Source organism: Podarcis pityusensis (genome assembly GCF_964106645.2).
Source record: "Podarcis pityusensis genome assembly, chromosome: 2".
In the NCBI taxonomy this organism is placed as follows: domain Eukaryota; kingdom Metazoa; phylum Chordata; class Lepidosauria; order Squamata; family Lacertidae; genus Podarcis; species Podarcis pityusensis.
Genome location: NC_138029.1, coordinates 78501034 through 78645212, shown reverse-complemented (window position 1 = coordinate 78645212; position 144179 = coordinate 78501034). Strand labels below are relative to the sequence as shown.

The 144179-nt window shown below is 41.1% G+C and overlaps 1 protein-coding gene and 3 long non-coding RNA genes across 5 annotated transcripts; 3 read left to right on the top strand and 1 right to left on the bottom strand.

Moving 5' to 3' along the window:
- Window positions 1–64013: 64013 nt before the first annotated feature.
- Window positions 64014–66168, top strand: LOC308470793. The gene is made up of 2 exons (XR_013982650.1): window positions 64014–65762; window positions 65800–66168. It is a non-coding gene; the product is annotated as an uncharacterized lncRNA (long non-coding RNA).
- On the bottom strand, window positions 65809–141359 carry SLC6A1 (solute carrier family 6 member 1). Of its 2 annotated transcripts, none has more exons than XM_080994200.1 (15): window positions 140907–141359; window positions 88012–88439; window positions 86985–87116; window positions 86033–86133; window positions 82905–83014; window positions 82658–82790; window positions 81238–81372; window positions 80792–80895; window positions 79577–79701; window positions 78799–78911; window positions 75345–75476; window positions 74072–74174; window positions 71498–71598; window positions 68918–69085; window positions 65809–66624 (listed from the first exon to the last, which is right to left on the bottom strand). In XM_080994200.1, the coding sequence occupies exons 2-15, from the start codon at window positions 88247–88249 to the stop codon at window positions 66520–66522; spliced, it is 1800 nt and encodes a 599-aa protein (XP_080850326.1). In that variant the 5' UTR covers window positions 88250–88439; window positions 140907–141359; the 3' UTR covers window positions 65809–66519. The 2 variants fall into 2 exon arrangements, with proteins under 2 accessions (XP_080850326.1, XP_080850327.1); XM_080994201.1 differs by lacking the exon at window positions 140907–141359 and adding an exon at window positions 135355–135376.
- Window positions 99948–108758, top strand: LOC308472103. Its single transcript, XR_013983300.1, has 6 exons — window positions 99948–100353; window positions 100666–100800; window positions 104981–105258; window positions 106896–106987; window positions 108253–108352; window positions 108552–108758. It is a non-coding gene; the product is annotated as an uncharacterized lncRNA (long non-coding RNA).
- LOC308472449 lies at window positions 119836–120812 on the top strand. Its single transcript, XR_013983523.1, has 2 exons — window positions 119836–120139; window positions 120697–120812. It is a non-coding gene; the product is annotated as an uncharacterized lncRNA (long non-coding RNA).
- Window positions 141360–144179: the final 2820 nt, after the last annotated feature.

The window sequence follows — 144179 nt, the reverse complement described above, 5'->3', positions numbered from 1 at the left end:
CTGGGTGTGTCTCGTGTAGGGCTGTGAGGACTCTTTTACGGAAGGGCTGGGGAACAACGACCCTGCTTCCCCATAGCAGGCACCCCTTGTGTGCCGACAGTTCATGCTTGCGGGTTGTGTAGCCGGCGAATTCTGGCCCGGGGCTGCTGCTGGGCCATCCCCTCCACACCCAGTCCAGGACCCAGGAGATGACCCTATCTTTCTTGGAATGGTGTGCAATTTCTTGTGCCTGAATGGGGCGGTCAGGAAGCAGCTCCAGGCTCATAACCTCTTGTGCAGGTGCTGGGTCAGGGCCTGTTTCCGGTAGTGGTAGCCTGCTGAGGGCGTCCGCATGGCCCATCGCCTTCCCAGGGCGGTGAATCAGTGCATACTGGTAGCTGGCAAGGAAAATTGACCACCTGAGGATGCGAGGAGACAGCACTTGGAGGGTCTGCTTTTCGGGGACAAACAAGCCAAGCAATGGATTGTGGTCAGTCACCACGGTAAAGGACCGCCCGTACAAGAAATCATGGATTTTTTTTACTCCCTTCACGATTGCCAGACCCTCCTTGTCGATTTGCGAGTAGTTCCGTTCGGTTGCGTTGAGTGTCTGGGAAAAGTATGCCACCGGTACCTCTCTTCCATCTGGGAGTTGGTGTCCCAGGACAGCACCAATGCCATAGGGCGAGGCGTCGCATGCTAGCACCACCGGCAGCCTCTCGTCGAAGTGTGCCAAGACCGAGTTTGAGACAAGCAAGTCCTTGACTGCCTGGAATGCAGCCTCCTGGCGCTGGCCCCACACCCAAGGGGCCCGCTTGTCCAGGAGTCTGTGTAGGGGCTCCGCTACCGCCGCCTTGTGGGGAAGGAAGGAATGGTAAAAGTTCAATAGTCCCAAGAAGGCCTGAAGTTCAGTCTTCCTCTTGGGCGCTGGGGCATCACAAATGGCCCGTACCTTGTCCCCAGTCGGGTAGACCCATTCTGCGTCCACCATAAATCCCAGAAAGTCCACCTGAGGCACTCCTAGTAGACATTTTTCCCGCTTCACCTTGAGACCCGCCATCTGGAAACGGTGCAGAATGGTGTGGAGGCGGCCCTCAAACTCCTCTGGTGTGGGCCCAGCAATCAACACATCATCGAAGAAGGGGGTGACGCCAGGAATCCCTTTAAGGAGAGAGTCCATTAGATTCTGGAAGATGCCTGGTGCCACGCTGACACTGAATTGCAGCCGCTTTACCCTGAACGCTCCTCTGTGCGTCACAATTGTCTGTGCTTCTGCTGTGGCCTCATCTACTGGCAGCTGTTGATATGCTTGGGCCAAGTCCAGCTTGCCAAAATTTTTTGACCCAGCCAGGGTGGCAAGGACATGGCTGACCACTGGCACTGGGTATGCGTGGGCCGTGAGGTCCTTGTTTATGGTACATTTGTAGTCTGCGCAGATGCGGACCGAACCATTAGGCTTGACGGGTGTGACAATTGGGGTTTCCCAGGGGGCATTAGGCACCGGCTCCAGCACTCCTTGCTCCATGAGCTGGTCCAATTCCTCGTCTATATGGGGTTTCAGGGCGAACGGAACCCGGTGGGCCTTGAGCCTGACCAGTCGTACTGCGGGGTCAAGCTGTAGAGCAATGGGGGGTGCGTATACTGTCCCAATTTCCCATCAACCCCCCCCCGGAAATTCCTTGCATATGGCGTCCACGTCCACTTGTAAGCTAGTGTGGTTCACCCCGGTGACGGCTAGCCCCAGTGGTCCAAACCATGCCAATCCCAGTAAGCTAATGTAGGGGCCCTTGACCACAAGCAAGTCCAGTTGCCGCGTCCGCCCTCGATATTGCACCCTGAAGGTCCCCACCCCCATTGTGGGGACCTTACGTTTCTGGAAGTCCCGGAGGGTGAATGGGGCCGGCCTGAGTTGGGGACCCCCACTAGGACACAGTTTCCTTAAGGTCCTTGCCGAGATTATGGATAGAGTTGAACCCGTGTCAAGCTCCATGCGGCACGGGGCCTCCTCTATCTGTACCTCTACATAAATTTTCTCTACGTTGGAGTGGGGCAACTAGTATACCTGGAAGTCTGTGAGCTCCGTCGAGTTGCCTTGGTGCGTTGGGCCCTGGGACCTGGGGCTCTTGGATTGGTCATCTGATGCCTGGCGTCAGGTGGGCCGAGCCCGACACACCCGGGTGATGTGTCCCAATTTTCTACACTGCCTGCACTCTGCGCTGCAGAAACGGCAGGTCCTCCTCTCGTGACTCTCTTCACAGCTTGTGCAGTTCCCTCCTTCTCGTCGAGGCAGCTGTGATCTGTGTGCTGCTTGAGTGCGCTGCTGTACTCAGTGCACCTCCTCCTGCCAGATCCTGAGTCGTCGGTGAGGTCTTCGTGGTGGACCCTCGGTTGGGACGGCAGGCTCGGTCGTGCCTCTTGCGTTGACCTCTCGGCAGCTTCTGTTGCCAGGGCCTCCTCCAGGGCGACCTGGAACATTAGGTCCTTCTTAGCGTAGAGGCGTCGTTGCAGCTTCTCATCCTTCAGGCCACCGACGAGGCAGTCACGAAGCATGTTCTCCAATTCTGAGAAGTTGCAGAACCCGGCGGCTTGGCAGAGAGAGGTCACAAAGCCAGTTATGGTTTCCCCGGGGGCTTGCCGCTTTGCGTAGAAGGCATTTCGACGAGCCACCACTGAGGGCTGCGGCGAAAAGTGCCCCTTCAGCTGTTCCATTATTGTTTTGTATGGAACAGTAGCGACGTCTTCAGGTGCAAGGAGAGCCCGGGCGATTTCAAACGTCTCCTCTCCGCAGAAGAATATAGCCCTCTTCCTGGCGTCTTCTTCGTCGGTGACCCCTTTGGCTTCTAGGAGGAAGGTGAAACGGGAGGCATACGCTTCCCAGTCTCCGGATGCTGGGTTGAACGGCGAGAAGCTGCTGTCGGTTGCCATTCTGAGTTCCTTGGGTCCCAGAGCTGAAGTCTGGATCCATGGTGCGAGGCAGTGGTGCGGCAGGTGGCGGTGCTGCGGTGCTGTGTGTGGCAGTCAGCTCAGCGGGATCCCACCTTCGTCGCCAGTGAAATATGCTCAGAGTCGAGAGTGGATTTCATGCTCTTTATTCTGCTCATAGTGGTGAGGAGGGAATGAAAGTCCCCTCAAAGTATCTGCTTTATATACATTATGTACACAATGGGCTGCACGTGATTGGCTAATTCCGGAATTCTCCTGTAGGTCAATCAGGTTGTGGATTCACTTCTATCTGGAGCTGGATTGGGTGGCTGCTGTGGACCAATCATACTGCTGCATTGTTCTAGGACCAATCAGACTGCTGCATTCTGAATCCTATTGTTCTAGGACCAATCAGACTGCTGCATTTTGGATCCTATTGTTCTAGGACCAATCAGACTGCTGCAGTTTGGATCCTATTCAACTCAGTACATAACAGTGGAGAACTGAATTTAAGACTGGGACAAATGAGAAACCTAAATTGACAGGTCCACCCATTGCTACAAATAATTAAAATTTGTTCTCTCATTCAAAATCTGTCACACTTTCTTTTGTAGGAAACTGAAGGCAGGCTTTTATTTTGATTGACTTTTCATGTGTAACACCTGTTATATTATAGACAGTTCCACATATTGACATACCATATTTCCTCCTTACTGCTGTTTTCTATGCTGATTATGATAATTTTGTATGCTGTTCTGGTTACATTCCCCCCCCCCCCGGAGCAAGGTAGAAAAACAAACAACATCCCAGTAAAAACAATACAAATGTGAAGGAAAACAGACTCAAATGCTCGTGCACAGCAAAGTGTCCTGTAAATGGCTTTTTGATTACATTTTCATTAAACTCTTCTTCTTTTAAAAATATAGTGCTGTAAATTTTATAGAAATATGGTTAATGTAGTGTGCAGTAAAAACATAAATTTTAAAAATGAATTATAATTGTTAGTTCATTTGAAATGAATATGATTCTCTTTTTTAAAAACAACAACTGTTCCTCATTTGTATAGTCATTAAAAACTTTACTTTGAAAACTGAAGAAACAGAAGCAAGTCGGTGTTTACATCCTCCCATCTTAGGAGTTACAAGGAACCAGACAGAGGGCCTTCTTGGTAGTGGAACCCTCCCTGTGAGCATTTAACCCAGATTTACCATGTCAGTGTTTTGTTTTAAAATTGGATTTTCTGAAGGAATTGTGAATTCAGATTAAATGGGAAACATGAGATAGCCGTTTGATAAGGACAATGCCATGCAGGTGCTTTGCGCAACAACTTGCATGCATGAGCAGCACCCGGTCCACAATAAATTGTCACATGGAAGCGCCCTTCCTAATCCACAGCTCAGCTACTGCACTAATTCCTCCATATGCTCTGAAGCAAAAAAACCTGCTTGTTATCTCATTGTCAAAAGTGGATGGCAGGCCTTGTCATTATGACAACAGTGTATCCAAATAAGCAGGAAGCTTTGCTTGAAACAAATGGCAAGTGTTCACTGACATGGGAGAATGTATGTGGGAATGTCATTGGGGTGGCGGGATAATCCTGCTATCTGATACTAGTGGTGCCAGCCATTGAGAATCAAACGAGCCCTGAGCTGCATTCACATTGAGGTGGGTCTGGCTGACCTTCCTTTGGTCTGAGAAAGAGAGAGAGAAAAAGATCAACTTCAAAGCACCTCATGCTGGTCACATGGGAGAAAAGCGCTGGACATTGCCAGGCATTTGATCTTTGAATGCACAAGCCAACCCCATAGCTGCACCGTTGCTTCCCACCTTCCCAGCATACCCCCTATGTCCAGTATACATATGTGCAATGTATGCATATGCAAACAATCCTCACAACCAAATACAAACCCCCAACCAAAATTTAATGTCTGGCAACTGGAGTGAAGGCACATGCTCCAAAACTGGGGAGGGGGGTCCATATTTTTCTTGGGTTACCCCCCAATAACTAATTCTTATGGAAATCTTGTAAATTTGGTTGGTATTAAACAAATAGTTACCATCACTTTGCATAGAAGAGGGCTGTGACTGAAAAACCGTGTCTTGCCTTCATGGGAACAAGATTTTATTTTGGCAATTCTCGGCAGATTCAATGAGTCAACATTCAGTAACTTGTTTGCAAAGCAAGCCTTGCTCACTGATAGAATTGACACCTAAATCCCTATTGCAGTGTGGCACCCTTACTAAAGATCCATAGACTGATCTGTGAGCTGCCAGCAGGGATTCTCCTGTAACAAATTTTACACCCCTGTGACTGCTTGGCTTTGACCTAGTAAGGGATCCTCTTCTAAACTAGACACAGGCAGAACAACCCTGTGCCCTAGAACCAATGACTTTTATTGATGTACCTATTTGGCATCCTATGCTCTCTTAGTACCTTTGTGTCGAAAGCACAATGATACCAATGTGGTAAACATAGTACAAAATAACAAACATTCACAAAGTGCCTCTGTGTCCACCAACCTATTTCATTGGTGGTTTTGATAATGCCCCAACATGAATAGAAGACACAAGTTCCATTAATAAATTTTATAATGAATGATTTTAGAGTGTTGTTTGTGCTGTACTTTTGTACTGTTTTATTGTTGTTAGCCGCCCTGAGCCCGGCTTCGGCTGGGGAGGGCGGGATATAAATAAAATTTATTATTATTATTATTATTATTATTATTATTATTATTATTATTCTGCCTCATCTCCCCTGTAGAGGCACACTGCCAAAAAAGTACCCACAGCATGGCTAATGCCATAGTTCAGTAGCTAGGAGGGAAGCAAATGACACTTGCCATGCAGCTATCTGGGCTCCTCACCTAAGAGCAGCAGCCTGCAAACACCCAGCCCATTGCCAGGTGCCCCATGTCTTTATCACAGTGGATGAAAAAGTGGTGTCTAACTTTGAGCTGAAAGTATGCAGAGGGAAAAGGGTTAACAAACACGTTTCCTGCTCAACTCTGACTAGGTCATATAACATCAAGTTTGTTCCTTCCTGCAAGACAACAAAAGAAAGAGGCACGGAAATGTATGGAGAGTAGTGGTGGATTTCTTCTGCCCTCTGAATTGTCAATTTGAATTTTCTCAAATGCCTTGCTTTCATGGCTGGCTTTGCATGAGTTTGCATATATAAAGTCATGCTAAATAGAATATGTCACATCGCATAGCTGTGGCTTTGGACACTTTAATATCTGAACAAATGACAAATATATGCTCCCCACTCCCCTACCCACAATCTATTGGGAGTCTATGCTGCTTCAGGGCCAGCATAGATGAGCTTCAAATTCACCATCCTGTCCAAGGCTAAGATGACATCAGAAGATGGTTTGACTTATTGCACACGACTTATTGCTTTTCTAGCTACTCTTTAAGTAGGGTTGCCATATTCCGGGGATCAAAAACCCAGACACCCCACCACCACCGGGACACCCCCATCCCACATCTCCCTTGCTCGCCCCCTCCCTGACGCTAACCCCTTCCTTGCCCGCCTGCTCCCCCCTTCTTCCCTCCCCTCTCTTACCTTTTTTCTGTCTTTGGCCTCCTGCTCACAATGGGAGTCTGAGCAGCCCCAGGAAGGTCATGCAAGGCCAGGCAGCCACCGGGACTGGCGTGGAGCCTAGTGCGCCCCCGGGAAAGCTGTGGAAGGCCTGGGGGTGGCCAGGAACAACACCAGGCCTAGTGTGACCCTTGACAGGTTGCTCCAGGCCACCTGATGCCTGCTTCCTGTTCCAGGGCACAGTGCCTTCCTAGCATTGTGCATGCCCCACAAAAAGCCCCACAACATAAAAATATAAAATACCCCTCCAAACACACACATTTAATCCAAAATGCAAAATCTGCCTGCATGGGGGTGCTGCCCCCCCAAATGCACATGTCTGGGAAATCCCGGATGTATGAATCATAGAATCATAGAATCATAGAGTTGGAAGAGACCACAAGGGCCATCGAGTCCAACCCCCTGCCAAGCAGGAAACACCATCAGAGCACTCCTGACATATGGTTGTCAAGCCTCTGCTTAAAGACCTCCAAAGAAGGAGACTCCACCACACTCCGTGGCAGCAAATTCCACTGTCGAACAGCTCTTACTGTCAGGAAGTTCTTCCTAATGTTTAGGTGGAATCTTCTTTCTTGTAGTTTGGATCCATTGCTCCGTGTCCGCTTCTCTGGAGCAGCAGAAAACAACCTTTCTCCCTCCTCTATGTGACATCCTTTTATATATTTGAACATGGCTATCATATCACCCCTTAACCTCCTCTTCTCCAGGCTAAACATGCCCAGCTCCCTTAGCCGTTCCTCATAAGGCATCGTTTCCAGGCCTTTGACCATTTTGGTTGCCCTCCTCTGGACACGTTCCAGTTTGTCAGTGTCCATCTTGAACTGTGGTGCCCAGAACTGGACACAGTACTCCAGGTGAGGTCTGACCAGAGCAGAATACAGTGGCACTATTACTTCCCTTGATCTAGATGCTATACTCCTATTGATGCGGCCCAGAATTGCATTGGCTTTTTTAGCTGCCGCGTCACACTGTTGGCTCATGTCAAGTTTGTGGTCAACCAAGACTCCTAGATCCTTTTCACATGTACTGCTCTCAAGCCAGGTGTCACCCATCTTGTATTTGTGCCTCTCATTTTTTTTGCCCAAGTGCAATACTTTACATTTCTCCCTGTTAAAATTCATCTTGTTTGTTTTGGCCCAGTTCTCTAATCTGTCAAGGTCGTTTTGAAGTGTGATCCTGTCCTCTGGGGTGTTAGCCACCCCTCCCAGTTTGGTGTCATCTGCAAATTTGATCAGGATGCCCTTGAGTCCATCATCCAAGTCATTGATAAAGATGTTGAATAAGACTGGGCCCAAGACAGAACCCTGTGGCACCCCACTAGTCACTCTTCTCCAGGATGAAGAGGAACCATTGATGAGCACCCTTTGGGTTCGGCCAGTCAGCCAGTTACAAATCCACTGAGTGGTAGCATAGTCAAGACCGCATTTTACCAGCTTCTTTACAAGAATATCATGGGGCACCTTGTCAAATGCCTTGCTGAAATCAAGGTAGGCTACATCCACTGCATTCCCTTCATCTACCAGGCTTGTAATTCTGTCAAAAAACGAGATCAGGTTAGTCTGACATGACTTATTTTTCAGAAATCCATGATGACTATTGGTGATCACAGCATTCCTTTCTAGGTGCTCACAGACTGTTTGCTTAATGATCTGCTCCAGAATCTTCCCTGGTATTGATGTCAGACTGACTGGGCGGTAATTATTTGGGTCCTCTCTTTTCCCCTTTTTGAAAATAGGGACATTTGCCCTCCTCCAGTCTGCTGAACCCTATCCTTAAGTAACCACACAGATGAGGAGTCTAACCAATCTGCACTTTCCCTATTTGTTTAACTTATGAAGTTGCTGAACCCCAATGGAATAAAACTTAGCAAATACATTGGAGAAGCAAGCTTTCTGACCTTTATTTTAATGAAGAAGTCCACATTTATGCTTCTAGTGAGAGCTATTTCGCTCACTATAGTTCGCGTGGACTTTAGCCCTGTTAAGATGAAAGCTGCCCCCCTTCCCTTTGCAATCCTCAGCAATGGTGAAAGCGTCACTTGCTGAAAAGCACAGAGCCTTTTCTAATAGGGAAAATGGAGGGGGACCCTAGTTGGAAAGGCCCTAACAGACCATGTGGTCCAGCATGTTGTCCTTTTCTCTACAAGACAGGACATAACATGACATTTGAAGCATTTCCTGACAGATGCCATACTATGAAAATCTACCAGGAGACTTCCAAAGCTACCAGGGTCCAGACTAGCTGAGATGCGCTGTACGAACAATTTCCCAACAGCTTGTTTATTTTGTTTCGCTGTACTAAAAAAAATGTAGTAAAAGCTTATGGCAGAGGTAAGTGGGGGTGGGGGTTCTAATGCTTTCACACTAATATTTTCCACTCAAAATGGCCTCTGCAGCTGAGTTTTCCACCCACAGAAGGAACGATGTAAGGTAATATTTCCCTGAAGGGAGAAAGCAGTAGGGTAGGGTGCAATTTTGAATGGGGAAATGCTTGGGAGAGGGGGAGATTAAGTACTCTTTTCCCCACCACTGCTCCAATCAGCTTTTACAGTTCCCCAGAGCTGCATTTCGAAGAAGAAAAAGAAAGAGAGAAAGAAAGAGATGTCCGTGTAGAGTGATTATCAGTTTCCTGGCCCCTTGTCTACTTTGAGGCAGTTGTGGACCCACCAAAGTGGGTGCTTGGGGGTCCTCTTTGCACGCAGATGGCGTGCAAAGAGGACCATATTGCAGCAGTACTCAAAGAAGGAATTGTTTTCTTTCCTTCCGCTGAAAGCATTTTAGTCTTTTGCTTTTTCCTTCATGCTGATTATTTGTTGGGAGCTGCGAAAGAAGGCATGAAAGGATGTTCATGCTAATTAGGTACTCTTGGCTTAGGGCAGCTGAAGGAGATGCAAGCTAGCAGGTTTCCTGTCTCTGTGTGCTCTCTAATCCACTTACCTTAAAGAGCCAACACAAAGACTGCTGGTTCTGCTGCCAACCTCTATATACTTCTCCTTGGGACTATGTGCCAAACAAGAATAGCACTGGCTATAAGGTTTTAGATTACTTAGAATTCTTCCCAAGAACCCGTCCACTTGCTGAGGCTCCGCTTGTTTTACTGTAGTGTTTTACAGATCTCAGGGATAAGCCAAAGACTGGCATTCCTAATGAAGAGATTATAATAAATGGGCAGCAATAATTACAGGGCAGTTTACTGTTTTTGTTTCGCAAGGCTCTTTTCCACACTCCTGCCTCTTTGCTTGCAGCGTGGTCACCTCTGACTCGCCTTTATTTATTTTTGGATTTATGTCCCACCTTTTTACAAATGTTCCAAGACTGCTATGAAAAAGATAAAACAATTGGATGGCATAATGAACACAGTATAAGCAGCAGCAGGCAACACAATAAAGCCACAAATCAGGAGCAATGAAAGGAAAAACACAGAAGGAAGGGGAATAGATACCATAAAAAGGCATAAAGAAATATCTAGAGGCCTCAGAAAGAAGTAATCTTTGAGACCTTGCAAGCAAGGAAGAAAAATGAAGGAAACAGAATAATACAATCAAGGCCTAAATATAGCATTGGCTTCTCTCTCTGAACAATATGAACAAGACAATTTATCTGTCAAGGGTACTGATAAGAGGGATGCTGTTCTCTGCTCTTGAATTCTCAATAAGGCTGAGGATGTTGTTTCCATTTAAGGTCAAGTGCCTGAGATGAGCAAATTCCACTATGTGTTAAATAATGACAGATAAGAAACAAGTTTGCATGCAAATGATTATTTTCAAAGGGTGGCAGTACCGCATGAAAGACCAGAAAACAGAATGGAGCATGCCCACCTATTCATTATATGCACGTTACAAGTGCCACATTCTTCAAACAATGCCATTGGAAAAGGTGTGGGGAACCTTTGGCTCTCCAGATGTTGTTGAACTACAACTCTCATTGTCCTTAGCCATTAGCCATGCTTTCTGGGGCTGATGGGAGTTGTAGTTTAGCAACATCTAAGTTTCTCCGCACTTGTATTAGAACAGTAGGGAATTTCTGCTGACATTTTCAAATGACAATATACTGATTTCAAGCTGAAGCTGCGGAAGTAGATGGTATTGGCACTACGGTGTCACACAAGGTACACCCTTGTCCCCAGTGCTATTTAACATCTATATGAAGCCACTGGGTGAGGTCATTAGGAATTTTGAGAAAAAGAGTCATCAATATGCTGACACACAGATCTCCTTCTCCATAACATCTGAGGCAGGGGAGGTTGCGCATGTTCTGGACTGTTATCTGGGTGTTGAATTTGGTTCCTTTTCCTGCTGCACTGCAAGACAAATCCATGAGTGTATCTATGCGGAAACATTTCATGGGGTGAAGTTTATTTGGGATGAAGTGTATTCCTTCATAGATCTGTGTGAAGAAGATTTCAGTCTGTAGAAACATATAGTGATAACCTGTGCATGTGTGTGTGTGTGGGGGGGGGGGGTTGTTCTCTTCAAAAGATTAACCACAAAATATTAATAACATCACAGTTGCCTTGCTGATTCAGACCATGGGTACATTCAGCTAAGAACCTTCAACAGTGGCAATTAGAAATTATGAGGGCAACAGTCATCCCTTGCATGCCTCCAGCTTCTGATATGTGCCGAAAATTTGGCTCCATTTAGCTGTCACGGACAACAGCCATTGATAGACCTCTGTCATGAAATGGTCTAATGCCTTTTAAAGCAACCTAAACTAGTTCCCATTATTGGAAATGGGGCTGTGACACTGAACAATGAGATTAAGAGAAGGCTGCCTGCAAGGTCATTCATTTGCATTAGCTTTCATCTAAACCTGACCCCTGACTATATTTTTTCTTAGTCTTAATGTCAGATAGCTGCAACCCATAATCCTTTATGTTTTAAACTGAAATCCAAGAAGCACAGAATAGCAGAGTAAGGCACATTCCATTAATGTTCTTGTTTCAGTGCAGTGGCTAAAGAACGTAATCTCTGCCCCCAAATCTTACAGCTTTACAACTCTTAAAGGAGCTACAGTTTTCATGAATTTCTTCACGAGTGTACATGTCCTTTATATATAATGCTCCTCCCCCCCTTCCTCTTTGGTCTATTCCTTTTGAACAGGTTATACCCCTCAATTCCTACATTCCAGACATGAGTCTCATCCCTCCAGGTTTCAGTAATGCCTACCAGCTCATATTTACCATCCTGTATTAAAAGCTCCAGTTCATCTTGTAAGATAAGATGTGTTAACTTCCTCTCTGGGCATTTTCGTGTTCAGCAAGAATGCCAAAAAAATCTGACACTTCTTATTATGTTTATTTCTCCTGATTTATGACAAGGAAGCTAAAGTTGTCATCCAATGCACCATGTGCCTAGTGTCATGAAATAAAATGAAATTTCATACTTATTTATTTTTAAAAGATGGACCTAGTGCTAGATCCACATTCTACTGAAGCACGTTGGGAGCAAACAACAGAGCAGAAGAGCCATGACCTCCTCCTCATTAGCACTGAGTGGCACAAATGAATTTATCACACATTTTCATGAGTACCATTGAAACTTGAAGTGTGAGTGGCCCTTCCTATTCTCATGTTTCTTCTGGAATGTCAAAGAACACAATGTGTGTTTTATGTCCCTCCAAGGAGATGCATGTGCTGTCCCAGTTTTGGAAGCAAGTGCAACTAATCTGGATATGACGTGTGATCTCCCTTCTTGAACGTTAAAGAAAAAAGTGGGAACAGGAAGTGCACATCCCCTGTACTTGCTGTTTCGCCATCTGTGAAGTCGTTTTATGTGTTAGTAGAATGTCACTAGAGAGAATGCTGAACCCTTACCTGTTTCTATGGCTTGTTATATTGTTAACGTTTACAATTTTCATTTTCTGTCTTTGAGAATTGCTGAAAGGCAGAACTGTACTAGAATTTAGAAAGATAGTGTTTCCTAAATTAGGTCATGACTGCTGACATTTTGATTCTGGTGACATGTTGTACTGGAAACACGTGGAAAAGTATTGCATTGGGGGATGTACAGTAAGTGGCATCCAAATGTATATACTTGATGCCTTATTTATGGCCTGTATGGAAGCTTGAATCAGCCATTGTGATATTTTGACCTTTTAGACTGCATCCTTTAAGGGCTAATTTTATGTGGTAGATGAAGATTCAATGTGTCATAGGGAATGTGATCTTATTTTTAGACTATGGAGATAAGGCAGTGATGATTATCAGTACATGAGGTTCATCAGGGCTGATTGCCAAGATGTATGATTGATTCATGGGTTTGCAGGATGAAAGCTATGGAAAGTACAGTGATTTGTATCCCCCTGCTAATAATAGAAGAGGGTAGCTGGCCAAGCCTTTGATGTACCTGAGATGATGCCAGTGGTTGTCTCCCATGTTCCCAGACACAGCAGTATAAATATATGCCACAGGAGCCTTGTTCAAAAATTCAGGATAAGACCAGAGATCCAGAGTGGTGCTTTGCAACAGTTCCAGGCTAGAGGCTTTAGTCTGCTGTTATTTCTATGGGGTTCTCCGACAGCTGAAGAAGCGTGAGCCAGAGTAGGAAGGGTTTTGTTGCTTTATACTTTGTGTAGATGATGTGTTTTTTGGGGGTTGTTTAGGATAATAGGCAAGAAAATGTTTGTTAAGTATTATCCTTCCTTCACTCTAGTGAGAGATATAGCAGAGCAAATCCCCTCTATATTCACGGAAGCTAGTCGATTGGTTTTGTTTGAATCTTTACAAGATGACTAATCCAATCTGGCTTGCCCAGACGGATTATTCCTGGTGCCCCCTTTTCTCCCTCTTAAAATACAATAAAGACTCACAGGTCTGTCTTTAAAAGTATAACAATAAGTTTATTCACGAGTTGTTCACAGTACACATCCTAGAAGGCAGGCTTTAAGCTTCAGGTTACAAACATATAAAGTGGCTCACATCCTATGTGAGGATGGACCTAAATGCTGCTGTCTGAGAGTCAGAGACTTAACTTAACTGAATTGAACAGAGCTGAAATTGAACAGAAGACAAAATGACTCTGCTTTTTATAGAGTCAAACTAATCTGCTGAGTCATTTACAAGAGGAACAGGAAGTTACATACCCCCCTTATCTCTGTCCACTCTAGGAAGTAAAGCATGTTGTAATTGACTGTACTGATGTAACACATCCCATATTTTTATGCTCAAGACTTACTGTATAATCAATAAAATCCATAATCTTCACTTGTAAATATCCAACTGCCCTTGGCTGAACTCATGTGTCGGCCACTTTGGCCCTTTACAGCTCAGTGCCCTCTAGATATTGCTGGACTCCAACTCCCATCAGTTCTAGCCATCAGGAATGACTGGCTATGGAGTCCAATGGCTACCCCTGCTTTACAGACTGGGAAGGGGGATGACCCTAAGTGACATCCAACAAGCTTTGTGTGTGACAATCCAAACCATTCTTTCTGCATACATTTCTAGTTTCCTTCCACTAGCAAACTGGAAGTGTGTGCAGCTGCTGATGGCACAGATGATGCTGCCATCATTACTGTCCAGTCAGAAAATATATTTTTAACAAAAATGCTAAAAGCCACGCTCATCAAGTCCTTTCTTTATGTCAAGGAGCCTAATTTTGCAATCAACGCTGTTTCAACCTAAGAACGGGGGGGGGGGGGGGGGAGGAAAGATGAGAGGCCAGAGGAACAGAGTTTTTACAAGGTTACAAGGTTGCCAGGTCAGCTGCATAAATTTCATAAGCCCAAAGCAGTAGGTTTTGACTGAAGTAATTACTCATGGCATTAATTCTAGGGACTTGATTTATCAGCAAACAGACCAAATGCGATGGGATACACATCCAAAGCATAGGGTTGGAGGGCACGTTGTAGACCATCTGGCCCAAGATCCTGCTCAGTGCAAGTAATTGTCAGGGCGGCTGCTGGGAGCAGGTCAGCAACAACTCACAAGGTGTCTGTGAAGCTAACTCTTTCTTCAAAGAAACAAAAAAGAGCACAGCAACTCTTCCCTGTAGATCCTGCCCCAGTGAGGCAGTTGTGAGGACTGAAGGGCCCTGTGGTGTTTGCCTCCTAGATGGGTCATAAGGAAAGGGTTAAATGAGTGTGATGTGATTGGCCAGAGAGAGAAACTGATAGGATGAGTTAGAGTGAGAGTCAGAGCTATGTGGAAGTCAGTTGAGGGTTGGGAGTTGAAGAAGGAAGAGGGAGGTTAAGTCTGTGGGTTGGTGGAGTTGTGTGGTGAGTGAGTGAGAGGAATTGTTAGGTGGAGTCAGATAGATAGTTGGAATAATCAGTTTGAAGTTGTTAGGAACGCACAGGACAGTTAAGGAACTAAGATTAAGAAACTGCTAAGAACAAATTAACTGAAACCATAAGCTTGTTCATGCCTATAAATAAACTTGATTATTTGTTAATGTTAACAACTGTCTGGACTCCGTATGTACCCGTGAGAAACGGGTTGGTGGCAGCAAAGAAAGCAATCACAGTGGTGGCACAGGGTCAATAGACAGTCAAACGTCCGGGGACCCTGTGTGATTGCCACAGGCCCTGCTTTCCCATCACTCTCTAAGGGTCCTCCTCCTCTGGGTCCTTCCTAAGCAATCTAAGACTCCAACATCTTGTCTGTCTCTGCTCAGCCCTCTTCATACTTCTGTGGGTTCTGGGAAACCACGGGGGAGGACAGCTGATCACTGCAGGAGAGAGAGAGACCTCCTGGCTTCTTCAGCAGCCTGACTCTCAACTCTGCCTGTTGCCTCCAGCCTCCACTTCTGCCTCTGATTCTGCTCCAGGCTAAACCCTGTTGCTCCTTCAGCTTCCGACAGCTCCCCCCCCCCCCAGTCTGCTACCTCTTCTCCAACTGACCACTCATTGTCATGTCACCACCAATCTCCTGACTCTGAGCCTTCTTCCCCTGGGGACTTCCCAACTGGTGTCTCCCACCCCTCCTCTGCATCCAGCCAGTCCATGACATCCACCCAACAGATGACTGTCCAGCCTTTCTTGAAGTAGTGAGGGAGAGCCCACGATCCCACTGGATAGCTGGTTTCACTGTCAAGTTATTTTATTATTAAGAAGTTTCTTCTAACTTTTAAACAAAATTGATCACCATATAACTTAAGCCCATTGGGCAGTATTCAACTACTGTACTCAATCATTGCAAGGATTTCTGTTGGTCCATGGGACCTTTCCCCCCTTTCCTTCCTCTGCACACATCCCTTCCCTTCCCTGGGTCTTCTCCAGCAAGCTGAGGGAATTCCTAGAACTGATTCAGGGGGCGCATAGGGGGAATGGCAATCTGAGAATGTTCTGCTGTGCAAGGCTGCCTCCTTCCCCGAGAATCCTCTCTTAAGGTGCCACTCATAAAAGAGAATCTCAGCTGCTCTTCCTTGAAACTTCCCAATTACTTTTCTTTTCAGAGAAAGAAGAACCATTATTTTGAGTGCGTTCATGGCTTCAGCATGACACTGACTGCTCACATTTTAAAGAGTTTTTAGTGCAAGTTGGTTACCACTTTGCTATTGGAACCAAATGTGTCTTGATGTCTCCGACTCTGAAATGTATTCCCTCGGCAACCTGCTACCTGTTCATAACACCAGGGACCAAATACTTGCTGTGATATTACCGCCAGCCAGATTCCCAGGCTTGCATTCAGTGTCCTGTGGATCTATCTATCTAGTGCTCAGTCAGAACAGGAAAGCTATCACTTTCAGAGAAGTGTCTGCTTCTCTCTCCTACAGAGTTTCTTCACACGAAAGTTTCCACCCCATATACAAGGTACTTCTCCTCACAAATGTACTAAAAAATGTATGCTGCTCCAGTGACATTTAGGGTTCCCAGCAGTTTACATTAGGAATATCAGTTCCAGGTGCCATATTACGTTTCTTGCACCTGCCATTTTATATTACCCATAGACACAGTGGGCAAATCTCCAAGCTAATTTCCAAAATGATTTCCTTCCAAAATTTGCCTTGGTGTCCTAGAGGGAGAGAAGGTTAAAGCTGCTGGTCAAATCTCCTAGGCAGATGCAAATACAACTATGATAAAGGATATGTAACACAATTTGGGGAATTAAAATGAATGTGTGTGTGTATGTACACACACACTATATGTGTGTGTGTGTGTGTGTGTGTGTGTGTGTGTGTGTCCTGAACATTTAACACAATCAAATGAAGATTTCCAAGTCATGGGGTGATGAGTTTCATGAGAATTTCTAGGTTTGAAAGAAGCAACCAAATATATTTCCTTGATTTCTAGACGGTGTATGTCTCAATATGCTTCCAAGTTAGTAGTTAGTAGTACTATTTTAAAATTTCTATTATTATTATTATTATTATTATTATTATTATTATTATTATTATACCATTCAACAGCATATTTCTTATATTATTTCATTTCATAAAATTTATATACCACTTGATTGTAAAAGAAACTTCAAAGTGGTTTTTTTTTAAAAAAAAGAATACAGTGGTACCTCGGTTTTTGAACAGCTTAGTTCACAAACAACTTGGAATTTGTTTTTTGTTTGTTTTTTTTGAAAATAATGTTTATTACTTTTCCAACAATTTACACACTACCAAAAAAAGAACAATACAATACAATACAAAAACACTACATAACACTAACACATTAAACTAACAAAACAAAACAGAAACAGTTTAAAACACATCAAACAATTTCAATATCTTATCTTTCATTCACTTGTTTCAATGACCTCCTCACACCTCCCTTTTTGTATTCCACTTCTATTAATTGTTTCAGCAATTCCTTTCCATCTTCCTCTGCTTTCTATCCTATATTTATCTTAACACATTCTAATCTTATTTTTCCCTTTAATACTCTATTAATCTATTTATACTTAATTCCTTATAACATTTCTACTAAAGCCATATAACTTCATTCCAACATTTTTCTAACATTCATTAATTTTACAATATTTCTGTAAATAGTCTTTAAACTTTTTCCAGTCTTCTTCCACCGACTCTTCTCCCTGGTCTCGGATTCTGCCAGTCATTTCCGCCAATTCCATATAGTCCATCAACTTCATCTGCCATTCTTCCCGGGTGGGTAAATCTTGTGTCTTCCAATACTTCGCGATGAGTATTCTTGCTGCTGTTGTTGCATACATAAAAAAAGTTCTATCCTTCTTTGACACCAATTGGCCAACCATGCCCAGGAGAAAGGCCTCTGGTTTCTTCAGGAAGGTATATTTAAATACCTTTTTCATTTCGTTATAAATCATCTCCCAGAATGTCTTAATCCTTGGGCATGTCCACCAAAGGTGGAAGAATGTACCTTCAGTCTTATTGCATTTCCAACATTTATTGTCGGGCAAATGGTAAATTTTTGCAAGCTTGACTGGTGTCATGTACCACCTATAAATCATTTTCATTAAATTTTCTCTTAGGGCATTACATGCCATGAATTTCATACCTGTGATCCATAACTGTTCCCCGTCAGCCATCATTGTTATGTCCAACATCTTGTGCCCATTTAATCATAGCTTATTTCACCATTTCATCCTGAGTGTTCCATTTCAACAGCAAGTTATACATTCTTGACAAATTCTTGATTTTTGGATCTAACAATTCTGTTTCCAATTTTGATTTTTCCACCTGGAAACCAACTTTTTTGTCCAGATTGTATGCCTCCATTATTTGATAATAATGGAGCCAATCTCGCACTTTGTTTTTCAATTTTTCAAAGCTCTGCAATTTTAATCTGTCTCCATCTTGTTCCAGAATTTCCCAATATTTTGGCCATTTGGCCTCCATATTGAGTTTTTTCTGTGCCTTCGCTTACATTGGTGACAACCATCTTGGGGTTTTCTTTTCTAACAAATCCTTATATCTTATCCAAACATTAAACAATGCTTTTCTAACAATATGATTTTTAAATGCTTTATGTGCTTTTACCTTATCGTACCACAAATATGCATGCCAGCCAAATGCATTATTGAAGCCTTCTAAATCCAACACATCAGTGCTTTCAAGAAGCAGCCATTCTCTCAGCCAGCAAAAGGCAGCTGATTCATAATAAAGTTTAAGGTCTGGCAGGGCAAATCCACCTCTTTCTTTGGCATCAGTTAATATCTTAAATTTTATTCGAGGCTTCTTGCCCTGCCAAACAAATCTGGAAATATCTTTCTGCCACTTCTTGAAACAGTCCATCTTATCCAAAATTTGCAATGTTTGAAACAAAAACAACATCCTTGGCAACACATTCATTTTTATCACAGCAATTCGGCCTAACAATGATAACTTCAAGTTTGTCCATATTTCTAAATCCTTTTTCACTTCAATCCAACATTTTTCATAATTATCCTTAAATAAATTCACATTTTTGGCAGTCATGTTAACCCCTAAATATTTCACTTTCTTAACCAGTGTTAGTCCTGTCTCCTCCTGAAACTTCTCCCTCTCATTCACAGTTAGGTTTTTCTCTAAAACCTTAGTTTTCATCTTATTCAACTTAAAACCTGCTACCTGTCTGAATTCTTGAATCAGTTCCAATACCCTTTTAGTACTAGATTCTGGCTCCTGTAAAGTCAATACTAAGTCACCAGCAAATGCTTTCAGTTTGTACTGTTTAGCTCCCACTTGTATACCTTTAAACTCTTGGTCCTTTCTAATCATATTTAACTGAACCTCAAGGACCGATATAAAGAGCAATGGAGAAATTGGGCAACCTTGTCATGTCCCTTTCTCAATCTTAAACTCTTCTGTCACTACATTGTTCACAATTAATTTTGCCTTTTGTTCTGAATAAATTGCACCTATACCATTTTCAAAACCTTGACCTACCCCCATCCCCTGTAGATTCTTCTTTATAGAACTCCAGGAAATGTTATCAAAGGCTTTCTCTGCGTCCACAAATATCAAGACTGCCTTAGTATTGATATTCACTTGAAGTTTTTCTAGAATATTAATTATATTCCTCATATTGTCAGACAAATGTCTGCCCGGGAGAAAGCCCGCTTGGCCTTTATGAATTTCTTCTACTAACCCCTTTTTTAATCTTTTAGCCAAAATATCTGCAAAAATTTTGTAATCCACATTAAGCAGCGATATGGGGCGGTAGTTCTTAAGCTGTGTCTTTTCAGTCTCTGTTTTCGGTATAAGTGTAATGTAAGCTTCCTTCCACGACTCTGGTGCCTTCCTTCCTTCCAATATTTCATTGCAGACTTCCTTCAGTGGTTGTATTAACCATTCTTTCAAGGATCTGTAATATCTTGAAGTCAAACCATCTGGTCCTGGGGATTTACCTAATTGCATGTTCTGGATGGCCCCTTCCACCTCCTGATCCGTTATTTTGTAATTCAACATTAGCTGTTTTTCCTGAGAGATTTTGTGTAGTCCATTTATTTTCAAAAATCGATCAATGTCCATTTCTTTCTGCTTCTCCTGTGTATAAAGTTGTTTGAAATACCTCTGGAAACACTTCCTGATCTCCACTGGGTTCTGTATATTCTTTCCTTCCACTTCCAAATTCGTAATAGTATTGAGTTATTGTCTTTTTTTCATTTGCCAGGCCAACAATTTTCCACACTTATTTGCCGATTCAAATGTCTTTTGCCTCATCTGTTTAATCTTCCATTCTATTTCCTGATTCATCAGCTTCGTATATTGTACTTGGTATAACTTTATCTCTTTCAGGATCTCCTGTGACTTTGGTTTTACTCTCAGTTTCTTCTCTCCTTCCTTTATTTTCCCCAGGATTTTATCCTTTTTTCATTCTGAGTTCTCTTCTTAATTGCATTCTGTTGTATTAGGAATCCTCTCATAACCGCTTTGCTTGCGTCCCAAATTACTCTTTTTTCCACTGTAGTATTCATGTTTATCTCGAAATAGTCTCTTAGAGTTTTTTGGGCCTTCTTGGTCACCTCTTCATTCCTGAACAAAGTATCATTCATCCTCCATCTAAAGGAACCAGTTGGCGTCAATTTCATTTCCATCTTCACAGCATTATGGTCAGAACAAACAACTTGGAATTTGAACAATGCAAACATGGAAGTAGGTGTTCCGGTTTGTGAACTTTTTTCAGACTCTGAATGTGTCTGTTTTGAGTGTTACACTTCCTTTTTCAGTGCCACACTTCCGTTTTGAGTGTCCCAGTTCCTGCTTGCATGGGAGTAGGAGCTGGGTGGGGCAGCTCAGCTGGGGAGTGCTAAGCTTCCGCTTCCCATGCAAGCAGGAGCTGGGTGGGGATCTCTCAGCTGGGAAGTGGAGGCTTAGCACTCCCCAGCTGAGCATTCAAAGTTAAAACCGAAACTATCCAGAAAACCACAAAGCCAACAAACTTGCAACTCATGAAAAAGCAGCAATACAACAAATTGAAAAAAGCAAACCATCCCTGAATGAATCAAAATCACAAGAATCACATAAAACAACACTGATCCAGACCGACCCTGACCCTAACCCTAATTCTAATTCTAATCCTTACACTAACACTAACCCAATCCTAAAATTAAGCCTAACCCTAACCCAGAAATGGCCTTGTTAGATAGGAAAATTCATGTTAAATTGCTGTTTTAGGGGTTGTTTTTAAAAGTCTGGAACAGATTAATACATTTTGCATTACTTTCTATGGGAAAGCGCGCCTTGGTTTTGGAACGCTCTGGTTTTGGAACAGACTTCCGGAACGGATTAAGTTTGAGAACAAGATAAACAATGTAAAACAATGACATTACCAGTAAAAAAAAGTTTAAAACTTTCAGAATTAATTAAAATCAACAATAAACAGAAAACCAGGTTAGAACACATGCCAGCCTTCTACAAATTTGCTATAACGTAACGATATCAAAAATATACAAATCCATATAAAATCATAAAACCAACAATGTAAAAGAAATATAAAAAAGCAAAACATCAAAATAGCAAAGAACCAAAATTGTCATTCCAGCAAACTGAGCCTATATTTTCTTGTTTCATGAGGCTCTCTGCCACTGTTGCTCATGTAAATTGTTCCACAGGATGACATGCCATTCACCTCCTTTCAAGGAAGAACATTTGCATAGAACAATTTCACAGTCAATTTCTTATTTGTCTATCAAGCCCTCTCAACTACATCTGCAATATCAGAATTCCAGATTCTCATCCTATCAGCACGCTGACCACCAGCCGTGATAAATGAGAGCTGAGATGCTATTTTTTTGTTTTTGTTTTTGAGCTGTCTTCATATTTTTTTCCAAGACACTTTAGACACAAATCGATTCATTAGAGTAATTAAGCAATGCACTGGTGATTCCAGGTTTGATGGCTCCAATCTGAACGAGAGGGCAGGCGTTAAAGGCAAAGCAAAGAGTGCACAGTGCATGAAAATCAGCTTCCCTGAAAGATTCAGCAGTAGGATTTCAGCCTCAAGCAGGAGCTCCTCCATAATTACCTCAACTTGCTTTCCCAACTTTACACACTTGAAAGATTGGCTTGGGTATAAAAAGGCTAAGTTTAGTCTATTAAAAGAGGCTTCATTCCTAAATTTACTTGCCTGCAATTCTAATGGAGCACACTTATAAATAACTTTGGAACACTTCTATCCACATTGAGCAAGACATTCTCTTATTCATTTCAATCCCTTTTGCTCTCCTCAGCATCTGCCTTAGCTGACAGGATAACCCATCCTGTCGTGGTACAAGGGCTGGGTTGGAAGTAGCAATGGTCCTGAGTTCATGTGCAAACTTGTTGGAATTTATTGCCAGAGAAATGATGCTTCATGTTCAAGAGGGTTTCCTCCTCCCCCCCGTTTCCTTATTACATCATAATGACTGCTGATTTAGAAAGAACATATGTAATAATTCACATGTTTGTATATTGAAAGTAAAAATGATCTGGGATGTGGTGGGTTCAGAGCAATCCAGACTATAGGATATGAATCTCTTTGAACCTGGTAGGTTTCCATATGAACCTACCCGGACCCTGAGGTCACCTTCTGAGGCCCTTCTTTGTGTGCCTCCTCCTTGAGAGGTCCTGAGGGTGGCAACATGAGAATGGGCCTTCTCTGCAGTGGCTCCCCATCTATGGAATGCTCTCCCCAGGGAGAGTTTGCTTGGCACCTTCGTTATATGCCTTTAGGCGCCAGGCAAAAACGTTCCTTTTTAACCAGGCCTTTGACTGACCTGATTGTAAATGTGGCTCTTGGGGGGGGGGCCTGTTATTGGGTTATTGTTTTTATTTTCATTTTATATATTGTGATCTTTTCTGTGAACCGCCCTGAGACCTCTGAGTATAGGGCGGTATATAAATTCAATAAATAATAAAGAAATAGGAACCTGCACTTTTGCAATCCACCAGAACTAAAGATGCTTCGACCAAATCCCTGTCAGTGTCTGGGAAGAACACTTGCTGGCAGAAAGCACCCAAGGTCAGCAAAAGCCACAAACATACCTCCATGCCATTCATATCAATGCCACCACTGCCGGCGACCCCTGACCCTGCTCACCAGGTGCACATGCCCAGCCAATCACCAGCATAAGCCCACAACAAGCCCACACCAGAGCAAGAAGGTAAACAACAGGCATGGACTGCAGTGGAGCAGATACTGGATTTGGTTCACATTTAAAGGAGAACCCACTTTCAAAAGTAGAGTTTTGTTACTGGAGAAAACTCCGGGAGCAACAAAATTCTGTAGAAACAGTCTTGGCATATAAAGTACAAGTGCTGAAATTATTTAAATCTGAGAAGAGTACCTGCCATGCAACAATATTTGAAAGCAAGGCCTTTTCTAGTGGTATTACCCTTTGGGAAGACACTTAAACCTGTTTTGTAGAAGAAGAAGAAGAAGAAGAAGAAGAAGAAGAATTTATTATTTATATCCCGCCCATCTGGCTGGGTCCCCCCAGCCACCCCGGGCGGCTTCCAACAAAACACTAAAATACAATAACCTATTAAACATTAAAAGCTTCCCTATAAAGTTGGTTGCATAAGATTTTCAATTTCATAAAGGAAAACTTTCAGCGAGCCTTCCCAAGAAGACAAAACAGACTATGAACACACCAGGGTCACATGAACGCATGCTTGGACTGGTTTGGACTTAGAATCATAGAGTTGGAAGAGACCACAAGGGCCATCGAGTCCAACCCCCTGCCAAGCAGGAAACACCATCAGAGCACTCCTGACATATGGTTGTCAAGCCTCTGCTTAAAGACCTCCAAAGAAGGAGACTCCACCACACTCCTTGGCAGCAAATTCCACTGTCGAACAGCTCTTAATCCTCCCATGCCTCAGAAACATAAGGCTCTCCTTTTATAGGCTGGTTGAGTAGCATTCTGGGGGCACTCTTATATGAATAAATTGTAAGCAGCAAAACATTTTGCCGTCTATTCAGATATACCCAGTTTAGATCATTAGAGCTACATGTGTTCTGTCAAGATAATAAAAAAGAATGGTTGACTGCAGAGAAGATGACCTATCCATTTTATTTACAATGGGCTCATTAGAGCAGTGCTGAGACACAGCCATCCTGTCCAGCCATCGCCACCCCCACCCCCCCGTGCACAAAGGTGACTTTAAAACAAGGGAAGCATTGTTATGAACATAAAAGGACAATTTTGTGCATTTTGACATGAATATCGTAACAAGGAAATAATTCATGAAGCCATTGGAGAGTTGACTTCTGACTGAGATGGTGAGATGAGGGAGGGATATCCACACAGTTGCCCCTGAGCATCCTCTCTGGTGTGATATATTTCACACAAATATGTATATTAGGCAAAAATGCTTTGCCAAAATGTGTCTGTTAAGGTTAAATTCATGGATGAATGTTGGTACTTACTCTTTATAACTAACTAACTATCTTACTAACTAACTAACTGATGTGGAAATGTAGATAGTTGCACTTAAGAATGGTGGGGGCGGGGAGATAATGGAAAAATGAGATACAGTGGTACCTCGGGTTACAAATGCTTTGGGTTACAAACACTTCAGGTTACAGACTCCACTAACCCAGAAGTAGTACCTCGGGTTAAGAACTTTGCCCCAGGATGAGAACGGAAATCGCGTGCTGGCTCCATTAGCTAAAGTGGTACCTCAGGTTAAGAACGGTTTCAGGTTAAGAACGGACCTCTGGAACGAATTAAGTTTGTAACCCGAGGTACCACTGTATTGAGAAAAATGGATAGATGCCCCCACCCTTCGTTGTGGCCCTCATGTCCTGATTGGCTCCTGGTTGGCCTTTGGACTTATCTAACAGGATGAATCCCAAGCCAGAATTAAGATTGCCGGAAGAAATATCAACAACCTCAGATATGCAGATGACACATCCTTGATGGCAGAAAGTGAGGAGGAATTAAAGAACCTTTTAATGAGGGTGAAAGAGGAGAGCACAAAATATGGTCTGAAGCTCAACATCAAAAAAACGAAGATCATGGCCACTGGGCCCATCACCTCCTGGCAAACAGAAGGGGAAGAAATGGAGACAGTGAGAGGTTTTACTTCCTTGGGCTCCATGATCACGGCAGATGGTGACAGCAGTCATGAAATTAAAAAACGCCTGCTCCTTGGGAGAAAGGCGATGACAAACCTAGACAGCATCCTAAAAAGCAGAGACATCACCTTGCAAACAAAGGTCCGTATAGTTAAAGCCATGGTTTTCCCAGTAGTGATGGAAGTGAGAGCTGGACCATAAAGAAGGCTGATCGCCGAAGAATTGATGCTTTTGAATTATGGTGCTGGAGGAGACTCTTGAGAGTCCCATGGACTGCAAGAAGATCAAACGTATCCATTCTTAAGGAAATCAGCCCTGAGTGCTCACTGGAAGGACAGATCGTGAAGCTGAGGCTCCAATACTTTGGCCACCTCATGAGAAGACAAGACTCCCTGGAAAAGACCCTGATGTTGGGAAAGATGGAGGGCACAAGGAGAAGGGGACGACAGAGGACAAGATGGTTGGACAGTGTTCTCGAAGCTACAAACATGAGTCTGACCAAACTGCGGGAAGCAGTGGAAGACAGGAGTGCCTGGCGTGCTCTGGTCCATGGGGTCACGAAGAGTCGGACACGACTAAACAACAACAACAACAGGGCTCTTCTTATGTTCATGTTCTTCTCAGGATGAGGCCCAGCATGCACTTGCTAAAGGGCTCTGATCTATCACACAAACCTGCTTGCTCTAGGGCTACTCAGCCAGGGTTTCAGATCGGCACAGTGGAGGCATGGGTTAGGACTTATGCAGTATACATAGATTGACCACTGTCTTGAATTCTACCTTGTATAGAGGTTTGGTTTTTTTAAGGAGGAAGCTTATTGATGGAGCAACCACTTTGCATGCAGAAGGTAAGAGGTTCAGTTCCTGGTATCTCCAAGTTGGACTAGGAGAGACTCATTGTCTGAAGCCCTGGAGAACTGCTGCCTCTCAGTATGTACTGTGTGCTACCTGGACCAGTGTCTGACTCAGTAGAAGTCAGCTTCCTGGGTTCTTATTAGAGAGAAAAGCCATCTTGCAGCATCACACAATGCAACATACAGAACAGTAGAAAAAGAAGCCAGAGGGCAACTGGCACATTAGAAAAACCACCCTAAATAAAATAAATAATGCAACTGTAAATACACTGCCCAGTTTGTTGTTCTGTCCACCCCACATCTCTGAGAACTCCCAAGGTCCAGAGGTTACCAAGCCTTGGTTTCCTATGGAAGAAAGTTACTGGAGACTAATTAGCATTTTGTAATACTTGAGCTTATTTACGTACATACAAGTTTAGTGTAGGTAGAGGCACCGTTTCAAAACTCCATCAGAGGAAACACTGACCAATGTTCCTGCATCTCTAGAAAGGGAGGCAGGACCCTAAGATACAGAATTTACAGAGCTCGGCTCTGCTCTCTCTGTGGTGGAATCTACGCACATATAAATAAGGTTATGAATATGCTTTGAATTTTCCATAAGGCTCACCATCGCCATCTAGTGTCACATTGTATAGTGCACTTAAAACACACTTTAAACATTTTATTTGCAGCTGTGTGTCGTTCTCAGTCTTTGCTTCACTCAAAACTGCACTCTATTACAGTGGTACCTCGGGTTAAGAACTTAATTCGTTCTGGAGGTCCGTTCTTAACCTGAAACTGTTCTTAACCTGAGGTACCACTTTAGCTATTGGGGCCTCCCACTGCCGCTGCGCCGCCAGAGCATGATTTCTGTTCTCATCCTGAAGCAAAGTTCTTAACCCGAGGTACTATTTGTGGGTTAGCGGAATCTGTAACCGGAAGCATCTGTAACCTGAGGTACCACTGTATTTCTTTTCTTTAAGAGACACTGTCATGGCACTGTCAGGACAGAAATGTCCAGAGTGAGGTTATAACCAGAAAGAGAGAGGTTATAACCAGTTAAAGATGGCAATTTTAGTACACACAGCACTGTAGAATCGCCACAAATGCTATTTCATGAAGTAAATGAAGCCATTTTCTTTGTAATACTTTGCCCTCTTTCCATTTCATAAGACTCTGTGCTATACTTGGAGCTGGCATTTGAGCATTCAGACTGAGATTTGTAAGCAGCCTTTGGGCATCTGTTTACATCACAGGAACTCACACAGCCATTGCAACATCCATGGGAAGATGAAAGGGAGGCATTCTGCTTGGCGCAGCAAGGGGGTGTTCAGCAACATCACCACATAATTCTTGGGACTGAATTTTGTGTGTGGCGAAAACATGCTCTCAGGAACTAATTTGGATATCAGTCCTGAACCTGAGTGGGGATGGAAATCAAGCAAGCACAAACCCCATGGAATACCATGGGTGTAAGTAAGGGAATATAGTCAGTGTTAATCAATACTTGCTGTGCTGGAAATTAACTCTGCCAGCCACAACAATGAAGAGATTAAAATAATCCTATCTGCAGGCACACAAAGACCCTAGAAAACAATCCTGACACAGTTGTTTGATCACATATACCATGTGATCAGAAAGCAATTTTATGCCAAATTAAATTACAGCTTTAAAGTGTTCGGAAAACTTCAGTTTCACTTATGATTAATGCCCTTGGTGTATCTGTTCAGCTCAAATGATTTGAAGGCTGGATATGTTTTTTGTTTGAACATGTTCTTTACTACTTGTATGATACAAATATAGTTAAAAGGATCTCACATAGTACAGTTGGAAAAAGCCCCTCTTCCCAATATCCTGGAGATATCCTGGTGTCAGTCAGAGTAGACAATAGTACTCTGCTTCTCGGTGGATTCAGCTTCATAAAGGCAACCCAGCTATTTCCTACTTGATTTTCTTAAAGCCCCTCTTGCTGAATTCCCAATTCTTCTGCTAAATTGACACATACCATTTATATGACAGCTTGTGCTGGCATGAAAGCAAAAAAAGAAGCATTTCCAGCTGGCACCAGGGCAAAGGCAGCCCTACTCCCTTCTCATTCCAGGAGGTTTACCATTGCTGGAGAGGGAATCATAGAATCTTAGAGCTGGAAGGGACCCTGATGGTCATCTAGCCAACCCCCTGCAATGCAGGAATCTCAGCTAAAGCATCCATGACAGATGGCCATCCAACCTCTGTTTAAAAACCTCCAAGGAAGGTTTTTGGTCTGCACTGTGTTTTACTTCATCTAAGTTATGGTGATGATTTATGCTTATAAATTACTGTACTTTTCCATCTATAAGACACCCCCATGTATAAGACACCCCCTATTTTGGGGGGCTCAAATTTAAGGAAATGGGGGGGATGCAAGCAAAATTGCCAAAGCGGCAGCCAATCCAAAGCAGCCCTTGCCGCATCCACTGATAACCTGCCCATTTATATAATAATAATAATAATAATAATAATAATAATAATAATAATAATTTATACCCTGCCCATCTGGCTGAGTTTCCTCACAAAGCAGCAGCCAATCCAAAGCAACCCTTTATGCATCCACAAATAATCCACCCGATTGACAAAGCAGCAGCCAATCCAAAGCAGCCCTTTCTGCAGACACCATTCACCCACCCAATCGCTAGACCCTGCATGTGGATGCAACCAATCGCCCATCCCACCTCTGCACTACCCATGTATAAGACAACCCTCCCAAGGCCTGAGGAGAGAATGAGAGGGCCTTACCTTTGGAATATCTTCTGTAAGGGAGCTTGACTCGTACCGACACAACAATCTTTTTGGTGCTAGGTCAAGACAATTCTATTTCCTCATGCATTTTGAACTGTTTGGCCCAGTTTGCTTTTAAGTTTCAGCATTTGTTGCCTCAGTTTTACTGTTGTATTAAAGAAGCTGGTTTTATTATAAACCCGTTGTGCTGTACAGTGCTACCTCGGGTTAAGAACTTAATTCGTTCTGGAGGTCCGTTCTTAACCTGAAACTGTTCTTAACCTGAGGTACCACTTTAGCTAAAGGGGCCTCCTGCTGCCGCTGCCGCATGATTTCCGTTCTCATCCAAAGTTCTTAACCCGAGGTACTACTTCCGGGTTAGCGGAGTCTGTAACCTGAAGCATCTGTAACCTGAAGCGTCTGTAACCTGAGGTACCACTGTATTGCATTTTTCTACACTAGCCTTGAATATTTTAAGATGACAGCTACATAAATAAATGGTGGAAGTCCATACCAGATTCCTTGTTTTCTAGATGCAAATCCTTCCCAGACTGCAATGCTAGACCTATAAAGCTGGGAGCAAGCCCCCTTGAACACAGTGGGACTTACTTCTCAGTAGACAATGGCCCACGTGCTGCCATCTCCCTTAAAGGGAGGCCCAGTGGAGAATCCAACTTATGCTAGTCACATCTGGGTAGTTCCACATCTTCCTGCTTTAAAACTACCTAAGACTGGGCAAGGAAGAAATTCAAGATGTGCAGCATTTACAGTTGTCTGAGAGCTGCAAAAGCCCTCTATGTGAACTCCCGACATTTTACAGGCAGCCAGAGTCCAAGGAGGTATATCCCCCAGTAGGTCTCCTTAACTTAAAGCATGGGTGAGTGGCAAAACCAGAATGGGGGAAGCCAGATCTTCTGCCAGCGTTAATGCTCATCAGCTCCAGAGTTCCCAGTCAGAGACCAATTTGGCATATGAGCAGTATATAAATTAAATAATAATTTAAAGATCAGAGTGGGTGATATTGCATTAAAAATAAAATGAAGCACAATACCCCACTGATTTCTACATTTCTAAGTTGCACATTTCTAAGTTGATTTTCGGCACTTAACTTGATGGGCAGCATCTTTCTCTGTGCAACAGGGTGTATGGATCAGTCACAGGCAGGAAATCCTTAGGCAGGCAAGCCAGATTGACAAACATGGTGATGGCAGCAGCAGGCAGTGGCGTAGCGTGGGGGGTGCAGGGGGGGCCGGCCGCACCGGGCGCAACATCTGGGGGGGCACGCTCGAGACTCGAGTGCGAAAATCCATGGGTTAGGGGGCGCAAATTACTTGCCTTGCCCCAGGTGCTGACAACCCACGCTACGCCACTGGCAGCAGGCGAGTAGTTATCAGATCGAAAGCAGTAAAGAGGTGCATGGGGTGTTTGCCTGTTAGACAGAGATAGGTGCTTAAGATTAAAAATGAAAGGTATAACTAAAGAACAGTTCCCTTTGCTTCTTTTCAGAAAGGTTGTATACATCACTTTGTGTATTGGAAACGATGCAAGAACTGAGGTGTGATGCCCCTTGCCTGGGGCTAGTCAAGTTTAGTACCATAGCTTTGTCTTGTGAATTAGCCCAAGTGGAGACTGTACATGGGTCATTCATTTCTATCTGCTGGAGATAGAAACTGTGTTGTGGTGCAGTGGGAGGGGCTGGAGCTAGTTCTTCTGTTACAAGTCACTCCAATTCTACAGTTTTAGACAAGGTCAGGTTTCTTTGCCCCAGCAATTGCTGAATGCGTTGTATTTTATTTTATTTTTAGCTTAACAGCATATTCTGATACAGACTTCTTTTTATCCCCTCATTCTGTTACAGAATTTAGAATAGGAATGCTTATTAGCATTGATGGGCAGGGTACACATTTTAGAAAAAAATAAATCTATAATAATTTTTGACTTTAATATATGATGTTTCATTTAGATCTTTTGCAGGTCTGATAACCTTTTGCCTCCAGGCTTCTGAGGTTGCAACAAGCACCTTTAAGAGGGGGTATGTTTTATTGCCAACAAACGCCGAAGAAAATTGCCTCCTGTTTGTTCTGATTTGTGATCTCATTTGCTAGGAAATAGTGGCCTAATATTTCCAGTATACTTCTCTCACCCTCTTTTTCTGACTCAAATGCCATTCCCCCCTCAACATGCCACAGTCAGGTTTTCCACATGCTGTTTTTGTGTAGGTTCCCTTTTGTAGCACAAATCGAACTGTTGCTCAACTTTCATTGTGGGCCAACAAACATGCCTGCTTTATTCCTGGGCAGAAAATAGAAGATAGGAGGGTGGTATAGTCCTAAGGGTGATATCTTAGTCCCGTCCATAACAGTACAAGGTTCTAGATTGTTTGTTTGTTAAATTCTACATGCTTCTCTTCAGCTGTGCTACCAGGGCAGTTTACATGAGAACAGTAACAATAATAAGATGCAAACAAATTAAAACCACAGAACCAGATATTTAACGAAAAGTAGCAGCAAAAAACAGCTAGAATACCAAAAGCCAGGAACTTGAAAAAACATTGTTACCTGGCAGACAATCATAGATAGAATCTTAAGAGTTGGAAAGGACCCCAAGGGTCATCTAGTCCAACCCCCTGCGATGCAGGAATCTCAGCTAAAGCATGATGTTGGCATTTGCTGGGAAGGCTGGCACTACTGAGAAGCATTTTCTGTAGTTGTTACCCCCCAACGCTCACCTGGTCTATGGATGGCTCAGATGACAGGGGTACCTGAAAGGGAACTGCTAAAGATCATTTCAGTACATGAGCAGGTTGATAAAGGAACAGGCATTTCTTCAGAAACCTGGGTCTCAAGCCATGTAGAGCTTGAAATGTAAGGACTGTGCCTGGAACACAGACTGGAAGCAAGAGAACATCTTGCAGTGAAAATCTTTGAGAGCCTATGTGCTGTAGAAGTTAGAGCAGGGGTCTCTAGCCTTCTGTGAGAAGCCAATAAACTGTAGTGGGCACTATCACTGCCTCTTCCTCATATGTCTGTTGTGGGAGAGTGGTCTCAGCTATTCTGAGGTAAAATTGCTTCCTAAATGGTTAAGTAAAAATCCGGAACTTTAGTGACTTTGAGTAAATGAATTCCCAGCACAAAACACACAAATCTCTCTCAATGGACCAATTCAAATAACAGCAGCATGTGAACGATTTAAATGCAGCAATACCCTCTTTTTGTGGTGGTGGCGGAAGGGGGGAGGGTAAGAAACTATCATAATAAAAATTTAGTCTTTTCAGTTCGTTTGTTGATTTCCCCTTTTAAAAATGCTCTTTCTAAGATCCTGGCCAGAAGCATGTCCTGGCTGAGTAGAAGAAGTGCTGCTTGCTTCAGTACAGAGGACTCAGATTTAATGTGGTATGAAAGACACTGGGCACCACAAAGAAAAAATGCGCTCTATTCTTGTCAGCATAATTTTGCCCTTGGAGTCTGTGCTCTAGAAGAACACAGATCATGTGAAGCAAATATGTTTCCTAGCAACTGGAAGTGAACAGACCTGTTTAGAGAAGCAAAGGCTGGCAAAGGAGGAATTAAGATGCTTTGAGCCAAAATTTCCTCAATGTTATGCTTTCTTCATTAAAACAAGGAAGTGCCCTGCTAAACAGCATATCTAAAATGCATGATACTTGTGGTTGTTTTGCGAGACAGGTGACCTTTTTTTGGCCTGGAAAACTCTAGGAGACAATTACCCTCACACAGAGTGAAGAAGTCATACAAATGGACACAGAAACTGTCACTGCAAATTATTTCTTTATTTATTTCATAAAACTTGTATTCTGCTTGATTGTAAAAAACAAAACAAAAACAAACCTTGAACCTTAAACAAAATCACAACAAATTTGAAATATACTTGGAGTCGAGAGTGGATTTCATGCTCTTTATTCAGCTCATAGTGGTGAGGAGGAATGGAAATTCCCCCACAATATCTGCTTTATATACATTATTTACACAATGGGCTGCACGTGATTGGCTAATTCCAGGATTCTCCTGTAGCCAAATCAGGTTGTGGATTCACTTCCAGCTGGAGCTGGATTGGGTGGCTCCTGCGGACCAATCATACTGCTGCATTGTTCTAGGACCAATCAGACTGCTGCATTTTGAATCCTATTCAACTCAGTACATAACAAAATTACAACTGTAATTTAAAACACGCAGAAGATTAAAACCACAATAAATCAGGGTAAAACAAATTAGAACTCCTGCAAACTTTCTAAATATCTGATTAGGCATGTCTTAATGAGAATGCCTTTAGCAGGTGCTGAAAGGAATACAGTGAACGTGCCTGCCTGATATCTATAGGCAGGGAGTTCCAAAGTATCGCTGCCACAACTGAGTTCTTACAGATGCGGAGTGGGTATTATGTGGCACCTGTAGTAGTGCCAATTCCACTGATTGAAGCGGTCAGGTGGGCATATGTGAGGTAAGGTGATCTCATAAGTAAACTGGTCCCAAGTTCTTAAGGGCTTTATATACAGTGGTGCCCCGCAAGACGAATGCCTCGCAAGACGGAAAACCCGCTAGACGAAAGGGTTTTCCGTTTTGGAGGTGCTTCGCAAAACGAATTTCCTATGTGCTTGCTTCGCAAGACGAAAATGTCTTGCGAGTTCCTGCGGGGTTTTTTCCCTCCCCCCCCCCTTTTTCCCAAGCCGCTAAACCGCTTATCAGCTGATGGCTAAGCCGCTTATCAGCTGATCTTTAAGCCGCTTAACAGCTGATGCTAAGCCGCTTATCAGCTGATGGCTAAGCCGCTTATCAGCTGATCTTTAAGCCGCTTAACAGCTGATGCTAAGCCGCTTATCAGCTGATCGTTAAGCCGCTTATCAGCTGATCTTTAAGCAGGCTAAGCCGCTAAGACTGTAGCGCTAAGCCGCTAAACCTCTAATGGGCTTGCTTCGCAAGACGAAAAAACCCGCAAGACAAAGAGACTCGCGGAACGGATTATTTTCGTCTTGCGAGGCACCACTGTACTAGTAACACCTTGAACTCTGCCTGGCAGGTCAGCTACCAGTGCAGATCTCTGAGTGCAGTTGTTATAGGCTGACAAGGCCTCACTCCTTTCAGCCTCTGAGCTGCAGCCTTCTTGCACTAACTGCAGCTTCCAGATCAAGCGCAAGCAAAGCCTCACACAGAGCTCATTGCAATAATCTAGCCTTGAAGTAAACAGAGCTCCAGGGGGTCCTCAAGGGTACACAGTACCAGCACCCCTTTTTTCGTTGTTGGAAAGTGTGGTGTTTACTGTAACAACTTCATGGTGAGCACATACCGGTATTTTGCTAGGGGGAAAAAGCACTGGAAGTAACCAATGCATGAACTGCTGTGGCCAAGCTGTCCCGGTCCAGGAATGGCTATAGCTGTCAAACTAGCCATAATTCTCTTTGTGTCTACTCTGAAGTAGTTCCACTGAGTTCAATGGGGCTTAATCTCAGGAAAAAATATGTGCAGGTGTGCAGCCTAAAGTTGCTGAGCGGGTGGCTATTTAAATTCTTAGAGGAAAGTTGCCATCCAATGAATTTAGAAGAGCAGGGAAAGTGGATGGATTTTTGCTTGATTTAATAATGAGTAAACTATGTGTATAACACAACCAGTTTGGCATATATAATATGCGCCTGAAATACGTTTTCACATGTGCTGCACTTTTGTTATATACGGTATACAGTTTGAATGGCAGCAGCCCATAAATCCTATTGCTGGGTCACTGCTGGCAACCCACCCACTCTGGCCTGGCAAAAGCCCCAGACTTGCAGGCCTAGCATGCAGGTTGCCTCACCAAGTTCACCATGCATTAAAGAGAACTCAAACTCTTCATAGTGAGCATAAGATCCCTACTTCCCCCCAGATCCTCTGGGATTAGCTCACTTTGCTCCAGATGTTGAATCATCAAGAGAGACTAATGCCAGTTTCTTTCCTTCTTCAAAGCCCACTGTAAAGTGTGGGGAAGATCTTTCCCCTCCCCTGGGTGCTCTGCCTGAAAGCAAGATGAGCGCTGCAACCCCATAGTCGCCTTTGACTGGATTTAGCCGTCCGTCTTTACTAGAGGACTTGAGGGGGAGTGGTGTTGTTCGCTAGCAAATTCCACCATGTGTCTCCATGTAACCTCCAGGTCAGTCTTTTATGACAAACCCAATCTGTTTGTGCATCTCTCCATCATTCATTGTTTGAACGCAGAACAGAAATGCTACAGATGTAAACTCAATCCTTCTTTTGCGACTCTTCCCTTCCTGCTTGCTTTGCCTTCCTTCTCCACAGGCATCCCTCAAACAGCATAGCTAAAATGTGCTGCTCTTGTCACTATCCAACGCTCACAACCAAATGCTGCAAAATCTACATTTCTCTCCTATGAACTAGCTACGTAGCAAGCCCAGTGGCATATAGGTGACATCATAGATAACACACCTTTCATTTTCTTGGTCAATTTGAGTTCAGGCCATTCAAAAAAGTGTCTGCAGCAAAGCTCAAGAACACAGCAAGGTCATCCACAACATAGGAGCAATGAAAGATTTTATTCATAAAGGCTTAAACACAGGCACATTTCACAGATCAGACCCTCTTAAACTGAAATTTAAGTACGGTGCCATATTATTAATCTAAGGCTGAAATCCTGTGCACTCTTATTTAGGAGTAAGCTCCACTGAACACAATGAGACTTACATCTGACCAAACATGCACATTTTATTAGTTTGTTTTCATTTTCATTTACTTATTTATTTTCATTTTATTTATTGAATTTATATACGCCCTATACTCAGAGGTCTCAGGGCAGTTAACAGAATAAAATCAAAATATAAAACCACAAAATACATAATCAAAATAAAAACAACCACCCACCCAATAACACCCCCCAAAAAAACCACATCCCACCGCATTTTAAAAGGACATAGGATTTTTGACATTAATAAACCACCCAATCAGCCAAATGCTTTGGCCAGGTCACAGATTCAATCAACTCATTGAAGCTCATTTCTAAATAATTGTGCACAGGACTGTGCTGTTAATATAGTTACTGCGGAATAAGCCATTGAACTGAATTCTAAGTAAACATGCTTAGAACTCTGCTGCATGCAATTTAATTATGTCAGCCTCAATGTTGCAAACCATTACCTTGTTGAATGAAACATATTATGGATAATAATCAGGAACCAGCATAGAGACTCGGTGTTCAAGGTGGGTTGAACAAACTTGCCCGACCTGTGCTGCCCCACCGACTATTGTGTTATGTTATGTTTTGATTGTAAATGCAACGAGACATACGTAAGGTAATTAATTAATTAATTAATCAATAAGCAAAGTCTCTGTGAAACATTCCATCCTGTCTGGCTTCTCTCACAGAGAGAGAGAAAATCAACCCCCAGCCTTTCCATCTTCCTAGCAAAATGCTTTTTGTTCTGTCCTCAAGAAGGTAGGAGATTAAAGAATTGGAACCTTATGCTGATTAGCTTGAGTTTCCTTTAGAGAAAGGGAAGTTGACCCAGTTTGTCTGACTATTCAGTGTAACGCCAATTTGGGGGTCTTGGTTTCTTCCACCAATGAGCAAAATCCTCCCTGTTACCTTCTTATGGGCTAAAGCCAAGCTTACAAGAGGGTTTTCTTAGTGGGGCATACAGGGACTTAAAAAACCCAGCTGGATGTGCAAACGGAGGAGTTGATTCCTTGACAAAGGCCAACACAATGGGCCATCATCTTCAGCAGATCAGTCTACCTGCTTGAAGCTGCAAAACTAGCGCTTAACATTTGAACAAATATGAATGACAGCTGGCGATCTGGCTGAAGAGTTCTGAAAGCTTTGAAAAGAAGTTGATGGTACCAGGGCTATTAGCCTGCTAAAGGCTGAACACAAGGGGATGGAAATTAGTCCAAAGATTAGAACAGCTATTCTTTTCACACAAAAGTCAGCGGAGTCCTACTGGAAATTATTATAGGAAATTCTTTTCCTGAAACCTGCTTCCATTAGACATTTTTAACCTACACGAGCCTGTTCTCAGCATTTCCCACCAGCTTTGACTATGTATAATAACAGAACTGCTGTGCAAAATATCAGTGATTATTCTGTGAAGGCTTTAAAGGCCTCAGCTCAAAAGAGGCTTAAGAACCTCAAGCTAGTCAATAAATATAATTGCCTTTGATCTGCAAATGCTCTCAGTTGTATCTGTGCCATTATTTAAGAAAAAGGTGGGAGAGCAATGAACATGCCACCCCAACCTTTTCTTCTTGGTGACAAAATGGAGGCAAAGGGCAAGAGTCAACGGTAGTCAGACATATTGCCAGTTCTTAGGGATTAAGCAGGAAGTTCCTCTGGCAGGGCTGACAACTACTTACCCTTTAGAGTTTTGCACTTATGCAGAAATATAAAAGCATGTTAACTGGGGTGGGGGGTGGGGGTGGCGGATGGAAGCTTTATAGTCCCAAAGTGAAATGCCAGCAGAATACTACCACACACACACAAACAAGCAGATAGAAACAGGGAGGAAATTAACAAGGGGTGAACGATTAAAAAACAGGGTTTGGATGTGCAATGATGCTCACTCATTCCCCTTCAAAATCCATGTATAAATGTACTGCACGTTATTATCAACACACAGTTGCTTCATATTAATTTATTAGTGTGGGAATTGCCTGCATTTTAAAACTATACCAGGTTAGTTGTTGAAGTTGATTTCAGAATTTTGGCCACAAATACCCAAGGCATGATCCACCCAAAGTTAAGCATTTCACTTACAATTGATTTCAGTGGGAGAGATTGAGGGAGAATTTGAAAGTGCTTCATTTTGGCTAGATTCTGCCCCCAGAATTCAGTGTACATCAGGATGCTTAAATCTGCAAATGCACAGTCCAAATCTAACTTGCTGCAGTGGCCTAATTAAAGGCTAGAAGATGGGGGAATAATTTTTGCCCAATCCTATCATGTATGGGAGGGCTTGCTAACCACCCAACACCACTTCAGCCAGGTTTCCTCTTGCCCCCATTTTATAATCACTCCAAACTGACTTTCCCATTCATTTTTTCCTGGGAAACCCTTGATCTAAGTATATTCAGAAAATGTGAGATAGGTTTTTTAAATCCTGCTTCAATAAATTTAATATGTATATTAGTACATGGCAATTATATTGCATTACTTGCAGGACCTTATGAATCAAAATTCACAGTATATTTCAATTAAAAAAAATACTGGAAATGAATTTGCCATTGGCAGTAGTACAACCCAGTTTTAGGCAGAGAGCTTGTGATGGCAATGGTAATTTCAAAGGCTCCAGTAAAACCCATCAAAACCTGTAATTGTCTAATACCTGAAATACTGTGATCTACATCTTTCAGGTCACTTAATGTCAAATCAAGTATGATTTTTCTGAGAAGTCTCAAGTCTTGCATTTTTACATGCTTTCATTTATAGCAAGGATCTTGATTTCTGGATCATAAATCAGAGTTCCAAAATGGCACTGGCAAGCTAATAACATCTGATATTAAATGGGAAGCGATAAGAAACAAGAAAAAAATTGCCCCAGTAAAGTACAGTTGCAATTCCTACTGCATATGCCATCAGATTAAGGACCTAAGTACACATGGAACAAAGACCAAATACCTGGTTATCCAACAGGACCGGCCCTTCCATGAGGCAAAGTGAGGCAGAAGCCTGAGGTGGGAGAAGCTGTGAGGGATGGGTGGGAACTGCTGTGTGACCACTTGGCCAACCCTGAACCCCCTAAGCTAGCTAGTGCAACGGAGGACATTATCCCATTCCCAGTGCTGAGTAAAATTCAACTGCCAAGCTGGTCAACTTCTGTACCAGGGAAGAGGGAACATTGTCTTTCTCCTCAGGCAGCAAAACATATTGCACTGGGCCTGTTTTCCTAGGAAAAGCCACTTTAGAAGGAGCCACCTTGGAACAGAAAATCTTGATAAAAGTGCTTCGTCTTTTGTCTACCTGCTGCTTTTCTGCTCAAAATCACACATACCTCATGGCAGGCCTGTGCTGAGTGGAGGGCAGCTGGCCACACTTGCTCCAGGCTTTGAATGGCTAAGGTCTGGAGCAAGGGACCGGCTGCTCTTTTGTTTGAGTTTATAACTTTATTCTAACAAGACTCCTGCCCTGGGCCTGCTTCATGTTTTGAACCTTTCAGTGGAAAAAAGGAGAGCTGTGGGGGTTTAGTGAGAAGCAGTGGCTGATTGCCAAAGAATTGATGCTTTTGAATTATGGTGCTGGAGGAGACTCTTGAGAGTCCCATGGACTGCAAGAAGATCAAACGTATCCATTCTTAAGGAAATCAGCCCTGAGTGCTCACTGGAAGAACAGATCCTGAAGCTCAGGCTCCAATACTTTGGCCACCTCATGAGAAGAGAAGACTCCCTGGAAAAGACCCTGATGTTGGGAAAGATTGAGGGCACAAGAAGAAGGGGACGACAGAGGACGAGCTGGTTGGACAGTGTTCTCGAAGCTACAAACATGAGTCTGACCAAACTGCGGGAGGCAGTGGAAGACAGGTGTGCCTGGCGTGCTCTGGTCCATGGGGTCACGAAGAGTCAGAAATGACTAAACAACACAACAGCAGCTGGAGTTTCACATGGAGTGCCTTGGCTGGAAATCTCCCCCTCTTGAAGCTTTCCCAACGCTGACTGAACCTTCTCTACCTCCATTTTATGATGATGGCAAAGAAGTAGGGAAAAGCAGATGAATGCATTGCTGCATTAATCTGTTTTGACGTTTCTTCAGCGGATTTTGTTGGATGCAGACACCTTTGACTGGGTCAGCATTCTGTCAGCTACAGCTAATCATTGCTGTAGTATTAGCATTTCTGCAGAGCTAACCTACCCTCTCTCAAGCTGCTCCAATTTTCATACAGAAAAAATACAGGCAAAATTAAGCAGAAGGGAGAAAATGGACTACGAGCAGATTAGTTTTGAGTCAAAATGGAGTCTGTAGGCTGAACTGGAGAACAGGTGTGTTGGGAATTTGTAGTCCCTGCACTACATGATTCTGCGTTTGTTCTCCTTTATTACCCCCCATGGGCAAAACAGCCTTCCCTCTCTCCATTTTCTCTTTCCTCAGATGTTCTTTTATACTTTGCCCTCTTACTTTCCTTTATGTCTCCTATTCTTTCTGTTTGGCTTCCTGCCCCTTTCCCCCATATTTCCTGCCTGTATGTTTTATTTATTTTTTTATTTAACAAAATTGTAATAAAACCTCAAAGAACAAGACCATGAAATTATCAGTTAAAAACAGTTAAAAACAACTATTTAAAACACTCAGTATTAATTTCCTACCCACTTCCTCCAGTGATATTATCCATTGTTTGCATACCCTCCAGTTGTTACTGGACTACAAATCCCATCATCCATGACCATTGGCCACACTGACTGGGAATGATGGGAATCCAACATCACCTGAATGTCCACATGTTTTTAATCCCTATCCTGTTCTCTCATTTCCTGCTTCCTTTGTGTTCATTTTCACCTGCTTCACAGTTATGGTGCCAAAGGTACAGTGGTACCTCGGGTTACATATGCTTCAGGTTACATACGCTTCAGGTTACAGACTCCGCTAACCCAGAAACAGTACCTTGGGTTAAGAACTTTGCTTCAGGATGGGAACAGAAATTGTGCTCCGGCGGCGCGGCGGCAGCAGGAGGCCCCATTAGCTAAAGTGGTGCTTCAGGTTAAGAACAATTTCAGGTTAAGAATGGACCTCCGGAACAAATTAAGTACTTAACCCGAGGTACCACTGTATTGTAGTTGTTTCAGGTTTCCTTGTAGATGATTGATAGAAAATGCCTAAGTAGAGAGTCCTTACCTCTGGAAAGTCAACCAGCAGAGCTTCTGATTATGAGCTTTTGGGGTCTCATTATACTAAGAAGGTGGGTGGCACTGGGTAGTATTTAAATATAAACATTTGGTTAGTTTTTCTCTTGCTTGAGAAACAGGGCTGCCAGGAAAACCGAGCACTAAAGCTAAAAGCTAATGCTGAAATTTAAAAACACAATTTTCAGTTCCTGTTCATGTAATGCTGTGAGAGAAGAAACAGCCTAACTAGCTTCAGAAAACTCATTTTGCATTTGTGGCTCATTTCTAGAGCGGGACATATTCATTAAACACATATTAAAATCTTGATCAATTCCTTCAAACTCTGTGGGGTCAGTTACACGGGTCTGAGCTGAAGCAAAGTGATTTGCCCAAGACCACTGAGTAACTGACAAAGGTGAGTTTTGACCTCCAGAATCTCAATAGGAGGCAGCAGGGTAGGACTGTGGAGCTTATCCAACCTCCCAGTAGCAGAGCAGCAGCTGTGCTGCTGCTGCTGCTGCTGCTGCTGCTTATGGGGAACAAGGTTGCAGGGAGCTTGTGCTGTGCAAATGCACTTGCAAAGCAAAGTGTTCCTGCTGGAGCACTTGCACAGCACCGACTCCCTGCTCCTTTGCCCCTTCCCCTGATTGCTGCCAGGAGGCCAGGTAAGCTCCACCACCCCACCCTGTCATCCTTGACTGTGTTCAGGACACCTGTTTTGCTAATGGGAGAGGGGGGAATGTGATATTTCAACTTTGGTTCAGCTTTAGTGTGCAAAAATAACTGGATCTAGTATTTGATAACTCTGCATATAGAACTGATTGCTGGTGGTTAACCTCTGAAGAGGGTGAGAGAGTTTGCTGCTTGAGTGCCTGTCTCCTCCCACTCTCCCTCACAGGGAATAATTGGTAGCGTCCTGGGTGTGGGGCATGAGCCCATTACTACTACAGAGATGTGTACAGTCTGCTGTTCTTGTATGCTCGGCAGTGATCCATAGGAAGGATATGAATATGCAGAGAGTGTGTGGAGCATTTAATATTGGTGAGTGTGATTGCTCCTCTCTTGCAATTGCTCTCTATTTAGTATCTGTTTCTCTGCATGACAGTTACAGTAACTGCATTCTAATACGCTTGGGTTTTCTGGACTCTGAAAAAAGATCTATTATAATTAATTAAAATACATATAAACTAAATATCCAGGTTATTCACATCCTCTATGTGTGACTCCTGATAAGTGCGAGACCATGGTTCCACTCCCTGCCTCCAAAATATGTGATTATTTACTTCAGAATTTTTTTGTGTGTGTGGTGGGATTGGAGAAGGATTAGAGAAAGATGAAGGGTGGGTTATTTTATTTCCAGCAATTAGAGTTGGCAGTATTTCATGTGGCAGTTCCTTCGTCACCTGCAAAACAAGTGGAAGACAGGGCAGAAACATCAGAGAATACATTGTCCTTCCACAGAAAAGGTTAATTTTTGCAACTGTTATTCAGTAACCCTGGACTAATGCTGGTGCAACCATCTATGGGAGTTTTGCCACTGACTCTGAGCACGCTTTAGGCAGTGAAGCAACCACTTTTCCAGCAAACACATCTCTGGTGTTTTGTTTTTCAATATGCAGCTGGTGCCTAAGCTCTCAAATTTGTTCCAGCTGCAGTGCTCATGTGACATGGCTATTAGCTTGATTGGTAGGCAAAGTGAGATGTTTTAAGGACAGTTTAATGCGATAAATTATTGTGTTACTGGCTGAGTTTAAAAATACTTTTGAGCGAAACAAATGTTTATGGAGCTCTGAAAAGGGCCACTATGATAAATAACCTCCTTTCCAGATTGGTTTCCAGAATGTACTTAGCCATGGTTCCTGTTAGTTTCTGGTTGCTGAGATTGTTACACTCAAGAATCTGTTTTTTTATTTATTCAAAAAGGTGCGTAAAAGGAACTGGAAACTTCCATTGTCTCTGTAAGTGGGAAGAACTCAGCATATAGAAGGTGTAGCCTCATCTCCCCCATCTTGGTGCCCTCCAGATGTTGTTGAACTCCAGTATCGCCAATTACCCGATGAAGAACTAAATAGATTTGATGGGAGATGCATTGAAGATTGTCATAGACTAGACAAAAGCTTCAACAGCAATATCTCAGGTGCAAGATGACTTGGGAAACATATTTCACCAGGAGCCCCCTTATATACCACCCTTCATCAAAATAGCACCCCAATGGAGGGAGAGATGAAGGTGATATCCCAGGTGTTTACAAATTAGCACTCCTACAGGGCTAACTCAGATCAAGGACTGCAGGAGCGGATGTTTAATCCATTTTCTCCTGTGGCCTTTCCTCAATGTAAATTCTCCTTCCCCTAAATGCAGATCGGAGGCTAGGCAATTGTGCCGTCCTTTGCATGTTCATCATACTCTCCATATATGAAAGTGATAACGTAAACACAACTGGTGAGCAGGGTTGCATCTACTGAAAAAGCTGAGCAGACAGATGGGAGAAGATGAGTGACATGACATGGAAGTTTGAATGGAGAACTCCTGCATCCTGCTGCTAAGTTGAGTGGTAGGGTCCCTGCAGACTCTGATTCACCTTTTCAGAAACCCGTATTTCACTGATCCTGTTCAGTCCCAGTCTGATGACTGATCTTGAGCTGCCAATGCATTTTAGGTATACAACCTGATAGCATAACTGGAAGGGAGTTTGTGTGTAGAAGATCTCATGTCCAATCCCTGATGTCTCTTGGCAGCATATACTGGGCCAGTTGGACACATAGACCTGGTTCAAACATGACACTAAGCCTTAGTTCATCAACCACGGTTTAATTTGATCATCCAAACTCAGCCAGCTTAGCAATGGTTTATTAAACACAAACCACAGTCATAAGCTATGGTTTGTTTTTATTTAAAAACCTTGGCTTAGTGTTATGTGTGACCAGGTATGCTATGCAGCTATAGTTTATTCTAAGGGTATCAGACGGTTGCCAAGTTACATTTACAATGGGACTTCTGTAATAGGCACTTGAATCCTAAGATTTTCATTTAATTAAAAGGAAAAGCAGTTAACTGTTAGCACCCATTCTAGCAGCAAAGCAGGAAAATTGATGGCAAAGCAATGTCACAGGCCACTAGACATCATAATAAGTTCAACAATGAAAGAGGTTTGTTTGTAAGCGAAGTTGCTTTTAACTTCCCAACTTAATTTATGTGGATTAAAACATTATTTAATCCATTTCTTCAAGAAAAGCATGTACGGTTTAAGTCATTAACACATTAAAAGGAATGCCTGTCATCCAGTATAATTTATTCAAAACACATTTTTCCTAATTAACTGCTCTCAGTCATCAGATTTACAAGCAATATGTGTGTCACAAGGCCTTTGTTGTTCTCTCCTTCCTTTCTCAGACCAACCAGGTTTTGCATGGCCAATCACTTATTACCTGTCATGATACCCAGCAGTCTCCCTGCCCAAAGTGGCAGACCTGGTCTCAGTGATGGTGTTGAGGGCTCCCAGACTGCTAGTTCTTTTTTTTTTTTTTTTAATCGTTTTCATTTTTCCACTTGAAACAATAACAATACTTCAAATACAAAACACACAGTTGATATTGACTCCACTTCCACCCCTACCTTGGTTCATTTTGTTACTTTCGTTTCCACTATGTATTCTGATTTTCCCCCTTTCTTATTTTTTCTCGGTTTTATGTCTCAGTATTTCCGCAGACTGCTGGTTCTGGGGGACTTCAACATCTATGCCAAGGTGATTGGCTCTGGGGTGACTTAGGACCCTGAGAGGTTCGGAAGTTGGCAACAAGGGAACAGGCCTTTTTTGTGGTGGCTCCCCATCTGTGGAATGCTCTCCCCAGGAAAGCTCACCTGGCACCATCATTACATGTCTTTAGGTGCCAGGTGAAAACATTTCTCTTTACCCAGGCCAATGACCATTAAATAATCTATGGCCTATGTGGAGACTCTTATTGTATATGTGAGGACTCTTATTATGTTATTTTATTCAGTGGTGGAGCTTCATGCTCTGGCACTGAGGGGTCCTGGGGTGCGTCCTGGGGACGTGGCTTGATGGCACCCCACCGGGATCACGCTGCCAGGGGTGATGCGCTCCCCCCCACTCCTCTTACTACACCAGTGATTTTATTATTATGCTCTGTATGCTGTGAATTATTTTTTTATTATTACCCAGCATAAATTATTATTCTTAATTTTGTACACCACCCTGGGATCTTTGACTAAAGGATGGTATATAAATTGGATAAATAAAATCAATAAAATAAATGATCCAAGAATGCAATTTGACTGAAGGATCATACCTTTGTAACAGGACTTTTCATTTGAATCCCATACCCTGTCATTCATTTTGTTACAATGGCTATATTTTACAGGAAGCTGTCTAATATAGGCATGCAGTGAAACCCAAACAGGCCATCCAAACAGTGGCCATAGAATTAAAAGAGTGACATTTGTGGTGCTTCTATAAGGAAAAACGGGCACTATATGATATTTACCTTCTCTCCACTCATATGTTGACAAAGGGTTGATAATTATCCACAGTGAGGTTAAGATAATTATCCTTGATTTAATTATGCTTTCACAATGTTTCCCTTGCTGCTTCATATCTTGATAATGTCATGCATTGGCAGATGCTATTTGTACAGAAGTAGACTGGAATGTTCAACAATACACAGGTCTGTATTTTCTCATGGCGCTTTCTCCTAGGCTGCTTCTGCATTATTGACACACACCAGGTTTGAAACTCTTGAAGGCAGAGCAATATAGCATTTCCCCTGCCCATGATTTAAATTACATTTAATGAAAGCAATAAGCCTGCTATTTTCAGGCTCCTATCATAGTTGTGAAACACCAAAGGCCAAATTCAATTTGCTTCCAGGATATAGACCAATTATAATAAACATGTGAATCACACATTGCAAGATTATTATAGTTGCTTGCACTGCAAACACTGTGCAATTTGTAATGCATTCACAGCTATCTTCAAGATTTAACGTTATCTATAGCAGGTTAAAAAAAGGGGGACGCAGGTGGCGCTGTGGGTTAAATCACAGAGTCTAGGGCTTGTGGATCAGAAGGTCGGCGGTTCGAATCCCTGCGGCGGGGTGAGCTCCCATTGCTCAGTCCCTGCTCCTGCCAACCTAGCAGTTCGAAAGCACGTCAAAGTGCAAGTAGATAAATAGGTCCCGCTCTGGCTGGAAGTTAAATGGCGTTTCCGTGCGCTGCTCTGGTTCACCAGAAGCAGCTTAGTCATGCTGGCCACATGACCCGGAAGCTGTACGCTGGCTTCCTTGGTCAGTAAACCGAGGTGAGCGCCGCAACCCCAGAGTCGTCCGCGACTGGACCTAATGGTCAGGGGTCCCTTTACCTTTTTTATAGCATGTAAAAAAAAGGAGGAAAGGGGGAAGATACATATACATGATCTAGTAATGCTATAATAATCAATGCTTCACATTACAATACCATTAATGTAAAATCAACAAAGCAAGATCCATTTATCTAAATATCCTTACTTTTTGGCAATAAAAGACAGTTCTGTTAATGTATTCATCTTTTGATTACCTTTCCTGGTAATTTACAAAAAGGCTTCTTGGAGAAGAAAAATAATTACAGATCGGTTTAAGAGTTGGCAATATATTTTAAAGCTAGAAGGAAGTGAGCCCAGAAGAGAAGTCTCTAATAATACATTCATTGGGGGAAGTTCCTCTGGATCTGATTTAAGGTAGTTAAGATGTTTTCTAAATATTTCAGTGTTTCTTAAGTGGCTTACAAAAATAAAATAGAAGAACAGCCCTGCTGGATCAGACCAAAGGCCCATCTAGTTCCATGTCCTGTTTTCATGGTGGCTATCCAGATGCCTCTAGGAAGCCTGCAAGCAAAACCTTGTGATTCACGGCAACTGGTATTCAGAGGCTTACTGCCTCCGCCAATTGAGATAGTACAAAGAGTAGAAAATGGACAAAGAATATAAACTCAACCAGCAGACCAGAACATGAAGCACCATGCCATTGCATCAGAGCAGAGGTTTCAGTTTAACATTTCAAGTTGTTCCTGAATAAAGTGAAAAGGCGTTGATGAGAATGATAGCCCATGTCAGTCAGTTCCATGGATTTATCACCTGTTTCTTGCGCAGTCAACATCTTCAGCTACAGTACGCCAGCTTACACATGGCTATAAGGTAGCAAAGCACACAGAAAGAGACAATGATGATGATTTATTAGATTTCCGTGTGCAGGCTCTACTCTAAAATGTATTGCTTCTTTTTTCTATTGATAATATTTTGTGGTTTGAGGGGGACTTCTCTGCTTTGCTAGGTACGGCAGTGCCTCGTGCACATTGTGGCAATATTGCTATTGACACAGGACTGAGTTTCCTCAAAGGAGAACAACTCACTAGTGAACTCTAATGTGGGGGAATGGCATCTGCAGTAATATTCGTCTTCAGAGCCATCTAATTTTCCTGGGATGTGCATGTAATATGTCAGACTGAATAATCATCATCCTGACCTTGACATTTACAATGCTGTCTTGTCATTGGCAAATATGCAAGAGCAGACTTGGCAAATTGAGGACCATAGCCTACTTTTTCATTGACCAAATATCCCAGAATGTCTACGTTTCTCCATACCCAGATAACATGGTTTGGATTGCTGGCTTAATTGTCTAGATCCTGGAAATCCAAATAATTAAAATATATTTTTTTACTGCAAACATTTCCACTCTCATAAAGATGAGGAACAGATTTCAGCTGAAGTGGATACCTTGAAGGGGTTTTGTGCTTGTCAGAGGTGAAACAGGATCTTTATGTTTCAGAGCAGGGACCCCAAAGTGCCTTGGCAATCCTGAAATTTTTAAAAATGCTGCAAACAAGTGTCCACTAAAAGTAATGTCTCTAAGTTTACCATATTATAAGGAATGGCACCAGGGTGGAGTGATGGAGAGCAAACATTAGAGAAAGGAGAGGGTGAACTCCATTGTGATTGACAGGTCAAGCTTGTAATCAGAGGTGAGTATTTTACCTGGAAAATGAATCTCTTTCAGCTTTCCCACCACACACACACAAAAAATCAAATGTAAAGGTGCTTAGGAGAAAACTTCCTGCTTGCAACTTTCCAGGGTTCTTATCCAGTAGCACCTCTCTCTTATGTGCAAGTTACATAAGAGGACAGGATCACACTTCAAAACGACCTTGACAGATTAGAGAACTGGGCCAAAACAAACAAGATGAATTTTAACAGGGAGAAATGTAAAGTATTGCACTTGGGCAAAAAAAATGAGAGGCACAAATACAAGATGGGGGACACCTGGCTTGAGAGCAGTACATGTGAAAAGGATCTAGGAGTCTTGGTTGACCACAAACTTGACATGAGCCAACAGTATGATGTGGCAGCTAAAAAAGCCAATGCAATTCTGGGCTGCATCAATAGTAGTATAGCATGTAGATCAAGGGAAGTAATAGTGCCACTGTATTCTGCTCTGGTCAGACCTCACCTGGAGTACTGTGTCCAGTTCTGGGCACCACAGTTCAAGAAGGACACTGACAAACTGGAAAGTGTCCAGAGGAGGGCAACCAAAATGGTCAAAGGCTTGGAAACGATGCCTTATGAGGAACGGCTAAGGGAGCTGGGCATGTTTAGCCTGGAGAAGAGGAGGTTAAGGGGTGATATGATAGCCATGTTCAAATATATAAAAGGATGTCACATAGAGGAGGGAGAAAGGTTGTTTTCTGCTGCTCCAGAGAAGCGGACACGGAGCAATGGATCCAAACTACAAGAAAGAAGATTCCACCTAAACATTAGGAAGAACTTCCTGACAGTAAGAGCTGTTCGACAGTGGAATTTGCTGCCAAGGAGTGTGGTGGAGTCTCCTTCTTTGGAGGTCTTTAAGCAGAGGCTTGACAACCATATGTCAGGAGTGCTCTGATGGTGTTTCCTGCTTGGCAGGGGGTTGGACTCGATGGCCCTTGTGGTCTCTTCCAACTCTATGATTCTATGATTCTATACATATGTCCAAGCACTAGAGGAGATTATTATGCAAACTTTACCCATCTTTCTGGGTAAAACAACTGAATCTTTACTTTTGTAATCTGGCGGATTTCTTGGCTTCAGAAGGGGGTGGCCTTGCCTGTAAATGTGATTCAATTCTGCCCCCAAACATATAGATGTTTCCTTCAAAAAGAAAACAACCTTTAAAGATACCCAGATCAAAAGTTTCTGGACCTATTTGCCTGTGATTTAGCAGGTTTAGCCACTCTGGAGAATTTACTTTGTCAAAAGGTTGTTTTTTTTGTTTTTTTTAATTTCCCAATAGTTAAGGTCAGGAGAATGAAGCAGACCCAGAGGGAGCCTGTGCCAAGTTTTTCAGCCTATGAAGCACCTTGTACTAAGACAGGATGTTTTATGAAGCTGGGTCCAAACTGAAGTTTGTGGCTGGTTCACACTTAATTTCTATGTTGCTTCCCTTCCATTTCCTTCACTTCTGACAAGCCCAAGCTTTTACTGCCGATTTTAACTTTTATTCCGCTGAGGTTATTCTGTTATTTGATTATTCTGCTTTTGCTGTTAATATGTTTGTAGTTGGTCATTTATGGCTTTATTGATTTTGTTGTTAACTACTTTCAGTTACAGGTAGTGTGGAATACAAAATTTAAAAATCAATAGTGCCTATTCCCAAATACATCTATATAGGAATTCACCATTAGTTTTAGATAGAAAACACCTGTTTGAAATAAGAACGAACATTGCTAAATGTGTACTGCTCCCCTACTCTGTTGAAAACATTTTTTTCCCTTTATAATTTCCCCTTTTTAGTTCACTGTCAGGTATCATTAAAGCACATCCAAACATATATTGTGTTTTAGACAGACAACAGATCCAGATTGTTTAAAGGTAAAATGATCGTTGTCAGAATAATTTACTTTTTTCAGTACAAAATCCCTGCTTAGAAGCTGTGATTACATAAAATCAAATAAGCTGCCTGAGGGGAAAGCAATTACATTGAACTGTTTTTAGAAAATCAAGTCCTGAAGAGCACCTCGGGGCGAACTATGCATTGCATGTAAATATACTGGTATGTAACATGTGAGTACATGGAACAGAGTCCTGGTTGTGTTTTTCTTTTTTAAAATGAGAAGATGTCTTCAGAAGCTGCAGTTTTGACTGGTCTCAAGGAGAGGCACTTGAGCATTTTTCTGCCCTCCACATTCCCAATGAAAATGGCTCCTTAATGTTTTTTCCTGGGTTCTGGTATGTGCTCCTGGGCTGTCTGAACCACTGAACAGCCAGAGCCTCTGTAGTTAGAGATAGGTACATCATATCTTAAATATTCATTTTACAATCTCAGTGGAAAAAGACCTCTGTCTTCAAAGTCTGAATTCAAACAGTTTGGATTCAGTACTTGAAGACAGAGAAGGTCTTTAGATGTATTTGCAGAGGGAGAGATATGCATCTAATTGTAGTGGCTCAGTATTTCATTTATGTAAGGAAAATTAACCCAATATAGAACTTTGGAGTGGAGTTTAATCCAACTGTGTTTTATTTAGCAAAATGGGCAGAAGAACCAGCCCACGATAGAATACTTCATAATTTGTTTTGCTGTTATAGAATCATCTTGCTCTTTAGACTTGTTATTGACATAGCTCACTTCATTTGGCAGTGGAAGTGGAACACTTTATAAATCACCTTGCAATTACATAATTATCCTGCTTTGGGGCTCTTTTAGAGTGATTTCATATGGTGGTTATGTTTATTTCTTACCAGTTGCGACCAGTAAAATAAGTTCTTTTATATATAATTTGGTATATTTATCTCAATCCAGGCATATCCAAAGTCTGTTTCGAGGCCCTAATTGGGCCCGCTGGTTGATTTAATCCAATCCCCGTGGCAGTATATGTCCTGGGGTAAAATCCTAAAAAAAGCTCAGCAACTTTGGAGTAAAATTGTAAAAAAAAGCTCTCAACAACTTCAATCCTAAGAAAAGCTCAACAACTTTGGTCGGTCCTCATGCATGTACACTTCATCCAACCCGGTTCTCTTTGAAAAAAGTTTGGGCACCCCTGATCTCAATCCTTTTAGAGGGATATTTTTTCCTTTTTCCTCTGTGCAGTTAGAATTGCACCAGCTTAGCCCATATGGTTTGTGCTCCTGTGCTTCCTGGGGCCTTCCTCGTATTGCTTATTATTTTAAAGCATACAGTGCCTGAAGCGTATTCCATTCATAGATGGAAAGGATTGAATAAATAATGATATTTGTAGATGATTTTAAAAGCAACAACACTTAGCCATGCAGTAGTGCTTCATGCAATGAGAATGATGTTAAAAATGTTAGTATCCAAAATTTCCATACCCAAATGTATGCATTATCTGGGATAAATGATTTTGTGAACACATTGGCTGGCACAGTGCCTTTTAGACATCCCCACCACTGTGGAGTGTCAACATGGACAAGTGGTTTTCTTTTGCCTCTGAGTGGAAGCTGTCATGTTTAAATCTGCCCTAAGATCAGCAGAATAGTATAGCTGTATTAAACACAATCAGATGTCTTTGATTCTGTTACTTACCCCGTGGCACGATGCAGCTGTAGCATCCACTTATGCGGTGAAAGTATGCCACATGTCACTTGAAAAAGCTTTTTGCTTTCCCAGAAGGCATTTTGTCATCATGGGGGCTAGCTCATCAGAACGTAATATAAACATGTAGAAGTGCCAAACATAATGAAAACACATTTAGATTGTTTTAAAAATAATTATTGTCCAGTCTTTGCCTATTAAAAAAAATATCCTTGATTTGAGAAAGAAACATGCCAAGTATTTCACTTTGAGTTACATCATTTCCTCATTGTATAATATGACTGTCATACCAGTAATGGAAAGTTCCAATGCGTGGTGGTATGTCCTGTTCACCTCTGTATACATTCTGGTAGATTGCAATGTTTAGCAATATTGTGATACTGTGAGCTTTAGCTTGTGATAATATTGCAATGTTTAGCTGGTGATGTTGTGAGCTTTAGTTGGTGATTACATTTATCTGGTGAGCTACCACGATGTTGAAAAACTAGATATTGCCTAGCCCTTACACACATTGTGATTCGCGATATATTGCCAGCTCAGATATTATGAAACAATTATCACGATATGAACTTCAGACTGGTTTTGGACGATATATTGATATATCTCCCAGCCCTAGTTGCAACCTGTTTCGCAGATATGGAGAAAACTCATTTTGTGGCATTATTGGTGGAGAAGCCCTGTCCTTTGCATCTGGCATGGGGAACAACTCTTATCCCTGGCCATAGACCATGCTTGCTGGTGCTGATGGGAGTTGTTCTTCAGCAGCATCTGGAGGGACAAAGGCTACAGAACTAAAGGTTCCTTTTGCAGGCATTTTCAGGTGAGCAGGTGCACCATCATTTCTGAAACTCAATGTAGAATATGTCTTTGAGGGGGTAGAAATTAGTGGCTTCATGTTCAGCATTCTTCACATGGGATTATTTAAACTCTTGGTCAGCCATTTCACCTTATTCTGAAATCATTTTCAATAATGGGGCAGGAGTGGCTGTAGAAAGGTTAAGATGCCACTTTTAACGTGCTAAACTAAATTATGCCAATTTTCCCGATGAAGCCTGAGTTATGTGGTTGGCTTGGTACAAACAAGAGATGATGAAACAGCAGAAAATATCACAGGGTCATTTGGAGAAGCTAAAGGACTAAATAAAGGTTACATATGGCTAGAAGGCACGTAATTTCATATTTGCATTTGTTTCTACTGTCTTATTTTGTTGAATCTCCTTTTGTGGAAAGAGCGTCTTATGACAAGTTATCTATTTGACATTTAGTGTAATACAGAATGAAGGAAACCAAAATATTTTAGCTGAACAATTCAGCTCACAGAGTGACTTCCTTGTCGATTCTAGAGGATTATAAACATATATTTATCAGGCAACACTGGGAGAACATCTTTTGTTGGATCTATTTCAATATCGTTTGAGAGAACATGGAAGATTTTTTAATTTAATGTACTGTACTCCCCTCAGTACAGTAAGAAACAAAGCGAAGCAAAAAGTATATATAGACACAACCAAACCTGCTTCCAAATGCAAGTGGAAGCCCCTTCCCCATTATAGCCCAATGAAGACCAACATGGAATGCAGACTGGCTGTTCTGAGGAGCAGGAGAAATGGAATATTGGGAGAGGGGGATGGAATGGATTGTTTAGGTGGAGGAGATGGCTAGCTGGCTGGAACATTGAACATGGACACCCCACCTGGCAACATTGCCCCACTTAATGAATTGCTGTCTGGTGGAACTGCTGTTCTGTTTAGAAGTTCACCAGCCCACAAACAGCGGACCGTTTTGTCAAGCTGTTTTGAAAAGCTTCTGAATGTAAACAAGGCGTTAAAGCTAAACTGAGCATCGTCTAAGTCAAATCCAGTTCTCAAGACATAGACCTTTTGTTTTTCTTAGAAATGTAGGCAAACTGAACATCAGCTGCATACATGGTTTATCTGAAGTCTCAACCATTTCTGGCATCTGCACAAAACACAGTATGGAGAGGGTGTTGTGACACGTCACAGAGTCTTAGTTCTTCAAACTCTTCTGGTTAATGTGCCATTGATGGTGTTGCTGTTTCTCTCTCTGCCTCCTTTTGGTGATGACGCTGCTCTCTAAGACGTGCCTCTCCCCTCCTGGAGCAATCCTCTCCACAGGAACCATTGAGTGCTCTTGTTCCACATTAATTTAGCCCCTCCAAAGGAAGAAACCCCTTCACCACATATTCCCTGCTCAGAGATAAGCACATCCTTCTATTCAATTCACATATAATAAAGATTCTAATAAAAAAATAGATAAAAGTACCAAGGAAAAATGCAGATTAATTTGGGAATTTATATCCTTGATTTGAATGGCTTACTTTCAGGGGTAACATGCTAAGAAAATAAGAGGATTCTGTTTGCTTTGTGTTAATTTGCATGTTTATGTTAATTCTGATGCTAATTGGGGGTGTCTTTGAATGTCTCTAATGTACTAATCTAACAAGGGACATTTTCAATTAAATGTATCCTAAGTGGGAGCTCTGAAACTAAGATCTAGGCACAAACGAGCAGTATAACTCCCCTCCACGCACACACCATGCTGCTGTGCTCCTGTTTGGCAATTGTGCTCAGGTATTTAAGTCAAATGTCATTAACGTTACAAAAGGAAGACTTTGTGGAGGGAGTGCTTTAAGAAGTCAAGAGCAAATCATGCACACTGGATTAAAATAATGCATAGTGACTAATCAAAGGAAGAGCATATCAGAGGATCAGGACGTGTGTATGGGTTTCTCCCTAGAGTCAAATCTTGTGCACAAAAGCTAACAAAGTAAACCACACTAGAATGGCTGCCACGCGTCTGGATTTTCCCAGACATTACTGGGATTTCAAAGGGGGAATTGACGTCTGGGGCGGGAGGATTTCCGACCGGTAGTGCTTTGTTCTGGATCTCAGACAAGTCAATCGAACAATTGACAAGTCAATTGAAAATGGCTTCCTGAAAAAAAGCTCAGCTGTTTTGGGGTCATCCTAAAAAAAACACCTCAACAACTTTTGGGGTGTCCTGGTTTTTACTTTTTGAAATGTGGCAACCCTACTGTAAGTCATGAGAATCTGCCCTCCCAATTCTTGGATGATGGACGATATCTCTATGCATAAAAATGTAAAGTGTTTCTGCTCACCAAACCATCTTCTTTCCCCACAACTGAGCAGATGGTCTCTCTTCAGAGATGTATCTAGGGTTAGCAAAATTGGCCCCCACTGCTGCTGCAGATCAAACACGGGAGAAGCTTCCCATCCATCTCACAGGCATGTGAATGTTTTTGCCCGCCCTCCTTGCCCTCACTCTGGATGGGTGATATAAATGTAGTAATTTCAAATGTGGCTATTGCGGTAAAGTGGCCCCCCCCCAGCTCAGTGCTCTAGGGACGTCAGGAACAGCTCAAGAATTTATGCCAGCTTGTTATTTCCACACGGTTTTCTATCAGTTTGAGTCCCATAAATGTTTCCAGGAAGTAAAATAAATGGGTCCATTGGAATAGATTCCAGCTCCCAAGTAAAGTAGCCTTAATTTAAATGAATACCACCAAACCTTCCTGAGTGTCTTTAGTTCAGGAAAACCCTTAGTTCAGCAATATCTATGAGGATTTGCATGAGTGTGTGGTGCTACAACAGGATTGGATTGCACTTTTGCTAATTCAAATTCCGGAGGACAAGAGTTTTAAGACCAGCCCATGTATTTTCAGGAGGGTTTAGGATTGCCTCAACTCATGCTACCATCTGAAATAGAGATTTAATCATCATGTTCTTGTGGGACATTGAAAAGCATTAGCCTGTGGTCTTTCCACTGCACAATAATTTTATGAGCAGAGGTGAAAACATGCAGGAAATGCCAGGCATAATTCTAAATATATGCATCTGCATAGGAAGATTTAAGCTGCTTCCTCTTGTTAATATATTACTATTTGCTGAAACATTTCAGTCTGGAGCCTTCATATTAATTCCTTTGACTATAATAGGACTACTCTGTAGGTTAATGAATTATGGATTGTGTCCACTAAGAACTATTCTGAAGATTTCCAGAGCCAAAAATGGTATATTACCTCTCCTGTGAGCTGCTATTCCTTCTTGGTATTTTGACTAATTATTTTGGTCATTAATTCATGCAAACATATTTGACAGAGTACAGGGAATGGTAATGTCCTAGAAATAATTCCCTAGCAGAACCTGACACTTCTGTTTAACTCCAGATAGATATTTATTATTTTACTTATAGTAGATTTTTATATCGAAGCACCTGAGTCACCTTTGAGTATGATTACATACCGCGCCTGATAGATGCAGTAACATTCAATCACCTTTTCAACAAGAGCCTCCAGGGGCTGGGCATGAATTCTTGCTTACAAAAATCAATAACCCAGTGTTGCCTAGCAACAGAGAGTGGTATAAGCAAAGACTAAAGCTTTTCAGGAATTGTCACAGACCAAGCACACACTCTCCTTCCTAGTAATAGAAAACCAATTCTGGGCTCTGTTTTGCTTGTAAAAAATAACCATAGCCTCTTCAGTATTTCTTGGTTTCTAAAATTTAAATGGCATTCCTTCTAACTCTAAATAATATTTTTTCATCCATCCTGAAATGGAACAAGTTTATGATTATTCACAGAATAATTTGCTGCTTTTAACTGTTTTAAATATCTTGTGGTAATCTGTAAAATTTGCCACTTTGTGCTGGATTCCTAAGGGCATGAGTGAAAATGTTGAAGTCTCTCTACCATCAGATCAGCTATAATCTCCTTTTGTTTTTCCTTCTGCTACTGTATAAGGTCCGGATACTAATCAAAGGTGCAGTGCTAAACCTGTGACTCCGTGCAACAATATCAGACTGCAAAGGGAGATTGACTTGATGGAATGATGCACACAAAAGCATACATAGCATGCCAGGGAGAAGGCTGAGCTGGAGCAATGTCATTTCAGATGCCAGGTGAGGACTTGCATGACTGAATGATCCTCAATAATTGTTGTAAATCCCTGAATATACAAAGCTATATGTTTTGTCCCTGACATTTAGTTTTCCATGTGCGCATAATTATTTTGTATTATTTTCCTTATCCAAGCCGGGCCCTTAGGCCGAAGTGATAATGCTTTTCTCCTCACCTGTCTGTGAGAACTGAGTCTTCTGCTCATTATCTCCTTCCATTCCTGTCCTTCTGGCAGGGTGACCATTGCGTACATTGGTTCATTTCAGTTTCTTCCTCAGATCCATTCTTGACCAACAGCACCATTCTTAACTGCTCCTCTATTCATTAAATGTGTTTCCTTCCTCTTTTACCGTAGAGGTTCTTGAGGAATTTCTTCCCCCATTTGATCAATATCTTATAGAGGAGGAAGTAGGGACATTTCCCTCCATCACCATAGCCCTCTGTAAGTTAGAGGTTGATTGTCTACAGTAGTGGGAAGCCTGCTCTTCCTGTGTGCTTTAGGGCCTGGGTTTTCAGGGAATGGGTCTACCGGAGCAGAGCAGACTTTCTCCTGCAGACAATCATTCTCCAACTCATGGAGAGGAATGGAGTGGGCAGAGTAAGTGCACTACTTCCTCCATATAATGTTACTATGATGAGGAGAAAGGAACCAACTGAAGATGGCTATTGTTTGTAGGGCATCTGAACAGGGATGAAATAAATGATCGCATCCTGATCACATGCCAAATCTGGCATCCCATGCACCTTTCCTGCCTTCCAGATCTCCCAAGCAATGATGGAACACAACATGCATTGAGTACAGGACACTGAATCCAGGGCTTCTGTGGGGGTCATAACAATTTGTCAATTTCTCTACCAATCCTGTCTCTCTCTTAAGTAATTAAATGATCAGAGTTCATTTTCCCCTAAGTTCTTTTCTAAGCATTAGTCACTGGCTAGCTACCTTGTCCATTGCCTCCTCTTCCTCCTTGCTTCTTGTTATCTGTTTTGGTGGCCTTGTGAGTGAGAACTTCGTTGACTCCAGCCGGTCCTGTTGTGGAGTCAGCTTTTCTTATTCAGTCTTTGAGAACTCTGCAGCACTGCCTTTCTGCTTCTTAGTTATATTTCAGACTGCCTTTCAGTTTCACACTGGCTTTTTGTTTTAAAATTTCTATGGGTTGGAATTTGGTAATTCAAATTAGACAACCATCTTGGGTGATGGCATTGCCACCTCTTGGCTCTGAAAATTTAAAAACCACAACATGAGCATGTGCACTACCATTCCAGACACTTAATTCCAGGACATAATTCTAGCCTGGAACAGGGCTTTTATTAACTCCCTTTCCCTTCCCAATCAGGATTCTAGGTCACGGTTGCCATTCTTAGCATTAATTCTGAGATTTGAACTGACTACTGACTGGCTTCTGAGTACATTTCAGGTTACTGATTTTCACTTTTAAATCCAGTCTACAGGAAGAAACATTTTCCCCTTTATGAGTCTTCCTGTCATTTGAAATAATCAGCAATCAAGATGTTGAGTGGATTGGGGGAAGTGCACAAATGCCTTAAATAAATTCATAAAAATAGATAAGAGGTTGTTCAGAATCCCATGTAAGAAACCTATCTTCTAAAAAGGATAGAAGCTGGCTTTTCAGATGGTGCTTTGACCTTATGGAATTCTCTCTCCACTGACAACCATGGATATTAAAAGTCACAATCCCACCCATAGCTACTTACTTGGGAGTAAACCCCAATGAACAGTGGTTGGACTTAATTCTGAGTAAACAGGCATCAGATCAGGCCATTGAGATGTTAAGTAGATAAGTAAAATGTTCTTCTCTGGAAAAGCTTTTCATATTCAGCTGCATGTTAGATTTTTTGTGTGGGGGGGATATGTTTTCTGTAGATTCTCAGACTACAATGTGTCTGCCATGTTTATCAAAATCTGTTGGGTTAATTACAAATTCATGTTCTTATTATTGTGAGGTAATTTGGAAAGTTATTTGTGAGTCATAAGATGATGGTGGTGCTAAATGTGTCCAAAGCTGCCTTAGAGGAAGAGGACGGAATAGAGGAGGTCCTGGCAGACAAACTAGAAGTTAATCTGTTTTGTCAGTAGGGGTTGTTTGGTCATACTCCAAGATCTTAATCATTTGTCTTTAAAGATAATATATGCGTGAACATTTCTAGGCTTGGTAAGTGACTAAACACACAAAAATTTCCATTGCTCAAGATGTACGCAACAGGATTCAATTTTCCAGAGTGGCCTTTGCCTTTGGCTCTCAAACTTTGCATGCCCCATTAGATAACACCTCAGAAAGTGTGATGTTATACTACACAGTCTGGCTGTAACAGCTGCATTCACCAGTTTCAGGGCATGAATAAGAACTTTATACACAACACAAGCCATTGGGGAAAGAAAATACTGTATTAATGAAATACATTTTTGTAAATAAGTGCTTATTACTTTGTTGCTTTTTTATATATTACCTTAAAAAAAGCAAGCAAGCAAGCAAACTTAAAGCAGTCAACAGTGCAGTTTTGAAGAATGGAAGGGGAAAGGAGGCTGGGAGTCTAGGGGTTTTCAAGATGTTAGAAATGTGGGCAGGGGGACCTAATCTTTTTGCTTTTTTGCAAAAAAAAGTTGTAAGGCACACCTGGAATTCTCATAATGGGATATTTCACAAAGTGAGGGTAAACTTGGTAAAAGCTATGGCGAGTTGGCACACACTCTTTTTCACTGCTATTTTTCTAGAAATAAAGGTGCTGGAACTCATCTTGAACACCTTCCTTGTTCTTTTAGAATGGCAACAGCACTCACATGAGAGGTGTCAGAACCCACCTGAGAGGTGCCAGAACTGAGTTCCTGTGAATTCCCTCTGAAAAAGCCCTATTTTCCAAATATGCAGTGCAATCTGAAGCCTGTTTACTCAGAAGTGAGTCCCATTTTTAGCAGAAATTCTGCTATCTGGGAGTGATATGTGTTTATAGAATTGCAGTCTAAGACAGCAACCCTGTATGCACTTACATGTGAATAAACCCTCTTGAGAACAGTGGGGTGCATTTTAGTAATGGCTAACATGTTAAGGGAGCCTTACTGGTCACAAAAATGAAGACCTTTCATGGACTACAACAGAGAGGAACATGCTTAAATCTCTACGGCCTTAGTACTTTAATTTCTCCTAGTTATTTGATATCTCCCCTTTCTAAGGAACCGCATAGAGATGAACAGAAGGAGAAATATCTCCTCATTCATTAGACTAATTTGATTTACTTTTCCTTGATTGTTAATTGCTCCTCCTTAGCTAAAAGAAGCAGCCTTCTTAATATTTATAGGAGGAAATAAGTTATCAAAATTACACGATCAAAAGAATATTAAGCATTGGACAGCTGCATGCATGAGGCAAATCTTTTTAGATCCAAACTGAGCTTAATAACTGTGTTTCTTGACCTATAGTAATTAAGACAGTCACTACAAGCCCTCTGGAGAAATTTATGCTTAGAGGACACTTGGCTTCAAATCAAAATGCTAGTTTGTCATTTTGTCACTGACTCACAAGGACCCATATTGCTTGGGCAGAATGGTAATTTCTTCCTCTAGGAACAAGTGAACTGGACAGTACAAAATTAATTATGTGTTTAGTTACATCAGTGGCCACTATCTTCTCAAACATCATGATTTATGCGGTACTATAAACGTGTTTGATCATGAAGGAATGCATGCCAAACTCTCTTTTGCGAAATTCTTCCGGATGATTTCTTATTCAGCATAATCGCCCTTAATTGATTGACATTGTTAGGAACTTTGTGTGCACTCTCTGCTCAGATTCACAGACCTCTTCATTAGAGACCAAGGGAGCGTATCTGAATCATTTCATGACTAAAGACCTGTAGGCAAATATCCTTCCACCCAGCCCAAAATCATAGCTATAAAAAGATGCAAATAAAGAGGAAGAGGAGAGGAGAGGGGACTTACAACATTATATGAGAGAGCACGGGAAGGTTTGCCGCAACGAAGTCAGCTTATAATGGCAGGTTGTTCCCACTAATTATAGGGAGAGTCTGACATTGCATGCAGCGTGGGTCAAATGAGAAATACCAAATTGACCTCAAGAATGTATATAGAAAGCAGCATGCAGCACCTGAAGGCCAAATCTCATGGGTGAGTGTAGCCAATGGGTCTCAAACCTCCAGTGAGTTTTGGACTTCCCCTGCATGTGAAAACAGACTCCAGTGGATTGAGAGGACGAGACCAATAGTGAGTCCAATGGTCAAGAAGGTGGTTTCTGCACATGCTGTAGAGGGAAGTTAGGGGCAAATGGGGCTCATCAACCTGGAAGGCAGGCCACCTAGGAGAAGGAAAACTTTGGTCCTAAACCTCTGCTGCCTTCCAGGATAGCTTTGAGAGATCAAACCCTACATAAATCTGGAGTCCCTAAGATGGTTGGGTGGTGCCTTGTATGTCTTCTTTCAGCAACTCCTGCAGCCAAGTTGGTGCCAAACGTGTTGCTCTGCTTTGGCTTGGACCACATGAGTGAGGCCAAGAGGGGAGTCTTCTCTGGGCAGCCCAGGACCTCCATACATCCTTCCCAGGCTTGCACTCTGAACAGGTCACTGCTTCGGTGCTGCTGACACAGCGGTTTGGCTTCACCCCCCGAGGCACACTCCACTGTCTCTCTAGACAGGCAGATGTCAACAGCAACCAGTTGCACGGACATTGGTTGCAAAGTTCTACTTCAAATGTGGATCCAATGGGTTGGTCCACCATAGGATCTTTCCAAAAACCCATACAGCACTGGGTGCCAAACTCAGAGAAAGTTGTTGAAGGCTGTAAAGTATTGGCTGTAGACAGAAAGTACCCTGGGCAGCAGAAGCACAATGCATAGAGGCTTTTTATATTGGACACTAGGACACCACCAAGTGGGTATATTGTTATGCTCCCATTCAACTGAAGGCAGAAAAAATGTCATCACTCCTAGAGGTTTCTGTGTTGCCCCTCATCTTGAGTCATCATTATATTGGAATTAAGGCTCAAGTAGCTCCACTAACGTTCCACATAAGTGTGAACATACATTCCTTCAGGGAAATCTCCCACTCCCACAGGGAAGAGGTGACCCTCTTTGTGTTTTCACATCCATTTGCTATCAGGATATCTCCAAGACAGGGAGGACAGTTCTCCAGAAAAGTATGAAATATCATAGTGCTAACTAGCTCATCTACACTTTCTTTTCTTGGTCATGCTTCACTGAAGCATAATAGCATTCAACCATCACTAAATAATACTGGTAGTTGAATCCAAGGGCCCACTGACTTCTCTAACCACTATTCCAGGCATAGGCAAACTGGGACTACAACTCCCATCATCCCTAGCTAACAGGACCAGTGGTCAGGGATGATGGGAATTGTAGTCTCAAAACATCTGGAGGGCCGAGTTTGTCTATGCCTGCACTATTCTATCTACTCACCAGCCAGGGAATGGATATGACAATATGAAGACTGAGTTTCCGTTCGCCACCACCAACCCACTGTCTGTGCTGAAAAAAGCTTGCCACCAACTTATCTTGGCTTACTTTTGTTGCTGAGTTGCTGTTGCCAAACGGAAAGAAAATTAAATGTAGTGACATGGCCACCTACTGTTTTGCAGAGCGTGAGTGCACAGACAGATGATGATCTCAGCAAAAAGACTGGAAGAGTAAGATTAAAGCAACCCATCTCTTGTCTGATGCAGTGTGCTGAGTGGGCAAGAGTATCATCTAAGGAAACAGAAAATGTATACAAACCACAATCCTAACACAGTCATTCTCTCTTAGCTCCAACGTAGTCAATGTTGATGTGTTCCAGACACATAAAAACTCACTGTTAGTAGGGGTGGGTTTAGAAAGTTTTGAAAGGGAAACTTTGGAAGCAGTAGGATAAATGAAGCAACACAAGGTGAGAGACCAGATCTGGGCTGGCTCACCCTGCTGATTTTGCTCCTTCCACAGACACTAAGCGGGCACATTGTATCCAGCTTCTTTGATACATGTGGCATTTTCACATTTATTTACAAATGATGTTGGCATTAGCCAGTCTTTCTCAACCTTGGGTCCCCAGATGTTGTTGGACTACAACTCTCATCATCCCTAGCAAGACAAGTGGACAGGGATGATGGGAGTTGTAATCCAACAACATCTGGGGACCCAAGGTTGAGAAAGGCTGCTTAGGCAGTATGCAGCTCTGCTCCTGACATCAGGCAGCCATCTTTACTGTACTCTTTTTGGTGGCTGCTATAAATATTTTTTGTTAGAGAAGCCTACCCAGACATGTAGAATGCTGATGTGTTTTTAGCTGCTTGTAGGTTTTAAATTTTGGAATCATAGAATCATAGAGTTGGAAGAGACCACAAGGGCCATCGAGTCCAACCCCCTGCCAAGCAGGAAACACCATCAGAGCACTCCTGACATATGGTTGTCAAGCCTCTGCTTAAAGACCTCCAAAGAAGGAGACTCCACCACACTCCTTGGCAGCAAATTCCACTGTCAAACAGCTCTTACTGTCAGGAAGTTCTTCCTATTCTTTAGGTGGAATCTTCTTTCTTGTAGTTTGGATCCATTGCTCCGTGTCCGCTTCGCTGGAGCAGCAGAAAACAACCTTTCTCCCTCCTCTATGTGACATCCTTTTATATATTTGAACATGGCTATCATATCACCCCTTAACCTCCTCTTCTCCAGGCTAAACATGCCCAGCTCCCTTAGCCGTTCCTCATAAGGCATCGTTTCCAGGCCTTTGACCATTTTGGTTGCCCTCCTCTGGACACGTTCCAGTTTGTCAGTGTCCTTCTTGAACTGTGGTGTCCAGAACTGGACACCGTACTCCAGGTGAGGTCTGACCAGAGCAGAATACAGTGGCACTATTACTTCCCTTGATCTAGATGCTATACTCCTATTGATGAGGCCCAGAATTGAATGTTTTAATTAACAATCTTATGTTTAGCTTTTGGCAGCCCCAACCATCAGTTGCTGGTAGGACAAGGAAGAAGGGAAGAAGAGTCTGAATGCACTCCTGCTTCCCTGAAAGGTGACCAGTGCCAAGGATGATTGTGCCAACATTATTTTCTGACATGCATGTATACTTAGATTCTGGATGCAGAGATCTAACATGCAGCACCCTTTTGCATGCAGGGGATGTGATTTAGCAAGAGGATCTTTGTGCAGAGGAAATCACATTCAAAAAAAGAGAAAATTTCAAAATAAATGAACCTAACTTTGCTCCTCTCAGGAAGAAAAAAACTCTTAAAATGTCAAGCCAAGGTTAGATTCTGCTCAACACCGTCATTGAGATAAGGCTTGCTGGCAGAAATCATTATTCCTCCTTTAGTGGAACATCAACGTTCTATTTCACAATAATTTATGTAGGTTTTGAACTGATTAATACATATTATAAAATATATTACAAGCATGTATGAGATATATTTATAGTTGGCTGCAAGCACAATGTGAAAAAATTAACAAGCAGTTTTCAGATTACACTGAATTATATTTGCATCTGTAATGTAAAATCAGTGCTTCAAAGCATTAATGGTTAATAGTTAATAGTTCTGAACTAGTGACAAATGATGTATCTATATAAAGTGGGAAAAGTAAGTGTGTGTGTGTATCTATATATCTCCTGTGCTGATTAGAGTATGCATACTTGGCTGCATTTATAAATTCATGCATGCAGATAGAGATGCATTGATTGGCACTGAATCCAGAACTGAAGACTTGGGACTCTGTTTCTTCTCTCTTGAGAAAGAGCAGCAGCTTAGAGATAACTCACTAATTTAAGGTTGCAAGCCCCTGAAAGCAAAGATTTGGCTCAAATATGCTAATTCCCATAATTTTTTAATTTATTTTTTAAAAAATGTATCTTGATGTCTAGAATATAGCCCAGTCCCATTCTAGTTCCCATAAACCAGTTCCTTATTTCTTTACTCCTGGCTGCCAATGAGTCATGTTGCCGGTGTCCTAAGTATTTACTAAGGAGGCAGTGCATGAGGCCAATTAGGGGCAGTGTGACCAAGAAGGTGACAATGCTGCTGATCATAGAGGGATAAGAATAGTGGTATAAGGATTGTGAATGGCAGGGGTGGAGGTGGGATTTGACCCAGCCTTAGGTTTTAGATGCAGTGGAGAAACTGTGATTTGACAAACCAGGAAGTTTCTACTAAAGGAAACTTGATAAGAGAAGGGATAAGGTGTAGGGGATGTGCAACTGGTTATATATTTCCAAGTCCAAAAAAACATGGATTGTGGGAATGGGAATACGATGCCTAAATTGGGTGATAGAGATCTCTCAAATACTGAAAATTGTTTTGTAAGAGTCATTCAAAATCTTCTGCTTAAAGAATTAAATTAAAGCCACTTCATAGAATGTATAATATAACTTTTATTCTTTTTTCTAAGCTCTTGGAAAGTTACATAACAACCGTGCTTTAGTTAGGACACCATTTATAGACATTTAAAATGCATCTTTATAAATATTTTACATTTGGTCCATAGAACATTGCAGTTTTCTAAATTATACTGTACTCTCTCTTTTTAAAACAGGCTCTATATATATTTTAGAATATGTATATATTACATATATATTTTTATATAGAGATAAATTTGCTTGGTGTTTAGAGAATAATTAATTATTGCAAAAAGCATATATGATCATATATTCTTTCTTTTTTAAGGGCAAATACTACAAAAAGATACAGCTATTCACAGCTTACACACAGTAGTTCTACGACACTATTTTTGTGCTATATATGATACGTTTGTACAGGATTCTGCTAAAGAGCAAATCTGTCAAACATCTGTCATAATTGTTTTACAATCAAACATTGAATACTGCATTTTTCTTAGAACAACATGGGACTTGGTTACATAAACAATAAAGAGAAAGTCTGAATTTTGTATCTTAAGTCTAATGAAATTCACAGTTATAATGTATATGAAGCAAGTGAAGTATGACATGTTTTCTTTTCTTTTCCCCCCTAAACCCTGAAAATCTACAAGACATTTGGATTTATTTGTGAGTTCATCTATAGATATTCAGCATGTATCATAGATATCTGAATATTTTACAGTTGATCTACTGTATGAAACGGTTTAGAACCTACTAAACAATACTCTTTTTATGAGTTTTTTTTATTTGTTAAGTTGAAATATATGTATATATATATTTTCTACAATAATGTGCTTGACATTCTGAGAATAATACCTTATTGCAAGAACATATGTTTGTCACCTTCAGACAAAAACAACAAAAAAACCAACATTCACAGTTAACATGTTGTTCACATAGTAGTTCTACATAAAGTGTGTGCTATCTAACATTGTACGTTGCACAAGGTTTCGCTGAAAAGCATGTTTCATTGCACAGTTCTGTCACAGTCATTTAGAATCAAACATCACATACCACTTTTCTTACGATTCTCACTTTCTGTCTCATAGCTGCCAAACAAGAGTTGCCTTTGTGGACTCTTGAGTCTTGCCATTTTCCACACAGGAAGAAATCCATTAGCTTTAGGTGCCTGTGTGGAAAATGCAAGCGAGAGCCTAGAATGGAGCTGTTTATGGCAAGACCGTTCCCTCACTTCTCCATCTTTCCCATGAAAAATACATACCTAAATAAAACCATAAAAATAAAATTCTTTCTTCAAAGTGCTTTATAATATGCTTGCTAGTCAAAAACCTCTATTGTTGATAAGACCTTCAACAGACCGACTAGAGCAGTGCTAATTTTAAAGCCCTAAATTATATTCTGCGGGGAGCATCTCGATGTAGAAGCTATTTGTTTGGTTCTCTATTTGTGGGAAAGTGCTATACCTGCCAATGACACAACTTAAAAGTGAAGCACAACCTGGATTAAATGAAAGATAACGTGTACAGCTTTAAATATGGCAGCCTTTGGGAGGGACTCTTCACAGTTTGAAGTATGTAGTCATATTATCACTTGTGCGGCTGGCTTTTTGTTTTTTGTTTAAAAAACCACCCCAGTACTTTGAAAGATGCCGACATGGAAAATATTCTAAAAGATATATTGCTATAAAATAATACATTAAATGTTGGCATCTCAATAGGTTGGGTTAGGGAGTGGTGCAATTTAGTCTGTACTGTATATCCCAAAATAGCTTGTTAATGGCATTTGTATATGAATGATTCAGTATACTGTAGAATATCAGAAGATTTCCATGAAAATTAGAAAAACCAACTCCAGAATAAAGTTGGTCAACATTTTTAAGGGCAGTATTTTCACTGGTAAATTTTCTTGGTAAAAAATACTTTGCTGGTGAATACAAAACAGCTTTCTGTTTTAACTGTTCTCAGAAATAACAGTCTTGGGATTCAAACAGTATGAAATATATTAATAAAAATCAGCTGCACAAAACTTCAAATTGTTGTGTTAAAAGGTAGATTAAAAATGGCCTACATGTCTTTATAAATTCCCAAAGATATCCAGCTCTTACTGAAAGAGAATAAAAATGTTAACAGTCTATGGATTGCCAGGAAACACAAAACATTGTCAACAACTAAGCCCACAAAATGGTTTGATCTTATCCACATTGCTTCCCTTATAGTGGTGATGGTCTTTTGTGCCACTAGAGGTAGGTAATTTTATTCTCAGACATAAATTTGTGGTCATATTCAACCATGTTTCATTTGTGTATGGTTTTTCTTTTTTCTTTTGCCCCCCTACAGGAAGCTTTGTATCATTTTAATGACCCAGACTATATATATGCTTCTTTGTTTGCAGAGTTGCTCTGCTGGGCTTGTTCAGGTCCGTTTTCAGGATGAGTAATATCTTCACTTGGTTGAATCATTACCTGGATTCGCTACAGGAGAGAGAGAGAGAGAGAGAGAGAGAGAGAGAGAGAGAGAGAATCATTTCATTGTTCTTAATCTGAATGGCTTCCCTTACATTAAATTTATATTCCAGTTCTGTAGTTGTCATTCATGAAAGGTGCAATAGGAAGGAAGGAAGGAGGGAAGGAGGCCACAGTTCCTGAATGACTTTCCAATGTATGGTATTGTAATGGTTCTAGGGGTTGCTTGTGCGTAAGCAGGTGCCTATCTCCCCGGCTGGGTGCAAACACCTGGCTGGGTTGCCAAAGTGAACCTTTTCTGTCCGGACAGCCACTCACCCGTGGCTGACTCAATCGCTGGCAGAATCCGTGAGTGGGCGTTTCTTAAACTTCTTCCAGCAAAGAAGTTCTTTGACGCCTAGTCTCCGCCTACCCTCTCTGCGCGGAAGCCTTCTGCGCAGGGAGGGCGTGGGCAACAGAGGACCCCTACTCTCCCCGCTGGTCCCAGGCAAGGAGTCATGAGACCGCCTCACCACTTCCCCCAACTGCCCCCCTTCTCCCCTGGTGCTACGCTGATTCTCTTCCCCAGAAGATGGGCTGCTCCTCCCGATCCCTGGAAGCTCTCTGGAATCCCTCTGGCTTTCGCTCTCCCCCTCCAGTACTGATGGCAGTTCCCTGACAGGTATCAATAATTTTTGGGACAATAACAAAATTTTTAGATCAGTAAATAGTAAACTAGCAGTGAATCCTGCCTAATCAAAATGTTCATCCTCTTATCAGTCCATGCACTGTGTAACAACTGAGATTTGCAGACAGCCTACTTCATTACTTCATTCTGGCCCATTGCCCAAGCACTGCCCTCTTGGGCCAATGATTGGCCAATTTGAATTCCAGTGCATGGTGAGCTATCCCACCCTCCTTTGCGGCCAGCCGGGGAAATTCCCCAACAGGCCGGGCTATGATGGAGAGGCCCTTTTCTCCATGGAGCCGAGATCCTTCCACAATGGGCCACCACCACCACCCAGAGACTGAGTAAGTGTGGTGCCAAAGAAGGACAGAACTTTCTTTATGTATGCCACAACAGCAGCAAGAATACTTATTGCAAAGTATTGGAAGACACAAGATTTACCCACTCTGGAAGAATGGCAGATGAAGGTGATGGACTATATGGAACTGGCGGAAATGACTGGCAGAATCCGAGACCAGGGAGAAGAGTCGGTGGAAGAAGATTGGAAGAAATTTAAAGACTATTTACAGAAATACTGCAAAATTAATGAATGTTAGAATGATGTCAGAATGAAGTTAAGTGGTTTTAGCAGTAATGTTATAAAGGTGTATGTAAAAATGGATTGTTAACAGGCGAAAATCCAAAGTTATAATATATTAAGTTAAAGGATTAAGACAAAAACAAAGAGGGAAAGGAATTGCTGAATTAACTAACAGAACTGGAATACAAAAAAGGGAGGTGTGAGGAGGTCACGGAAGTAAGGAAATGAAATGTAAGGCATGGAAAGACTGATGTGTCTTTTAAGTGTTTTTTATCTTTTTTTTGTATTTTGTATTTTTTTCCTTTTTGTTTCTTTTTCTTTCCCCCCCCTCTTTTTATTTATGTAATCCTTTCTTTGAAACTTTAATAAATATCATTTAAAAAAAGAGAGAGAGAGACTGAGTAAGTGGCCGTTCTCAGTTGATGCACTGTGTAACAGCTGAGATTCTCTACAAAGATTTGAGCGGAGATGTTGGTGAAGCCTGCTGGGCTGGGGTCTTCGCTGACATTAGTTCTAAGCAGCATAACCAGTGACCAGAGATTGTGGAAGTTGGGAGGAAACAGAACAAAGGGAAATGAAATTGGGGCAGAGGAAACTAAGAAGCCCACTCATACAGCTAGAACTCATCTTTACAGTCACAAAGTGGGAAAATCATTTAGCCATGTTTTTACTTGGAAAGGAGAAAGGAAGGTGAGAACCTGAGTAATCCTGTCACATTTTTTAATGGCAACTGGTATGGAGAGGCCTTCCTATGCTGCAATATTCTGGAAGCTTAGCTGCCGATCTTTATTTCATTTAAATGTTTTATAGTCCACCCTTCAGCTAGGAAGTTCTCTAGGGGCTCGCTATCATATTGATATATAGTAGATATAGAGAGATGTGCCATTGCTACTGATTTACATTTGGACAAATCATAAGAAAAGACTGACCCAGGGATAATTTACTGTAGCAAAGAGGTATACTTTGATATTGTAAATAAGAACGCAACAGCAGATTGTGCTTGCTGAAACTGGCATCTTGCCAAGTGTAGGCACAGTTCTAAAGACATAATTTACCTGTTTCAAGGAGCCTTTTAATGTAAGGAACATGTATGCCATGTAGCCTGGAATCAGCACCATGGATGATAGAGCCATAAACCAGCCAACACCTTGGCCCCATGCCGGGAATACGTAATCGCCCAAAGTGAGAGGAGTCATTTGCACGGCACTGAAGATAAACACACCCTGGGGAAGTAGAAGCATGAAAAAAGTCAGCTATGGTTTGTTGTAGTTGCTGCTGCTGCTTTTGCAGGTAGTTCTTTGCTTGGATAGGAAAATTAAAGTGAAAAGTTATTTTCCTTTTTAAAATTCCAGACATCTTCCATTTTACCTATGTAATTTCTGATGGTACTGTTATGAGTTTGGGGTGAGGGTGGGGAAGTAGATTGTATACAAAGACCCCTCCAAGCCCTGGATCCAGCAAGTGTTAAAATATAAGCCATTGAGGTGATAGCCTGGCCAATGAGCCATTAAGGGATACAAAGGAAAGGGGCAAATGGGTCGGACCCCTCACCCAGCTTGTGGCTAGTTTGAAAGACAAAAGGCCACAGTAGAGAGTTGAGTTATGTAAGCCGGAGGCTGGGAGAAAAAGAAGTGAGCTGGAGATACAGTCAGAACATGTTTGATGTCTATTTGAGCCCAAGGCTGCGGCTACGGTAGAAACAAGACCCTTTTGGGGTGTTAATGCTGTGAACCCCTCCATTGCAGACTCAAGTTGTACATCTGGGTAAATAAACCATATCTCATAAAGACACCACAGTCTTCGCTGTGCCTCATTTCCAAAAGTGCTTGGGAACCCTGGAATCTCACAATGCTCAGAGACAGGGATGACGTGCACCTGGAGAGAGCCACTATGGGTATTACTATGTAACCCTATGGGTATTAGGTATTTTCAGATATTTAGTTAGTTTCCCCTCATCGGATATAAGATTTATAGGAATTATACTGAATTTGTCCCTCATAGACAAAGGAGTAATTTCTGCATTCTCAGGAGATTCTCTGGAATGCACAACTTTTGTACAAAACAATGCAATGCAAAGATTCAGTATCCATCCTGCCCACCAGGAGCCACAACATGTTGGTGACAGTTCAAAGGGTTGTGGAGGAAATTGGAGCGGGGGTAGGGAGGAGACAGGCTTGCTTAAGCTCCTAGAGGTTTACAGAATCTTAAAGGTGGGGTTCTTAGTAGTGGTGATTAAGGTGAGGGAGATGTCCACCACGAAGCCTTTTCCCCCCACTGTGTAAGGAGTTTTCAGGCAGAAGGAAAGAACAACCTTCCTTTCCCTTTTCTCTAAAAGGCATTCCCCCATCTGCTGGATGCATAGCCGTTTAGTGTTATATAGCAACAGAGAAAGGCTTTAGAAGAATGAGCGAAGATGGTGCCCTTTTTCCTTTCTTTCCTCCAAAGTCCTTCCACCCTGCGAGCTAATTTGTATTTGTATTTTTTATTTTATTATTATTCCTTGCTTAATTCTGTGGCAATGTGAGTGTTATGTGCTAATGCAATAGTTCCAAAATGCTGGTTCAGGACTGGACGTTTATGGAAGCCAGCCCAGAGCTCATTGGTATCCTAGTATTGTGAGATGGGGATGTGAGCATTTCTCATTAATTTATTCCTATACCACTATGATTCCTCAAAGGCCCCCAACTTGTTGCGTCTGTTTCCAAGAGCCCTGCAAGATTTGGCTCGTAAACTCTAACTGCATGTTAAATTATCTGACCTGTCTTGTAATTGAATTGGCAAATAGCCCTAAACAGTGTGACATGCATTTTGATATACAAAAGGATATTTTGAACCATATATATTTATAAATTTTGAAATCATACAGTTTCATAGATTTTTAATTTTCTCTTGTTGCTTCTCCTTTCAAACATTTTATTTTTCATGTACAGAATAAAACAATATATACTGAGTTTTGAGCCTGCTTTACGTGGTTTTCTTTTTGCTTCTCAGTATTATAAAATGATATGTGCATTCACCACTATGACCATTGCTCTAGCCCTTTGCTAGAAATAGCCCAAAGCTATTTTTGCTAGTGGAATCAGCTAAAAAAGACAAAAGTAGAAAGTTTTTGGAAAGAAGAAAATAGAAGATGGCAGCTTTTATATTAGATTATCATCACCTGTGCACTAAAAATAAACACTGGATTCTCTAAAATAATGTGTCTTGGGGCGAGTCGGCAGTTGTTATGGTCCTTCCATTAACTATTGGAAGATTAGAATTTCATTAAGTATACTTTAATTAAAATTATTTTAGTTGCTATTTCTCCAGAAGGCATGAAAGTAGACCAAAGTATTTAGAGAACAGAAAAAAACACAGCTTACATTTTTTAAACACAGCTTACATCTTTTAAAAAGTTTTGTGAATATTATGCTTGAATTGTAAGTTATATAAATTATTGTACGTTGTTATATCAAAATAAAGCACAAATGTGTGTGTGCATGATCAAACGGCCAAGTGTAGTTGCAGCATTTTAGAGCCTTACTGGACATCCTTATCACTGTGCATTCTTGATTATTTGTGCTCATTTGAACTTTAAAAAAAAATGTAGACTTGCATTAATTGCATTTAACATCTTTAACATTTTTGTTTCTTACTGCCACAATGATTGGAGTAAAGAAAGACCAGCAGAGCTTCCACCAGATGCAGGGCCTATAGCCAACCATCTCCTGGATATTGTCGTAAAATCTGTTTACACCTAAACAAACAAACAAACAAACAAATTGTTAGTTGGTTGAAACCAATAATGAATGGCTAGGAGAGAGAAAAGGTTTGAAATATATCAGAAGAAGAAGAAGAAGAAGAGTTTGGATTTGATATCCCGCCTTTCACTCCCTTTAAGGAGTCTCAAAGTGGCTAACATTCTCCTTTCCCTTCCTCCCCCACAACAAACACTCTGTGAGGTGAGTGGGGCTGAGAGACTTCAAAGAAGTGTGACTGGCCCAAGGTCACCCAGCAGCTGCATGTGGAGGAGCGGAGACGCGAACCCGGTTCCCCAGATTATGAGACTACCGCTTTTAACCACTACACCACACTGGCTCTCTTGCCAGATAACCTACCAAAGTCTTGCCAGAGTCTTGCCAGATAACCTACCAAACCCATTAACAATCCAGTGTTGGTGGTTCTACAGAACTGGTGGCTCCAAAAAGGCCTTAAAGCCAGGGACTAGCCTAGCTGCAGGGAAATAATCAGACCCGAGTGGGGGAGGTTTTAGCACTGGAAAAATGGAGCCCACAGCCTACGGGGAAGGGAGGAAATGAACAGCAATCCAAACAACAGCCAATACATCATTAGTTCTGGTTACAAGGGGTACATGTGTCATGAGAAAGCTCTTTCCTCCATGATTCAACATTATGGGTTGAGTGCAGGGAAAATGTAACTTCCCAGGAACAGGACCATTAGCAGTAGGAACTGTTAACAGATTTGCATACCTTGTGCAGAAACAATGCACAGAGGAAGGAAAATGCCAATCCCCTAAGGGAAAAGCCTAGATTCTAGCATGTGAATGTGAATGTGAATATAATCGATAATCTACAGTAAGATGCCTTAACAAAGAAGAGAATAAATCAGAGAAGTCAACAAAAGAGTCATTAAGATGTAAGAGATTTATTAAGGTCTTATAGGGTTGGTGTGAAAAAGCTCATTTGAAAGCATTAAGTTAGGGAGCTGCAATACGTGTGTATAGGAACTCTGGATCTGAGGGGCATCCCACAGAATCTTGACTAATTTATTGCCTCTTTGTAGCATAATATTATTATTATTTGGGTTGCAATTTGTGTGCACAGCTAAGCTGCATCAATAGGATTTAAGTGTTTCATGTACAGGACTGCAACCATGGTTCTAGTTTATCCTAAATATATAGGTATTATGCTGTTATTTATAATCTGGAAAATGTATTTTTCTTTGATAGTTTGATTGCATCTTCAAATTCTGTTAGCTTCCTGGATAGAAACTTATTCCTCCCCCCCCCATAGGTGAAACCTTTCTGATCCTCAAAATAATGGTAAAATGAGAATCTAACATTCACTAAACGTTTTGTGCATATGACTTCACTTTCTTGGTCTTTTTCCAATCCTTATACCCTTTCTAGGCATGGAAATTTCCTGACTGCTTTATGTGACGGAAATATTTTCTAAAGCCTTCTGCCAGCTAGCACATCAATGGAGATTGGAAATACCATGTGGAATGTGCTTACATTGATATTTTAAGCACCTATTGGATAGTGCCAGTAACATCACAAATGACAAGCCATCATTTTGTTGATACTTTAAAAGTTTTCAAGGATTTAATAATTTGTACATTTATAAAGTGATACCGCTTTTCATAAGCAATGCAGTGCTCATAAAACGTTTAAAACAAAACAAATCAAGGAACAGTTCTTCCATGGCACCGTATATGAATGGTAGTACTTTGACGAGTGCTAGAGTTCTTACAGTTCTTACTTACTTTTTCCAAAAATGCTTGAATTCCAGTTGAAAATTTTAGCATGCTATCAAACACCCCCAATTCTCTCCTCCCTCCTAAGTGCAATATACCGTATTTTTCGTCCTATAGGGCGCACCGGCCCATAGGACGCACCTCGTTTTTTGGGGGGGGGAATGAATAAAAAAAAATTATTCCCCCCCCAGCCGCGGCTGCAGCCCCAAGCCTTGCACACACCTGCCCGAAGCACGGGGCGCCCTCCGGAGGGCGCCCCGTGCTTCGGGCTGCAGGCTGCCGCCCCAAGCCTCGTGCGCCCGGCGGGAGGTCCCGCCGGGCTTGCAAGGCTTGCGGATAGCTTCCTGAAGCCTGGAGAGCTAGAGGCATCGGTGCGCACCGACCCCTCTTAGTCTCCAGGCTTCAGCAAAAGTCTGCATTCGCCCCATAGGACGCACACACATTTCCCCTTCATTTTTGGAGGGGGAAAAGTGCGTCCTATGGGCCGAAAAATACGGTACATACAGTGAGATGGCACATCTCCCTCACTTAAACAGTTCAGATGGCCTCAAATTACCTCTAGGTATGGCATTATTTTGTTAAGATAAATGTGGCAATTATAGAAAACAATTTCAGTTTTAAGTACACATAACATTTTAAATGATTACTTCATTTCATCTGGGGACTGCTTTACAAAAAAATTACATTCTTTTGGCTTATTTTCATAAATTTCAAAATACTATAGCATCACATACCATAGCACCAGGATATGGAGATACACTCAAAGAACACAAGAAACAAGAGACTCATTCCACTTGCAGAATAATAGTCGAAAAGCTTGAACACATATAGTCCACCCTGCAATATATAAAATGTGTTAAGTTCATCACACTTCTGAGATTTCCTTTCCTGTTTTGTTTAACCTTTATATTACCTTTACTTTCCTATTTCAATTCTGTTTTTATTACTTGGAGAGATTCTCTAGGTTTATAAGTATTCATTGATCACTTACCCTGGATAACTGTGACCTTTGGACTATACAACTGCAAATAATCAGTGAATTGCTACGTATCAGTATCAATAAATTTGGTGTGTAATATTTTTATTTTGTAAACTGCCCTGTGATCCGCAGATGAAGGGTGGTATAGGGATAATTCCATATTTATTGATAAGAGTAAATAGTTGAGCTAGGGGTTCTGTCACATGGAAGATGAAGCAAGTTTTTGTTCTCCAGCTCCAGAGGGTAGGACCTGAACCAATGGAGACAAGTTACAAGAAAGGAGATTCCAACTCAGAATCAGGAAGAATATTCTGATGGTAAGAGCTGTTCAACAGTGGAATGAACTCCCTTGTAAGGTGGTAGACTCTCCTTCCTTGGAGGTTTTTAAGCAGAGGTTGGGTGACCAACTCTCAGGGATGCTTTAATTGAGATTCCTGAATTGCAGGGGGTTGGGTTAGTTGCAATTCTACAATTTTGTAATTCAAAGCAGACACACAATTGGATAGGGAAGGAATAATAAATACATCGATGTCTTGCTCTTGTACAAAGAAAGATTCCTTAAATATACCATTTGTGTATTGGTTTTCAATGTTGCCATGGCTTTTGGCATTATTTACATTCCATACTATATAAAATATTGTTCCTGAATGCAGCAATGTCATTGGCTGATGATAACCAAGCCTTTATGTGTTTTTCCTATCCAAGGGTATCTAAGAGTTGCCAAAACAGATGGAATCTCAGTGGTTGTAAATCAATTTAATAGAACAAGCTGTAGATTTTAAGAGTAGCATTAAGCCTGACAACATGCCAGTAAACATAGGTATTATATATTATATATGCATTATACTAATCTCAAATCCTTAGAGGATATTGACATTTGAAGGTTTAGGAAAAGCTGAATCTCTCCTGTCTCCCCACCTTCTTAAATTAATAGGCAATCCACAGAGGACTCTTACTTCATAATTCTGTTTAGTAGAAAATGTGACCACAGCAAATTAGAGATAAGAAGTTCCCAATATAGTATTTACCTGAGTAATATTCGACAGTCCTATCAGATAGGAAACGACACACACACCAGCAATAAAAATTTCTCTCCGACTGCGTAACAGTCTTGGAAATTCATCCACCAGTGCTGTTATGAATCCTTCAACAGTACAGAACTGAAAGTGGAATGAGAGGTTACATACAAACCAAACCAGCAACATTAGATTGAGCTAAAGCAACATCCAGCTTTATCCTATCTCTTCTCCCAAACTATTATGTTGTGATGCAGCTCAATAGTCAAGATACATCTGGAACAGGGCAAACCGATATGCCCAGTTCTGATATACTTTGATCAGACTAATGTTGACTCATTTCATGAGTTATGGTGCAGCTTCTGCAATCATGTTAAAGCACAGGTGGATTATTTATAGGGCAACATTTCTGAATCTATTAAAATATACCTGAAATTAAAAATAGGAAACTCACGCTTTTTAAAATCTGTGGGACAGGTTGTCTGGACTAATCATAATTAAGCTAACTTGTTCCTGCTGAGAGTCTAGACCTCAGTTTAGAAGCATAATAGATAGTCAAACTGACTTAGATCCCTTTGTGCATTTTGATGCACATGAGAGCTCCTGTACATGCTTAAAGTGACATATAAGTTTCTTCTTAGGGCCATAGTAAACATTTTTTTTCCAGTAATCAAATATTACTTTTGCTGCCCTGCCAAAAGAACTACTAAGCACATGACATTCTCCCCTCATGCTATGAGTGTGTACATTTCTGACAGCCACTGGGAAGTGTGTTAAGACACAATGGTAAATGTTTTAACATACTATAGATTGACTAAGGATAATATGAGACAAGGAGCCATTTTTGGTGGTATCTGTGTTGTGACAGTAGAGTGGAACTATTTCATATTATACTACAGATGAAGAAGCTGAAGAAGTTAAAGAAAAATAAAATAAGAAAGCCCGAAAGCTCTTACACACAGGCCTAGGTTTTTTGGGGGTGGGGGGAATATTAGGCTACTTTTTATATTTCGGTAGCCTAAAGCTAAACTTAGTTAAGGATATGTTTGACTCAATTAAATTAACAGCAGTTTCTTCAAAATGAATTATTAATTTTGCTGATTTTCTTTTATAAAAGAACTTTAGGCTTCATGAATAAGGACTCTTCATTATTTCCATCCCATTATGAAATAGCTATTGCTTTTGCTAATGTACTGTGTATGTGCTATCAACAAAAGTTAAAGTAAGGTGCACTATGAAAAATAAGGTTTGTTGACATGTATGTACATACATTCCACTGTGTTTGTTTACACGGGTGGCACTGTGGGTTAAACCACAGAGCCTAGGGCTTGCCGATCAGAAGTTCAGTGATTCGAATCCCCGTGATGGGGTGAACTCCCGTTGCTCAGTCCCTGCTTCTCCCAACCCAGCAGTTCGAAAGCACGCCAAAGTGCAAGTAGATAAATAGGTACCGCTCCAGCGGGAAGGTAAACAGCGTTTCCGTGCGCTGCTCTGGTTCACCAGAAGCGGCTTAGTCATGCTGGCCACATGACCCGGAAGCTGTACACCGGCTCCCTCGGCCAATAAAGTGAGATGAGCGCCGCAACCCCAGAGTTGTGCATGACTGGACCTAATGGTCAGGGGTCCCTTTACCTTTACCTTGTTTGGTGAATTGGTGAGTAAAGGGGATTTACACTTCTATATTTTATATTCTGCCCCAGTGATGCAGGTTAGCTCTAAGGCCACCCATTGAATTTCATGGCTGAACTGTCCGTTAAATGAAATTGGGCCTCCCCCATTCAAAATGCAACAGCTCCGGCTTCATTGGTTCAATGCTAATAAAGGTCTTCATGTCAGCCTTGTGTAAACAAAATGGCACTCTAAATTATTTTAACATTTACTCTATAAAAGCGTGGAGATCTTGTTTGTTGGGAGCTGTAGCAATAGGGCAAGGGGGCTCCATTTTGGGAATTGCCCAGGCAGAAGTAAAGTGGTCTGTCACTGGCGCTGGCACACGGACATCCTGACAACACGCTGGCATCCCCTCCAAAAGCTTATTCCAGAGTGAACTGGAGAAGTGGAAACACTTGGTCGTGGACCCGAAGATGGTAGCTGAGCTTCCACTAGTAAAGAAGCTGCCTCTGCTGATGTCAATAATAGCCTGGCTTGAGGGAACATCCATGTAATGGGCCCAGTACCTGAACTACTAATAGGGAGGAGTGAGGACTCTGTAGACCAATGGAACTGATGCTGATGATGTGGTGAGTACCTTCCCTTCTTGCATAGGACATTGGGGGAGAGAACCCAGGGCACTCAAGGGATGTAGCCAAACCAGGAATGTGTCCTCTGAGGAAACAGTAAATGGGGGACATGGGGGTCAAACCTTCACAAAGTTTGGCAAGATCAATATCCTGAAAGTAGTCAGAGTGAGGAAATTTATGCTACTATAAAGGCATCATCTCATGAGACAGGATAATAATTGGCTGCTTAATTTAAGAAAATAGGCACAATTGTTTGGGGGCCTAAATTGTATTGAAAGTGAGTTGTACACACACACACACACACACACACAAACTCACAAATTCACAAAAGTTAGAATTAAACATTATAGGAAAAAGTTTTACGAGGCATTTTTAATGCATAGTTTAGCATGCTTCTGCCAATTCTCCTTTGACACAAGGAGTGGAGAACCTTCAGTCCTGCTCTCAGTGACTGAGAAAAATATCAGCAAAGGCTGCTGCTTTCATGAACCAAGGGAACCACTTATAGGAACCAAGAAAATGGGGAGGCTCACTTTATGGGATTCCATATTCCAAGCCACAGTGCACAGACATATTTTAAAGAAAAATTTAATTGGCTGTGGTGTCCCATCTCTGGTAAGCCTTCTCCAAAGAAACTTCTTTGATGTAATGCTTTTGAAACCAGGCAAACTTTTTAAAAATTCTAGGTATGTTGTTTAACATTTTGCTTATTTAAATACTTGTTAAAGTTCTGCAATCTACTGTTTTATTAGTTGGGTTCTTTTGTATTGTTTTATTGTCTGTAAACTACCCTAGAATCACTGGACAAAAGATGGCATACAAATTTAAATAGTCACCCATTATAGAAACTGTTCACTAGTGTTAATGGTCCAGTTCAGCCATAGACCTCATTCTGACATAATGAGCCATGGACCTGTGTGCTCTCCTCCCTTTTCTCCTCTGCATCTACAACCAGGAGATCAGGAGTCTTTACTTCCTTTTTAAACTAACTTGTTCAGTATTATGCTTGAAACTCAAGAAATGGGCTGGTCTTAATTACCGGTACTTTTTTTTTTTTTTTTTAGAGAGAAACAAGCCAGCTTTGAACTGTGGTTCATGAAGTTGGCTGGTATCAGTGAAGATTGATACAGAGATACAGCTAGCATTGATAGAAACATATAATGAACTGTTGGACATTTGTCTTCAGTAATAGCGTTTTTAAAAACAACAATAACACTTCGTTTTACCTGACTGTCAATTCCAAGCATAAGCAACATGGAGAAGAACAGTATTGCCCACAAAGGTGAGACAGGAAGTTGTGTTACTGCTTCTGGATAGGCTAAAAATGCAAGCCCAGGACCTGGTAATGGGGGAAATGTATTTATTGTCACTTACCATTAACGCAATATCTAGCAGCTCAATTTATTAATTATAAACTAATTTAGGCATTTTACTACTAATATCTCATTTCATACTACTGTATAATAACAAAGCTGGAAAAACTGAGACAGATACGAAATGGAGATTAGAAAGTGTAGGTTTAAATATGCACATGAATGTATATCTCTATATATCTATGGATATAGAAACAACTATATTTTTGTGAAAAACAATTACAATATATTTTTCTATATACACAATAGCTTCTGCACTCTAAAAGCATTATGAAGTTATCTCGTATAAACATATGAAGCTGCTATGTATTTTCAACAAGTAACTGTGCTGGTAGTTACTTGTTTATGCATGTCTACATTGATTTTTGAACTCTTGGCGTGAGGTGTGTTGGCCACTAGGCTTGCAGACACTTCTCAGATTACTTTGGGGTAACGGCTAACGATCTCACAAGCGTATTAGTGCCTTGTTTATGCAAGTGAATGCCGCTCTATTTTCCTAGACAACCATTAGGACTAATGAACTTTGGGGGGGTATTCTCTCAAGTGCAGATTCCCCAATTATAGTGTAACTTGTCTTCCCTGCTATCTTCTGAAACAAAAAGACACTGCAAACTGTTAAGATGTTGCACACCTGATTTTGCAACTTCTTCAATAGGACGTTTGGTGACATGAGCCATGAATCCAACAATGGAGAAGATAACAAAACCAGCAAACATGCTTGTGCAAGAATTTATGCAGCACACTATGATGGAATCCCTGAAAAAAGAGACAGAGAGAGAAGAGGGTAGTAAAACTGTCCAAAGTCAGGATTTCAAGCAACATTCCTGTTGACAGGGCAAATTGTTTAAGGCTTATGATACTGTATTATAACTCTGTATATGTAGGATTAACTTTTTAAATACAAAAATTATCAGTGAACTCTAGCTAGTTTCTTCATTTGACAAAGAAGCCTTTCATTGGTCTGTCTCTTATTAAGGACTGTGTTTGTTTCCAGGGGAAAGTACTAATTCACATTACACTGATATGAGCTGGCTGAATGAATTTTGCTCAGGAATATTGGGACATGCAAAGGTAGCCTTACTGCCCTAGATGTCCCAGTCCCCAAGAGCCTGCAAAGAGGGGAAGTTTGATATTCTGACATTAAAAGTGGGGCTCTGCAGCAATATGTTGCAGCACCTAACAAAAGTGCTCCTGTTCAGAGTTCGAGCAATTCTTATAGGGCTGTTCAGGACTCACAGAAAGAAGGGAAGATGTCAGGATGAGGGGGAAAAGGAAAAGAGATACTTTAAATCTATCTTATTCACCTGAAATCTCTCCCTGCTATGCTATATAATGCTGAAAGTTGCCAGATCCATCTGAATTGCTTTATTGTTACATAGTTTAGTCATCCTCTCATATAAATGCTGAGAGTTGGAAGCAGATCAATATAGGGTCTCAATAAGATATTTCTTCATATTCCTCTAACCAAATGAAGCATAGATCTGGGTGGAGGCCACACTGAATGTAGGTCCTGGCTGAGAACCTTTTTTTAAAATGTAGAAACCACTACTAATACTTTTGAGTGGCTCCATTTTGCTGCCAAAACAGATAGGGACCAAAACATCCAAATAAAGTATTAGAAGGAATGATGTTGCCCACTTTGCATCTCATGAACAATAGGGAACAATACAGCTGCTCCTCCAGTATGGGAGGAATCTAGAAACACCATGTGCTCTGTGTGCAGCAGGAGAGAATCGTTCCCTTTCAGTTTCTGAGGGATTATGTTTGTGCCCTGTGAATTGTATCAAATATCCCCTATCTGCAGTATCTAGGAATCTAGGCTACTAAAGAATGGTAACTGCTTTACCTGTAAACATTGTTGTTGAAAGGGTTGTAACTTCCAAGAGCAATCAATGAGCCAAGACCCAGCCCATAGGAGAAAAAGATCTGTGTGGCAGCATCCAGCCATACCTAGTCATAAAGGACAAAGACAGGTCCACATTGCTATGATTGGTAGTTTATATATAGTTACAAACAGGTGATAATAAATAATGAGCGTGCAATGACAGTATGAGCAATACTACTGCAAATGGCCCAGAAATCAGTACAAGAGCTCTTGCTAGTGCAACATGCCTGGTGGGACAGGCTCTGGTGGGACAGGAGAAACCCCAGAACACCACATGGAGGGGAGAGCAGAAGGGGTTTCATTTAATGTGGCATGCAGAAACACTTGCTACAACAGAATGATCAGAAGAGTGCATCACTTGAACTTCTTCCCATAGGATTATTAGGTTACCAGGCCTGAATGCTTACCTCAGAGTCAGAGAGCTTCTCAAACTTAGGAGTTACATAGAATAAAATGCCTTCTCTTGCTCCAGGTAATGTTACTCCACGGAAGAACAAGATAATCAACATGATGTATGGATACGTGGCAGAGAAGTACACTACCTGAAACAAAGAATGGGGTGCGTAGCGTTAGAAGCAATGAGTTTAACACTGAGGTTTAAGAAATACAGGGGAAATAAATTTGGTGATGCTATACACATCTGAATCTAAGACTAGGGATGGGAAGTTCAGGCCTAGGGACCAAGTGCCATCCTTCAGACTTTCATACTAGGCCCTCATGACTCTTCCTAGGCCACACACCCCATCCCAGCCACTCCTCTTGTAAGCCCTGCTTTGCACCCTCCTTAAGTGTTTTTGCCTGGCTGCAATACTTACTGCTTGCCTGGATGGAGGACAGAGGAGATGTGCAACAGTGTGTGTAGAAACCAGCTTACTGAGAGACGGTAAAGTTCATATTAGTTGCTCTGCCTACTTTTGCCTCTGGCCTCACCCACGATTAGCATGTGGCGACCCCCAAAAAAGGTTACTAAGAAGGAAATGTGGCCCTCAAACTGAAAAAGTTTCCACTGCCCCCCATCTGAGACAGATGCAACAGTACTCTGCTGTTTCTTATTGCATGTTAAGCACAGGGCTACAGATTCCCCTCCTTGCTAGACATGGCCATGCTTGGTTCTCTTGTACGGATTGCCACCCTCCGCCTTTCATAGTTAAGTAAGTCTGCTCTTACTCACTTTTCCCACCACAGCAGTACCTATTTATCTACTTGCACTGGCGTGCTTTCGAACTGCTAGGTTGGCGGGAAGGTAAACAGTGTTTCCGTGTGCTCTGGCTTACGTCACGGTGTTCCGTTGCACCAGAAGCGTTTTAGTCATGCTGGCCACATGACCCAGAAAGCTGTCTGTGGACAAACACTGGCTCCCTCGGCCTGAAAGCAACATGAGCGCCACAACCCTATAGTCACCTTTGACTGGGCTTAACCGTCCAGGGGTCCTTTACCTTTAATTACTACTCACTTTTAAAAACTTAAAAGTTCAATTTGTACAGTAATGGAATATATATATGCATGCTTGAAATACAATTTACAGCAGAAAACAATAATCTTGTGGCGCCTTTAAAGCTTGCATGTTTTATCCAAGTTTATGAAAGTTTGTGCCATAATAAAATTTGTTAATATTAATGGTGTTGGAAGAGTCTTTATGTTTTTTGCTGCAATAGACTAGCACCACTATCCCTCTAGTAATTTACAGGGGTATCCAAAGAGTTTTAAAAAGGGCATTAACATTCATATCTCATGGAAGGATGTATCAGCAAGACTAGTCTATTTTGAAGCTTTAGAATTCTATGCTGACTCACATACAATGTACAAGCTTTTAGAACACATTCTTACCTTTCCTGTCCAGCCTACCCCCTTCCAGATGCAGAAATACACTAAAATCCAGGCAATTGCTAGAGTAATTGCTAATGGCCAACGGATCTGGCCTGGTTTTTCCAATCCATCTGTCATTTGGTGCATGTTACGTCTAAAATCAAAGAGGAAATGTATAAATTTCTTGAACTTAGCTGACCTTATACATCTAGTAAGAAATTAACTGAACATATTCATTGGGATGAGGAAAATATTTTTCTCAACTTACTCCCAGAATTCCAAAACAGCACTTGTCATGTTGGTGGTATTTGCTATACTATAATTTGAGAAACAGTGGTCTGTGTTCCAGGGGTTGTTACAGTGTCTCCATGGAAGATTCTAATTAAAAAGGCAAGGATAAAGAATGGGGAGAGAAGAATAAAAACATCAGTGTTTTTAAAGTCATCTTAAGAGCTAACAGCTAGTATACCATGCTTGCTTAGAAATGATAGCCAATGTTAACACTAAGCTGGTTTCAATCTTTCAGGGCATTAAGCTTCCACAGGGTTCATGCCTGTCAAGAATTATATTATGTTGTAACTTTTGTCTCTTAAATGTTCTTGACTTACATTATTATATATGCATACTTCTGAAGACACACAGTACATTATTGGACATGAAGAGTGGCACTGATCTAATCTTTTTCCAGCATTTCTGATTTACTCTTCACAATTAGGAAGAACTAAACATGCTTTCTTTTTCTTTTTTAAAGCTGAAACAAAAATTTAACTTGAGTTGAGTGTTTCTTTTCCTACTAGCCTTTTCTCTCAGACCCATTTTGTACGTTATTCTGGTGGAGGCTGCCAAAAAGAGCTCTACCACTTTATGGGTCCATTAGAAATGTGTTGGTTATGAATTCCTAGGCAAGCGCATCCTGAAACAATCAGATTGCAGGTCTATGTAGGAATTCTGCAGCACAACCAATTTGTGTGAGGTTGATTGAGGCCTGACTTTAACACACTTTATAACAGAAGGTGCTAGCCTGCTAGCCACCTGGAGCCTCTAGAAAGCACAACTCACACCACTTGCATTGAAGATGGGGGTCAGAAAAGCCCCTTGGGCTGACAGGATGTGATTATGTGTCATCCATTCCAGGGACTTCATGTGAAAAATGTATGGCTGCCCCTATGAACCCATGGAGGAAGCCATCAATCATGTGCTGTCAATCCCAGGGACAGCTCTGGCCAAATTTTCAATGGGTATGACAGCAGTTGTGCTTTCTAGCTGCTGCAGACAGCTAGTACCTGTTTAAAAAAGAAAGAGGGAGAAAATGTGTTAAAGCCAGCACTTGAGGCACTTTTTATTGTTAAAATATTAAATCTGTGCAGGGGGAAATGCACACAGATACTGGATAGAATACATGTATTGGTGAACACATGCAAAAGACAAATTAACCAGAACAAGACCGACACATCCATTCCTGCTGCCCATGCAACTGGGCTATGGCTGTACTGGACTTATGCAGCTGTTTTAAAACATGGGTTGTGTGAAATCTAAATGGAACCCCAACCAGCCATCTGGCTGCTGCATTTTTGGACCAATTGAAGTTTCCAAGTCATCTTCAAAGGCAGTCGCATATAGAGTTCCTTGTAATAATCCAGTCTGAAAATTACCAGAACCTGCAATATCATAGCCAAATAATCTCTGTTCAAGCCAGAGCTGGAAAAAGGCACTCCTAGCCTCTTAGGCCAGTTGAGCCTCCATTGACAAGCAGAATTCAGAAGAACCCTTAAACTGTGGACCTGCTCCTTCCATGGAAGTGCAACCCATCCAGAACAGGCTGTTCTTCCCAACTCCTGGATGTGAGAACTCAGGATGCATAACAGCTCTGTATTTTCTGAATTCAGCTTCAATTTATTGGCTCACATCCAGCCCGTCACTGTCTCCAAGCACAGGTTTAACATCTCAACTGTCTCTCCTGATTCAGTTGGAACAAAGAGATAGTGCTGGGTGTCATCTACACATTAAGGACACTTCACTCCAAATCTCCTGATGACAACTCCCAGAGACTTCATGTAGACTTTAAATAACATGGGAGACAAGATGGGACCCTGTGGGAAACCACAAAAAACTTCCATGACACCAAATAGTAGCCTCTCATAATGGCTTTCTGGAAATGGTCCTGGGGGTAGGAGTGGAACCACTGAAGTACAGTGCCCCCAACCTCCCTGAGATGCTCCAGAGTGATACTGTGGCCAACAGTATCAAAAGCTGCTAAAAGATTGAGAATCAGCAGAGTCACACACCCTCTATCTTTCTCTCCAAAAATGTGATCAACTAGGGCAACCGAGGCAGTTATAGTGCCATGGTCAGGCCTGAGGCCAGATTGGAATGGATCCAAGGAATCGGTTTCCTCCTAGCATGCCTGAAGTTGGACCACCACTACCTTCTCAAGCATATCAAGGGTATGGTCCCTGGGTGCAGGGAGCTCTTCTTAAGGAGGGAACCAACCAATGCCTCTTTAAGTAAAGCATTAATCACTCCCTAGGCCCACCTAATTAACCTTCTATGGCTCGCTCTAAGAAGATAAGATGTGCAAGAGTCAAGGGGGCAGTTCTTCAAGAAACTTGTCCAGATTAAGCAAAACACACACACACACAAAAACACAACACCATTCACCACTTGAAAAAACTCTTTTGGGTGACTACTTGCAGATGTGATGGTAGTGGAGAAGTAAGCTTTCTTTGCCACCATCATTCGGTAGGCAGGGTGGTGTGGTTGGTTATATGTGAACATGCCCTAAAGTTTTGAAATAGCTGTATTCCACCTCAAGGTTGATGTGAGAGACAGTAAAGAAATAGTTAAAAATAAATATATGGACCTGTGGAATAGAGGAAGGCCATTGCTATATGAACTTCTGGCTGCCTCTGGAAATTAAAGCTATATATTAGGCCAGCATGTTGCCATGATGTGTTTTATGGACCAAAACATTGTAATACCTGTTGGAATAACAGAATCTCAAAATGCTATGAGTGGAACTTTGAGTGGTCAAGGAACCAGCATGACTTCCTAACAACACTATTAGGTCCTAATCTATGTCCATACACAACCGTTGTTCTCCAGTTTTCAAGTTTATCCAATTTAAATCATTTCCCTATGCAACAGAAAGGAGAAGCTGAAATGATTTGTCCATTAGGTAGACAATTCAGCAAGTAAAGTAACTTGTGAAGAAGTTGGTGAGGGATTGGTGAGCGGAGTGAGCAGGGGGGCAAAACTTCCCTATGTAAATAAATAAAATGATATATTTATTATTATTATTATTATTATTATTATTATTATTATTATTTTAAAGTAGTTCAGCTAATCAAGCTGAGCTGTAATGAGGGTTTTTTAAACATGAGAAGAAAGATCACTTACTGTGGTGAAAGAGTTGTATAAGTAATATATGGCCCAGGAAATAATCACAATGTAGTAAATATTAAGCCAGAAGGACAGGACAGCAGCAGCTAATCCCACACCTATAGGGAGAAAAGCATATCAGAGCATTTTAGGACTCATATTCTTAGCAGTAGAATTTCAGAATATAACAATAATAAGTACATTTGGAGGGATGTAAACCTAAATAAGACAAAATTGCTATGTGTTTTTGCGCACTTATACTAAGATGAAAACGGTTATGAGAAAGTAGTGGTTACGTGAACTGCAGTTTGAGGTACCAGTCTTCTTAATGAGGGTTGAAGAGTAGCACAAAAAAACTACACTTTCAGTTTATGTTTCTACAAAGTCAGACAACCCTTTTGCTATGGGCAGGGAGCAACCACGTGAAGGGGGAAGAGATCTCACAAGAAATGTCACTATGTGCACTACAAGCAAGCAAATTAGGGTTGTTGGGCAAAGGAAAGAGAGTGCATCTTTAGAAAGCAGTGTTCTGTTGCCAAATGAAATAAGGGTTCTGAATGTTTAGCCAGCCTACAGCTGGAAAACAATATACTGAGAAATTGAGACTGAGGATAATACATTGCAACACTGGCCATAGTCAAGAGATGTGTATGGAAAGAAAAATAGGATAAAGGGTGGAGATGCCTGGGATTAATTTCCAGAATAACCTGGTTATTCTGTCTATCTTTCTCATATAGACAGAGTTTACACTGGCTTGTTGTAAAAGTGCAATTTCAGAGTTATGTAAACATCATTTTATTATTTCTTTTGCAATAAATATTTATTGGTTTGGTGCATCTTTTAATATACTTAAATAACTTTGAATTCTTAGTTTAGAAAAAGTGGGCCAGTATTAAATTGATCAAAGAATGACCTGAATCTTAACACCTACTATGGTATTGATAGCAATGTATTTAACTCAACACTGTACCTTTGAACATTGGAGCAAGCTTCCAAACTCCAAGACCTCCTATGGATGTGTATTGCCCAAGTGAACATTCCAAAAGAAACAGGGGAACTCCAGCAAAAATTAAAGTAAGGAAATATGGAATCAGGAAAGCTCCTGAAAGGATACAAAAAATGAGCAATTATACTGAAAGCCAACATATGTATCATTAAGCAAGAATTCAACATTCATTTTTCCTTTAAATGCAGCAGAAAGCAAATGAACACTATTTGTAACCTAGTTGCTCTAGGTCTCCTCTGATACTATTGCCCTAATCGTATGCATGGTTAGGGATATGCTTTGCTGTTTTGCAGTGTGAGCTGAGTCACATGTTACAAAGAATGCTTGCAGATGAGTTTCTGCCTCATTGTTTTTGATAGGAGCAGACAGTCTTCACCAGCAGTTAATACCACCAGGAGGGTCTTGCTTTGTGTCACAGCAAGAATGAGCTACTCTTGCTACTGAGCATCCTGACATAACCTTGACCTGGCTGCAGAACTTGGCTTTTTGGTGCCATACTTAGTCTGAAAGAGACTGCTTTCCTGTTAAAGGCAAAACCAGATGTTCTCATAGTACACAAGGCAAATCCTTTTTCTAAAACCTAGCTGCTGTGGCTGCCGCCAAATATAATAGTATATCATGGTGGCACTCTGAATGGGACGAGGCAAAGAATAAGCAGAGCAGTCCCTGTGAGCCTCTTTGCTCTCCTCCAAATGGATAATAGGGAAAGTGTTCTGCTGCCTTCCAAACCAACCAGATGGGAACTCAAAATACATCAATTGTCGTCCTCCACTGAAGTGATTGCCTATCATAGCCAAGGAATCCAGTGTGCAAGTAGTAAAATCTGTTTAGCGTGCCTTTCCAAAAAGCATTAACATGCAGTTTGAAAGACCTGTGTTAAGAACTTCAGCCTGCTCTCCCTTCTCTGCTGCTGGTCTTGTAAGATTAACAGGAAGTAGTGGATTCTGATCAAAAATATTTAGCACTTAATTACATAAACTGAAATAAGTACCTCCTCCATTTTTTCCACAAAGGTATGGAAACCGCCAAACATTTCCTAAGCCAATCGCATAGCCAACACAGGACATAAGAAAGTCAAATTTCCCCTTCCAGGTGTCTCTGTCTGGAATATCTCCTTTTTTCTTCTGCACCTTGACCACCAGTGTCTTAGGCTTGTCATTGGTGATTGAGGCATCACTGAGTTCTGTGGAGATTTGTCCGTCAGCTACTTTTGTTCCATTTGTTGCCATGTCTCTAGGTTTAGATGGAGAGGCTCTCGCAGCTGGACGAGAAATGTCAGCACCAGTCCACGTGGACAGCAGCTTTGCGGCTGTTGACTACCCAACCAAAGCTTGATGGGGTTGTTAAAATATCAGTGGAGGTGATGCTTGAGTGTGTTAAAATCCAAACAGGTATCTTGTAATAGGTGTCCGTATTGATCTGCAAAACAAGACCAGGAGACTTTTTAAATTGGGCCTTACACAGAAACGATCACAGTTAAATTCAAATCCTTTCAGTAACTTGAATGTATTTTCAGATTGTGCCCTTGATCACAACCAGCCATGAAAGTGTACTTTTTATCTAAATATAGGAGTCTTTCTTGGAATGAGTGGGAGTTTAACACATGACATTTGTCAACACCCAACAATTCACAAAACAAATGATGCACGTATAAATGCACAACACTATGTTTTTCAAAATTACACTCAGGTGTTTTTTAAGTTATTAAGAAAAAACACATGAGGAAGTAGCAATCATAAAATGAAGATGAAAGGCAGAAGCCTTGTGGGTGTGGGGCTCCCAGGTTTGGGAAATAGACCAGTTGCCTGTTCTTAATGGGGTTGCTCCCTTCCCGAAGGAGAGTGTACATAGCTTGGGAGGTAGACGTTTCCTCAGTGGTCAGAAATGCTTCCTTCCAGCATTGGCTGGTAATCCAGCTATGGCTGTTTCTGGGCAGGGAGAGTTTGGCCATAGTGTTGCAGGCCTTAGTAACCTCTAGATGGGACTACTGTTGTGTGCTCTACATGGACCTACCCTTGAGGCTGGTTCAGAAATTACAGATGCTGCTGAATACTGCACCCTGGAACAGCTCTGCATCAGCATATTACTGGAAACTGCAATGGCTAAGCTCAAGGTATTATTATTTGTGTTCTTTAAAGGAACAAGTTACCTGAAAGACTGCCTTATACACCAACCAGATCACTGTGATCATCTAGAGAAGCCACACATTCCTTTATCTTCTACTTGATTCAAGGGTTTCAGCGTAGTGGCACTGATCTTATTGAAATTAGATGGACACCTACAATTCTGATGTTTTGTCATCTGTTGAAAACGTTTTAATTTCTCAAATGTTTTAGATAATTAATCCTGTTTATTGTTAGTCATTTGGTTCTAGTTATGATTTTATCAATGGTGGTTATACTTTTTTAGTGCCCACCACCACCATCACAATAACTTTCTTATGAATTAGGTGGTTTAACCATAGAAACAAAAAATAAATCAAATACTTGATAAATCAAATAAATAAACAATAAAACCCTTAATCTTTTCTCAAAGGTTGGATTTTAAAGGGTTAGCAAATCATTACACTTTATGGACTGTCTAAGGCATTTAAACATAGGAAGCTGTCTTATACTGAGTCAGAACTTTGACCGATTTAGATCAGTATTGTCTACTATGAATGACAGTGGCTCAATAGGATTTAAATCGAGTCTTTTTTGGGCCTACCTGAAGATGCCAAGGACTGAGCCTGGGATCCTTTGCATGCAGAGCTTGTGCTTTGCCACTGAACTATGACTGTTCTCCTTTTGGGGTTGTGGGAACCGCTCCCTGGAAAGCTGCTCCCATACCATTAGGACACCATTCAGGTGTGTCTCAAGTATCTGAATGCAGTGTGCAATTATTTTGCTCTGCGAATTGGTCATAATGCTATTCTTACTTGAACAACATAAGAAACAAAGGGAAACCTTCTTAGGATTCAGGTCTAACTTTGCACCTTAACTTGCATGTTCCCTTGATCGCTGCTGGATTTCTTTGAAGAAAAACAAACAGGCAATATGCATGCCAACAAGTATACTTTATGATTACGATAATACAATATTGTTTAATGGCATTAATAATTGCTTTTGTAGTACACATTTCAGGTAAATGAACCAAGACAAGGCAGAGAGAACCATCATAATCAGAAGCTGAAATGATCACAAATGTTGTGATCATTTCAACTAGCAGTTTATAATTATCACATTATTTTTTATGATACCTTTGTCACACTGTGTACTAATGGAATCACAGAATCGTTGAGTTGGAAGGGAGCCCAAGGGTCATCTAGTCCAACCTCATACAATGCAGGAATCTCAACTAAAGCATCCCTGGCAGATGGCCATCTAATGTCTGCTTAGAAACCTCCATCAAAGGAGAGTCCTCCCAAGATATTTTACTTTGTTGCCCTTTCAGATAACTCCCATGCAAAAAACAAACAAACCACCAAATATTTATATTTTACAATGGACTGCACAGTAGCTGCCTATGCTTATAGCAATGAAACTTAAACTTTTTTAAATAGAACACGAACCCATAGGATAGTATGCAACTAAGCTCTCCTCAAAGTAGACCTGTTGGACTTAATAGACTTAAGTTAGTTCTGTCCATTAATTTCAATGGGTCTACTCTGAGTGGACCAGCATTGGATGTAACCCATGCATTTCAACTTTCATTATTTGAAAGAGCTAGAAGATAAAATGAATATTTAGTATTAAGCATATAATGAATGCAAGCTTTGGTTTAAAAAAATAGCTCAGTGAATGCCTAATGGACAATTGTTGCACTGTCAGTATGACTGATGAGGAACCCATCAGTGATAAATTATAATCCAAATATATTAGCTTTTCAATTACAGCCTTCTGGCCATTATTTCCAATCAAAATGTCAGTAATCGGAACTCTTTTCTATAAATCCTTAGCTAAACTGTTCTCCCCTTTATTCTACAGTTGCATCTCAGAGAAGCAGCATTGTATTTAGACCAATCTTTTTGAATCTGCTGGGTAAAGAACAATTTAGCGTGCCTGCACTTTGTCCACCATTGCATTCAGTCACTGGCATCCAGCATTTTTAGAAATGTGTGTACCTCCATTTGAAGTACAATTCCCTCTGCTTGTTGTGATTATATTACACAATCAAATCCATTTTATACACAGAATCTGGTAGAGTAAGACTTTGTAAAGACAAGTCATGCATTTTACTGGGACCAGCTCAAATTTTATGAGATTTTCATGGGTCTCTGTAGTCCTCAATGTGTTGGGCTTCCTTTGCTCATCATAATCCACACTAGATTAAATTTTCACTTTACTGTGGTGAACTTCCATTTTATTTTATTGTCTTGTAAAAATTGATATTTCTTGCCTTTATTCCATTTGATCACACGGCAGACAAAAAAGAAAAATGGAAGGATGAGCCAATTAAGATGAAAATGAAAAGATGAGCTGATGAAATGGAAGAATTTCTTTCTTTTTTCCTTCCAAAGAGCATCACTTGCCTTGCAGTCATCTGGGTTTGTAAACATTGCTGATTCACAAGTTCAAGTAGGAATCAGTTCTTTGGGAACTGTTATATTTCTCTATGTATGCTGATGAAGTAAAGGACATGGGAAGATAACCTTCCTTAACTTTTTTGATTGTAATTGTAAATGTGAAAAAAGAGGGGTTGTTGGAAAAGGGTTATAGTACTCAGATTCCACATGAGCACCAACATTTGCTAATAGCATTACCCTATTCTCAGGGGCAAAGACACATTATTTGCATTCCCAAATTCACCCTAAGGGCCGTTCTTTCAAATTTGAGTTCAGAATATTCTGTCCTGCCCCCAATTCATTTTTTTTAAGCCTAACAATCTAATTCAAAAAGGAGTGTAGATTTGTGTGCAGAATATTGAGACACCTGTAAAAAATACCCACAATGAATGTGAGTTTCTTTATCTAGGAGAAAGATTAATGGCATCACCGAATAATAGAAATGTGGCTGAAATAGCCAGTGCACAAATTTCTAGCACCACCTACTGATGAAAATTAGAAGCACAAATGAGGTGTTTCTTTTTTCTTTTTATCAGTACATTGTTATCAAGATTTCCAGTTTTGTTTTCCAGTTTAAAATAAGTGCAATAAGCGCAATATTTGCTCAGATTTCCCAAATCACAATTTTTTAGTATGCAAAATCATATTTTTAATTGATTAGGTGTGAGAATTATGTGAATACCTTTGCATAACTTTGTCCAACTCCTTTGCATAAGGCTCTAGGTCCAGAATGGCACTATTACCAAAAATTTTAACCAAACCAAGATGTTATTTATTGGGGCTTCCACCACAGTTCCACCACTTTGTATTCAGGATTTAGACAAAAACAGTGAAATTTTGGTTAGAGTTGTTGAAACACACAACACAAGCTTTTTCAACAACTAGAAAGAACTAAAACAGGACATTTAGTATTGACTCAGCCCTGTATACAATGTTAAAATAATGCTGGGCTTGAAAAATAAGCACCAGAAAGCTCTAAAAAGGAGGAATGAATGGCATACAATCCTGTCAAGGTTAGGGGAAACTTTAATAAATAAATTATGCCATCACATTCATGTATTTAAGAGGCAGGCACAGCCAAATAATAGATTAGCATTTACGAACTTAGCTCCATAAAAAAATAAATCTAATACGCCCTTCTACTGCTTTATGCTGCTCTTCTGAACTGTACTATTTTCATGTTTTTTATTTATTTATTTTATTATTTGAGTCACCCTGGAAACACATGTAGTAATATATGTGTTAATGTTGTTGTTGTTGTTTAGTCATTTAGTCGTGTCTGACTCTTCGTGACCCCATGGACCAGAGCACGCCAGGCACTCCTGTCTTCCACTGCCTCCCACAGTTTGGTCAAACTCATGCTGGTAGCTTCGAGAACACTGTCCAACCATCTCATCCTCTGTCGTCCGCTTCTCCTTATGCCCTCCATCTTTCCCAACATCAGGGTCTTTTCCAGGGAGTCTTCTCTTCTCATGAGGTGGCCAAAGTATTGGAGCCTCAGCTTCACGATCTGTCCTTCCAGTGAGCACTCAGGGCTGATTTCCTTAAGAATGGATACGTTTGATCTTCTTGCAGTCCATGGGACTCTCAAGAGTCTCCTCCAGCACCATAATTCAAAAGCATCAATTCTTCGGCGATCAGCCTTCTTTATGGTCCAGCTCTCACTTCCATACATCACTATTGGGAAAACCATAGCTTTAACTATACGGGCCTTTGTTGGCAAGGTGATATCTCTGCTTTTTAAAATGCTGTCTCCTATACGGGCCTTTGCTGGCACGATATGTGTTAATAATCATTTACAAATAATAACCAGCAACCCAGTGTGCAGGAAGTGAAATAGCTTGAAACTACATTGGCCACAAAATTGAGAAATTCACTGCTGCCAAACCTTAAAACAACCCTGTCTATAATGATATGATGAAAAGTCAAGGTATGATGGAAAATGTAACTAAAATAGTAGTTTACTGTTGACCAGTATAAGCAAAGATGTTACTATACAACAGAGTCAGCTTTCATACACTTCCTCAGCTGCATGGAAATTGCTTCCCTGTTGTGTTGATTACAGAAGACCAGTTGTTTCATCTTCTGCGGTCTCCCCTCATATCCAACAGCCTTCAAACACTTAATTTTGGACACAGAACAGTGTCATACAGAGATGGTGTTGAATATACTCATTATGTTGCTAGGACTTTCTATGGAAACATTAGATGCAGTGAAAGACAGACTTAGGTCATACATTAGATGAACATGCTTGGGAAAAAACTTGCACCACTGAAACAAACATGTCCACACGTCAGGGTCCATGCTCTTAAAACAATGCAGTGGTAGTTCAGAAACCTAGTACAGTTTTGTAATATGGAAGCAGGCATTTCTCAAGAAACTGAAGAAATTGCAGGAGTAGGAGAACTCATGTATATATTTGGTGGGAGTGCTTGACTGTTAACACAAGAAATGCTGACCAGAAATGCTGACAATCTTAAGTGAATTAATTTACCCCTCAGTTGCTTCTTAGAAATGTGTTTGAAGGTAACAATTCGGAAGTGAAATTTAAGGAATTACTAAAATTTCTGATAACTGCAGCACATCTACCCATTGCACAGAAGTGGAAGATACTCAAAACACTGGCTTCTTAAATGGTATAATTTGTTTTCGGAATTCCATTGAAAGCTGAACTCTTTTATTAGTCAAGTCAAACATAAAAGCTTGTGGCCACCTGAAGCACTCAAGGTGCTAGGAACTGATTAAAAAGAACTACAAATGATTATATTTCAGACTTTAGTGAAAGCCATGAGAATTTTTTTTTTAATATCTTAGGTTGGAAATGAGGAAGATCCTGAATTAGAAAAATGTACATGGTCTTTACCTTTGCATGTCTTGAGAACCATGAAAAACTAGGCCTTTAGTTCCTGAGGCTACATGAACGCTTTGTCTCAGACTGCCCTGATTCTCTCCAGCTCCTAGCAGAAATAAACCCCAGGCTTCACTGTCATGTCTCTCTACAGCAATTCAATTACTGCTTCCACTCCCGTTGGCTGCTTTACTGCTACACGAGTGACTCTTTATATTAGCTGCAGCTGGGCTAGCTGGTGCCTAAAGGCACGGTCGGGAAGTAGCAATGGCAAAGACTTTGCATAAAGACGGAGAGTCAAAGCCTGTATGTTTTCTTCATATTAAGGTCATCTTTGCATCCGCAGAGGAATACTATTGTCAATATTAGATTAATATTGTCCTGTCTTTTTAAATGGGAACGGCTAGTCCAGTCTCTCACAAATATGGAGGAAACACTTCGTAAGTTAGAGATACAAAGGCATTCGTTGCCTTTAAAATTACCGTAAGTGACTCTTTCTACCCTCAGTCTGTTTAGGATTGCCAGCTTGCAGCCCGAAGAACCTTCCTTTAGTTTAATGTCCTGCCCCCACCCCAAAGGATGGTGGTTACAGTTTCTTCTACCCTCCCCATCATTCAATCCACTTACACATCCTCCCTGTGTTAGGAAAACAGGAGATTACAGAGGAACAACTTTATCTGTCAACAAAGAGCCAGGTCCCTTTTAATTATGCTTGGATTTAATGCCCCCCCAATACTTAGTTCTTTTGGATCACTTTTTCGGGGGGGGGATGACTAACAAATTTAAATAATAATAATATTTTAGTATGTCTTTAGATGCTTTCTTAATGAAGTTATTCAGCTTTTACAAGGCTAACTCAACAGAGACATTGCTTAGCTTGTATTTCATGACTAGTGACTGCTGGAAGATGGGGATTAAGAACTATTTTCCCCGGGGTGGTTCATTGAAGGACACTGGCTCACCCATATGGGCATCCAAGATGCAGAGCTCCATGGCCAATAATGTATGTACAGTGCCTGGAATCACAGATAGACTGTTCTACTGAAATAAGAGGAAACCAGAGCTTATAATTTCTGTCCCTCCAATACATAGGAGAGATAAGAGAGAATTAATGAGTCATAAAGCAGCTGCTCATTCTTGGCTGACCACCTATAAGAGGAAGACAAAACCTTAGGCTTCTCCCCCCCCCCCAAAAAAAGAAGTTGTATCAAGACATGGCACCCTGTAGCCTAACAGCATGTTAGAAAGTCAGTACTTCCAGAGGCAACATTGCCATAATAAAATTAGACCATAGTACAGAGCATCCCCTCTGGTGAGTACAAAGCACTAAAAAGATAACTTCCTCTCTTTTATGGCTGCGGGGATGCAGCAGCCTGCAGAGTCTGGCAGATGTAAAATGGGGACAGGCTTGCAGCATGTGGATGGAGCCTGCCTAACGGTTGCCCTTTGGCCCAGTCTGGTTTGTAGGAGGGCAAACAGAATGTGCAGTGCTAAGAAGAGTTTTGTGTCCTTAATACTGTACAGGGCTCCTGCTGCACACCAGCTTGAACTGCAACAGCAACAGGCGTGTTTTTGAGGGGGAAAGATCTTACAAGCTTGAACAGCTGTCCACCCTTTAGCTCCCTGTGTTTCAGATGGAATGCTTCCCCTCTCCCAACTGCCACCACAGAGCTGCCTAATATTGCCCTGAGGAATGAGAGAGAGAAGTCGGAACAGGCAGGCCATTATTTATCTCCTAAAAAGTGGCCTGGCCTAGCCATCCCTCCTCTTTCTTTGGCCAACTTTTTATTGGCACCCTAATTTGCCATCACAGGTTTACTCACAAACCATTTTTGCCTGAGGGAAAGAGTTTTCAAAAGGCCTTTCCCCCCCTGTAGCTTGTCTCCTGCCTTTTTATTATAGCTTTAATATATGAAGTTCTGTGTAAACTGCTTTAGAATGCTCACCTGAAAAACAGGATATAAACAACTTGAATTAATATAATGATCCTCACCCAACTTTGTTGTGTGATGTTACCACTGGAAGCAAGCAAGCAAAACATGTTTCCTTCTAACTCTGTTTCCTTCTCTCCTTCTTCTACATGTGGCAGTATTCAACTAAGTTTTATTCAGAGAAGACCCACTGAAATTAATGAACCTATATCAGTAGACCTACTCTGAGTAAAACTTAGTTGAATGCTACCCATGCTTTTTAGAGACTGAAGAAAGGTTCAAAGCTTCCTGTGTACATTCCTGTACAGTGGTACCTCGGGTTAAGAACTTAATTCGTTCTGGAGGGCCGTTCTTAACCTGAAACTGTTCTTAACCCGAAACACCAATTTAGCTAATGGGGCCTCCCATTGCCGCTGCTGCTGCACAATTTCTGTTCTCATCCTGAAGCAAAGTTCTTAACTCGAGGTAATATTTCTGGGTTAGCGGAGTCTGTAACCTGAAGTGGCTGTAACCCGAGGTACCACTGTATAATATATATTGATTTGGGGCATCTTCCGTATATTTTCTATGTTGATAATACATATCCTATTAATAATGATATGGTAAGTGGAGAGTGAAATCTAGCTATCAGCTTGAGCATAAATATCATATTTAATGTGAATTATTTTCCTGATAATTACTAATCAGCTACATTTAATTGCATCAGAGAAGGAACTTTGAATTTGAAATGTGTGTGAACCTTTGATTGCCATTAGTCCCTGCCTGTATCCTAAGGAAGTTTCTAACACTCCACTTTAAATTCTCAGTTTAATTTATATGCAGATGACAGTATAACTTGCAAGGCACTCTGCAGATGTTGCTTGCTGGATGCTATGAACAGTGCTTTAAACACAAGCTGAGCTATCAGGCTGGCAAGTGCTTGCTAAGTGGTCCCAAAGTGCACATACAATCTACCCAGCATTCAGATGTGAATGCATTCATTTTGTGTCAGCAATCCTTTGCAGAATACAACAGAAGAAGAAGAAGAAGAAGAAGAAGAAGAAGAAGAAGAAGAAGAAGAAGAAGAAGAAAACTTCCAGAATTACAATCTGGTGTTGTACAGAGATTTAAATAGGTACATGAGAATTCAGGGAATTTAACTGAAGTTGCTTTGTAAAAAGGGGTAATGCAAGTTAATTATACAAAAGAATTCAGTTTTTTTGACCTGCCAAATGATCCACATGCTGTTAAAGTACATTCTCAGATTGTAAACTGCAGGTTCTTCTGAGAATTAATGGGCCAAATTTTCTTCTATAGTACAGAAATGATAGTTTGTTTCATATACAGTTATTTAGCAAACAGCTTTAACATTTAATGTTTAGGGATCCTGAAAATACACATTTCCTCTTAATTTCCATCTCTCAAATAGTTTTCCAGCTGTAGTGCTCCTATCTACCACTGAACATACTGCCCTTGGCCAACTAACTCTTCAGCTACCTTATACCCAAGATAGGAATGAATATTTAACATTGACTTCCAAGTGTGGGTGGTTGGGTGAAGATTAAGGGGTTCTCTCTATCCATTACTCCATGGTTCTGAAAACCGAAGAAGATAGTGGGATGAGGATCAAGATGCCTACTGAAGATGAAGCTTTTCATAGATGCCTTGGTGTCAGCAAGATTCTGGGTAATAAGATTGTGTTGCTAGTCAGCTGATTACCCGTGTCTCAACTTAAGTCGAATTTTCCAAATAAAAGAAATAATGTTTTATCTGGAAAATTTGGCTTAAGTTGAGTATGAGGAGAAAATGTACTGAAAAATCTGTTGTGGTGGGTTGTATATTCAAGATTAAAGGATGTGCATGAGTGTAAATTTATACATTTTACATTGCTCTTTAATCACTGAATTCTCTGATTTCTAGCATATAAATGATTGTCTTCAAGTCTACCGAAGTCAATTAACACTTTGAACTGAGTGAGTATCCAATAAGTCGTATTTACTGAAGAGATACGAAGGAGACCAAAATGTTTTGCTTCTGACAATGAGGAGACTGTAGCATATCTAGCATTGCTGCAAGCAGTTGCTATTTGGGGAAGTCATGCTATCCTGTCTGCACTGTGATGCTGTGCTCCATTTCTAGCCACTAGAAGAGTTTTGAGAACTGCTTTTGGAGCAGCACTGCCAATGCTGAAATCAAAGTTCAGACTCTGAGGCCTGAAAAAAACTAAACCTTGGAAGAGTGTAGCTCACTTCTCACACTGGCAAAATATGTTCCAGTCTGATCAGGAAGGTTGAGAGCAGAAACTTTCTGTTCATACTTTAAGGGAAAGCTTGCACTAGGAGCCAAACTACATGCTAAATTAACCATCCTTTTTAAAAAAAGGCATGATTAAGTTGGCCAGTTTTATTTTGAACAGCACCCTTCAGGGTAAAATAAGAGCCATAGTTTTGGGATGGAAAATGGGTGTCAGCCCCTCAGTCTGGCCTGGGAGTATGATCCAGATGCATAGCTGACTTCTTTTCCAAATAAAAGCGACCAATTTAAACATGGTTTTTAATAGTTGTGTCTAACATAACATGCAATTGGGCCCTTGTTAACCAGATATAGGAGTGTTTATGATTAGTCAGAGGAGACTAATGCCATTTCAGCAAATATATCTCTGCTCCAGGACAGAGAGTAGAAGTCTTGCCCTTTAAGCTCTTTGCTGAATTACAGAATGAAATTGGTTTGCTCAGTGTGGCAATATATGCAGTGGTGCAAAAGCAGCATGACTTAATTTGGCACAGATGCTTGGAAATAGCGACTGCCTCTGGTTTGGGGTCACCCCCCCCCCAGTTTCTCTGAACTATTGAGATCCTTAGAAAACCATATATGTTCACCAATATATTTGCTAGTGCTTGTGTGATGCAGACATTAGATCATGCTTCCTCAAACTCGGCCCTCCAGATGTTTTGAGACCACAGTTCCCATCATCCCTGACCACTGGTCCTGCTAGCGAGGGATCATGGGAGTTGTGGACCCAAAGCATCTGGAGGGCCGAGGCTGAGGAAGCCTGCAATAGATCATCCTAGGTAGCAAGAGAATGGGGAGCTCCCTTCGCTTATGCAGCCACTCAAATGGAAGGCTGCATTGTCAGCAGGGAAGGTTTCCTCTGGGTCTCAGACTTAAGTTAATCCAACAAATAAACATTTCAAATGCATTGGACACCAGCCTGCTTGTGTACTCAAGGCCTAGCCTCCTGCCACATTTGCTGGAGATCCAGTGCTACAGGAGAGGGCCTTTGCCATATGCTTTGGGGATGTAACATATTACTATCATTCTGGAAATAGGGTTTGGGATATATATATATATATATATATATATATATATATATATATGAAAACCATAAAAAGGACACACACACACATACACACACACACACAATCATGGTCTCATGACCTCTTGACCCTCATAACTAATAAGAGCTATCTAAAAATGGTGACTCCAGATAAATTTGAAAATATTTGGCAGAAGTTTCCTTTGGTGATTTCATCTAGTCCAATGCCCTGCAGTGCAGGAATCCTACCCACAGCTATCCCTGGGCAGGTTTGAACCACCAACCTACTGGTTAACAGCCAGACACACTGACTCATTGTGCCACATACTCAAATGTTGTTCTCTGACACTTTCTCCAGTTTGCTGCTTTCCCCCCTTCTAGGTCACACTACACACACTTTCAGCTATAAACTCTGGTTTTGGTCCTTCTCACTAGCTGCAAGTAAAGGGAGGGAGAAGGGAACCCCCCATTTGCATCTCCCACAGAGCCGATTCCTTTGTTCTCCTTACTCCTTACACTTTGCCAGGAGGCTAACCTGACTTGGTTATCTTTTAACACTTGCTGGCTCCAGAGATTAGATGTATCTAGCACTCTGGTTAACACCCCAAGTCTTGATTAAATCCTAACGCTTACTGGATTCGGGAGTTGAGAGGGGTTTGGCATCCCTGAACTCATAACAATATACTATATGTTATATCCCTTTTCTAGCTGCTAAGGTAAGACCAACAATTTCATAATGATTGTGATTGTTATTTGATACATTGGACTAACACGATCCAATTTGCTGGTGGAGAGTGGTCTGTTCATATGTTTTGTATAATCTTTTATGATGGCTCAAGGCTATGACAATAAATTAAAAACATATGACAGTCCTATTATAAACACAGGGGAGGGAGGACGATTTTGTTTGGCCTGAGTGCAAGAAATTGGAGCTGAAAAGCAATTGAATGTGACTGTTACCTTTTCAGCTACCAATTCAAGTTAAACCCAAATTTCTTTTTTTCCTCCCCTTTTCTTTTGATCCTCAGGCTTCAATCCAAACCTTTGGGTTTAAATGGGATTTCATTTTGAAATGAAAGCAGTTTAAATGGAAACAAGAAATCTCCACCTCCTGCCAAATTGGGAATTTAAAACTGTGTCTGCTGAAGTGTCTAGCAATCTTGGTAAGTTTCTGGCTTGAAGTGATAAGGACAAACAATCAGTAAGCTTGCTCTGAAGGTAAGAGATAAACCGAAGCAGTGCCTTTCATCTCACTTCAAAAAGTAGGAGCTCAAGATAAGTTTTTATATATTTTGCAAGAGGTCAATAGGTGAAAACTGGCCTTCTTTTGCTTTGCATGCTGATTGAATTTCATTAATATATTGACAAAGCAACACACGTTCCTTTTTTCTCCATTTATTTCAACACTACGTCCATTTTTCACAGAGCTTTCAGCTGCCACAATTTCTCCATGAAGCTGCTGTAATAAAAGGGTATTTTAAATAAAACATATATTACTGAATATGGCAGTTCTGAAACGCCTTTCTCCAAAATAACCTTGTTGAAATGAATAAGACAATACTAAAGGTAAGGCTGTATTCTACCATTTGATAGCAGAGCAGTCGCTACAGAAAACACAAGCTCCATAGGCCACTAACTAGAAGGGAAGCTATTACCAGTATGTTTAGAACAATTCTGATTATTTCAGTAAAACTTAAAAATAAAAGCTTTGATGGTGTAGCTAATGCTAGCAAGCAGCTGATACTTTCTGCAATTAACTATTCACATTTCCCTTCCAAAAAGGAACAGCTGAGGTTGGCGCACCTTACAGATAATTTCAGTGCGTTCTCCTTGGGATCATGTCTTGCACTGAATTTTATTTGGAGATTCACAAGTGAGCCCTAAGGTGTTATCATTATTTTCCTTCATATGCAGTAGATTCTGCATTCCTATGGTTGGAATGCCGCACAGCCCTTATGTTGGTTCAAAACCAGTCTATATGATGTTTTCCTACTCTCAATTTTAGTGAAAACAAACAACAGGCAGAGGGCAGAGTTTATTTGTTGTTGGTTCTCTGTGCATAATGGAAATACTTGAATGCCACTCCAGATTTAAAATACTGTAAGTCCCACTGATTTCTACAGAAGCATACCTCTACAGGAGGTATGGGGGCTCTGATAAGGTCCTAAAGGCCTCCTGTCTCCTTCCTCAAATCTAGTTAGCACTTTCCCAGCTTTGGAAAGGAGATAGGAAGGCTCTAGGACTCTGCCAGATGCTTGCAGCTCCTACTCAAAGCTTAGCCAGCTTTGGGAAGGCAGCATGAAGGGCTTGTGTGTGTGTGTGTGTGTGTGTGTGTGTGTGTGTGTGTGTCAAATTCTGCTCTCACTCTGCCTCCCATGCAACAAAGCTGTGTGCAGCCCTTGGGTTCTGTGTACTCTTGCAGCCCATTTGGTATGAAAATTTGGACTGCCCTGGTTTAAAAGCACTTAACTTCATCTGGATTGTGTTCTCCCAACACCCTTTCTTTCTTTAATATACATGCATTTAGGTTATAACCCTATACATAGTTCCCTTGGAATAAACCCCATTCTGAACAGACATGTCGAAGATGGTGCTGTTAGAAGACATGGAGAAGAATCTCACTTTAAGTGGTTTAACCTAATTTACACGTCCTGAAGTAATTCACTGCCCTAATTCACATGTAATTTTCCTTAGGATTTTGCATTTCACCGAATTTTGCAATAAAGTTCTTGGCTCAAAAACAGTACAAGAATGTGCAAAGGCTTTCACAATTTCAGGGTAAAATAAATTTAGAGATGTGTATGTTGGTATAAAATACACACTGAATATGTATTTTGGGGATAAAATATGAATTTAAAGATACATTTAAAACAACAACAACAGCCTAGAGTTTAACATGGCATTAGGAAGGATTTTTCAATTAACACATGCAATTCAGAGACAGGCCACAAAAAAGCAGCAATCCTATACCCACTTCGATGGGAGTATGCCCCACTGAATTAATGAACACTGGGATAGAGAATGGATACTTTTTCTTTGAAGATGACAAGATCTTAAATCAGAGGAATTTTCACTAGACTCTCCAACTCTGCCTCTTTTTGGATTCTTCTGAAGATTACTTGGCCAGCTTTGGTAGAATGGACTTGCATAATATTTTTTCTAATCCCTTTTACCCTTTTTCATCGGTGCCCTTTCCCTACACTCTAGAAATTCACACGGAAAATTACTGAATGCATTTTTCAAAAAGGGATTATTTTGCGCTTTCTCTGGAGGAGGACAGTTGCCTTTGGTTGTTATGGTGCAGTAATTGTGAATGAACTAATTAGCATAATAAATTAGCCTGTGAATAAATGCATCTAATTCCAACTTGGAAATCAGAACTGCAATGGGAAACATATACCCCAGCATATAACTAAATGACCAGTTGCTTTGATTATTCCAGTCCTAATTAAACTTTGCTCTTTATCTTAAAAGTATTACTGCTTTGGTTTGCACCTCCCAATTTTTGGTCTATGCAATGATTCTCCCCATGTCTCATATTCTCTCTTTGTGGTGCAATACAAATATATAATCTATTAGAAGTGGGGAAGATTGGATGATGGTCATTCCAGGCTTGTGGATTGGGATTAATCAATTAATTAATTAATTGATAATATTTATACACCACCCATCTGACTGGGTTTTGCCAGCCACTCTGGGCAGGTTGCAGCATATATAGAACATAGTAAAATATGTTTCAGTATACTTCCAACCCTAGAATTCTGTGATTCTAGATAGGGATTTTTTTGAATATCTTAGCACTGAGCTCACTTGGACAGATCCACCCCCCCCAATTCTGTCATTTTTTACCTGTTCCTCTAAAAACTCTTCTTGTATATTACATGTATTATACAGATATTATACCCCATGTTTCTCAAAGTAATCAGCACATAAACAGATACCTGCACCAATGCATATAATTGCATAATATACTCATCTTGATTCTTTTATACATTTTAAATGTATAATAAATGTACACATCTGTTTTGTATATAATCTTGTGTATAATTAGTTCAACATTTTAAAAAAGAGGACTCAGCAATGCATGAGTGGCTTGGTCAAACTTGAGACAAGACGTGGTCAGATGCAGGCCAGGGTCAATTGGGTTAGAAGTGCCAAATTCAGGGTATAAATCTGTTTAAAATTTCCGAGCACAATTCAAAGTGTTGGTGCTGACCTTTAAAGCCCTAAACGGCCTCGGTCCTATATACTTGAAGGAGCGTCTCCACCCCCATCGTTCAGCCCGGACATTGAGATCCAGCGCCAAGGGCCTTCTGGCAGTTCCCTCATTGCGAGATGTGAGGTTACAGGGAACCAGACAGAGGGCCTTCTTGGTACTGGCACCCACCCTGTGGAATGCCCTCCCATCAGATGTCAAAGAAATAAGCAGCTATCCTATTTTTAAAAGAAATCTGAAGGCAGCCCTGTTTAGGGAAGTTTTTTATATTTAATGCTGTATTGTTTTTAACACTCGATTGGGAGCCACTCAGAGTGGCTGGGGAAACTCAGCTAGATGGGCAATAATATTATATTATTATTCCTCCTCCATTACTAAACTTAGGATATAATTTTTTTGCACATTAGCATGGGGGAAAGTCCTTTGTGGTTTGTGCCTTATCATGCAATATTTATTCAAATTTCCAGTATAGTATAATAATATTTCCCCAGTAGTTACACACTGATCCTACTGAAAGATAAGCAGTAATTTGTGATTGATCACACTGTATATCAATCTAACTTATTAAAATATCAAAAACAAAATCTAGTGAAAAATCAGGTTTTTAAAAAAACAATTTCATAAACTATTTGCAATTAATCATCAGCCAGGAAAGTCACATAGCAATGTTATGTTCATACTAAGGATAATTTTTCAGAAATTTCTGAGCTTTGAGAAAACTAAGCTCTCTTTTTAAGCATTCCTAATTTTTATGAACTATTCATGTTTGTGCAGTGAGGGGCAACATGACTGCCTATAATTGCTATTCCAGCTGCAATTAACCATATGTAGATGCTTTCCCTTGGAAATGTTTTGTGCTAAGACTTAATTAGGCTCCCTGATTAAATGGCAATTAAGGATACCATCCCTTGCATTCCAACTTAAAGGAACTGTCCAAAATAAAACAAATGGGATGTCATGAAGAAATTAAAGGACATTCTAGCGTTAGCAACATATAAACCATAAGCACAGTGTTTGCTTCTATGTTTATTCCATAAAGACATAAATCAGTATAGGATCATAAGAGAACTTAAAATCTTAAAACCATTTAGTGTCTAATTAAAAAAATATTTTTTTTTTAAATGTAGACCTTCTAAAACAAAGAACCTCTGAACAGCAAAGTAACTGAACACACTTTCTTTAAACTCAGACAGAAATCTGAAATATGGAAGATTCTCAAATTATATGGAACCTTTGAGTGGACCAACCTGCTAAACATTTTGACAAGAGCCTAACATTTAAATCAAGATGCCGGCAAAAGAGAATTGCAAGGCCATGATGCAAGAGGTGGCTGGGCTTTATACAGGGTCAGAAGAGAGTGATAGCATCCTTGGTATCCATTGCCTAGACGAGGGTGGAGTTCATGGTAATCATCTCTAGAGCTAAGATCTTGCCCTGAGTTATTTAGCTCCTAATTTCTAAGCTATATGGAAAAATATCCAGATTTATGGTAAAAGCATGGGTTGGACTGTAAAATAGCAAGTATGTAGCCCCTGAAAAACACATTTTCATATATATATTTGTAGAAACTTTTTGATGTTTACTTTTAGTGTGTGCTTGTCATGTGTTTGGGTGGGAAATATTGCATTGGGAGTCTATGAGAGGAAGTAGAATTAAGTAGCTCACAGCTGCCTTACATTTCTTCCATCCCAGGGCACCTTGTTTGCCATGTCGCCAATAGATGGGTTTTGAGCATCTCATTTCCCAAGCATCCTGTCCCAGCAGTCAGCCAGTTTCAAGTGTATGTACCTGGTGTTGGCCTCCCAAGACCATTGTGCTTGGAGGTGTTATCAAGCACAGGTTAAAAAAAGGTAAAGAGACCCCTAACCATTAGGTCCAGTCATGACCGACTCTGGGGTTGCGGCACTCATCTCGCTTTATTGGCCGAGGGAGCCGGCGTACAGCTTCCGGGTCATGTGGCCAGCATGACTAAGCCGCTTCTGGTGAATCAGAGCAGCACACGGAAACGCCGTTTACCTTCCCGCCGGAGTGGTACCTATTTATCTACTTGCACTTTGAGGTGCTTTCGAACTCTTGACAATTAATAGAACCTTGGCTTTTTAAATTGACCTTTTGTAGTACTGTAGTGGGTTTATGGAGTCAGTTGGGCATCATGTCCCTGGAATGAACATCACAATGTAACATTCTGAGGGATATTCAGAATGTTTTTGTGTTTTTAAAAATGCTTTCACATCCCCAGTTCCCAATAATGCTCCTTGAAACTGTCCCTTTGTTGTGATGCAGTGCTATCCCAGGGTATTATGGAAAAGTAAACATGGAGTATAGCCAGGAAAAGGTATTGCCTTCAACAGTGCCACAATTTCGGTATCACTCCACCCTGTTTACGTAACCAAGGAGGAAGTACATTGCTGCACAATTGGTAAATCATCCCTACAAACTTTCATCACTGCAATTTTAGGTCCCGTTTTGCTAAAGGTTCTCAGGAGAAAACCTGTTGGTTCAGATCTAATATAATTTTGCCTACACACAAGTACTTTATTGCTCTGTTGTTGTTTCATTGTGTTGGTACCGTTTTCCAATCTGAGCTCTGACTGGGCTTCTGTATAGTATAATTCAAAGAAATTTCACAAAGCTTGAACCTTGTGACTAGTCCTTTGACCCAACATTATTTTGCCCAAAGGTATGTGATGCTTGCAGCATCACAACTTCACAATCCATTGTGTTCTGCCAGCTATGGGGGACTGATGTTGGCCTATATGTCAGGGCATCAGCCGATGTTGAGAACCAAACCAGAAAGGTTGCAATTTGCCCCATGTCTGCCCAAACCTGGAACTACAAATAAATAAATAAGTGCTCTCCATTAAAATGCTCTCTCCATCTACAAAACTGCCATACATTAAAAGTTTGGGGCTTTAAAAGGGGGGGAGGGAATGCTGCCGTGGCTGGTCATGGATTTTGTGATTTTTTCCACTTATAAAAACATTCACTGGAGCTCAATAGCCTGAGGTGGACTAATTTTAGATGTACTTTCTCCCACCAAAGGTAAGCTTCTTTAGCAAGCAGCTTAATCTTCTAAATGTAAAGCCAGAGAAAATTTTGGAACCTCAATCACTGAAGATTTTTAAGAAAGCTGGGTGAGTGTCTTTCATGGTTATGTTGGGAGGTGAAAATGTTAGTTGATAGAGGGGGCAGAGGATTATCTAAGAACATAAGCATTAATAGGTTATTAACCTATCAGAGTTTAAATCTGTTGAATCTGTTTACTGTTGCTGTTGCTGATATTTTTGTTTTATAAATGCTTTCAGTATTTTTTTAAAAAAATATGAACCTCTTTGTTATCCAGCTTTGGACTTTTGCCCATAACACTTTGGTTCATGAAATGCTAATGTTTATATGATTTTTTTCCTCTATAGTACAATGAATTTGTGTCTATGTTTTTAAACGTAAAATGCCTTTTAGATAAAAAGTGACTAACACATTTAATAAATAAAATGTTTCATGTTTTTAGGTGAATTGTAGCATCTATGCTGTCTATCAAATACCTTTAGCTTTGCTTTCCCTGTTATGACAGCTAAATAACTTTCATGGTAGATGTTTACAATATATATTATCATTTATTATTTATTAAATTTGTTAGTTGTTTTATCTTGCCCAGGGCAACCCAAAGCAACTTACAAACAACCAAACAAATAAACAAACAGACAAAAAACACAAACCACACACATCCCGCACCACATAGGTATATTAAAACCAAGAGGAAAGAGAACATCCCACCCACTTCTAAAAGGCCCCAGATAGTTAAAAGACCAAAAGCCTGGCTACAGAGGAAAGCTTTTGCCTGGAGTCTAAACAAATATAATGATGGTGCCAGGCAAGACTCCCTGGGTAGAGCATTCCACAAGTGGGGAGCCACTGCAGAAAAGGCCTGTTCTTCTGTTGCCACCCCCCCCCCGGACCTCTACAAATGACATTTCAGGGTTATGTGAAAGGACTTCTACAGATGGAACTCAAGGATTTACACATTTCCTCTTATTTTCAGTCTTTAGGCATCTTTGCTCATAAACAAAATGGCACAAGAGGCAGGTATCAGAGGGTTTGGTGAAATCCCCACATTTGCAGAAATCCAAAAATAAATGGAGAGGAGTCTTCAAAAACAGAGGAATACAAATGTAACTTGCTACGGGTGCTGGGAATTGTAGCTCTGCAGAAGGGGAAACTAGCTCTCGGGATCTTTGGTGGGGAGGGGTGAGAGTCATGTGCTCTAAGTGTACATTGAATGTGCTTAAAATGTATGGTGAGGAACTGACCATAGTTGTTCTCTATCCTAGTTGCGACTTGCTTTCCCGTTCTCTTCTAGTCTTCTCTGACTTTGCATGGCTTTCTTCTCTTTAATGCATAGGTGAAGAACTCTCTTTCTCTGGAGAGAGCTGCATCCTACAGAGGCGTAATCCAGCAGGAGGTGTGTAGCTGCAGTAGCTAGGGCTGAACTAAAGCTTGTGGTAGGTGGGGTCCGAGCTAAATGTTGGGTCCTTTCTTTCTGGTTCTGTCTGTCTTTCCTCTCTGTTGTGGGAGGGACATATCACTCTTGCCATAGGTCTGAACTGATGACTTGCAGATGGCTTCCCATCTCCTCCCTCCTATGTTCCCTCTGTTTTGGCTCTTCTTCATTTATCTTCTTCCACCCTTCTTTCCCTCCAGGTACTCTGCCAACAGCATGAAATTAGGCCAAAGCCACAGTTTCCCACTGCTGCCTTGGAGCAAATTACCATCTTTTGGGAGCATATTTCTTGTACAGCATAAAAAATATATCTCTTGCTTGGCTAAGTATCATAGATCACACCCATAGCATACATTTTCCCTACAATCAAGGCGTCCCCCCCCAAAAAATCTTGGGAACATTAGTTTGTTAAGGATACTTAACATCACAGATGTACAATTTCCTTTCCACACTAATGATGGTTTATGCCCAAATAAAGAAAAGTTATGTGGCTGTAGTCACACCCCTTACAGACACTTGTGCTCCTCCATCAAGTAATTGTCAGAGTTATTAGCATGTGCACAGGGATAGCCCTTTTGCAGCTTTTCTTCTATTTAAAGCCTAATATTCTGAAATTTTGATGTTGTGGATGTGTAGGAAATTAGAAGAGGAACTACGTGTCTGCCTGAGCTATGGAAAACCTGGTTATTGCGATGAAATTTTGTCTGCAGCTAATGATTGCTGTCATGGGCAGTCAGAGGGAAGTGGCATAAAAGAGACTTCTCCTAAACCTCACCCACCAACCTCCAACCCTTCCACTCAGAAACTTGGATGGTGCACATATCACACAAATTAAGATGCTGAGGATCCATTCCAGATCTTTTACAAACTTTGTTTTTGTTTTTGTTTTGCAGTAGATGAAAATGTGGTTTTTCAAGTATATTATTCTGGAATACTAGCTGAATAATGATGATGCTGTGTGGCATCATGCCAAACCTTCTCTCCACCATAAATGGATCAGTTTAAGCCACCAGCTGAGTTGTGCTGAACAGGCAATCTTGGTGAGAAAGGGAGAAGCCCAGTGCTTGAGAGGTACTAGCTGTGCCAGCACAAGTTTGATGAGGCAACAGGAATAGACAGAGAACTCTCAGGATGATCCGGTGGCTGTTGTACCAGTGTTAGTGTCACTGACTTGGGATTTACATTGATTTTCCTGTTAAGTAGATAAAAAAAACCACTGACTCTTATGGAGAAACTGCTGCTTATACTGGGCGTAAGCAAGAAGCAAAGCATGCTTTGGTTCATTTGGCTTAATTTTTCAGTGTGGGATATCTGATGGGGAGTTCGTGCAGTTAGAAAATTTAGATTAATGCACCCCCTTGTTCCCAGGTGTGATATCTTTGCTGTATCCATGTACCCTTTCCACATCAGATGCTATGGGGCTGGGATGATGTGTCTTAACACTAGGGCTTTGGATCCTGGCTAGAGGTCTGTAAGAATAGCACGCTCTTCTTGTATACCAGACTATCGGGATGTGGGACTAGGTCCCCATATCACATCCTCATGGCCTTCCTCTATACCGCAAGGGGCCAATATTTTAACCACTCTCTAACTTAATGGCTCTTGAGAGAGACTCTTGAGAGTCCCATGGACTGCAAGAAGATCAAACCTATCCATTCTTAAGGAAATCAGCCCTGAGTGTTCACTGGAAGGACAGATCGTGAAGCTGAGGCTCCAATACTTTGGCCACCTCATGAGAAGAGAAGACTCCCTGGAAAAGACCCTGATGTTTGGAAAGATGGAGGGCACAAGGAGAAAGGGACGATAGAGGACGAGATGGTTGGATAGTGTTCTCGAAGCTACCAGCATGAGTTTGACCAAACTGCGGGAGGCAGTGGAAGACAGAAGTGCCTGGTGTGCTCTGGTCCATGGGGTCACGAAGAGTCGGACACGACTAAACGACTAAACAACAACAACAACTTAATGGCTTTGTGGTGTACAGAGATGCTCAGCCATGTTAAGTTTCTGTGGGAATGTCTGAAATGGGCAGTAAAAGCCATTCTGGGTCCACCCACTCTCTTTTTTTGGTTGGAGTAGAATGACCTCCTCCAGGACTTAGTGAAGCGGAATTGGTTTGTTATATCCATCCATTGCCTACAACCATATAATTACCTTTCAGATTTCTGTATGAATTGCATTCTTCTTCTGGCTTTCAAACCTGTGATTACCCTAGAGTTACAGCTCACTTTTTAAAGACAAACTGCTATTGGTTTGCTTTTAAAAGAAAAAAGCTTTATTGTAGCTTGAAGACAGTTCCTCTTTGGCTAATAAGAGGTTATTTTCTTTAAATTGCCTGGCCCTGCATACATGTCACTAAGAATAAGCAGACGTAGCTTCCTTTAGCAGTAGGTGCACTGCAGCCAGATAAGTAGTCAAATCCATTTTCACTACAGCAGTAAAGACCCAACGCGTTATGGCACCTGTATATTAACACATTAGCAGCCAATAATATTAAGGGAACATCAGCATGCACAAATTTATTTCAGATGGTAACAAACGTTTCAGCAAAGCTAAATTGTTCTAAGAATTTGAGGAGAGCCTGCTGGATCAGGCCAGTGGTCCATCTAGTCCAACAACATTCTGTCCCGACAGTAGCCAAGCTGATGCCTGTGGGAAACCCACAAGCAGGGCCTGGGCACAACAGCACTGCAGTGTCTGGCAACTGCCTGTGATTGTGAAGGCAGAGCACAGCCATCATATATAACAGAGATAGATAGCATTGTCCTCCATGAATTTGTCTAATCCTTTTGTAACACCATCTAAATTGGTGGCCATCAGTGCATCCTGTGGCAGTGAGTTCCATAGTTCAACTATGTGGTGCATGAAGAATTGCTTCCTTTTGTCTGTTTTGAATATTTCCACATTCAGCTTCACTAAATGTCCATGAATTCTAGTGTTATGGGGGGGGGGGTAGAGGTTTTATATACTTCCTCTATGCTATGAACTTCTGTCAGGTCTCCTTTCACTTTTTCTCTAACTAAAAAGTCCCAAATGCTGTAACCTTTCCTCCTAGGGGAGTTTCCCCATCCCCTTATCCTTTTGGCTGCCTTTTCTGAACCCTTTCCAACTCTACAATAACCTTTTTTTGAGGTGAGGCAACCAAAACTGTACACAGTATTCCAAATGTGGCTGCATAACAACATTATGATATCAGCAGTTTTATTTTCAACTCCTTTGCTAATGATTTCTAGCATGGAAATTGTCTTTTTCACAGCTGCTGCACACAGGGACAACATCTTCAGCAAGCTACCCACTATGACCCCAATATTTCACCTGTGGTCAGTCACAGCTAGTTTAGACCCCATGATTGTAAATGTGTGATTCAGATTATTTTTCCATGACATGCATCACTTTATGTTTCAACTGAATTTGGCATTTGATTGCTCATTCAACTGAATCTGAAGAGGTCCTTTTCAAGCCCTTCACAATATCTGTGTATTTTAATGTCCCTGAGCAAACCTGGCCACTTCACTGCTCATCCCTAACTCTGGAGTGTTTATAAGTTAAAAGTTAAAAAAACCACAGGCCCCTTAGGGGGCTCCACGTTCTATACCTCTCCGTTCAGAGAATTGTCCAGGGCCATATGAGAATGACTACATAAGTCCTTGCTTTCCTCCTTGTAAATAGATTGACAGTCAATAGCTCAGGCATAGGCAAACTCGGCCCTCCAGATGTTTTGGGACTACAACCCCCATGATCCCTAGCTAACAGGATCAGTGGTCAGGGATGATGGGAATTGTAGTCTCAAAACATTTGGAGGGCCAAGTTTGCCTATGCCTGCAATAGTTTGGCAACCAATGGTTTTAGGACTGAACTACTGAAACTACTCGCCTTGTTTTATGTCCTGCTTTCAGCCACTTATAGTTTACTGCAAAATTTATTTATTCATTTATGTCCTCCTAAGAACAAGTTCCCTAGAGCAAAAATTACAGCAACAATATAAGTCAACAAATTAAAGAAAAACACACAAGTGATCAAAATGCATCCCTAAAAAGCAAGAAGTATGTGTGCAGGACAAAACTAATGTGAGAGAGAGCAGAACAGTAAAACCTACTGTGTTAAAGCAAATTTTAGAATCACTCCATAATTTGGGGAAATTAAAAAGGTGCTTGTCTGATGCTAAACTGACATTGATATAGGAGCCAAGCAAGTGTGAGGCCACCACTGAGAAGCGCCTTTCGCTTATTGCTATCTGTTCCACATCACACAGCTGGGGCATTCATAGAAAGGACTGAGACCTGACAGCCTTAGGTGTTGTTCCAATATTGTTTTAATCACAGTAAATTTTCTGGTCCTTGTTCATTCCCCCCAATAGGCAAGACAACACAGGCAATTTAAAACAATTGGGTCAACTGCAACAAGCTCTGTGATGTACACTTGAGCCTAGTCAAGATCCCCATAACAACAGGTCCATGAGCACATGTGTAAGAAGATTCAGGTTTGCAAGTATGTATGTACAGGTACACACATTTGGTAACAATTGCAAAAAGATGCACATTCTGTCACTTTCACTTTTTGAATGCCCTGGATGTAGCAATATTGGAGGCGTTTTGGGAGAAAATAGCACCAACCACAAAAAAATTGTGGTGACTGCCCTGCCCCCTTCCAAAAATGCTTTGGGGGGGGGAAGCTATGTATGTGGCATCGTGAAAGAGGAAAATGTAGCTGTCAGCTGCCAAGAGGAGCTCTAAATCCCAACACAACTGTGTTTTAAGATAAAGGACTGAAACTGCTGTGGCCACCACTAAGCCTCCACCCCAACAAATCTTTCCGTTTACCCTTCCCATGATAAATTACCAAAATCCCAGCTCTTCTCATATTCTCCGGTACTTCTCCTTTATAGAGGTCTGTTATTGGTGGACAGACAGATGAAAAGGAGCCCCCTCACATGCAAAAAGGAGAGGAGAGGTATAGTGCTGTGGTATCATGGCTGGAGGAGAAGATGAGCAGGAGCAGCAAGGAGATAGTGTTGGGGGTCCTGCTGCCAGTGGGCCTGGTGGTTGGACATGAAACGAGCCCTTTCAACAATGGCAGAAGGTAATGATCCTTAAGAGACCCTTGGCATAAAACTGAAATTAAGTCATGAAATGCAGGAGACGGCAAAACCAATCATCACAGGATGAGGATATAGGGTTTAAATCAGGCATAGGCAAACTTGGCCCTCCAGATGTTTTGGGTCCACAACTCCCATGATCCCTAGCTAACAGGACCAGTGGTCAGGGATGATGGGAATTGTAGTCTCAAAACATCTGGAGGGCCAAGTTTGCCTATGCCTGGTTTAAATTCAGGGATACCAGCTTACAAAGGAGGTGAAAATACAGAACCAGTCGATGTCAACAGCCCAAAAGAGGTAGCCACAAACGGCTTTATCCTCCCTAACTATTTATTTACTTAATTCTTTAGTAGCTTATTTATCTGAATAGATTTGTGAAGCAGCATTTGCTTGCTTGACTGGATCTGATCATCATGGATCTATATCTATATATCTATATCTATATATCTATATCTATATATCTATCTATATATATCTATATAACTATATATATGAGCGTGATCCAAGGAATGATATAAAACTGAAAGGATGAAATAAAGAGTGGACTCCATTATAGAATTATGAAAAATGTTTACACCTGGTGCCAAACTGTAGAAATGTTTCAAAAGAAAATCCTCTGGTGAGGAGCAGTCATCTCAATAGTAGACTGGATCAAATTTGCTTATCTGTTATAGAAAGAGATGTAATTTTATTGAATAGTCAGTTAAGTATTATTAAAGGAAACAATTTAATAAGATACATTGCTAGCTGAATATGAAATTGACTGGAATAAAAAAAGAGATTGCTTTTAAGCAATGAAGCAAGAAGTAAACATTCAGTGTTTTGCTAGATAGAGATAAAATTGTTGTCCTGAACTCAGAGACCTTGTCTGAGATGGGACACCTGGTTTAACCTTTGTACAGCAAATTCCGGTACCAGATATTCAAAGTGGACTATTTAGTGATTTATTCTCTAACCAAATTTCAAATACTTAATTCAGTTTGGAAGCAAAAAGGGCTACATCATCAGATTTTCCCCACATGTGAGTAACATTGTTGGATCTGTGGCACTTTCCGATTTAAAATCTTAATGCTTCCCAACATGTTCCTAGATAGATCAGATCCCTTCCCCAGCAACCTCTTGTATTTCCTAAATTAACGCAAGTATATCATTGTTACATTGACAGTAGATGTTAAACTGACTTAGGTGGCTTTGTGAAAGCACTATCTCTCAGTTCTTACATGTGACTGTCTTAAAGCTAAAAACACTGCTCAGAGGCTCCTTCTGGAAAAAGCAGGATATAAATGTAACAGATAACTAAAGTAGTAAAAAGCTTATGATTTGATGTAAATGAGGCACTGTGTAGCCAAATAAGCAAAGAGGACTCGGTGCAAACCACATCATACATTTAACTGTATGGGAACTGTAGTTTACCCACCACAGAGCTTTAATTCCCGGCACCCTTAACAAATGACAGTTCTCAGGAATTTGGGGGAGAAAAGTCATGTGCTTTAAAATAGTTTTAAATCTGCGGTGTGGATGTGACACAGCAAGTCCAACCCAGCAGGAGTATAGCAGCATGTGTTAATGTTACTCTACCGGCAACATCCTGCCTGTTCAAAACTTTTACGTGGTACAGAAATGGGCATGGAGAGGCCTAAAACATGGGGTATCCAAAAAGCCAGCTGCCCCATTTACTCCATCCTCTTTACACATTTATATCCCACCTTTCATCCAAAGAGCTCAAAGAGGCATAGATGGCCACTTGGCTTTCACTTTTTATAAAGACTTGAGGAATGAGATTATCACCCCTCTTTTATTGTCATTATGTGTCACCCAACCACTGCCACCGTGTCCTTTCTCTTGGCAGATCAAGATGAGCAGAATAAGATCCACCATTTGACTACTGATTCAAAACCCTAAAATGTACTTTATATAACTGACTTTTTATTTCTGTTCTTTGTATATTGAACAGTGGTACCTCGGGTTACATACGCTTCAGGTTACATACGCTTCAGGTTACATACGCTTCAGGTTACAGACTCCACTAACCCAGAAATAATACCTCGGGTTAAGAATTTTGCTTCAGGATGAGAACAGAAATCACAAGGCGGTGGCGCAACAGCAGCGGGAGGCCCCATTAGCTAAAGTGGTACCTCAGGTTAAGAACAGTTTCAGGTTAAGAACGGACCTCCGGAATGAATTAAGTACATAACCAGAGGTACCACTGTATTTTTGTTTCATTGCTATGGCTGACGCAAATAAAGATTCATTCATTCATTGGCATAGATAGTTCTCCTCCTCTCCATTTCATCCTCACAACAGGACTATGAGGTAGGTTAGGCTGAGAGTGAGTGACTGGCCACCCAGTGAGCTTCATGGATGAGTGGGACTTTGAACCATGGTCTCCCAGGCCCTACCCCACCACTCAAGTCACCCCACCACACAGGCTCTATGTTATAGCTACTGTTTATACAGAACAGTAATTTGACTGCCCTTTTATCGTGTTTAACCCCCACTTATTTATTCGTCTTTTTGTTTTAAATTTGATGTATTTCTGTTTTAATTATTTTAATTGTATTGTTGTTGTGAGCCGACTTGGGCATCATTCACGGAAGGGTGGGATATAATTATTAAATGCATTATAATAATCGATACAGAGGTACCTCGGGTTACAGACACTTCAGGTTACAGACGCTTCAGGTTCAGACTCCACTAACCCAGAAATATTACCTCGGGTTAAGAACTTTGCTTCAGGATGAGAACAGAAATTGCACGACGGCTGCGCAGCGGCAGCGGGAGGCCCCATTAGCTAAAGTGGTACCTCAGGTTAAGAACAGTTTCAGGTTAAGAACGGACCTCCAGAACGAATTAAGTTCTTAACCCAAGGTACCATGCATTATAGAATTACAACTATACACACTTAAAGGACTTAGGCACCAGTCCTTTGTGAATTTAGTTCTCTTGCTGATCACTTAGTTGCTTTATCTTGCCTATTAAGCCCGGGAGATTATTTTATCAGCTTGATTATATTTCATCGATAAGCAACCATGTGCAAAAAACCCTAATTGCGGAATAACGAGGAAACATAGGATATTGTCTTTAAAACAGTGTTTGCATAAATAAGCACCTAAGGACTAATAGAAGAAAAGACTGATTACCTACTACATACAGACTCCCATAGGGGACTCAGCTGGTTATATAATTATCAGCAAAGTTGCTGCAGAGAACAATTATCAGCAAAGTTAAGCTGCAGAGAACAATATGGGTTGTGTGAATACATATAGTAACCAGTTCTGTTACAATGTGCATTATTTCCTGAAATGACAATCTGTATACAAAGAAACATTACGTACAGTAACAATCACTTTGTTTGTCTTAACCAACCAATTTTTTTTAAAAAATAAAAAATGCAAAGATAAAAGAGTAGAGTATAGAAACTGGTGGGATCCATTTTCTGGATCCATGTCAGGGGGGAGAGACTACTGTTGCTACAAAAAAAGGTAGCAGGTTGGCATAAACCTTTAAACCTCCAACAGCTTTAAAGGTGCCTAGCACAAACCGCTCTGTGCCTATCTGACATTCGGCCAGCTTCATCTCTGCAGGATTTTTTTGCAAATTTCATGCACTTCTGTTGGGGAAGAAAAGTAACCATTATGGGTACATTGTGACTTCCTCGCTTAAATCAATGAGAAATGCAAATGAATCTTTTCCTTTAAAAATAAAAGTGGCCCCAGGAATTGGGAACAAAATAAAGCAAGATATGCCACCGAAGTACCAAGATAAAGAACCTACCTAAATGAAGCAACAAATATGAATATGAAGGGTTTGTTTGGGGGGGGGGGTTGGCACTGCTCTACCTGCTCAGTTTCTTGGTCTGGTTCTAGAATGGGGTGGAATCCTGGGAATGTCAGAGTGCAATGGAAACAGGCATTTTAGGGCACGACACAGAGAGAATGAATTATTAGGAACTGGTTATTATTTAAAGACTTTAGCTGGTAGAACTTTGAGATGTTTTTAAAAACATGTCTGTCTTGTTCATTCTGAAGTCAAAGCATTATATGCATAAAATAAACTTCCAAATAATTGATAAGCACACACACACACACACACACACACACACACACACACACACACAGAGTGGTACATCGGTTTAAGAACCGTCTGGTTTAAGAACAATTCGGTTTACAAACTCCGCAAAACTATTAGACAAATAGGAGAAAATGAACTGTCTATATAAGATAGGAGTGGTGATGGTGAGTCGTTTGATGATCTTGCATGTTCTTCACAGGATCACACTCTCCCTGAAGGCACAGGTTTGCACAGGCTGCCAAGACCATATAACACTGGTCCTGAAAGACCTACATTGGCTCCCAGCACGTTTCACAGCATAATTCAAAGTGTTGGTGCTGACCTTTAAAGCCCTAAATTGCCTTGGCCCAGTATACCTGAAGGAGCGTCTCTACCCCCATCGTTCAGCCTGGACACTGAGATCCAGCGCCGAGGGCCTTCTGGTGGTTCCCTCACTGCAAGAAGCCAAGTTACAGGGAACCAGGGCCTTCTCGGTAGTGGCGCTCACCCTGTGAAATGCCCCCCTCCATCAGATGTCAAGGAAATAAACAACTATCTGACGTTTAGAAGACATCTGAAGGCAGCCCTGTTTAGGGAAGTTTTTAATATTTGATATTTTATCGCTTTTTAAATATTCTGTTAGGAGCCACCCAGAGTGGTTGGGGAAACCCAGACAGATGGGAAGGGTATAAATAATAAATTATTATTAGAATATTATTATTAACCCGAGGGTGCTTCTGGCTTCAGCCTAGCTTAGCTGTTGAATTCTAAGAATTGTAATGTCTTTAATTAGCATCGCCTAGCTCACCAGGACACTGAGTGTATTGTAGGCTGCCCTTGACAAGTCTCCAAAAGTTCCAGCTAGGGCAAAATACTAATAAGAGCATACAGCCCATAAATATGTGACATTAATTATCACATGTGTTTGTTTTAGCCTGACTGTTACCTGCAAAGCCTTACACCAGCCTGGAGAAGAGTGTATCCTTTAGATACACACCTCAGATCCCATTTTAGATCATCAAGGAGGTGCGGCTTTGAATTTCATGTTTCCATGATGTAAGCTTGATGGAGCACAGGGAAAAGCCTTTTCCATCCGGGCTTCTACCCTCTGGAATTTTCTTGCAGTTGAGGCTTGACTCTTTGCCCTTAGAAGGCATGTGAAAATTTTCCTCTTTACGCTGAAATTTGGGTTGTGAACTAGCATTTATTTATTTAACAAAATTTGTATGCGCCTTAATTGCAAATAAAACATCTAAGTGGATTAGGAAGAATATAAAAGGTTTAAAAAGAAAAATGAATAAAACCAACTATTAAATCCATGCATTGTATGCTAAAATTACAGATTAAAATACATATCAAACATATATGCCTGGGTAGGCTTGCCTAAACAACAACAAAAAGGTGTTAGCAGATATGAAAAAGAATACAGTGAAACCTCCTACCTAATGCCAATGGGCAGGGAGTTCCAGAGTGTAGGAGCTGCCTCACTAAAATACTGGATCCTTACAAATGCAAAATGTGCATTGCATGGCACCTGCAAAAGTGTAAGTTCCATAAAACAAAGTGGTTGAGTGGGCATATATGGGCTAAGGCAATCCTGCAAGTAAACTGGTCCCAAGATGCTAAAGGCTTTATGTACTAATCCTAACACCTTGAACTTGGCCAGTGATGAATTGGTAGCCAGTGCAGACCTTTAAACAGTAGTGTTATGTGCTGGCAGGATCTTACATCTGTCAACAACCATGCTGAAAATTTCTGCACTAACTGCAGTTTCCAGACAATCTTGGAAGTCACTAATACCCGCACTGCTGTGCTTATGCTCTCCTATCAGTGACAAATTTGGATCCTGAAGCACCCCCAAACCACATCCTGTCCAGAACTTCATCCTGTCCAATTTCTCAGAAATAGGAACCACTCACCCCAAACCCCTCTGACTTCCTTGGATTCAACATCAGCCTATCTTCCCTCATCCCTCCCACCTCTTCATCCTGACAACAGTCCAGGGCTTGGAGGCCCTCACCTGATGCAGATGCTATGCAGTAATAGAGCTGAGTGCTGTAATACTCTTGGTGCTTTGCCTCAAATCATCTAATGACTGCTCCCAGTGGCCTCTTTTAGATATTAAACAGCACTGGGGATACAACAAGTGCACTGAGGCACCCCATAGTATAACTCTCTAAATGCTACTCTCTGAATTTGGCCATGTAGATAGGACTCACACTGCATTAGCACAGGGCCCCCAATTCCCATCCCATAGAGCAGGATGATACCATGGTCAAAAGCAGCTGAGAGATAAGAAGCAGGAGCAAGGTCACACTTGTCCCACTCTCAGTAAAGGCAACCAAGGCCATTAACTGACTTTGGCAGTCATGCCTAAACTCAGATTAGAATGGGTTCAGATAGTCTACGTCATCATCCAAGAATACCTTCAGCTGGCCCACTATATATTAACATGCTTTTCTACTGAATAGTTTTCTTTCCCTGAAATTGTGGTTTACTGTGTTAGGTTTCAATCATTTTGTGACAATTAATTTTGCAAGTACAAATTGAAACCTGCAAAATATTATGGTCCTAGGTTGTGATGACTCCCTCGTTCTCTTAGAATGGAAATGGTGCCCACCTGAGAGGTGCCAGAACTGAGTACCGGTGAGTTCTGTTTTTTGGTTTTTTTAAAAGCCCTGGTCATGGCCAATATGTCAATGTCATCACAACCTTTGGAAAACAGATTTTTGATCTTCGAATGATAGCTCAAGAAATTATATGCCCTACTCCCATGGGATACAGATTGTTTTAGAAATGCATCTTATATTTATGTTTTGTATTCCAAGGTACCCCATTTTCTAATTATAAACCTTGTTTTTGCTAATTTCCTTAATTTGTCCCTTGCATTTGAACCCTTTGTAGTTTAGCCACATATAAAAATGTTCTGTATGATACTGGTAAACACTTTGTAAAATAAATAAGGGAGCTCAAAATACCTAGAAAACAAAAAGTAATAAAAATAAAGTTAGGCACTTAATATTTTAGATAAATGGCAGCCTTTTTGCCCCCGCCCCCATCATCAGCCTATTTTTAAAATTTATTTTGAGGATGAAAGGCTACAAATTTGAAAAAGAAAATCCCTAAATTTCCTCCCCAGCTCATTTCAGGGAAGAATAAAAGTGAGCTAAGAAGTGTTTATTTTTTCTTCCTCCATTCACAAGATGATGCCTCACTCGTGGGGAGTGGTAGATGAAGAGAAAACGAAGAGACCGCTCTCTGCAACACACACAGCATGGAGGTTTTCAAAAATAAAATGCCTTCTCTTCTTGAAAAAATGGCACAGAAGGTCAGAAAGTTCTCTCCTTCTCTTTCATATTTTCTCTTTCATGGGAGGTGTATCTCCTTATGGCGCAAGGAGAAAAACAGTTTCTCCCCGTAAGGTAAAGATCCAAGGAGGCTGCTTGGTGCTGAAGATAAGTGGGGGGTTAAGTGGGATGCTAATCCCCCCAAGCAACAGCATGCAAGCGCCTTCAAATTTCACAGACTCCCCCAGCCCATACTGGGTAATGTGTGAAAACTTGAACTAGGATCTCAATGAGGCAGAGCTAGGCAGCACCATTTCAGAGCTTTCACTGGGAGCTGATAAAGCTCTATGAAATTTTTAAGATGACCCAAATCCCTTCAGGAGGATTTGTGTTTGATAGGGTGCAGGTTGCAACCCCTTCGGGATTTTTTCCTCCCAGTTTATTGCTCTGAATCAGCCAGTTGGGCTTCCCATTTGACACACATCAGATATGGATGATCCCTCCAGGACAAGTTTGGAGTTCTATGGCCCATTAGCCCCCATCTGGCCATGTGAACAGAATCCTTCCCCTTGGGACCCCCTTACCAGGGTACCCTGATACTTTCATCCATAGGAGAGGGAAAATAAGGTTCCTTCCTGCCCCCCCATTAGAAAAAGGATCCAGCCCAATGCCTTTTTGTGACAAAAAGATTTGACAATTGCTGCAAGGTAGGCAAAAAACCCAGACCGGCCTGATTGGTCTGCAAAGAAAATTCTTCCCTGGCCCCAAATACAGCGACAGATTCACTCCACAGCAAGGTCATATGGATGCACTGCTTGCTTACCTTCAGGCAGGGCCAAATATCTACCAGGGTGGTGGATAGAATGCAGGAAAGTAGCACAGCCTGCTTTTGAATTTTGGAGGTGGACCCGAGAAGACAGGTTTACCCAGGTCTGTCTCCAAATTCCCATCCTGCTATCTGGCCTCTAATTGGCCAGTTTAAAGTAGGGAAGCCCCATCGCTCCCCGTGGCTGGCTAGGGCTGATAACACCAGCCAGCCAACTGCACGAGAGGCTATCTCTTCTCCCAGCTCACCCAAGGCCATGCCAGGCTGAAACCGCTGCTGTCACCAAGAATAAGCAGTATTTATCTAGTGGTTCTGTCCTTGTAGTTCTCTAAGTTACTGATGGAGTCAGACAGTACTGTAGAATAGTAAAGAGGGCATGCTAAAATAAATGGCCGTCTGGGTCCTTTTTTTCATTCTACAAACCACACCTCTGGGGTGTATTCTGCAGCCTCCCAGGGTGCCCAGTGCTTCAGGTAAAGCCCAGGAGATGACATCATGCCATTACTCCTCCCATGGGGCTTCTTCAGATGAGGAAGCATGGGTAGCTAGGAAGGCAACTCAGTACTGGATAAATTTTAATGGAAAGCAAAACATACACACCACCCTCAGCCCTACCATCATGATGAAAGTAAGTTCCAAATCCACTGAAATTATAAAGAAATTCTAAAATGCCCTAAGAATGAGGAAGAAAAACAGAAGCTTCTTTCACAGTGGAAGAAAAATTTCAGAAAATGGAAAGCCAGGTTATGGTAAGGCACTAGTGGCACATTCAGTCCTAAGCACTTATATTCTGGTGCAATTTTTCTGTAATGTGCTTTATACCACGATCCACATTAAGTACCTGAATTGGTGTGGTAGCACTGTCTGTTAAAATTAGTGGGACATATCCAGATAATATGCTTAGTTGTCAGGCTGTTAAAACTGGACCCTGTGTAAGGGCATCAAAGGGATGAGCATGCCTAGCAGGGTGCTTAACATTCCTAATTTTAGGGTTGTAAATTCCACAATAAAAAAGATAAAAATTCACTAGTCCCATTCACCATAGAAGCTTTAAGAAAACTAAAATTCTCATAAGAATAATACAGCACCACACAGGCTCAAATAACAGCTCCTTCAGTAAGATTTTTTTAAATGGAAAATGAGTTTGTTTCTGAATGAAAGGAGACCTTACAACTCTTTCCCCCAATTAGCTTTAATCAGCCAGAATGAAGCACACCCTCCTCTCCAGGGATGCAAAATAAAAAATAAAAAATAATGATATCAAGAGACAGGGCAGCCAAAAGGAAGTTATAATATAAGGGAGTTATGGATTGCCATTAAATTAACCAGATGCTTTTCTGAATTGCAACAAGATGATTTAAGAAGGATAATAAGCTGAAGAAAAACAGCACTCACTGGGAATATGAAAATGGCATTCCAAATTACCCACAGCTGATGACTAGAGTAAAAGGAACCTGCAGGTAATCACTGAAGATAACAATGTTAGGAACAAGCATTTCTAAATCTTTCCTTTCATAAGCGTTCATCTTCAGCAGGAAACATCTCACAAACAAGACATACACAAACCAATGCTAGATTGATACTTTACAGGATAATACGAATTCCATTCCAGATTTTGACATGGAAACACAGGTTCTGAAATGCCAGAAGTATGTTAGAGACCTTCAAAATAGTAAGCAGTTGTCTCCTCTGGAGAACTGGCAGCAGCTAGTGTTTCTTTTATCCCCCTCGTCATGGTTTGCAATGCATTGTCAAGCATGCTGTGAACTGGACAGTGGCCTACTTCCTACTTCCTGCTCAACTAGTGGCTGCCCTGGGAAACCATGGACCCCAGAACAGAATGGGGATAAACAAGCGCATTGTAAGACTGTGACACTCCCTCAGTGAAGTTTTATTCTCAGCCCATTTTTCCATGTTGCTGTTTCCAATTCTTCTTAATCTGAGAGTTAAAAAGTGGCATAAAATATATCTGAAAACTGAACTTGAAAAGCATGCGAGGCATTGCTATTTATCAACATTTTGAAGCTAAGCAGATACACCTGCTGATTCACAGATTGCCTTTTTTTGCTCATCCTTCACCAAACGTTTGAGAATCAAGTAACATGTGCAGTGGCTAAACCCCCCAAAAATTGGCATCTGCAGCCAGCAATCATATATAAATCCAGTGGGTTGAACATAAATTAAGTTAGTTGAACTCTGTCCCCACTGCAATCATGAGACAACTTAGCAATTACTTGATTTTAATGGGAATTAAGTTCAACTAACTTGGTCAGGATCCAAACCAATGCTCAGTTGCTTTTAATCTGTTACCAAGCATATTATGAAACTTTGCTATTCATCTGGAAATGATAGGAAGAGTCATATTCTCTACTGAAGTCAAAACCACTGCAATTCCTACATTTCTCCTTCTAGAGAAGAAATGGAAGATGTGGGCAGCACCAAGGAAGCATGGAAAATGTGCCACAAACTAAGGAGGGTGGCTGCTTTTAAATAATATATACATATACAAATCAGTTTGCATCAAAAATCATGAGGCCTTAGCTGGTGGACGCACGTCATCCTTTCTGTAGTGCCAAATAAGTCATATACGTTTCATGCTGTTATAGATAAAGATATTCCATGCCGAGTTTGAGTGCCATTGCCACCATCAAGGAATTGTAGAGTTGGAATGGATCCTTAGGGTCATCTAGTCCAACCCCATGCAATGCAAGACTCTCAACACACAGAGGAAGAGTGCATGCATATAATGAGGAGGAGGAGGAGGAGGAGGATAATGGTGATGATGATGATGATATAGTCTTGAGGGGGAAAGAGACAATATAATCAGCAAATCAACCACATGGAAATAATAACAGCAGAAGGGAACTACTGGTGTGTACAGAGAGGCAGCTGTGTTGGTCCTTTGGAATGGGAGTAATTCAGCTCCCATACACAGTAGTGAGGATGGCTGAAGAGTGATTACAGAGATGGGACTGTAATGTTGCTCTAAAAAGGAAAGGTGCTGCATCAAAGCGTACCATCGGAATGAAAGCATTGTGGCTGTAAGAGTGTGAACTAAGAACTAGGTAATCACCAATTCTGCTCTTACATTATCCCCAACTCTTAAGGTGTGCAGCCTCAGAGACTCAGTTGACTTGTTTAAAACATGTGCCTATTATTTTTCCTAGAGATACCTCAGGTATGGGTATGATCCAGGCATCTGAATGGGGTATAGAGTATGCACATGCCAACTTCAGTCTATCACATCACCTACACGACACTTGTAGCTACAGCATACAGTCTCATAATTCTGTTATCTTGGTACCGATAGAAATGTCCAACAAGCAAATTATACAGTCGCTGAAATGCTGGATTTGAATGTCAGCAATGAGATCCAGATTAGAATTCTGTCAGCCCCCCCCCCCCCAGGGGGAGCTGCCACGGATTGGTCTATTTGAATGGATGGGTTTGGCTGGAACCTGTGAGCCTTTGTGGTGGCCAAGGGGAACGGGTAAGATGGGGTGGCGCGTCCGGGCAAAAGAGGAGGTGCCGCGTCAGGCCGCAACCGCCACTCACCAGGAGGGCGGAAAACAGCTATAATCTGCCTTTCAAGTCACTGTCTTTAAGATCACAGTCTTTAAACTGTCTTATAGAGTTGTTGTGAAGTAGCATCTAAGATCATTTTTAAAGCTGTTGTTGTAATGTGGTTAAGAGAATGAGCTGTGAAGTAACTACTTCAAAACTCACCTGAGTGACAAAGTCACAATTTTGCCTTCAGCAAGCCACTATCTCTTTACCTTAATTCTCCCATCATCTTCAAATAAATACTACCTTACAGAGCACACGGCACCAATGTATTACTGCACACAGAGGCCTTTCCTTGAGTGTCCTATCCCCACCACTGACATTAGTCTTGAGAGAAGCCAATAAAATACTTTCTCCCAAGCCAAATCGAAGTGCATGGGGTTACAGCTGGAGACAGGAGATTTGCAGAACCCGTCAGGGGAACATGACGATTTCTCTGGAATGCAAACGTACCCACGGGCAGAAAAGAGTTGGCACCCCTTTTATAGAGTCATATTTCAAAGATTATTGTAATATGAAATTTGAGCATTCAAAAGGCACTGAGTGTTTATTATTGCTATTATTTAAACAGGAATTTTAATACATTTTTTTAACCATTTCTGGTGTATGAAGAATTTTACCATTCTTATTTGTCTCTGTGACTTTGTGCCAAAGCGGTGACTTATACAGAATATAATTTTAACAGGAATCTATGAGATCTAGAGGCCACAATTCAGCAAATTCATTTGCATGCACAAACAGATTGCACGTCACACGTGTGTGTGTGTGTGTGTGTGTGTGTGCGCGCGCTTGACACAACACCATTTCTCTTAGTCCCATGCCTAATATTTAGGGAGCTTTAAAAACACCTTGTTTAATGGATTGAGGTGTGGACGCTATGGTGAAAAATAAGAAACTTCTCCTGACACATAAGCAGACACAGATATGAGCTTTTGGATTGTGCACCACACTGGCAAACATTATGGACTCACGAAAACAACACAAGGCTTCTTGTTTATGTAAAAAGGAATCTATTAACTTAGCTAACTACATTATTTGTCTGCTCAGAAATTTAGGATACTGTGTAAAACATAACATGGCAGAAAACTCCTGGAATAGAAATGCAGTGCAGATTTCGCTACCAGCGCAGTTATATTATCTTGTATGGCACGTGCACAGTTGCCAAGGCAACCAGTATCCTTCAACCAACTCTATTATTATGGCTATTAGAGGCTTTTAGACTCTCTGGTGTCCAAGCCATCACTCTGAGCTGGTTTGTGCTAATAACCCTCAAATACAGATGCAAGTAGAAAAGCACAGAGGAGAGGGGAGAAACACTTTTGCAGATCGACACTCAGCATTATAAGCCAGTGGCGGCTTGGGAAATTAAATTCAATCAGCTAGAGGGAAGCAACTGTTATATAACTATCTTTATTAAGCCAGATAAGTGTAGTGACAGTTCATTGCAGACCTTGAGTTCCTGTGATGAATAACTGTCTGAGTGAATCTAATAGCAGAGCAGGGCTACAGTACTTACTAATTATCTGGAAGAAAAAATCACATTGCACACCTATTGCAGTGAAAAATTAATTAGCCACTGCTGCAGCTATCAGATTGTATTTTCTGAGAGGTAAATGATGAATATATTCATAAAAGATACAACTAGGAAATGATAGATTTCTACCTTTTTAATGTTATCTCTCAAATTGTGAAAGTGGATGTTGCCATTATTAAATTAAAAATCATTACAATTCAATCTGTATTTGTCTGACACAAGCCATCCTTTTAACATTTGCGGAAAGCTTTCCCAGTCAGTAAGTGCCCTTATCCTTCTGTTATATCTAAGCATTCACACATCAAAGCACTACAACAAACTCATTATGCACCATATGGATCAACAGAGAATTTCCTTTAGCCACCAACTAGGGAATTTCAAGCAGAAAATAAATAGTGCAATTTATTTTTTTAAAAGCACCCGTTGACAAATCATCCAGTGGTTTCTGAACTAGATTTATCCTCGCACTTGCAAGTGCACTCAGTGTTATGGGGAAGGCAGAATGATGGATGTTTTATAAGGAAAACAATTTTTGTACACTAAACAGGATTTAGGAACTAACAGCCCACTCCTGGTGCTTTGTAGTACAATAAAAGCTTGCACAGCAGCAGCTGCCATTCTGAGCACCACCTTGTGCAGTTCAGCCTACTCAGTAAGGCTTAAGGATGAGGCTCAGAACTAACGGCATCCCCCCATCCTCTCTAATTTTCCCTGACCTTGAAGAAAGCCTCCCTGCATGGTGCTTCTTTGCTGTGCAAGGGTTTGTGTGGCACTCCTATGCTGCGGAAGGTGCTAGTCCAGCTTGGAGTAGATTAATGGCTCACACTAAGTGTTGGTGGCCATGGCTGAACCCAATGTTGTAGTGACATTGGGTCCAAACACCCATTTTAACCTTTTTTGAAAACATGATTTTGAAATACTTTTCAAGGCCACCACCCTCAATCCATTATGGAATTCAATAAGGCTGACAACAACATGCCGTTGCATGTTGCAAAATCTCTGCCTCTTCTCTCGGACAGGTAGGGGAAGGTGGATAATGTCTTGGAGGAGCTAATTGCATTGTGAAATAACCATCTAGGATGTGGATGACTGAGATGGGAAGAGGTATGTTAGAATTTCCCCATACTGTGTTTTGGCAACAGCAAATCCAGCAGCAGTGCCCGATATTAAAAATGCCTGGGCCATTTCTGTGTGATAGCACTCTTGCTGGTATACAGCTACTGCCAGACTCCATGGCATTCTCACAGTTATCCAGTGAAATGCTGTCACAGTATGGACAGGAAAGAATCAAGTGAGAGGTGGGGTGGAACCAAAAAGTATTATATTATCCCTTGAACATTTAAAAATTGTCAGTAAATGTATAAAATTCAAAATGTCACATTTCAAATGTCTGTTTCCGAAACATACAGTGGTGCCCCGCCAGTGGCGTAGCGTGGGTTGTCAGCACCCGGGGCAAGGCAAGTAATTTGCGCCCCCTAACCCAGTAGGGGCAGAGAGCTGCGAGTGCGAGTGCGCCTCCCCAGATGTTGCGCCCGGTGCGGCCAGCCCCCCCTGCACCCCCCACGCTACGCCACTGTGCCCCGCAAGACGAATGCCTCGCAAGACGAAAAACTCGCTAGACGAAAGGGTTTTGCGTTTTTTGAGTCGTTCCGCAAGACGAATTTCCCTATGGGCTTGCTTCGCAAGACGAAACACTAAGCCATTAATAGCCGCTAAGCTGCTAATAGCTGCTAAGCCGCTAAGCCGCTAATAGCCGTGCTTCACAAGATGAAAAAACCACAAGATGAAGAGACTCGCGGAACGGATTAATTTCGTCTTGCGAGGCACCACTGTACCTAAGCTGCTATAGTATGGGTACTCTGATACTTCAGCTCTACTTTAACTGCATATCCATTTCCCTAGAAGTAAGCTTCACTGAACTCAGCAGGTAGGACAAGGAGCTAAGCTGACCCAAGCTAGCTCTTGCTTTCACATGACGACACTGGGTCCAACTGTTATCCCAATTCCATTATAGCATGACCAGCAAGACAACTGATGTGGCCCCACTGCTGTTAAGAACCCCACTACCTAGTCGGGTTGTGGATTGCATACTTAGCATAGAGCCATTGAAATAGACGGTTCGGGTTAGTTATTATAACTTAAGTCATTTCACTAGGTCTTCTTTAACTGTTACTAAGTCTGGATCCAACCCACTAGAATTTATGTGTATTGGATTATCCTATGAAGTATACACAGTTCCAAAACACCAGTGTTTTGCCTTTGAATCCAGTAGGCCCTGCGTAGCCTCAGAAACAGTGGAGATAAAATTCGGAGTAGCCATGCAAAGGTAGATTCATCAAAGAGTATCAGCTGTTGCAACTGCTATGAATGGGTTACAAACTCATCCTCAGGGCTGCTTCATCTGATACAACTGCTATATAAAGGCAGCAGTTCAAACAACATGCCGTGAACTTGCTCAACTTGTTCTAATTCTTACACATCCACAACCCTAAAGAACTTTTGTCCCTATGATGTGAAAAAAATGTGTTGCTGATAAGGTTTGGCATTCACAGCCTTATTGTGTAAAGAAGCCCTCAAGTTTCACATTTTATATGCTTATGCCATGTTGGCAGTAATTGCATACGTGATCTTTTTTTCAAATCAACAACCATGTGCAAACGTAATTTGTACTATTTCTCAAATTATTAAAATGTTAGTGTAACACGCTCTGCAACCATCCTCAATATCTGGTACCTCTCTCTAGTCCCCTTACCCATTTTGTCTCAATTTTGCCTTTTGGGGAGATGCTGGGATACCTTTTAAAAATGTCATTGGTGTTTCTCTGGTTTCAGCCCTGCTTTGCCACATATTACATCTGGGGAGAGGGTGAAATGAATATACGATTCCCCATGCAGCAGAATGAAGTGGGAAGATGGCCAGTACCGCTTCAGAGGGTGGGGGGGGGGATTACCTTTTTTTTAAAAAAAAATTGAAAATAAAGAAACAAAGGGTGGGATTCACCTAATGATTCCTGTCAGCACAAGCACTCTGTGAAGGCTTCCACTTGCAGAACAAATTGGCTCTGTGGGGGGTTGAAAGAATCCTAGAACAGTACATGGGAGGAGAAGGGGAATTGTTTTCTCTGGCAAACTGCAATGTGTGATGCTGAATCCGACCCAAAAGCTTCTTGTAAGCAGAAACAAGAATAGCAGGCAGAGAGTTGGGCTCTGTAGACTTTCTTGCTGGTATGTTAGTTCTTTTCTTACAGCAAATGTTTATGCAGGGGAGGACATTTGAAAATTCTACATTCCAGCTACTTCCTGGAGTAACATAGTGATTTAGAATTCTGTCACCTCATTCTTACGTGTGTAGAGCAGTCTAAAAGTATGTGAACTGCCATTCTCTTGTTCTCCTTCTAATGGCTAAGGTAAAGGTAAAGGGACCCCTGACCATTAGGTCCAGTCGTGACCGACTCTGGGGTTGTGGCACTCATCTCACTTTATTGGCCAAGGGCGCCAGCATACAGCTTCCGGGTCACGTGGCCAGCATGACTAAGCCGCTTCTGGTGAACCAGAGCAGCGCACAGAAACGCCTTCCCGCCGGAGCGGTACCTATTTATCTACTTGCACTTTGAGGTGCTTTCGAACTGCTAGGTTGGCAGGAGCTGGGACCAAGCTACGGGAGCTCACCCCATCATGGGGATTCGAACCGCCAACCTTCTGATCAGCAAGCCCTAGGCTCTGTGGTTTAACCCACAGCGCCACCCGCGTCCCCTTCTAATGGCTACTCTGATAGTAAAGGGAAAGTGTTATGACCAGGTTAGTAAAATACCTCCTTCAGGAGCTTGTGGGGAATAGATAAATACAGTATATAGTTAATGGGGGGAAGCCTTCAGTATGGAGGAGAGGGCTGCCATAGGCAGTGATCGTTGGTACGAGAATGGGACAGTGGGTCATATCAGTGCCCATGTTTTCATCTGTGAAATGCTGAATATCATGGCACTCTTAACCACAACTGACCAAATTGCATGCATTTTAAGCACCCAAGTGGATCAAGTGGAGGTTGTTTTCTGAAAATGTGGATCTTACTTCTTATCTCACATGAACTTAAGTGTACTGAGTAATTTAAAAATAGAAGCAGTAAGTCACTTCAGATTTTGACCTTGTTTTTCAACATTGTATCTTGCCAAGCTTCTCTCTCTGTTTAAATCAATGTATCAAGAACTGGGCCTCATGAACATTCGGATACACATGCTTGATCTTTATGTGAAAGAACAGAGAAGAAGAGAGAATGTGAAAGGGAAAATCCAGTTGCTCTACACAAGGGAAGGCTTTGAGCCTCTCTCTTTTTGTCCCTGTTCCCAGTTGAGGCTGAGAATCCCACTAAGGATCTTGAAGAAATGGCAACACCTCCACTTCCTTTGTCTGCCAAACCAATCAGATTAAGTGGGCACCTGAACAAAGGAGAATTAATTTGTATTCCTAGAAAGAACACAGAGGAAAGAACATCATAGATTGTGAAGTACCTTTTAGGGGGGATAGCATCTGGTTCAAATCCAGTTCCTTCTCAGTAGTGTGCTCTTTGTAACGCTGAACTATTTGAAAACGACCCATTAAATGTATCAGCCTTGCAGACAAAGAGGGAATGTTTTTACTATTTACATTTCTTTTTGAATATATAACTCTTTGTCGTTCATTTTGATGATGATTTTAATTTACTACGGTGTCAGGGTGTACAATTGGAGCCCTCCACTGTGCATTATGAACAGAACCCAGGAAAATGCAGATACGTATTTATAACAACAGGAAAACAACAATTATGAGCAACTGGAAAGGAGGAATGCACAATATTATAAAAAATGCATACTTGCCCATTGTTCTTCCAGTAACTCAAACCATTTATATAATTTAAAGTTCATTTGGTACTAGCCTCTTCAGCAAAGCAAACCTCATGATCATTTCAACATACTGAAGCAACATCTATCTTTTGATGATATTTACGTAATACATGGATAAATGGTTGTTGTGTTTTATCCACTTCTTCCCCACACAACACTGTAACAATATTATGATTATCTATTTAATAGTTACTTGTTACCTAAAAGTCTCCAAGCAATTTACATGTAAAAAGATAGACATAAATATATTATACCATATACAACATAAAAAAGCACACATCGTCCCCATAACAGCAATAGGAAACTTTCACAACACACTAACAATGATACAAACTCCACTCTTGTCTTTCAAAACCCTGAGAAAGTAGTAGGCAGCCCAAGCTGTGCAGAGCATTTCACAGAGAGGACCACAATGGAAAAGACCCTCTCCCTTGTCATCACCCTCCAAGCCTCATTCAGAGATGCAGAGTCTCAACTGCCAATCTAAGGATCTGGGTAGATTCATATTGGAAGAGGCATCCCATAAGATACTGGGGTCCTGAGCTATCAAGACCAGGACTTTGAATTGGGCTCAGAAGAACAGGGGCAGCCTGTGTAACGGGAACATAATTGGTGATCTATTTGTCTCAAACCTGTCAACAGCTGGGCAGCTGCTTTCCGCATTAAAGTTCCCAACCTGTTTTCAAAGGCAGCTGGGTAAAGTGCATTGCCATAGTTCAGTACTGAGGTTTCCAGAGCATAGGTTAGAGTAGCCAAGTTATCCCAGTCCAGATAGGATTGTAGTTGGGCCACCAACTGCTGGAAAGCACTCCGTACTACTGATGCCATCTCTGCCTCACGTGACAGTAGTGGATCCAGAAGAAATTGGTGTCACCCAAAAATATCTCAAAATGACTTAAAGAACTCAGGAGAAGCAGAAATGTTAAAGGGTGTCCCTTTGCTATATAAACCCATCAAAATCCCAATGTTCTGAGTAACAACATTTTATTCTCAGCCTCACTTGATGGGCAAGGAAAGACGATAAAGTAAACTGGTGGCAAAATAGCATTCAATCAAATGGAGACTATTCTGGTAATAAAAACAACAATATCTACTCATTACATGCTTGTTTGCAAGTTGTGTCAAAAGAAAATTGAGTTGGTGTATTATAATTGAAAAAATGATGGACTAGCAAGGAAGTCACTGCATACTTGTGACTGCTTTAAAATATGCTCCTCAATCAGTTCTTATATTTCATCATTAAAATTGCAATAGACTTCTGTGATTTCACAAACTAGCAACTTCGCTTTATTATCAACTGAAAAAATATGGAACAGATACACCAATCCTGCTACATTTTCATTTGAAAAGACTACGAAGAAGATATAAGCATTGCCAGAGCAAAAACATACTGGCCACTTTAAAGGGAAAACTCATGTTTTCCCCCTCTTTAAAATATTCTATTACATATAAATGCACATATTATAAAACACTTTTATACATTTATCCTTTTTATTTTAAAAATTAAATATAAAGAGAATAGAGATATAAATGGCATGTTTGAATTTCTATAAGAATGAATTTCAAGTCCTTTTGAGTTTTATTTTCCTCTATTTTTTAGTTTTCCTATTTTTACAGCTGTAGAGATAATGAAAATACATTAAGAAAACTTACTTTGAACTAAAATTATGAAACTTTTAGTGAAAGTAAAATTCAGCTGCAAAGCTGAACAATGCATTTGTCAATAAAAGCGACAAAGGTATATAGTGTTTCATGTTCATTCTACATATGAATGGAGGCCTTCTCAGCATCTTAAATTGCTAAGGAAAACAAAAATATTTCTCTCAACAGATACTGCCAGTAGAGTTGTCCAAGGAAATAATGCACCATATCTGTTCTCAACAGTGTTGGTACATATTGAACACCAGCACTTCCCTTCATATCAAAAGCTGGTAATTAAAATCAAAAAGTATCAAGAGGAAAGACCATACCTTAATAAAGAAAAATGTTATTTTACAATATCCAACTGATTTCAGTGGGAAGGACATTAAAGTATGTGTACTTCAGTTTTTTACTCCAAAGTAATACAATTGTTCAATAGAACATGCTCCCCATGAAGAGATTATAAGATTGTAGTATAATCAAGCATGTAGCATAAAAATGAATGTCTATAGTTTATCCTTAAATTTAGTATTTCCAAAATACCCTCAACCTGATGCCATTACTCCACAGAGTAGCATCTGACAGCTCTTGGTCCCCATGGTTTGTTGCAGTATATAGACCCCCCAGTCTACTTATATTTATATTTGCACTCATGTTAAATTACTGGCCCATAAAAGTAAGTATTAAAACTCCATTAACTTTAATTAACCTTATGTTTGACATACATATATTTAAAAAAGAAATTAACATGGCATTATTTAATAGTATGGAGCTGAAATTTACTATACTAACTCAAGGCATTCCTGGCTCTGGATACAACTTTACTCATGTAGCCATTGTATAGTTTTGCTTCTGATTTCCAATGAAATAAATGCATATTTGATTTATCAAGACTTCAAAAACACCTAATACTTTGAAACTGCAAGTTTTCATTTAAATTCAATCAACAGAAAAGCAATAGATCATAAATAGCTTGGAATTTTTTACCCGATGCAATGAATTCTGATATAATAAGCATTTCCCTAGATGTTAGGTGACCTATTAACTTATTTTAGTTGTATTTTGACATTCAGCCTACTCAACTAGCCTGAAATCAGATTTGTTTTATCCTTTGCTTTCGTAACTGTATGGCAGAAGCATACATTTAAGACAGTTTGGACATTTTTTTTTCATATCTACTGATACAGGTTGTATTCTTTTGGTTAAAAAAGTTGTAGCAAGTTTTGCATGTATGCCTTCCTTAGAATATTGACAGGTTTATATAATATAATAGCAGTGTGTCTTGTCTCCCATCATTAGATCACTACAGTGCCACAAGATATTATTACCTCATCTTTTGGCTTCTTAAATCATGGCTACAACTGACCTTGTCTTTCCAAAATGAATTCTGTCACAATAATGACTTTTTCATTGTCATTCTTCAAGCAGTCATTGCCAGGTCAAGAAGCCACAACTGAATTAATGCTTATTAATCAGGCTCAGAATTACTCTCACCATACTAGGGATTCTAAAATTCAACCAGATATGCCTATGTGACTGAGGAATAACTAACTATAGCAATATCATTGGTGCTTGCCTAAAATTCACCAGAAGGCCCAGAACTCAAATTCACATTTTGCCTTCAACTTGCATTTTCATAATGCATTATGCAGACAAGAGCCAGAAAATTATACCACTTATTAAATTCAATAACTGAACAAAAAAATAACTCCAAGGAAAAAAATTTAAATGAGCATTTCAATTAAATACTAACTCAATATTTAAGAGATTTTTTCCATGAAGAATTATGTTTTAGAGTATATATGATGGCATACAAATGTTAGCTCCAGAGGGGCTTTAATATTACTATATTAAGAATTTACTATGTGCAGCTTGTAAGTGTTTACATGTATAGGGTCAAGCATGTATCACTATTACCCACTGCTTGTTAAGCGTGCTTGTCAAATTTTCCTAGATTATAACAATTACAGATTGAGGAACCTACTAACATTACAAGAGACAACGCTCTCAGTTCAGCTGACTCTCTCTTCTGTAAATCTCCACAGGGTTCAAATTATTGACTTCAATTAAAATGTTGCGTCAACAAACCATGCCATTTATCAGATTTAAAGAATGCAAAATATTGACCCTAACCCTGATCTTATTGGATTTGAACACCAATCCTCCTTTCTGCAAATGGTGCTTGTACCAGTTTTATGCCATCTGAGTTTTCTGTCTCTAATCATCTTGAATGAATCAAATAAAATCTAAAAAATCTTACCAATTTACCATACGAAAATATTCACAAGCTTTAATGATCACACCTTCAAACCATTTTAATCCTCTAATATTATTAATGTTCATAACTGAATAATTATCATTACTAAAATAGCCTGGAAAAAATGTATTTTGCTTTTCTATGATTTTAAAGGATTCCTCTAAACAAACAAGGTCTGCTGAGACATAAAATGATTTAAATGCAGATCTATTTTAAAATAGTCATCTATCTGGAAGACGTATCTCAAAAAATACTGTGAAGCTATTGGCTTATCATTCCGTTCTGAAATACAATGACCTTTTGCTACCAATTCGACTCAAAGGAAAATGTCGTACAAAAATAGGTTCATATTTCAGAATTGCTTTGTGCAACGCATAGTGCTTTGAATCTGGGTGCTAGGTTGTCATCCTGTTTCAGTGTAAATGCATAGCCCTCTTCAACACAAGTTCCAGTGAAGTGAACTGAGGTGATGTTGCAGAGAGCATCGAGAGCAGAGCCTAAGAACATGTCTGTACTAGTTGTTTATAGTGTGTCAGTTCCAATTTAAGATGTCTTTAACTTGCATCTAATCTGCTATCTTTGTGCATACAACATCAAATGATCATTGGAGACGTCATGTGTTTCAATGATCTCTGCTAAAAATGACTGAACTGAAAAGAGGCCTATGTGTATTACTTTAGTAAAAACCTATTTATTGGTCACTGTGACCATTGCCTGTGGGAGGAGTCTATAGTACACCCTCCTCATTATTCTCTCTCTCATAGACCCCTCCTTCTCATATACCCTCCTTGAGTTCAAAAGGTAATATTTACATTACAACCATTGTCTACTCATTATGCTTACTTTGGTAAATGAATCCCTGATAATCTTCTGTTTTGCTGTACAATAGAATGCTCATAAAGTATGAAAAGTTAAATTAAAACAGGAACGTTCAAATGGAGAATTGCAAAAGCCAAATCAGTCCCAGGCATTTCATAGACAGGCCAGAATAGAGTCTACCGCCACAATATAATTTTCTAATGAGCCTTTAATTTTTCTCTCTTATGTACTTTGAGTCTCCTTCCTTTCTCTTTCCATTCCAGAATAATCCCACGTTTGCTGATACTGTTTCAATATGGAAGGATCAGATCAACAGCTACCATGCATTGTAAGCTCTGCAAATTAATATTGTATCCGTAAAATAAGGCCCATTTTAATTCTCCCATAATATAACACCTAAAATGTTATCATCACCCAGCACTAGTTTTTACTGAAATCTACACCCAAGTAAGCAAAATGGGTTAAGGCCACAGCCTAAAATACTATTAACATTATTTTTGAAATTATAGATGTCATAATAGACAACGGATGTAATTTTATATTATTTATAATTGTATTTGGATGTTAATTCAGCTCACCATTCAACCTTTCTGAAGACTATATATCATTTTTGTAAACTAATTTAGCTTTGTCAATAAGAAAATTAGTCATCTCCTGTTAGCCTAGGTGCGCTAACAAGATCAAGAATGAATTGCTTGCCATTTGTGAAAACTACCAGTTTAAAATAATTTATTGAAAAACAGGTTCAAAATGTAATGAGAATGCCCAATGCATTCATACCTCTTTCAATTAGAGCTTAAAATTCATTCTCCGAAAGCCATATCTACAGCACGCACACACGCACACATAGGGGGACGATCATGCAGTTTTCTGTCCGTTTAAATCCCATTGTGTCTTTTATTCTTAAATGTATGAATGTATACATTTATTTACATATTAGTTTGACTTTTTTACTTGAAATTTAGCACTACAGGACAGGCAGTCCCTGCAAGGAATGAGTAATTTTAAGGGGATGGGGCATATACTTCAGAACCCATTATTGTCCTATTTTGATGATCAATCAAGTGGAAGAATGTGATGACATCATCTGCTTTAAGATTAGTAATTCATTGCCTCTAGCTATCAGAAGCCACCCAATAAGAATAAAAGAAAGCCAGGGGAAAAGGTTCTGTTCTTATTAACTTTATGGTAAAGATTTCTTTCAGATCTTTTGTCTTTTTCCGGTCTTTGAAGACATACCATGGTCTTATTCAAAATTTTCAATGACTATCTCATTGAAGTTTATTATGCAGTTTCAGATATTTGTTTTGTATGTGATTTCAATCCAAAGGCAAGTTACTTTGCTGTCTATGATAAAAACAGCCATAGATTTATTTGCCGAAAACTAATCTTCTAAACTGTTTTGGTTGTAATCCCATCAACAGTATGCTTGAATCCAGAAGTCAGTATTATTTAAGCACCAATCTGTGCTCAGGATCATATTTTCACTCACATATGAGCTCTGTACTGGAAATAAGCCTTATAAAATTAATGAGCTATTAGCACGATCAATCTACAGTTAAGCAGTTTTAAGATCCATTAATTAAAAGTATGTCTTCCTAAATCTCTGCCACTGAAATAAGTGGAATTCAAAAGTGCTCAACTCTGGCTAGATCAATATTGTTCTCTAGACAGCTATATACTCTCATATAAAATGGTCCCAAACCATATTGCAATTGACTCTTGCAACAGCAAAATTTAAAGATATATTTCCCTAAAGAAAACTGTGCATGGAAAAGAAGTTTGTCATATTGTATCTGGTAGCTATTTCTGGACATAAATTGCATAGATTGTATGCCCGCAATCTATTCCTGACCTGGTTTCCTTTAAAGTTTGCTTGCATCTTATGAGGATGTTTAAATAAATTTCACTGCAGCAGAGCAAATATGTAAAGTGAACAGAAATTATAGCTTCTTAACTACAATATGAACTGGTTTATAAATGCTTTATATATTTATTTTATCATTCAGAATTCTAATTCTGCATCAAACTTCAACCACGTTGGTTTGAAACATCTCAATTCTTTGAAAAAGTTATTTTAAAATTTCACATCATCCTATTTAAGTCTTCATTGGTGAAGATGACATGGACTGCTTTAATGAAAAATTATCAGAAAAGATTGGAATAAAGGTCTCTGTACTCCCTATAACATTTGTTACGTTGGTAATATATGTGATGTTTCACCTATTGGCAATACAATCCAATACATGTCTACTGAGAAGCAAGTTCCACTGTCCTTTCACTGTTGAAATTGAAATTAGTTGCTTATTTCAATTAGACAATACATAAAAGCAAAGGTTGTTAATGTAAGTTCTAAATTTGACTTTTATTCAATTCTATTTGAAATTTCCATTTATTTTGGAAGACTGGCAATATCAATGGGAAAAAATAATGAATATATTCCACTGAATGAAAGAAACACACACCACTCCATTTACAAATGCAATGCAACATCCATTATTGTTTCACTGATAATTTCTGAATCAACGCATAAAACGTTTTAACATTCCTGACATTCCATTTAAGAAAAATATTAATGCCACTGGTAATTACATTTTCATTGACTTCTTATCTCATTCTTCTGTCCCAAATTCAAACAGAAATAATGTGGAGCTGTCTGAATCATTGCCAGATGTTTATAATGATTTATTGACTAGGTTAATTAAAATGCATTTATCAACTCATTCGAATATAAATTTAATGGTTCCAGTTGACGCTGCCATTTTATTAATGTTGCTTTTATCTGCCCAGACTGGCTACTTCAACAGAAAAGAAAGGTTTCAAGCTAAATGTTTTTTAAAATGCTTTATTTAGTTGCAATGCACTGCAATTCTTTGCATGTTTACTCACTGAACTCTCACTGAATTTAATTAGATAGGTAGCCCCAACTAAGCATAGGACTATTGAATAAATGCAGCCTATACGAAAAGGGGGAAATGCAATACATCAGTTTCGCTGAGGAGCTTGTATGTTTATGTCCAGAGAGTTCTGCAATTCAGTAATCTACAGGTAAATTTAGGTTAGGCTGGAGTTCAGTACCTTAAAGAACTCTGCCTCTAGGGATAAGTTGGGAACAAGAATGACTCTGCTGACATTAGGTAAATGCCTGCTCAGTGACCTTCATTACTAAAGCTCTTGGCTTTCAGGAGCATCTCAAGCATTCTGTGTCACTGCTGATATCACTGTGCAGAAGGCAACATGACAGGGTGCAAATGAGAAGCAAACACAAAGTGGCCAACAATCAGCACAGAGAAAAGGCAAATCTTTGGGCACAGCTGGCAACACAATATCAGTGTGTGTCTGATAATTTTTTATACTAGGGCAAGCACAAGAATAAAAGAGTTTTGCATGCTAAGAAAACCTAATTTTGTTTAAACTTAAGACATAGTCATCAAAATGGTATTTGATGAAGGGTAATGCCAGATCCAATTATATTTTGAAAAGGCTGGCTCCATCTATAGTACAATTCTATAGGTCCTACTCCAGAGTGTGCTCCATTCAGTTCCATAGGGCTTACTATCTGGACAATGTGTATAGGATTGCAGACATGGTTTACAACAGTCTTACTATGCTTTAACAGCCTACACTTGGGTACCTGTGCATATTATCCACCTTCTTCACATTATATAGCCTCTTGTATTAACCAGGCTTTTCCATCTGCTCAAACTATACAAATGTGAATGTTTCGTGCAAGACTTTTTTTAAAAAAAACACACACACAACCTCAAACATCGTTTTGTTGCTGTTTCAGAAAGCTCTATGTACACAGTAGCAAACTGTGCCAGTAGACACCAATGGTTGTTTCACCACATACATTTCCACAACGTGGAATTGTGGCATCTAGTTTAGTTTACATCGTTAAGTTCAGAACTGTGAGCTGCTGAGATAGTCTTTGCACACTAAAGCACAGCACAGTGTATCTGTCCAGGACAGGTAGATTCCACAGGTAGAAAGACGGCGACCTAGATAAAACAAAAATATGGGTGGGCAGCAAAACGCTTGCTTCCGTTTGGACGAAAGTGTCCACAGCTGCGCGCCTAGGTTTACCTGCCCAACCTTTCGAGGCGCCAAAGACGCGCACCAGAAACGCAAACCAAATCATTTGTATTCTCCACCCCCTCTGTGGAAAATTAGAAACGGTGTGGATGGGGAGGGGGCAATGCAAAAGAGTGACCAGGGCAGAACCACCCTTTCCAAAACATGGTCCAGAGCACACTAAACAGAGGATTCCAGATCAGAATCCCCATTTGGCGTCCGATCCAGCCCCTCTGGTTCCTCTCATTCCACCCTGACCACTGACATCCCAGGCTGGACCCTCATCTCCCCAAGCCTCCGAGCAACTCCCATAGCGGTCCCTTCGGCTCCGTGTCCTCCTTTCCTTGTCGCCTTGTCCCGCTAGCAGCGTTTCCCTTTGGCTCTTCGGAGCCTCCCCCCTCCTCCCTTGCCCGCCAAAGAGCCTTTCTTCTTCGCTGTCTTGCTTCAGACAACCTCCCGCTTTGGCCCCTCTTCTTCTGCTTCTGCTTCTGCTTCTTCTCCCCCAGCCTCGCGTTCCTCCTGGCGCCCGACCTACCTGCTGGAGCCGAAGGGACGCGCTCGCTGCCTCCACACGCGCTCCGTCCGAGCCAGCCCGCGCTGCTCTCCCCGCGCGGTGTGAATGCTCATTTAAAGCTCGGCGCCCGCTGCTCAGTGGCTGCTGCTCCGCTGTAGTCTCCCGGCTCTGGCTTCTTCCTTTCTCCCCTCACAACACAAAGGCGCTCGCGAGCCCGCTCCGAGGAGCCCGGCGAAGCGGCCCCGCCCCCGCCAGAAGAGACCCGCACCTGCCGCCGGGCGGCTCCGTACCCCCCACTCCGCCTCTCCCGCCAAAGTAGCCAAAGCCCGCCCCGCGCCGGGGTAAAGTTAAGGCGCAGCCGAGCCCGCCGCGTCCAGCCGCCGAGAGAGAGCTGGGCGGCGCTAGCGGGGCTGGTGGTGCTGCTGACCCTGGTCGGGGAGGCGGCGTGGGAAGTCTGGCACGCGGCGCTTGGCTTAGGACCTGCCCCGGCCGCCCCTCCTCTTTCTGAGGCAGCTTCCTGTGCAGCCAGGCGACGCCAATGACAAGGAGTGTTTTAGGCGGGAGAGAAGGTTGGCCATGAGTCAACCTGAGGGAAGGGACTCCTCGGCCTGTTAGGTTCGCCAATTGCACCCTAAAAATAAAATAAAAAATGCTTTGGCCAGAAAGTTTCTCCAGCTAGGGCAGCTCACCTCACAGTGCTACCAAGAAAGAGGTGACGCAGTGGGTAGAGATCAACCGATTTCTTGCTGTTTCTCTGGGTAGCTTGGAGAGAAGGTTGGGCCTGGCTAACATGGACTCCAGCTTCTGTTGGCAGCAGCCAGCATGGCCAATGGTCATTGAATCATCGAATTATGGAGTTGGAAGGGACTGTGAGGACCATCTAGTCCAAATCCCTGCAATGCAGGAATCTTTTGGTCCAATGTGGGGCTCAAATCCGCAACCCTCAGACTAAGAGTCTCGTGCTCTACCAACTGAACCATCCCATGGGAGCTGAAATTCAGCAACCTCTGGAGGACATAAGAACATCAGAAGAGCCCTGCTGGATCAAAGGCCCATATATCCTGTTCCCACAGTGGCCAAGCAATGCGAAGCCCCCAAGAAGGATGCTGAGGGCATCACATTGGCCACCTCTGGCCTCGAAAAAGAGAGGGATGCCACCTCTGTCCACAGGGAGAAAACAGGTGTACAAGTAAGTAAAGGCAGCTGCTTGCGCAAGGAGCAACTATTACATTTAGTCGCCTCCTGCACTCTTCCTCTGTGCACAGCAAATCCTTCCCAGTCGTTCCCACCCATGCCGTGGAAAGAGAAAGGGTAAGTGAGCAGAGAGAACTTCTGCGAACAAGGTGAGCAATCAGAAGCAGCAGTGGCCTCTCCTTGCAACCATAGCTTGCCCAGTCCTTTTGATTGTGCTTGGTCAAAGATAGCAGGGAAGAAGTGGTAGTAGCTGGTACTCCCATCTCTTCCCTGGGCACAGTTTCTAGGCAGTGAAGTGCTGAGGATGATTTTTTTTTGGAAATAACTGCTTGTTTACTAGAAGCTACTTCCTACTGTGTTTGATAGGGCTGCATAGATTGCAACCCAATCATTCAAACACATACATACATAAATCCTGCGTAGAAGAACTGTGGGACTTACTCTTAGTCTAAAGCTGCAACCCTTAGCTGAGGAAGTTCCATTGAATTCACTGTGACCTATTTCCAAGTAAATGACTGCATATATACCATGCTTTTAAGCCCACGGCTTTCCCCAAATTGGCAATAATCTCCTCCCCTCCTTTTCCATTATAGCAACACTGTAAAGATACCACCCATGGCTTTTATTTATTTGTTCTTTTTCTCAGTTGATACAGAAACTAGGTTGGGAAGAAATGCATCAAAATGCAGCATTTCATATGAAATGACAGGATAGACACATAATAGAATATATGTGGATTTTGTTTAACGTCATGTGTACACCGCTTCCTAAACCAGCAGGGGAGCACATTAGATGCAGAGTTAACAGGCACATGAACCACAGCCTAAGTTTCAACACAGTTAAGATGCCTTGCCTTGTGACATCCACCCAGACCTGCATCTTCCTGGATGCAGAAATTGCTGTACCCCAAACCCAACATTGACTGCCTGTGCTTTTCCCATTGCTGAAAATATGGACTGAATACCTATCTGCTTGAACACTGGACCTCTAAATTGTGAACGCTGCTCATGGTAAATTGGCATTCAAACTAGAAAATGAATGAGCATGTGTTGTATAATCATATGTTCATTTTAAAGCTTTACTCCTTTTTATGCCAAAGAGGTAAGAGGAAGGAAATATGTCAGAGAAATTCGTTTTTGGCTGACACTTTTGTTACATTCAAGATATGTGATATCCAAGTGAACAATCTAAAAACAGGTTGCTTTTTGGAGGCCTGGAGGCAAAAAGTCAGCTGTTGCATTAAGTGTAAAGCAAATATTAATACTTGCTTTGATATGTGTTGGCACAATTGATGTCATTACATTCACACCAGCTTTTCATAGCATTCAGTACTGCTGGCTACAAAATCAGTTTTCTAACACAGTTCTCAACAATATAGACACAGATTATCCATGAAGCTGGCCTGCATTATCACTCCAAACCATTACAGTCCATCAGAAGATAGCACTATGGACAGAATTGGTGTTACAGCTTTTGATAATTAGTCATAAGATTAGTAACCAACTTAACCCTGAGAAGGTTGCTTTCGTAAATACTAAATGGTCCTTATAAGCATGATCATAATTTGTGCTGGTCATCATTTGAGATTTCAGAGGAATATGTTCTGTTCCACTATCCAAAATAGTACCTTGGGTTATAGACATCATATTTGCATATCCAATTTCATTGATTTCAGAAGGTAAGGGCATGTGATGCAATACATGATCCCCCCAAAAAATTCTGTTGTCCCCCAGACTGAGAAATAGTAATGGACCATGTTCTGTCCATTTTGAGGAGCTATCATTTAGTGAATGGCAACCCTTTTTTTGAGATTGTACTGTGAGGTCATTGCCATTTACAAAGCACAAAGTGTTTTGGGTGCTAAAAATTAATGCAATGGCTCACAAAATTGTTAATGCCTTCCTAATGAGACACAACTAGTTGCTATAGGAGGTGTATGCATTGTCCTTGACCCTTCACAGGCAGGTGCATGTGTTCATATAAGAGAGATAATACCAGCCTAGCTGTTCTAAGTTGATAAGGAAAAAAGAACATGTGTTGTATACTTCCAGCTTGTTTGAACATCTGATGGTGTAGGTAAGTCATTGTGCTTTCATCTCA

What these genes read in the sequence shown, in the direction of transcription:
- SLC6A1 (XM_080994200.1), bottom strand. Translation starts at nt 88,249, where the DNA reads ATGGCAACAAATGGAACAAAAGTAGCTGACGGACAAATCTCCACAGAA. An exon ending in GCTGTTTTGGAATTCTGGGA is followed by an intron (nt 82,791 to 82,904) that starts GTAAGTTGAGAA and finishes CTTTGATTTTAG; the next exon opens with ACGTAACATGCACCAAATGA. An exon ending in TGCTTGGAATTGACAGTCAG is followed by an intron (nt 75,477 to 78,798) that starts GTAAAACGAAGT and finishes TTCCACTTTCAG; the next exon opens with TTCTGTACTGTTGAAGGATT.